Here is a 144179-nt window from a genome sequence, read left to right on the forward strand (position 1 = left end):
TTCGGAATAGTCAACATGGCTTTGTGCATGGGAAATCATGTCTCATAAACTTGATTGAGTTTTTGAAGAAGTAACAAAGAAGATTGATGAGGGCAGGGCAGTAGATGTGACCTATATGGACTTCAGTAAGGCGTTCGACAAGGTTCCCCATTAGCAAGGTTAGATTTCATGGAATAAAGGGAGTACTATCCATTTGGATACAGAACTGGCTCAACGGTAGAAGACAGAGGGTGGTGGTGGAGGGTTGTTTTTTAGACTGGAGGCCTGTGACCAGTGGAATGCCACAAGGATCGGTGCTGGATCCTCTACTTTTTGCCATTTACATAAGAGGTACAGTTAGTAAGTTTGCAGATGACACCAAAATTGGAGGTGTAGTGAACAGATTACAACAGGATCTTGACCAGATGGGCCAATGGGCTGAGAAGTGGCAGATGGAGTTTAATTCAGATAAATGTGAGGTGCTGCATTTTGTGAAAGCAAATCTTAGCAGGACTAATACATTTAATGGTAAGGTCCCAGGCAGCGTTGCTCAACAAAGAGACCTTGGAGTGCAGGTTCATAGCTCCTTGAAAGTGGAGTCGCAGGTAGATAGGATAGTGAAGAAGGCATTTGGTATACTTTCCTTTATTGGTCAGAGTATTGAGTACAGGAGTTAGGAGGTCATGTTACAGGACATTGGTTAGGCCAACTCTGCGCGAAAGAGTTGCGTGCAATTCTGGTCTCCTTCCTATCGGAAAGATGTTGTGAAACTTGAAAGGGTTCAGAAAAGATTTACAAGGATGTTGCCAGGGTGGGAGGGTTTGAGCTATAGGAAGAGGCTGAACATGCTGGGGCTCTTGCCCTGGAGCGTCGGAGGCTGAGGGGTGACCTTATAGAGGTTTACAAAATTATGGGGGGCATGGATAGGATAAATAGACAAAGTCTTTTCCCTAGGATCGGGGAGTCCAGAACTAGAGGGCATTGGTTTAGGATGAGAGGGGAAAGATATAAAAGAGACCTAAGGGGCAACTTTTTCACGCAGAGGGTGTATGGAATGAGCTACCAGAGGATGTGGTGGAGGCTGGTACAATTGCAACATTTAAGAGGTATTTGGATGGGTATATGAATAGGAAGATTTTGGAGGGATATGAGCTGGATGCTGGCAAGTGGGACTAGATTGGGTTGGGATATCCGGTCAGCATGGACAGGTTGGACTGAAGGGTCTGTTTCCATGCTGTACATCTCTATGACTCTATAATCAGATACCCATCGAGCTGATTCCATACATGTACCACCCTCTGCGCGAAAGAGTTGCCTCTTAGGTCCCTTTTAAATTTTTTCCCTCTCACCCTAAACCTAACGCCCTCTAGTTCTGGACTCGCCCATTAGGAATAGACCTTCTCTATTTACCCTACCCTTGCCCCTTGTGATTTTATAAACCTCTAAGAGGTCACCCCTCAGCCTTTGACACTCCAGGGAAAACAGCCCCAGCCTATTTACCTTCTCCCTGTAGTTCAAATCCTCCAACCCTGGAAACATGCTTGTAAATCTTTTCTGGACCCTTTCAAGTTTCACAACATCCTTCCAATAGGAGGGACACCAGAATTGCACACAATACTCCAATGGAATGTCTAAGCAGCCTTGAGGCCAAATGGCTTACTCTTGTTCTTATTTCTTATGGAATTATAAAAGGCTCATCTAAATCACTTAGTGAGGATCCAGCTTCAGCTTGATTCTGCTCAATTAAGCTGTTCTTTCACCAGAAGTGCATCTTTAAAATCAAAAACAGACTAAGTTCACATAAGATGTTTCAATCTACAGGCAAGTCCAGAACTAAGGGCCATAAATATTTTTCTATTGCCATAGTTTCCATGCATCAGCTGCTCTTGTCTTTATGGATTGTAAAATTCATGAGCTTGGATGGGTGCTAGTGAAATTACCCATTTGGTTGTCGTCTATCTCAGTGATGGTGTTCACTGCAACTGCTGTGTGCCTGTGCTGGGGTAAATGAGATTAAATGTCTACATGGTTTTAATAAATAATAGGAATTTCTGCAAAAGATGTCCCTTTGCTCAGAGAGTGGAGCTTGCTGCCACAGAAGACGAATGTCATAGATACATTTTAGGGGAAACTGGTCAACTGCTGAATGAGAAAAGTGGATGTGCCAATAGAGATAGATAAAGGATACGAGGATGTATCATGTTCTCTTTGCAAATACAATTAGAATATAATTCTATTGAAAATGTCTTCATCTTCAGTGCAGTTGTGGAATCTCTTAAATGACTCCACGGTTAGCACTGCTGCCTCATGGCGCAAGGAATCAGGGTTTGATTCCACCCTCAGGCAATCGCCTGTGGGGAGTGTGCACATTCTCCCCGTGTCTACAAGGGTTTTCTCTGCTTTCCTTCAACCGTCAAAAGATGTGTAGGTCCGGTGGATTGGCCATGCTAAATTGCTCATAGTGTTCAGGGATGTGCAGTCCAGATGGGTTAGCCATGGGAAAGGTGGGGTTACAGGGAGGAAGGTGGTTCTGGGTGAGATGCTCTTCAGAGGGTTAGTGTGTACTCGATGGGCCGAATGGCCTACTTCCAGGCTGTAGGGATTCTATGGTTCTCTTCTCCACCCTCAAACTGTACAACTGGACCCGCCCCCTTTAACGTTCGCCTCTCGCGCTTTGGTTCAATTTTCCCGCCAGAGCGGCCGTGAAGGGCGCATGCGCAACACGGCGGTGCCCGTGCAATTAAACTGCGCATGCGGGTACATTCGGACGTGGGACGTGGGGGATGACGTACTTTTTGGCTCCGTTTCAGTTTCTCGACTGTTTTGCATTTTGTTTCCTCATGAACATGAAATTTTTTTTTACCTTTCCTTTTAAAGAAGTCACCAGTCTATTTTATCGTGTCCAAGTGGAGGTAAGGATTTTCTTTTGACCTCTTTCCCCAGAGTGACAGTGCAAGGATGAGTCTTCACCTCGGCAGCTACTTTAACTAAAATATATATATGTTCTTTTACCACTCACAAATTCCCTAAAGGATTTCACAGCTAGCGTGTAATAGTTTTTGAAATGTAGTCACGGCTGTAATTAGGAAGTCACCGGTTTGTGCGAGGCCCCGCTAATAGCACGAAGTGTTCTTGCGTGCTCAACAATTTTCCAACGTAACAAGGCTCGCACTTCCAAGAGCAGAACTGTTAAGTTAGAAGGCTGGCTGATTTAGAAATCAACAAGGCATGTTTTAAAAATGTGGGAGACTAGAGAATAAGAGAAAGTTAGCTGGACTTGATAAATTGCATCCTCGGTCATAAACAAAGTTGCAGCAGTGATAGTATGTGCAGTGTTTGTGATCTAAAATGCTCAGGATTGTGGGAAGTTACCAGATGATTGGAAAACCACTAGTGTAATGCTGCTATACAGGAAAGAAGACAAAGTTGTAAACTATAGTTAGCCTGAGATCTGTTGGAGGGAATCTATTATTTAAGGAGTTGTTAGGATGTTCAGAAAATTGTATGATTAGGTGGAGTGGATAAGCATAAGGTGATGCACGTCTTGAATAGTGTTATTAGAGTTCTTTTAAGGAAGTAACAAAGTAGAGTAAAGCAAACTTGTAGATGTGATGCACTTGAATGACCGAAAGGTATTCAATAAAATGTGATATCAAAGATTACCATGGCAAATAAGAGCTCGTGATGTAGGGATATGGAGCAGGGGTAGGTGTGGGTAAGGGTAAATGAATCATAACTTAGTCTTTGTGTCAAAGCAAATCATGAAGCTGATATAAAGAGTCCATAAAGGGATTTTGATTGGTTAAGACAGAGGATTGTATTCAAACATCCTCATAGCTCTGGAGTTACTTCCAGCAGAAGAGGTTTGAAGCAATCAGTTAACAATTTATTTCCCTTGCTTCAGTTTTCCTCATTCTATGATTAAATAAATCATTGGTGATTTTCTTGGAGATTGACTCTGTGTTGCAGGCAATTCTCTGCATATTTCTGTCAATTTTATAGCAACTCCAGGTACGCATGTGTTTTGCATAGAGTTTACATGGTCCATTTTCCTCTGCCTATAGGTAGCATTTGAGAGGTTTTTTTGGGCCCGTTTTCTCATATTTTGTGGGACACATTGATGGATATTCACACCACTCGATTTTGTGTCTCTGGAGCTTTTGGCCTCTGACTGGTGACCTAATCAGTTCCCAAACAATGTTTCATTTGGCTACAAGATTAGATTACTTACAGTGTGGAAACAGGCCCTTCGGCCCAACAAGTCCACACCGACCTGCCGAAGCGCACCCACCCAGACCCATTCCCCTAAATTTACCCCTGCATCTAACACTACAGGCAATTTAGCGTGGCCAATTCACCTAACCTGCACATTTTTGAACTGTGGGAGGAAACCGGAGCACCCGGAGGAAACCCATACAGACACGGGGAGAATGTGCAAACCCCACACAGTCAGTCGCCTGAGGTGGGAATTGAACCTGGGTCTCTGGCGCTGTGAGGCAGCAGCGCTAACCACTGTGCCACCCTATTTGTTGATTTTATGAATTTGTTGGGGAGTCAATGACGAATTTACTGGAGCAAGAGGATGTGATGGATGGCAGTTATAGGACGGGGGAAAGTCTCAGATACAGTCACATAATTGTGTTAACTTCAGGAAAGGTAAGAGAGGTAGGCAGGTAGTGCAGGAGTCTTTTGTGATTATCCCCATTGCAAACAAGAATGCTGTTTTGGAAAATGAAGGGGGTGATGGATTCTCAGGGGAATGTAGCACAAACAGCCAAGTTTCTGGTATTGAGACTGACTCTAATGTAATGAGAGGTACATTGGTTCCAAGTGATCAATTGTTTTGGGGGAACACTCTAGTCTGAGGTACAGACAGACATTTCTGTGGTCAGCAGCGAAAAATCAGAATGGTGTGTTGCTTCCCTGGTGCCAGGATCAAGGATGTCTCAAGGTGGGTGCAGAATGTTCTTAAGGGGAAGAGGGGCCAGCAAGAGGTCATTGTACAAATTGGAACCAATGACATAGGAAGGGAAAAGGTTGAGATTCTGAAGGGAGATTATGGAGAGTTAGGCAGGAATTTAAAAAGGAGGTCCTCGAGAGTAGTAATATCTGGATTACTCCCAGTGCTACGAGCTAGTAAGGGCAGGAATAGGAAAATAGAGCAAATGAATGCATGGCTGAGGAACTGGTATATGGGCGAAGGGTTCACCTTTTTGGATCATTGGAAGCTGTTTTGGAGTAGAAGTGACCTGTGCAAGAAGGACAGATTGCACCGAAATTGGAAGGGGACTAATATACTGGCAGGGAAATTTGCTGAAGCTGCTCTGGAGGATTTAAACTAGGAAGGTGGTGGGGGGACACCCAGGGAGCTAGTGAGAAAAGGTTTCAATCTGAGACTGGTACAGTTGAGAATAAAGGCGAATCAAACAGTCAGGGCAGGCAGGGACAAAGCAGAAAACAAGGTAGGACTAATAAATTAAACTGCATTTATTTTAATACAAGAGGCCTAACAGGGAAGGCAGATGAACTCAGGGCATGGTTAGGAACATTGGACTGGGATATCCATTAGCAATTACAGGGATGGATAGGACTGGCAGCTTAATGTTCTAGGATACAAATGCTACAGGTAGGTCAGAAAGCGAGGCAAGAGAGGATGGGGAGTGGCATTTTTGATAAGGGATAGCATTACAGCTGTACTGATTAGATTAGATTAGATTACTTACAGTGTGGAAACAGGCCCTTTGGCCCAACATGTCCACACCGACCCGCCGAAGCGCAACCCACCCATAACCCTACATTTACCCCTTCTTACCTAACACTACAGGCAATTTAGCATGGCCAATTCACCTGACCTGCACATCTTTTAGACTGTGGGAGGAAACCGGAGCACCCGGAGGAAACCCACGCAGACACGGGGAGAATGTGCAAACTCCACACAGTCCGTCGCCTGAGTCGGGAATTGAACCCGGGTCTCTGGTGCTGTGAGGCAGCAGTGCTAACCACTGTGCCACTGTGCCGCCCACTGAGGGAGAATACTCCTGGAAATATGTCCAGGCAAGTTATTTGGGTGGAACTGAGAAATGAGAAAGGGATGATAACCTTATTGAGATTGTATTATAGACCCCCTAATAGTCAGAGGGGAATTGAGAAACAAATTTGTAAGGAGATCCCTGTTATCTATAAGAATAATAGGGTGTTTATGATAGGGGATTTAACTTTCCAAACATAGTCTGGGACTGCCATAGTGTTAAAGGTTTAGATGGAGAGGAATTTAAGTGCATGCAAGAACATTTTCTGATTCAGTATGTGGATGTACCTACTGGAGAAGGTGCAAAACATGACTTACTCTTGGGACATAAGGCAGGGCAGGTGACTGAGGTGTCAGTGGGGGAGCACTTTGGGGCCAGCGACCATAATTCTATTAGATTTAAAATAGTGATGGAAAAGGAAAGACCAGATCTAAAAGTTGAAGTTCTAAATTGGAGAAAGGCCAATTTTGACAGTATTAGGCAAGAACTTTCAAAAGTTGATTGGGGGCAGATGTTTGCAAGTAAAGGGATGGCTGGAAAATGGGAAGCCTTCAGAAATGAGATAACAAGAGTCCAGAGAAAGTATATTCCTGTTAGGGTGAAAGGAAAAGCTGTTAGATATGGGGAATGTTGAATGACTGAAGTAATTGAGGGTTTGGTTAAGAAAAAGAAGGAAGCATATGTCAAGTATAGACAAGATAGATCAAGTGAATGCTAAGAAGAGTATAAAGGCTCAAAGTTTGGGTGGAGGTTTGTAGCTCGGGTGCTCGTTGTTGTGGTTCTGTTTGCCGAGCTGGAAATTTGTGTTGCAGACGTTTCGTCCCTTGTCTAGGTGACATCCTCAGTGCTTGGGAGTCTCCTGTGAAGCGCTTCTGTGATGTTTCCTCCAGCATTTATAGTGATTTGTATCTGCCGCTTCCAGTTGTCAGTTCCAGCTGTCCGCTGCAGTGGCCTGTATATTGGGTCCAGGTCGATGTGCTTATTGATTGAATCTGTGGATGAGTGCCATGCCTCTAGGAATTCCCTGGCTGTTCTCTGTTTGGCTTGTCCTATAATAGTAGTGTTGTCCCAGTCGAACTCATGTTGCTTGTCATCTGAGTGTATGGCTACTAAGGATAACTGGTCAAAAAGGGGACATGAGATAGCTTTGGCAAATAGAATGAAGGGGAATCCAAAGGGTTTTTACAAAAACATTAAGGACAAAAGGGTAACTAGGGAGAGAATAGAGCCCCTCAAAGGCGACTTTTGTGTGGAGCCACAGGAGATGGGGCAGATACTAAATGAGTATTTTGCATTGATGTTTATTGTTGAAAAGGACATGGAAGATAGAGAATGTAGGGAATAAATGGTGACATCTTGAAAAATGTCCCTATTACAAAGGAGGAAGTGCTGGATGTCTTGAAACGCATAAAAGTGGATAAATCCCCAGGACCTGATCAGGTGTACCCTAGAATTCTGGGAAGCTAGGGAAGTGATTGCTGGGCCATTTACTGAGATATTTGTGTCATTGATAGTCACAGGTGAGGTGCCGGGAGACCGGAGGTTGGCTAATATGGTGCCACTGTTTAAGGAAGATGGTAAGGACAAGCCAGGGAACTGTAGACCAGTGAGCCTGACATCGGTGGTGGGCAAGTTGTTGGAGGGGAATCTGAGGGACAGGATGTTCATGTATTTGGAAATGCAAGGAATGATTAGAGATAGTCAACATGGCTTTGTGAGTGGGAAATCATGTCTCACAAACTTGATTGAGTTTTTTGAAAAAGTAACAAAGAGGATTGATGAGGGCAGAATGGTGGACAAGTGATCTATGTGGACTTCAGTAAGGCATTCGACAATGTTCCCCATGGGAGACTGTTGAGCAAGGTTAGATCTCACGGAATACAGCCATTTGGATACAGAATAGGCTCAAAAGTAGAAGACAGAGGTTGGTGGTGGAGGGTTGGTTTTCAGTCTGGAGACCTGTGACCAATGGAGTGCCGCAAGGGTCGGTGCTGGGTCCTCTACTTTTCATCATTTATATAAATGATTTGGATGTGAGCATAAGAGATATAGTTATCAAGTTTGCAGATGACATCAATATTGGAGGTGTAGTGGGCAGCGAAGAAGGTTATCTCAGATTACAACGGGATCTTGATCAGGTGGGCCAGTGGACTCTGAAGTGGCAGATGGAGTTTAATTTAGATAAATGTGAAGTGCTGCATTTTGGGAAAGCAAATCTTAGCAGGGCTTATACACTTAATGGTAAGGTCCTCTGGAGTGTTGCTGACCGAAGAGATAAAGGTTCATAGCTCCTTGAAAGTGGAGTTGCAGGTAGATAGGATAGTGAAGAAGCCGTTTGGTATGCTTACCTTTATTGGTCAGAGTATTGAGTACAGGAGCTGGGAGGTCATGTTGCGGCTGTTCAGGACATTGGTTAGGTCACTGTTGGAATATTGCGTGCAGTTCTGGTCTCCTTCCTATCGGAAAGATGTTGTGAAACTTGAAAGGGCTCAGAAAAGATTAGAAGGATGTTGCCAGGGTTTGAGCTATAGGGAGAGGTTGAATAAGCTAGGGCTGTTTTTCATGGAGTGTCAGAGACTGAGAGGTGGCCTTGTAGAGGTTTACAAAATTATGAGGGGCATGGATAGGATAAATAGACAAAGTCTTTTCCCTGGAGTGGGAGAGTCCAGAACTAGAGGGCATAGGTTTAGGGTGAGAGTAGAAAGATATAAAAGAGACCTCAGGGGCAACTTTTTCTCACAGAGGGTGATAAGTGTACGGAATGAGCTGCCAGAGGAAGTGGTGGAGGCTGGTACAATTGCAACATTTTAAAAGGCACCTGGATGGGTATATGAATAGGAAGGGTTTGGAGGGAAATGGGCCGGGTGCTTGCACATGGGACTAGATTTGGCACATGGGACTAGCCTTTTCCCTATAACCCTGATTTCCTTATTAATTTAAAAATATCTGCATCTCAACCTTGAATGTATTAAATGATTTAGTCTTGACCACTCTCTATGGTCAAGAATTCTGTGAATTCTCTACCCTCAAGAAATTCCTCCTCATCCCTGTCTTAAATATGTGACCCACAATTCTGAGATTGTGACCTCTGATCTTAGATTGTCTCACATCGGGAAATCATCTCTCCTCATCTACCCTGTCAGGTACCCCAATAATCTTGGAGAAAGTGAGGACTGCAGATGCTGGGGATCAGAGTTGAAAATGAAAAATGTGCTGGCAAAACATAGCAGGCCAGGCAGCATCCGAGGAGCAGGAGGATCGATGTTTCGGGCATAAGCCCTTCTTCAGCCCTTATTCCTGAAGAGGGGCTTATGCCCGAAACGTCGATTCTCCTGCTCCTCGGATGTTGCCTGGCCTACTGTGTTTTTTCCAGCACCACATTTTTCTACCCCAATAATCTTGTCTGGTTCAATGCCTGTCGTTCTACTAGATTCCAACGTGTACATCCCAACCTGCTCAACCTTTCTTCATACGATTGACCCTCCATACCTCGTATCATCCTTCTTTGGACTGCCTGCCTGCCATGGCAGTGCATCTTTCCTTTGATAATGGGCCCAAAGGTCTTCACAGTATTCCAATTATGATCTGTCTAGTGCCTTGTATAGTTTTCGTAAAACCTTTGTACTTTTATACTCCATTCCTATTGAAATGAAGGTCAGAATTCCATGTGCCATCTCAATTATCTGCTGAACGTGGATACTAGCTTATTGTGGTTCATGCATGAGGATTCCCTCTTCCCTCTTCCATAGCTTTCTGCAATTTTTCTCCATCTGAATAATATTTAGAATGAGATATAAAAATTTAATTTTACAATTAGAGTTTTGGTACCTGTTGCTGCTAGGGTTGTTATTTGTGTCATATTTTTCTGCTTTGGTCGTGCTGTTTAAAATTTGACAACAAAGCTTATAAATAGGTTACACATTTTAAGTTATTCATTTATCTATTTGAATTGTGTAATTGGTCAAAAACAAATTATGCTTGGAGCAAGCCAATTTATAGAGCTGGGGCATTTGTTATTTTTAATCATCGTTGATAAATATTCCTATTTGAAACATTTTCACAGTTACTTCGCTCGTTACTTTACTAGGTATGATGTCCCTCTGGAGGTTAAGATTCTATAAATACAGCCATCTTCATAGTAACAACAACATCAAAATGTCCCATCAAAAATGCTTCTCATCAGGTACAGTATAATACTCTATGGTAATCTTTTCAATTAAGTACAAAATGTTGGATGATATCTTAATTTCATTATTAAGTCAAGTCTGCTCATTAATTATTTTGTACAAAGACTGAATATTGCAAAATATAACTTTTTAAGATCCTTTTGTGCTGGAAGAAGAATGTCAGGGTTCTATCACAACCACTGGTTAATTTACTTTAATAACTCACGTAAGTAAGTCGAATAATTGGAAACAAAAGTGTTTATTGTTATTTATAAAATGCGCAAATGAGAAAATGCTGTTTACTTTACAGAGAATAAAAATTCTGCTCTCTTGTTTCTTGTAATCACTAGCACAGAATAGTGACTTATGCTTAAATACTCAAGGGATGACTATTGCAACTTAATGGATATTAATTCAAGCCAGAATTCCATTCATGCCTTCTTCATAAAATAATATTATATATTCACTGGGATACAATGGGAGTAAATTGTGACTCTGTCAGGAGTACTAAATTGGCAGCAATAAATGTGCAACCTGTTTATACTTTGATTTCAATGAAAAGGTATTTTGCATTCATTTAAAAAAAACATGATCATGAAGTGTAAAATTAAATTCGGTAATGATTTTGTTTTGAAATTTGAACAGAACTTAAGTGGGTAAATCATTAGACTCTGAAGGCATGAACCCAAGGCTTTTGAGAAATTTCTAAAAGGGATAGCAGAGATTCTGATTACAGTTGCATGTAGCAGTGAAACTAGTAAACTGGCTGCATATAGATCAGTTAGACTCACATCTTCGAATCACCAGTTTGATGTCAAATTGGTGAGCATTTCAGAATATGTAGGATATCAATAACAGCCTTGATTGTTCTAAAAACTCTTAAATTTATCCAGGTGACTGGTTTAAGATAAGACCATAGAAATTGTGTAAATCTATTTTAAGAAAGCTTGTTACAAAATGAGAGGAGATGCAGGGGAATGATTAAGACATGGATTAGGAAATAAAAAAATAAAGCATTAGGATTAGTAAGTGTTACTCGGACTCAAATCTCACAGACTACGATGTAGCAACAAAATTTTATGACTGAAGGGGACTTGTTAAATGTTGAGGAGAGCTGTTATTTAAAAAAATACATTGGAAGGATATAAACAGGATAATGGAAAGGGCAGACTAATGGGTGAAATTTAATGCACATAATCTGGGATTAATCAAAGTCTCTATAGTTGGAGTCATATCCACCAAGAAGAGAGGTGATTAAATTTGTTGGTTGCTAATTGTTCCAGTACTACTACAGAAGTGGGCGGCACGGTGGCACAGTGGTTAGCACTGCTGCCTCACAGCGCCGGAGACCCGGGTTCAATTCCCGCCTCAGGCGACTGACTGTGTGGAGTTTGCACATTCTCCCCGTGTCTGCGTGGGTTTCCTCCGGGTGCTCCGGTTTCCTCCCACAGTCCAAAAAATGTGCAGGTCAGGTGAATTGGCCATGCTAAATTGCTGTAGTGTTAGGTAAAAGGGGTAAATGTAGGGTAATGTGTGGGTTGCGCTTCGGCGGGTCGGTGTGGACTTGTTGGGCCGAAGGGCCTGTTTCCACACTGTAAGTAATCTAATCTAAAAAAAAAGTTCTTCACACCCAGTATCTTCAAGTGATTTATCAGTGATCTTCCCTCTAACGCCAGAAGTGGGGATGTTGTTGATAATTGCACAATGTTCTGCACCATTCATACTCATCAGCTGCCGAAGCAGTCGTTATCCACATGCAGCAATGTCCGCACAATGCTCAGGTTTGGACTGTAAAGTGGCAAGAAATGTGCATGGCATTTAAATGATAGGTGATAGCCATCTTTGACAAGAGAATCTCGACATCTCTCCTTAACATTCAATAACATTAGTATCGTTTAGTTTTTCACTGTTAACATTTGTGAGGGTTACCATGAACCAGAAACTGAACTGGATGAGCCATTTTAAAAAAAAACAAAGGAAGAGTATTTTGTGGTGAATAATTTTCTTGCTCATTCTTCAAAACTTATCAACCATCTACAAAACACAAGTCAGGACTCTGATGAAATAGTCCCACATGCCTGGTGAGTGCAACTACAACACTCAAGAAACTCAATACCATCCAAGTCAAAGAAGCTCATTTGATTGGCACCCCAAACTAAGTATTAGGACCTAACCCATTGTCCCTACCACATATTCTGTTCCCAGCCACTGTCACAGTTCATTGTCCAAGGCTGAGCTGGACCATTTGCAATTGAGATGAGTTTCCTTCTACAATTGCATCTTCTATCTCCATACCATTACTCATCTTGATGCATGCCTTAGCTCATCTGCTGCCGAACCATTCAAACTTGTTTAAACTTAATTGTTTCACTTCTGTCCTCTGACCCATTCTCTGTCTCCATAAACCTGAATCTGTCCGAAATCCTGTCATATCCTGACTCTTTCCATATACTGTTCATCTTTTATTTGTTTGTTTGTTGACCTACAAGTCTGGCAATATATTACATTTTAGAATGCCAAAATCCCATCTTTGTACTGCTCTACAAAGCTGTATGATCCTCCAATTCCAGCCTTTTCTCGATGCCTGATCTTAACCACTCTTTCTTTAATGGCAATTCCTTTAGCTGCATGGGGCTTAGTATCTGGAATTCCCACTCAGAAATCCTTTTCCCTCTCCCAATCTCTTACCTCTTAATACCTTCTTAAAATTTACCGTTTTCTTTTGTTTTGGTTACCTGGGCTAAAATCTCATTTTGAGGTTTGATGTCAAATTTTGTTTAATAAAATTCTTCTGGAACACATTGGCATATTTTATTATATTGTGATCTTTATAAATATTTGCCAAACAGGTATGTTATTATTCTGCATGATCAGGTTCTTTTGGTGGGAGTGGAATTGTTTTAATTGGTTTTATCTGATTTCAAAACCTGTGCAATATATCAGGAGATGTGTAACATTTTCTCAAACTTGTTTCGATTCCATAAATAGCCTATGTACTCTTCTTTTAAATCTAGGTGCTCCAAGAAGATACAGTCACTATGTGGCACCCATGATCGTAGCAGAACCAACAAGGGGACTTGTGGATGAACTAATCAGACTTAAGATTACATATTTAATGCCCAACCGACAAGTTACTTTACAATCAAAGTTGCTGTCTGAGGATGCCGATTGGTGGGAGGCATATGCCCATTATGTCAGTGATTCAGAAGGAATTGTTCGAGGTTTGAGCAATTATGTTATGCTGCTAATGTTGTTGAAACATTAAGGACAACCTTAACACTCAAGACAGCTGGTGTGAGGTCATTTCTGACAGTAGAAGACCAACACCAACCTCCCTCCAACACACGCAACTGCTACCACTATGTTAAAAATTTGAAGATGACAGTAAGGAGCAAGAGTTGGCACTTCGGTCCCTCAAGCCTGCTCTACCATTTGATATAATTATGGCTGATCTCATCTTGGCCTCGACTCCATATTCCTGCCACTGTCCATAACCCTTTAATCTATTACTAATTAAAACTCTGTCTATTTTCTTCATAAATTTACTCAATATCCCAATATCCAGTGCAGTATCGGACATTGAATTCCGCAGATTCATTATCCATTGTGAGAAGTGGCTTCTCCACATCTATTTTAAATCTGCTGTCTCTTATTCTGAAACTAAAACTCTCATTTTATTCTGCCCTGCATGAGGAATTTCTATGTCTACTTTGTCAATTACCTCTAGTATCTTGTATTAGTAGATCTTGAATCATTTTTCTTTCAGTAAGTAGATGCCTAAACTGCTCAGTCTCTCTTCATAACAAACTAGTTAACCTTTTGATTAGATTAGATTCCCTACAGTATGGAAACAGTCCCTATGGCCCAACAAGTCCACACCGACCCTCCAAAGAGTAACCCACCCAGACACATTCCCCTACCCTATATTTACCCCTGACTAATGCACCTAACACTCTGGGCAGTTTAGCATGGCCAATTCACCTTAGCTGCACATCGTTTGGATTGTGGGAGGAAACCGGAGCATCGGGAGAAAACCCATACAGTCAAGGGGACAATGTGCAAACTCCACGCAGACAGTCGCTCAAGCCAGGAATCAAATCCCGGTCCCTGGCGCTGTGAGGCATCAGTACTAACCACTGAGCCACCATGCTGCACCAAATCTTCTCTGAGCTTCCTCCAGTACAGATATATCCAACTCAAGTAAGGGAACCAAATTTGTTTGCAGAATTCCAGGTGTGGTCTCACTAATGTCTTTGTGCGGCAACACCTCCCTACTTTTACATTCTATTCCTTGAGCAATAAATAACAAAATTCCGTTTGCTTTCCTTATTACCTGTTATACCTGCATGCTAGATTTCTGCGATTCGTGTGCGAAGACACCCAGCCCTCTGCACCGCAGCACTCTGAAGTTTCGGTCAATTTAGATCAATTGCATTTTTATTCCTCTGATAAAAATGAATAATCTCTCATGCACATTTTTTTGCCCAATCACCTAAGCTATCCATATCCATGTGTAAATTTCTTGTATCTTCATTGCAATTTACTTTCCCATCTATTTTATTGTCATGTACAAATTTGGCTGTAATACTTCCTACCTCCTGCATCCAAGTCGTTAATATAAATTATAAATATTTGGGGCCCTGAGGATCGAATGCTATGGCACCCTCTTTCCAAGTTATCTCCGGCCAACCAGAAAAAGACCTATTAGAAATTTACAAAATAACAAATTATCTGCATTCTCTGCTTCCCTCCTTCATTTAGTTGATTCTTGCCAGCAGATTCTGCACAGACTTTTATTACTTAATATCACTCATAGCTATTATAAGCTGCAAGTGTAGAATATGGGGAAATTAGGCAACAGTTTGGACTAAAAATTACACAATCTGAATATCTTGCCTAATTAGGCATTTTTGTGAATTTACACTGTAACCAGAAGGTTTTCACAGAATTTGTCTTATCAAATTGATTCAAAACTGATTCTAAGGCAAGCTGCATCACATAACTTTAAAGTTTTATAAAATTTAGTATATGTCTTATTATGGAAAGTTGTTATTTTGTTAATATTTTTTTCATATGTTCAGTATCTAGATTTTTTTCTAGATGGAAGTGTTGCTATTAGGAGTTTATAATAAGCATCTTTTAATGTTATTGTTCAGTTAGCAGAGACAAGTCGTTTGGAGGCACGTACAAGGGCCAGGAACCGATGGGCTTAATATGGAGCATGAAGCTTGCGCCTGGTAGTCGTCCTGGAATGCGGTATTCTTAAAAATTCTATCTACCTTAAACTACATGGATTTTTTTTTTGAAATAGGGAATCCTTATTTTTATGTCTTTTTCTTTAAAAATTTGTGATTATTTCTAGAAATTAAAGAAAATATGTTCCTGCTCAGTTTTGTTCTGTTAGTCCTCATGTTATTTTCACTTCCATTGGTAACCCTCATATAACAAAAATAAATCCTCTTTTTGTACATTTGGACATTATCAGATTTACTAAGAAGCGGTTTTCCAGTTTGAAGCTTGCTCTATCAAACCTAAATATCATACTTCAGTTGCTGCCCCTACCATGTCCCCTTTGGACAATTATAATATATTTTGACATGTCGTCTTACTCAAGTGGACTTGCTGTACATTGTGTTATGGGCCCACCCCCACTCTCATGACTGAGTCAGCTTAAACTCTCTTTTTTTCCAGGCAGTCAACAGACTGGAGACTTTCATCGGTCTAGGTTGGATTTAAGTAGTGATATGAGAGATAAAGGTTCTGTATTAGCATGGTTTGTGGATTTTGGACAATTTTTTTTTAAAGAAAGGATCAAAGGTGGAGTGCAAACAACTTTAAATTTAGTGTTTTTATTCTGTGTTCCTGCAAGTTGAATAGAGTCTGAGACAGTAAGACATTTAAATTATTGAAAAGCTATCTTTGCTCAATTTACAAGCAGTAAGCAATTTGTTGGTTTGTCTTAGTGATCTAAAATTAATTTATTGGATCTTTGAGAACACAATGAACTCAAGGGGGTGGCATGGTGGCTCAGTGGTTAGCGCTGCTGCCTCACAGCACCAGGGACCAGGGTTCGATTCCAGCCACTGGTGACTGTCTGTATTAAGTTTGCATATTCTCCGTGTCTGAGTGGGCTCCCTGCTGGTGATCCGATTTCCTCCCACAATCCAAAGATGTGCAGGTTAGGTGAATTGGCCATGCTAAATTGCCATTGTTTTGAGGGATGTGTAGGTTATGTGCATTTAGTAAGGGATAAAATGTAGAGTAATGGGGAATGGGTTTAGGTGGGATACTTTTCAGAGGGTTGGTATTGACTTGTTGGGTCAAAGGGCTTGTTTTCACACTGTAGGGATTCTAGATCTGAGAACGAAGACTCTGAATATCCTAAGAGGTGCTCGGACTAAGGCTCATCAGATTGCTGGGAGGTGCATCCATGACTACTGGTTACAACTTTGCGAGAACATTCAGATTGATTTCAATGCAGGGAAGATGAATTTCAACACAGGGATCAGAACGATAGCAGGTCCATTGGCAATTTCGTTTGAGAACAACCTGAAATAATGTGGGGTAAAGCCAAGCTTTTGGAACAGACAGTCAAGCATTAATAATAATTTGAGTGAAAAAAGAGATGTCAAGGCCAAAATTAGAAACTTACTTTTAAATCAAGTAAAATGACCCATAAATAAAGTGGTGTGTTATTACATGAAGAAATGCTTGACTGGTTGAAGTAAGTGAATCTGATCATTGCAGAATGTAATAATGTTAAGAAGCCATATGGAATCACATTTTTTCATTCTATTTTGACTTTTAGCTGCAAGTTAGAATTGCTGCATGTGTCAATTTTCCTTTCAGACTGAGGAAGAAGGATGTGACAGTTCCTTATTTGATAACCATTTCTGTGTATGATGGATGGATTTCCATGAATTTTGACAAACGGGCAGTATTGGCATCAGTTGTATTAGAGCGTTTTTATATGGCGCCAGGCGTTACTCGGATAGAGCTCAATGAGGAACCTGTAATTGGAACAATGTTCTTTCCTCCAGGTAATGGAAACCATGTTGCAAAATGGTAATGTTTCATGATTTATCTTTGTTTGTACCCAGCATGCCTTCGCTACTTCATCTCAATCCTTTCTCAGTTGGTTATCCATATCTGGGCAGATGTGGGTACTGCAGGTGCTGGAGATTTGAATCAAGATTCGGGTGGTGCTGCAAAAGCACAGCAGGACAGGCAGGATCCAAGGAGCAGGAAAATCAATGTTTCGGCCAAAAGCCCTTCACCAGGTTATCTACATCTGGTGACTAATGGATTTAACTTGCAAAGTATGATACTGAGTCATATTAAAAATATAAAGTCAAATGACCAAAAGATTGTCAGTGATACAAGTTTTAAATGTCTTCAAGGAGGGAAGCGAGACAGAGAGATATAGGGAGAGGAATCCAGTATTAAGGGCATGGCATATGAAGGAGTGACCACCGATGGTAGAATGGTTAAATTTAGGATGTTCATGAGGAATGAGAGGAAGGCAGACACCAGAGGGTTGCAATGTTGGAAAAGATAACAGAGAAAGGGAAGGTGCAGCCATGGAGGGACTTAATAAATGAGAATTTTAAAATTAAGACTGGATTCCAGTTAAAGTTGGGGAGCACAGGGTTGATGGTGGAAAAGGGCTTGGTGTGAAGTGAAATACCAGAAGCTGTGTTTTGGAAAATATATAGGTTGCAGGATAGTGGGAGGACCATCCCAGACTATTGGTATAGTCAACTCACAAGATAACAAAGGCATCAGGCAAAGTAGGTAGGTAGCTGTAGGCAGTTTTAGTAATTAAAAAAAGACTGAAACTCCTCTCAGGATCAAATGTGATACTAGTCTGACAGGCTGAATTACAGATTGCTACCAGGAAGTGGAATGGGGTCTGTAGGAAGGAAGTGGATCTGGTAGAAGAACCAAAAACCACAGCCTCAGCCTTCCCCTTGCTTAAAAGGGAGACATTTCTGCTCACCCAGTGTCAGACAAGCAACCTGATTGTTTAGCAATTATGGAAGAATTGAGAGATTGTACTGGTGTCATTAATGTACGTACGAAAACTCTCCCTCCAGGCATTTCACCTTAGGCAGATATTTTAGGAATTTATCGGTTGCAGATCTGCCGGTTGCTAAACAGTCCTATCCATGACTGGCAGATTCGCCCACGGTGGGTGCAAGGAAAGGTGTAGTCACTGTTCAGGACAATTAGCTTTAGCTTTCTCCTTTTCTCTTTAATGTCGGTTCTTTGCTCAGTGAAGTGTCTCCTGGCGTCATGACCTATGACCTGCGCTTTGCATTGGCATAGATCAATGTAGCACACAGTTACAACTTGAAATATTTGCATGTTTCAGTTTACCAGTGGATAGATCCCCAGACAGCATGATATTGAACTGCGCAACACTATTAGCCTTGTAGGAAGATTGCCTCTAGGACTTAAAAGTATTTTTTTTATGGTCATGTTGGCAGAAATGGATTTTGAGGATGCTGCAGAGGCAGTTTTGATGGAAGTGGTCCACTTTGAAAAACTTGATTGAATTTTTTAAAGAAATAAAAAAGAGGATTGATGAGGGTAGAGCTGTAGAACATAACCGAGTGGTACAGGCCTTCGGCCCTCGATGTTGTGCCAACCTGTGGAACCAATCTGAAGCCTGTTTATCCTAGGTGCAGGAAAATCGACTTGCAACAAAAGCCCTTCATTCCTGATGAAGGGCTTTTGCCCGAAATGTCGATTTTTCCTGCTCCTCGGATGCTGCCTGATCTGCTGTGCTTTTCCAGCACTCTAATCTAAACCCTGGTTTCCAGCATCTGCTTTCCTCACTTTTACCTATTTATCCTACACTAATCCATTTTCATCCATATGTTTATCCAATGACCATTTAAATGCCCTTGAAGTTGGCGAATCTACAACTGCTGCAGGCAGGGCGTTCCATGCCCCTACTACTGAGTAAAGAAACTACCTCTGACATCTGTCCTATATCTATCACCCCTCAATTTAAAGCTGTGTCCCCTCATGCTAGCCATCACCATCCGAGGAAAAAGGCTCTCACTGTCCGATTTATCCAACCTTCTGATTATCTTATATGTCTCAATTAAATCACCACTCAACCTTCTTCTCTCTAACAAAAACAGCCTCAAGTCCCTCAGCCTTTCCTCATAAGAACTTCCTTCCATACCAGGCAACATTCTCTTAAATCCCCTTTGAACCCTTTCCAAAGCTTTTATGTCCTTCCTGTAATGCAGTGACCAGCACTGTACACAATCCTTCAAGTGCAGCCGCACCAGAGTTTTGTACAGCTGCAGCATTACCTCGTGGTTCCGAAACTCAATCCCTCTACTAATAAAAGCTAACATATTGTATGCTGCCTTAACAACCCAATCAACATGGGTGGCAACTTTCAGGGATCTATGGACATGGACACAGATCTCTCTGCTCATCCACACTACTAAGAATTGTACCATTTGCCCAGTGCTCTTTATTCCTATTGCTCCTTTCAAAGTGAATTACCTCTCACTTTTAAAACTCCATTTGCCACTTCTCAGCCCAGCTCTGCAGCTTATCTATGTCCCTGTGTAACCTACAACATCCTTCACTATCCATAACTCCACTGACCTTGGTGTCCTCTGCAAACTTACTAACTCATCCTTCTACACTCTCTTATAAAAATGAGAAGCAGCAGTGGCCCCAAAACAGATCCTTGTGGTACACCACTAGTAACTGAGCTCCAGGATGTACATTTCCCGTCAACCACCATCCTCTGACTTCTTTCAGCTAGTCAATTTCTGATCCAAACCACTAAATCACCCTCAATCCCATGCCTCTGTATTCTCCCAATTCCTTCAACTCCGCCGCATCTGCTCCCAGGAGGACCAGTTCCAAAAACGCACAACCCAGATGGCCTCCTTCTTCAAGGACCGCAATTTCCCCCCCGACGTGGTCGACGATGCCCTCCACCGCATCTCTTCCACTTCCCGCTCCTCCGCCCTTGAACCCCGCCCCTCCAACCGCCACCAGGACAGAACCCCACTGGTCCTCACCTACCACCCCACCAATCTCCATGTACAGCGCATCATCCGCCGTCATTTTCGCTACCTCCAAACGGACCCCACCACCAAGGATATATTTCCCTCCCCTCCCCTATCAGCATTCCGTAAAGACCACTCCCTCCGTGACTCCCTCGTCAGATCCACACCCCCCCACCGACCCAACCTCCACTCCCGGCACCTTCCCCTGCAACCGCAGGAGGTGCAAGACTTGCGCCCACACCTCCCCCCTCACCTCCCTCCAAGGCCCCAAAGGAAACTTCCATATCCGCCACAGATTCACCTGCACCTCCACACATATCATCTATTGCATCCTCTGCACCCGATGTGGCCTCCTCTATATTGGGGAGACAGGCCGGCTACTTGTGGAGCGTTTCAGAGAACACCTCTGGGACACCCGGACCAACCAACCCAACCACCCTGTAGCTCAACATTTCAATTCCCCCTCCCACTCCACCAAGGATATGCAGGTCTTTGGACTCCTCCATCGTCAGACCACAACAAAACGACGGTTGGAGGAAGAACGCCTCATCTTCCGCCTAGGAACCCTCCAACCACAAGGGATAAACTCGGATTTCACCAGTTTCCTCATTTCCCCTCCCCCCACACTGTCTCAGTCAAATCCATCAAATTCAGCACCGCCTTCCTAACCTGAGATCTTCTTCCCGACCTCTCCGCCCCCACCCCAGTCTGACCTATCACCCTCACCTTGACCTCTTTCCACCTATCACATTTCCGACGCCCCTCTCCCAAGTCCCTCCTCCCTACCTTTTATCTTAGCCTGCTGGACAAAATTTCCCCATTCCTGAAGAAGGGCTTATGCCCGAAACGTCGATTCTCCTGTTCCCTGGATGCTGCCTGACCTGCTGCGCTTTTCCAGCAACACATTTCCAGCTCTGTATTTTGTGCAATGGCCTACCATGGGGAACCTTACTAAATGCTTACTAAAATCCATATGCACCACATCAACCACTTTACCCTCATCCAGCTGTTTGGTCACCTTCTCAGAGAACCCAATAAGGTTCGTGAGGCATGACCTATCCCTTACAAAACCACGTTGACTATCCCTAATCAACTTATTCCTCTCTAGATGATTACAAATCCTATCTCTTATAACCTTTTCCAACACTTTACCCACAACTGAAGTAAGGCTCACTGGTCTATAATTACCAGGGTTGTTTCTACTCCCCTTTTTGAACAAGGGGACAACATTTGCTATCCTCCAGTGTTTTGGCACTATTCCTGTAGACAATGATGACATAAAGATCAAAGCCAAAGACACTGCGCTCTCCTCTCTGGCTTCCCAGAGAATCCTGGGACAAATCCCATCCGGCCCAGGGGACTTGGCTATTTTCACACTTTCCAGATTTACTAATATCACCTCCTTGTGAACCTCAATCCGGTCTGGTCTAGTATCTGTATCTCAGTATTCTCCTTGACAACATTTGTCTTTTACCGGCGTGAATGCTGACAAAAAATATTTATTTAGCGCTTCCCCATCTCCTTTGATTCCCCGCACAACCTCCCTCTACTATTCTTGATTGGCCCTACTATTTCTCCAGTCATTCTTTTATTCCTGATATACCTATAGAAAGCTTTAGGGTTTTCCTTGATTCCTTCCACAACTTCTCATGTCCCCTCCTGGCTCTTCTTAGCTCTCTCTGTATAGTTCTTTCCTGGCTAACTGGCAACTCTCAAGTGCCCTAACTGAACCTTCACGTCTCACCCTAACATTAACCTCCTTCTTCCTCTTGGTAAAAGATTCAACTTCTTTAGTAAACCACAGCTCCCTCAATTGTCTATTTCCTCCCTGCCTGACAGGTACATACTTATCAAGGACATACAGTAGCTGTTCCTTGAATAAACTCCACATTTCAATTATGCCCATCCCCTGCAGTTTCCTTCCCCATCCTATGCACCCTAAATCTTGCCTAATCGCGTCATAGTTGCCTTTCCCCCAGCAATAAGTCTTGCCCTGCGTTGTATACTTATCTCTTTCCATTGCTAATGTAAACATAACTGAATTGTGGTCATTGTCACCAAAGTGGTCACCTACCTCCAAATCTAACACCTGGCTCGGTTCATTACCCAGAACCAAATCCAATGTGGCCTCACCCCTTGTTGGCTTATCTACATACTGTGTCAGGAAACCATTCTGCAGGCATTGGACAAAAACTGACTCATCAAAAGTACTCGAACTATAGTATTTCCAGTCAATATTTGGAAAGTTAAAGGCCCTATAACGGCTTTCCTGTTAATCTTGCTCCTATCCAGAATAGATGTGATCCGTATGGACTTCAGTAAGACGTTTGACAAGGTTTCTCATGGGAGATTGTTTTGCAAGGTTAGATCTCACGGAATGCAGGGAGAACTAGCAATTTAGATACAGAATTGGCTCGAAGGTAGATGATGGAGGGTTGCTTTACAGACTGGAGGCCTGTGACCAGTGATGTGGCACAAGGATTGCAGCTAGGTCAAATACTTCTTGTCATTTGTATAAATGATTTGGATTTGGACACAGGGGGTATAATTAGTAAGTTTGCAATGACACTAAAATTGGAGGTATAGTGGACAGCGAAGAAGATTACCTCTGAATACAATATCTTGATCAGATGGGCCAATGGGCTGAGGAGTGGCAAATGAAGTTTAATTTTGATAAATGCAAGGAACAGACTCTTCGGTCGAACTCATCCATGCAGACAGGCATCCTAACCTAATCTGGAATTTGGAAAAGGAAATCAGAGCAAGCCTTAATGGTATGGTCATGGGGAGTATTGCTGAACAAAGAGACCTCGGAATGCAGGTTCATAGTCCCTTAAAAGTACAGTTCTAGGTAGTTAGGGTCATGAAGAAGGCGTCTGATATGCTTTCTTCAATTGGTCAGAGCACTGAGTAGAGGAATTGGGAGATCATGTTGCAGTTGTACAGGCCATTGGTTAGGCCATTTTTGCAATATTGCATGCAATTCTGGTCTCCCTCCTATTGGAAGGATGCTGTGAAACCTGAAAGAGTTCAGAAAAGATTTGCAAGGATGTTACCAGGGTTGGAGGATTTGAGCTATAGGGAGAGGTTGAGTAGGCTGGGGCTGTTTTCTCTGGAGTGTTGGAGACTGAGGGATGACCTTCTCGAGGTTTATAAAATCATGAGGGGCATGGATAGGATAAATAGACAAAGTCTTTTCCCTGGGGTCAGGAAGTCCAGAACTGAAGGGCATAGGTTTAGGGTGAGAGGGAAAAGATTTAAAAGGAACTAAGGGGCACCTTGTTCATGCAGAGGGTGGTGCATGTATGAAATGAGCTGCCAGAGGAAATGGTGGAGGCTGGTACAATTACAGCATTCAAAAGGCATCTGGGTGGGTATATGAATAGGAAGGGTTTTAAGGGTTATGGGCCAAGTGCTGGCAAATGGGATTAGATTAGGTTAGGATGCCTGTCTGCATGGATGAGTTCGACCGAAGAGTCTGTTTCCGTGCTGTACATCTCTGACTCAGTATTGATTATCCTTTTCTGTGATCGTATTGAGACAATAAGGCAGATCCCAGTGGTATTAAAATACTTGAAATATTTACATAAACCAAAGAAAAATATCAAACAACTGAGGTTAAAAGTAAAAAGACCAGTACCTTGATGTTAAAAAGAATAAATGCAAAGTAAGTCAGAATGCAATAATTGGATGTACCAAGTTTGAGTTTTTAAATGTTGGTTGGAATATCAAAGGAAGAAAGCATTTGAGAAGGTATGATAAAGACTTCCAAATGTTATGGACCAGACTGAACCCCCTCAAAATAGATTAAGGAGATAGCATAGACCCTAACTTTTAATGAAAGGCAAGTGTGCGGCGTTGTGATGCAGATGTGATTTGATTGGGCAATCTACTAGGCTTTGAGCAAAACACACTTTATTCATGTACCACAGTTAAAATAGTAACAAAAAAGAGAATTGGCATATCTTTAACTATTGAAATACTTAACAAAAGAATATGTTATTTAACTACTGATCATCAACTGTTCTGAGATAGCAAAATGTCATAAACGCACCCTTAACAAGTTTTTGTTGCAAACGTTTCGTCCCCTGTCTAGGTGACCTCCTCAGTGCTCGGGAACCTCTTGTGAAGCGCTTCTGTGGTGTTTCCTCCGGCATTTATAGTGGCCTGTCCCTGCCGCTTCCGGTTGTCAGTTTCAGCTGTCTGCTGTAGTGGCTGGTATATTGGGTCCAGGTCGATGTGTTCGTTGATGGAGTTTGTGGATGAGTGCCATGATTCTAGGAATTCCCTGGCTGTTCTTTGTTTGGCTTGCCCTATAATGGTAGTGTTGTCCCAGTCAAATTCATGTTGCTTGTCGTCTGCGTGTGTGGCTACTAGGGATAGCTGGTCGTGTCGTTTCGTGGCTAGTTGATGTTCGTGGATGCGGATCATTAGCGGTCTTCCTGTTTGTCCTATATAGTGTTTTGTGCAGTCCTTGCATGCGATTTTGTACACTACATTAGTTTTGCTCATGCTGGGTATCGGGTCCTTCGTTCTGGTGAGTTGTTGTCTGAGTGTGGCTGTTGGTTTGTGTGCTGTTATGAGTCCTAGTGGTTGCAGTAGTCTGGCTGTCATTTCAGAGATGTTCTTGATATATGGTAGTGTGGCTAGTCCTTTGGGTTACGGCATGTCCTCGGTCCGTTGTCTTTCCCTTAGGCATATGTTGATGAAATTGCGAGGATATCCGTTTTTTGCGAATACCTTGTATAGGTGTTTCTCTTCCTCTTTTTGCAGTTCTGGTGTGCTGCAGTGTGTTGTGGCCCTTTTGAATAGTGTCTTGATGCAACTTCGTTTGTGTGTATTGGGGTGGTTGCTTTCATAGTTCAGGACTTGGCCTGTGTGTGTGGCTTTCCTGTGTACCTTAGTGGTGAATTCTCCGTTTGGTGTTCTCTGTACCCTCACGTCTAGGAATGGGAGTTGGTTGTCCTTTTCTTCCTCTCTCGTGAATCGGATTCCTGTGAGCGTGGAGTTGATGATCCGGTGTGTTTTCTCTATTTCCGTGTTTTTTTAATGATTACAAAGGTGTCATCAACGTATCTGACCCAGAGTTTGGGTTGAATTTGTGGTAAGACTGTTTGTTTGTTCTAACCTTTGCATTACTGCTTCTGCTATGAGTCCCGAGATCGGTGAGCCCATGGGTGTTCCGTTGATTTGTTCGTATATCTGGTTGTTGAATGTGAAGTGTGTTGTGAGGCACAAGTCCAGTAGTTTAAGTATGCCGTCTTTGTTGATGGGTTCAACGTCGTGTTGTCTGTTTATGTCTGTTCAGCAGGTTGGCTATTGTTTCTCTGGCTAGGGCTTTGTCAATAGAGGTGAACAGTGCCGTTACGTCAAATGAGACCATGGTTTCTTCCTTGTCTGTGTGTATATTTCTGATGTCCAAGAATTCCTGTGTTGATTGTATAAGAGTGTCTGGATCCGCTGATCAGGTGTTTCAGTTTCTGCTGTAGTTCTTTAGCCAGTTTGTGTGATGGTGTCCCTGGTAGTGATACTATGGGCCTGAGTGGGATGTCTGGTTTGTGCACTTTAGGTAGTCCATAGAATCTGGGGGTATTGGTGCTTTCAGGTTTCATTCTTTGTAGGTCAGACCTGGTTATATGTCCGTTTGTTTTTGTAGGTTCCTCAGTGTGTTGTTTATCCTAGTTGCATCAAGGGCCACAACACACTGCAGCACACCAGAACTGCAAAAAGAGGAAGAGGAACACCTATACAAGGTATTCGCCAAAAACGGATATCCTCGCAATTTCATCAACAGATGCCTAAGGGAAAGACAACGGAACGAGGACATGCCGCAACCCAAAGGACTAGCCACACTACCATACATTAAGAACATCTCTGAAATGACAGCCAGACTACTGCGACCACTAGGACTCATAACAGCACACAAACCAACAGCCACACTCAGACAACAACTCACCAGAACGAAGGACCCGATACCCAGCATGAGCAAAACTAATGTAGTGTACAAAATCGCATGCAAGGACTGCACAAAACACTATATAGGACAAACAGGAAGACCGCTAACGATCCGCATCCACGAACATCAACTAGCCACGAAACGACACGACCAGCTATCCCTAGTAGCCACACACGCAGACGACAAGCAACATGAATTTGACTGGGACAACACTACCATTATCGGGCAAGCCAAACAAAGAACAGCCAGGGAATTCCTAGAAGCATGGCACTCATCCACAAACTCCATCAACGAACACATCGACCTGGACCCAATATACCGGCCACTACAGCAGACAGCTGAAACTGACAACCGGAAGCGGCAGGGACAGGCCACTATAAATGCTGGAGGAAACACCACAGAAGCGCTTCACAAAAGGCTCCCAAGCACTGAGAAGGTCACCTAGACAGGGGACGAAACGTTTGGAACAAAAACTTCCAGCTCGGCGAACAAAACCACAGCAACGAGCACCCGAGCTACAAATCTTCTCACAAACTTTGAACCCTTAACAAAGGCAAATAAATTCAGGAAAATGGACTTCCCTCAGATGCTATCTCCTCCAGTCCAGGAGTGTTTCTAAATAGAAAATAAGAATATTTTTGGAAGATGTGAAGCTTGTAAATATTGATGTTTGTAGGGATTTGAGTGCTTTTACAAGGAATGCAAAAAGTTTGCATGTAGATAAATCAAACAATATGGTGTGTTGGCCTTTATTAAAAGAAGACTGGGGTATACGAATAAAAATGTCATGCTATAGTTGTACAGGGTATAGGTGAGATCACTCCTGGGAATACTTACGCAGATTTGGTGTTCGCATTTAATAAAAAGATATTTTGCTTTGGAAGCGGTATAATGAAGGTTCATTAAATTGGTCTCTGGGATGACACATTGAATAAATTTGAGTCTACTTTCTTTGGACTTTAGAAGAATGAGAGATGATCTCTGAAACACAAATTTTAAAGTGGATCCATGGAGATACTGAGAGATTGTTCTCATTGATTGGAGAATCTAAAACACAACCAAGTCTCGTGAAAAAGTGGTTTATGACTCATGAGGATTTTTTGTTTACTGAAATGTTTGTGAATCTTTAGTATCTTCTACCCTGGAGAGCTATAGATGCTTCATTGTTGAATACATAGTTAATGTTGGATGGAAGGTTTCCTATTCTGAGGAATCAAGGGAGCAAGTAGGCAAGCAATACTCTGACCTGAGATTAGCCATGATTGTATTAATGGCATAGGAAGATTGACAAACCTTAAGATCTACTCCAGTTTCTATCACTTGTGTTCTTGAGAATATTAAAAAATCACACAACACCAGGTTTATTTGGAAGCACTAGCTTTTGGAGTGCCACTCCTTCATCCGATGGTTATGGAGAATAAGATCATGATCACAGAATTTATAGCCAAAGGAATCCAGTGTCATGGAGATGTGATACATTAACAATTTTAGATTAAATCTTTCATATTTTACAATAGGATATTCTGGTTTCTGTTCTTTGATATGTAAATACCAGAACTTTTTTAAAAATACATTCTCAAGATAGCTTAGCTTTTCGAACAATGTGTGTGAAGTCTGTCTGTGTTATAATGTTGAGTCAGACTGACAAGCCCTTTGCCTAGTTTTACATAATTTTACAAAGATTCATGCAGTTCTTGAGCAAAATAAAATGTAATTCTGCAAAAGCAAATTCGCCACATAAACTTATGCATGCATAAGTTTGAGCAACAGAGTAAATGTGCACATGTGTGTGGGTGTGAATACACATGATCGTATGTGGGTGTAAGCTTGGTTATGTGTATTGAGAGTGTAATTGGGTATGTGCCTGTAAGATGGTGCACGTGTGGATAAGAGTTTCGGGGGGGGGGGGGGTGTATGCATGTGTATTTGAGAGAGAGCCTGTGTATGAGAGAGGATCTGCACGTGTGTGGTGCAGTGGGGTCCCCTGTAGTGTGATGTGAACCCAAGGTCCCGGTTGAGGCCATTCCTATGGAGCCAAATTTTGCTATCACATTCTGCTCAGCCACTCTGCGTTGTTACTTGTCCTGCAGTCCACCTTGGAGGATGGTCACTCAAAGCCAAATGTCCTGGACCACTGAAGTGTTCCCGGTTGGGAGAGAATACTCCTGCCTGGTGATTATTGTGCGGTGACCATTAATTTGTTGTAGCATCTGCTTGGTCTCGCCAATGTACCATGTCTCAGGGGATCCTTGCCTGCAGTGTATAAGATAGACCATGTTGGCCAAGTCACATGAGTACTCATCACATACATGGTGAGAGGTGTCCCCATAAATAATGGTGTTACTCGTATCGATACTCTGAACACGTCTGGTAGTGGCTGCCCTGACAGGGTTGTACAGTATTGTTGTCCTGAAGACTGTTCACAGGAAAATGCCCAATGATCTGTTTGAGGTTTGGTGGTTGTTTAAAGACAAATAGTTGATGCATGAGGAAGGTCTTGGCGTGGTGCTCATTCTCATGGATAATGTGTTGAAGGCTGCGAAGAACATGATGTAGTTGCTTGGCTCCCAGGAAGTACTATACAATGAAGTGTACCCAGTCTGTTGCAGCCAGTGTCTGTCTCCTGAGGAGGTCATTACAGTTTCTCGCTGTGGCATGTTGGAACTGGCGGTTAATGAGTTGAGCATCGTACCCCGTTCTTATGAGGGCATCCTTAAGCACTTTCAAGTGTTTGCCACGTTCTTCCTCATCAAAACAGATTGTGTGTGTGTGTGTGTGTGTGTGTGTGCGCGTGGAGGGCTTGTATTTTTCTTTTTTTGTGTTTTAACTATAGTGTATGAATAAATTGTGTGTTCCTTAACGTCATGTAGTTTGACCAATTGAATTGCATCCGGGATGCAATACTTTGTATTTACCTTTTAAAATCAGAAAAAGTTTGAGTCCAGACAATCTTCTGAATATTTGGCTGCTTAATATGTTTTGGATGGAAGCTAGAGAAGTGTAGCCTCGTGAGGTTATCCATGAGTTTGCGCTGTATTGAGGTGCCTATCCTTAATGGAGATGCATGTGTCCAAGAATGAGACAGATACTAAAGTGTAGTCCATGGTAAGTCTGATGGTGGGATGAAACTTGTTGATATCACTGTAATTGTTTCAGGGACTCCTTGCCATGTGTCGTGAGGAAGAAAATGTCATCAATATATCTAAAGTATAGTGTTGGTTGGAGGACCTGTTCAGAAAAGAAGTCTTGGTCAAACTTGTGCATGAAAATGGTGGCATATTGGGTGCAAAGGTGGTCTCCATGGCATTTCCGTATATCTGGATGAAGAACTGGTTGTCAAAGGTGAAAACGTCTTGGTCAAGGATGTAGCGGATGAGTTGTAGCATGGTGCTCGGAGATTCGCAGTTGTTGGTATTGGGTACTGAGGCTGTTGCCCCGATACCGTCATCGTGGGGGATGCTGGTGGAGAGTGCTGACATGTACATTGTGACGAGGAATGTTCCCGGTTCGGCTGGTCCATGGGTGCTGTTTTTCTGTGAGAAATCTGTTGTGTCGCGACAGAAGCTGGGGGTCCCCTGTACAATGGGTTTCAAGGTGCCTTCATTGGCAGCCGCTGCAAGGCGTGTCAGAGTATCGACACGGATATCACCATTATACGTGGGGACACCTCTCACTATGTACACCATGCATACTCGTGTGACTTCGCCAACGTGGCCTATTTCATATATGCTGCAGGCAAGGACGCCCTCAGGCATGGTATATTTGCAAGACTGAGCAGACGCTACAAAAATGGAGTAGTAGACACAGTGCAACAATCACCAGGCAGGAGTGTTCCCTCCCAGTCGGGGAATCCTTCAGCGGTCCAGGACATTTGGCCTTGGACCTTTTGGAAGACCATCCTCCAGAGCGGACTTTGGGACAAGCAACAACCCAGAGTGGCTAAGCAGAAGCTGGTAGCAAAGTTGTGTACCCATGGGAATGGCCTCAACCGGGACCTTGGGTCAATGTGACACTACAGGTGAGCTCACTGCTCGCTCGCTCGCTCTCTGTCTCGCTATCTGTCTCGCTGTCTGTCTCTGTCTCACACACACGCGCACATATAAGTTTATGTGGTGAATTTGCTTTTGCAGAATTACACTTTATTTTGCTCAAAAACTGCATGAATCTTTGTAAAATTATGTAAAACTATGCAGAGGGCTTCTCAGTCTGACTCGACGTTGGGACACAGACAGACTTCGTTCGAAAAGCTAAGCTATCTTGAACGTATTTCAAGAAAAGTTCTGGTATTTACATATCAAAGAACAGAAATAAGCATATCCCATTCTAAAATATGAAAGATTTAATCTAAGATTGTTTAATGTATCACATCTCCATGACACTGGACTCCTTTGGCTATAAATTCTGTGATCATGATCTTATTCTCCACAATCACGTGATGGAGTGGCACTCCAGAAGCTAGTGCTTCCAAATAAAGCTGTTGGACTATAACCTGGTGTCATGTGATTTTTAACTTTTGTCCACCGTAGTCCAACACCAGCACCTTTAAGTTCTTGAGAATAGCATTCAGTTGTAAACCCTTCTGTTCATATATTCACAGCATCACTGTATTCATTTCTCTCCACACCCTACTGCCTGACTGTACCCCTGCCTCAGGTCATCTGTTGCAAAAACCCCAGTCTTTATTACCTTTATACTTTGAGTATTTTAAAGCAGTGCTGGCTAGTGTCCCATCTTCAACCCTCCACAAACTACAACACTATTACTTGTGTTCTAACTCATATCAAGTCAGCTATTACGAGGGGGCATAGCTTTAAATTAAGGGGTGGTAGGTATAGCTCAGATGTTAGGGGTAGATTCTTTACTCAGCAAGTCGTGAGTTCATGGAATGCCCTGCCAGTAGCAGTGGTGAACTCTCCCTCTTTATGGGTATTTAAACGGGCATTGGATAGGCATATGGAGGATAGTGGGCTAGTGTAGGTTAGGTGGGCTTGGATCGGCGCAACATCGAGGGCCAAAGGACCTGTACTGCGCTGTATTTTTCTATGTTCTAAGTCCCATTCAACAAGCATCCTTGTTTGCTGATTGCCATTGACTGCAGGACAATTTCTTATCCTTGTTTTCAAATCTCCTCTTTTACTATCCTCCAGCTTTGTAGTCTTCCAAAGTTATCTGAGCTGCTCTAAATATGCGCTCTCTTGTGCATCCCAATTAATTGTTGTACCGTTGGCACTAATGCTTTCAGTTACCTTGATACAAGTCCTGATATTCTCTCCATAAACATCTCCTTCCTTCTACTTGTTTTCTTTGTGCTGTTCCTTTTAAAAACTACTTCTTTAAGCATTTTGTCCTTAGTTCATGTGTCAAATTTGCTTCTTAATGCTCCTATGAATTTTTTGGGATGCTTTGCTATATTAAAGGTGCTATATCAATGCACATTACTAAAGAAGCCCCTATATTATTGGGAAAAATATATAGTTGTATCATGAGCCGCAAGAAACAGCACTAATATTGCTTTGAGAGGATGTTGTATATTCAAGAGTGCAGAATTACTTTGACTTAAATCTGTTATCTTGTTTAATATACAATGGTGAACTTTGCCTTAAATATCTCCAAAGCCTTTGACCAAGAGATTTAATTTATCAAAGTGTTGAAATGGCTATGTTTCAAAGCTGCAGAATTTGGTCATCAAAAGGAATGCTCAAACTATACTGGGAATTGTAGATCATTTTAGCAGAATCTTATTTCTCTAGACTAATGAGATTATTTCATTGTTGTTAACAGTGGAAATTTTAAACAAATTGAAACTGGCTGGGTATCACACAGCATAGCAATGGTTTTTAGAAGGTTAATTACATTTGAGAATATTATAAAGAAGAAAAGAGTACATTTTATTTAAGATATTGTCCAAATTTTATGAAAAGAAATATAATGCACATATTTCTGGGAATGACCAAATTAGCAAAGCCCCCTATTGCTTTTGGGAATGCTGCTCTGAAACATTACCAAGGTAATTAGAATATCTGAAGAGTTACTTGAACAAAGTTACTTGAATTGTTTCTTATTTCTAAAAAAGATAAAGAAATTAAAACAAAAATGCTCATCACTGTGCTCCCAGCATTTATTCATCCACCCAAATTGGATCCCAGATTTTATATGTCTTAGCAATAACTACACTTCAGAAGTGCTTTAGGTTATACTGCAGCTGTGCAATGTGCAATATAAAATGTGTATTCTTTCTATTTGGGACCATCTAAAGCTGCTCTAAATAGTCCTTTTGATATGCATATTATTGATCTGCAGTGCACAATGTCATATAGGATTTGCAGCAAATTGTTATCTGCAGTTTAGATTTATTCTTGGAGTACACATTAACTCTACTTTCTCCCCATAGATGCTGCCAGATCTTCTAAGATTTTCCAGCAATTTCTGTTTTTGTTTCTGATTTCCAGCATTTACAGTTCTTTGGACTTATTGTTTAGAACTAGTCTTACTGCTTTCTTTTTTAGGACCTGGACCATTTCCTGCCATTTTAGACATGTGGGGTGGTGGTGGAGGTCTTGTTGAATACCGTGCAGCTCTTCTTGCATCACGAGGATTTGCAACCTTCGCTTTGGCTTACTTGGGACATAAGAATGTCCCACGGTCATTGCAAACATTTGACCCAAACCTCTCTTACTTCAAGGTAATGAATATTTTCATAAGATACTATTTTGGATTTACAAATATGGTAGTTGATATATTTATTACAGTGGAATATTATAAGGAGCACATCAGTACCAAAGATACAAATATGCCAAAGCAATGTTAAATTTGGTTGATTGTGACATGTATTATGTCACCAATCACTAAATTCATGGGAGTGGTTGCAAGTGGTTATGTTCCCATGTATCTTTTTCTTCCAGGTTGTGGATTCAGAAGGTGCTGTCTCAGGTGCCTTTGTGAAAGTTCAGAGTTTTTAAAGCAGGAAAAATGGCCTTACAGCCTGTTGTGTCTGTGGTGTTCATCAAACATTCATTTATTCTAATCCCATTTTCCAGCATTAACCCATAGCCTTGTATATGATGGCATTTCAAGTGTTCATCTAAATATTTCTTAAACGTCTTGGGCGTTCCTGCTTCTATCACTTTTTCAGACAGTGAGTTCCAGATATCCACACCTCTGGCTAAAGTATTTTCCTCACATCCCCTTTAAATCTCATGCTTTTTATCTTAAAACTGTATCATTTGGTTACTGATCTCTCTCTAAGGGGAAAGGTTTCTCCCTAACCAAGATGTCTATGTCCCCTCAAAACTTTGTGTACTTCAATCAAATACCCACTCAGCATTCTCTGCTCTAAAGAAAATAAGTCAGTCTGTCTAGTTTCTCTTCACAGTTGAATTGCTCTAGCTCAGGCGACATCCTGGTGAATCTCTTCTGCATCCTCTCTAGTACAATTACATCCTTCCTATGGTGTGACAACTCCAGTAGTGATATAACTAATATGATATACAGCTCCATCATAATCTCCTTGTAGTTGTATTCAGTGCCTTGACTAGTAAAGACAAGTATCCCATAAGCCGCCTTACCACATTACCTGCCTGTTCTATTGCCTTCGTGGATCTGTGAAATGCATACAAAGGTCCCTCTAATTCTCTGTACTTCTGAAGATCCGACAATTCAATGTGTATTTTTCCCAAATTCCCCAAATGTTTCACCTTTGTTAATTCCCCCCAAACCCCCCATCACCCCTCAGTTTTCAGAATTAAATTTTAGTTGTCACCATTTGGACCACCTGACTAGCCCACCTATATCATCCTGTAGTCTAAGGCGTTCCTCCTCACTCTTTACCACTCTACCAGTTTTCATTTCAATTTAACACTTACTGATCATACCTCCATTTTTATTGTCTTGTTCATTAATGTATGCAAATAGCAAGGGACCTCGCATTGAACCCAATGGAAGCCCGTGCCCAGCGGGATGCCAGACACAGAAACACTTTAGCCATCACCGTAAAGGTGGATAAATCCCCAGGACCTGATCAGGTGTACCCGAGAACTCTGTGGGAAGTGAGAGAAGTGATTACTGGGCCTCTTGCTGAGATATTTGCATCATCGATAGTCACAGGTGAGGTGCCAGAAGACTGGAGATTGGCTAACGTGGTGCCACTATTTAAGAAGGGTGGTAAGGACAAGCCAGGGAACTATAGATCAGTGAGCCTGACAAGTTGTTGGAGGGAATCCCGAGGGACAGGATGTACATGCATTTGGAAAGGCAAAGACTGATTAGGGATAGTCAACATGGCTTTGAGAGTGGGAAATTATGTCTCACAAACTTGATTGAGTTTTTTGAAGAAGTAACAAAGAGGATTGATGTGGGTAGAGCGGTAGATGTGATCTATATGGCATTCAGTAAGGCATTTGACAAGGTTCCCCATGGCAGACTGATTAGCAAGGTTAGATCTCACGGAATACAGGGAGAACTAGCCATTTGGATACAGAACTGGCTGAAAGATAGAAGACAGAGGGTGGTGGTGGAGGGTTGTTTTTCAGACTGGAGGCCTGTGACCAGTGGAATGCCACAAGGATCGGTGCTAGGTCCTCTACTTTTTGTCATTTACAAAAATGATTTGGATGTGAGCATAAGAGATACAGTTATAAGTTTGCAGATCACACCAAATTGAAGGTGTAGTGGACAGCGAAGAAGGTTACCTCAGATTACAACAGGATCTTGACCAGATGGGACAATGGGCTGAGAAGTGGCAGATGATGTTTAATTCAGATAAATGTGAGGTGCTGCATTTTGTGAAAGCAAATCTTAGCAGGACTAATACACTTAATGGTAAGGTCCTCGGGAGTGTTGCTGAACAAAGAGACCTTGGAGTGCAGGTAGATAGGGTAGTGAAGAAGGCGTTTGGTATGCTTTCCTTTATTGGTCAGAGTATTGAGTACAGGAGTTGGGAGGTCATGTTGTGGCTGGACAGGACATTGGTTAGGCCACTGTTGGAATATTGCATACAATTCTGGTCTCCTTCCTATTGGAAAGATGTTGTGAAACTTGAAAGGGTTCAGAAAAAATTTACAAAGATGTTGCCAGGTTTGGAGGATTTGAGCTATGGGGAGAGGCTGAACAGGCTGGGGCTGTTTTCCCTGGAATGTCGGAGACTGAGGGGTGATCGTATAGAGGTTTACAAAATTATGAGGGGCATGGATAGGGTAAATAGGCAAAGTCTTTTCTCTGGGTTGGGGGAGTCCAGAACTAGAGGGCATAGGTTTAGGGTGAGAGGGGAAAGATATAAAAGAGATCTAATGGGCAACTTTTTCACGCAGAGGGTGGTAGGTGTATGGAATGAGCTTCCAGAGGAAGTGGTGGATGCTGGTACAATTGCAACATTTAAGAGGCATTTGAATGGGTATATGAATGGGAAAGGTTTGGAGGGGTATGGGCCGGGTGCTGGCAGGTGGGACTAGATTGGGTTGGGATATCTGGTCGGCGTGGACAGGTTGGACCGAAGGGTCTATTTCCATGCTGTACATCTCTATGACTCTGTCACTAACCCAATCTTTGATCCAATTTGCCAAATTACCCTGGATCCTGTGGGTTCTTAGCTTTTTAATTAGTCTACCATGCACGGCCTTGTCAGAGTGTACTACACTCATTCATGCACCGAGTCATCACATCTAACAACTTAATGAATTTTTAGATGTGATCTCCATTTGGCAAAGTTGCACAGACTATCTTTGCTTAATTCTCATCTTGCCAAGTAGAGATTAATTCTGTCCCTCAGAATTCTTTGCAATAATTTCCCTACTACAAATGTACATTGATTTATCCCGACGACCATTCTTGAATAATGATACCTTTATTAGCCATCCTCCAGTCCTTTGGCACCCCTTCTGTGGCCAGAGAGAATTTGAAAATTAATGTAGGTGAGGGGGGAGGGGTGTGGTGGTGAGGGGTTGGGGTCGGTGCGTAGCATGGACATCGGGACTCAGAAGGGGAGTCAACACTATACCCTGGAAGATTTGGGATGATTATAGTTGCAAAGTACTCATTTAAAACCTTAGGTATGTCTTCCAACTCCACACAGACATTGCCACTTTGGTTCCTAATGGGCCCTACTCATTTCCTGGTTATTCTTTTGCCCCTAATATATTTATAAAATGCCTTTGGGTTTCCTTTAATGTTACCCTCTCGTGTTTTCTTTTTTGTCCCCCCTCAACTGTCCTAATCTGTTTTTAAAAGCAAACCACTGCACTTTCTGTATTCTTCTAGGGCATTGGATGTTTTGAGCCTCTGTTGTCTACCATGCATCATCTCGGCACCAGGGCATTTTCAACTATTTCATCAATGACAATCGCTCCATCATAACGTTACGTTGGGATTGTTCACTGATGAATGTGTAATGTTCATCACCATTAGCAGTGCAAGACCCAGACATTATCCAGGCTTTGGCTGACTAGGGCAAGGAACATTCGTGTGACATAAATGCCATACTATCTCAGTCTCCAACAAAAGAGAAACTAAACATTGAATATCAAGGAACAATGCTATTACAACTGAATCCTTGATGAAGAGCTCATGCTTGAAACATCAACTCTCCTGCTCCTCGGATGCTATGCTTTCCTCACACCACACTTTTCGACTCTAATCTTCAGAATCTGCAGTCCTCACTTTCTCCTGAATCCCCCACTATCAACATCCTGAATATTATCATTGAAAAGAAACCAAACTGGAATAGCCATACAAGAGTAGGTCTGAGGTTAGATATCGTGTAGGTGTAACTCAACCTGAATGTTGTGGTTCTGTTCGTCGAGCTGGAAATTTTTGTTGCAAACGTTTTGTCCCCTGTCTAGATGACCTCCTCAGTGCTTGGGAGCCTCCTGTGAAGCGCTTCTGTGGTGTTTCCTCCGGCATTTATAGTGGCCTGTCCCTGCCGCTTCTGGTTGTCAGTTTCAGCTGTCCGCTGTAGTGGCCAGTATATTGGGTCCAGGTCGATGTGTTTGTTGATGGAGTTTGTGGATGAGTGCCATGCTTCTAGGAATTCCCTGGCTGTTCTTTGTTTCACTTGCCCTATAATGGTAGTGTTGTCCCAGTTGAATTCTTATTAGCCACATACGCAGACGACAAGCAACATGAATTTGACTGGGACAACACTACCATTATAGGGCAAGCCAAACAAAAAACAGCCAGGGAATTCCTAGAATCATGGCACTCATCCACAAACTCCATCAACGAACACATCGACCTGGACCCAATATACCGGCCACTACAGCGGACAGCTGAAACTGACAACCGGAAGCGGCAGGGACAGGCCACTATAAATGCCAGAGGAAACACCACAGAAGCGCTTCACAGGAGGCTCCCAAGCACTGAGGAGGTCACCTAGACAGGGGATGAAACGTTTGCAACAAAAATTTCCAGCTCGGCGAACAGAACCACAACATCGAGCACCTGAGCTACAAATCTTCACCCAAACTTTGATCACTACCTGAATGCCCAAAGCTTGTCCACCATCGACAAGGCACAGTTCAGGACTATGATGACATACCCCCAATTTTCCTGGACAGGTGCAGGACAAACAACACTTATGAAACTTGAAACCATCCAGGGCAAAGCAACCAGCTTGATGGCATTATATCAATAAACATTGACTTCCTCCATCACAGATGTTCGAAAGCAGCAGCACAATGGACTGCAGAAATTCACCAAGGCTCTTTAGACAATACCTTCCAAATCATGATAACTACCATCTAGGACAAAGGTACCAGATACATGGGAGCGCCACCATTGAAAAATTCCCTCTCTCAGCCATTTACCATCCAGATTTGGAAATATATTGACATTCCTTCAGTGTTACTGGGTCAACATCCTGGAACTCCCTCCCTAATGACATTGTTTTTTTACCTATATCAAATGAATTGTGGTGGTTCAAGAAGGCAAGCTGATCACCTTCTCAAGGAGATCTAGGGTTGGGCAGTAAATACTGTCTTAGAATGTCACGCACACAAGAAATGAATCGCTTTCAGGGGTTGCTGGTATGGATCAGACTTTGCTCATATTCTTCATGCCTGTTAGTTTCAGTTGCTTTGGAATGTATTTCATTAAAGTCCAAAAAATGTTTTTCTCTTCAGTCTTGATGGTAACAGACTGCAACTACCTTTGTCACTTCTTTGCCTGGGTGTTGATAGTGAGATTAACAATTTAACTAACTGAATCATTGTAATTGAAGAATAAAAGGGCATGGGCAGTATGATGATCTCTAGTTCTTAAAACTTTCCCCACCCATTCACTGTTCCAACCCTGCTACTCCTTCGCTCCTTCCAACGTTCCTGCTTTGTTTCCTGACCATGCAGTTTCTGGCCCTCTGTCTCCTTCCTCCTCCTCCTCCATCTCTCTCCCTTCATAGGAAGGGTTCAGGAAGAGGGTTGGCAAGCACGATGGTGAGGGTTTGGAAAAGATCAATGACTGGTGGTAGGGTCAGACTAGGACATGGTAAATAGGAGATTTGGGACAGTGGTGGCAAACAGGAGAGGTGGGCAGGTGGGGAAGCAGCAAAGTATCGATTTGCTTTTAAGATTGAGCATACACAGTAACTGCTAAAGTGAAAATGGAGGTTTTTAAAACTGTTAGAATGAAAGCACCATTAAAATGCACTTTAAATGTGTATATGTATCTGTACTGAAGGTGGTACAAGGTATATTGACTGTCCCATTTTAACTACGTGCAGCTATAATGAGTTGTGTGTGTTTGGGGGCATGTTAGTATTATCAGGGAGCAGCACGTAATTCTTGATGACTAGAATTTGGAATTGCTTAGTTTGTAATGTTAACAGTTCGAGATGATTTATTATGCTACATCTCATTTATTTTCACTGTTCTCAAGTTTGCGACTTTGTACCTTGAATTTCCTCTGTGGTAATGCCTAAAGTTGGGAAAGCAAGGAAAAGTCTACTTTCAGGTCCTTTCTGTTATAGGTCTGTGGCTGTACACCACAGCTGCCAACACATTAACTGTCTGTTAGAATGGAACACAAATAACAGTGGTCTTGTATTCTATTTCCTGTTGTTTGTAATGTATCAGATTTGGGAGTGTGTAGATGGATGATAATTATTTGATCAATTTGCTCTCCAAATATCTAAGTAATTGTCAAATTCAAAATGTTGGACTATTTGTAAAAAGAAAATGTCAGGAAGGCACTACAATATTTCCCTTTCTTTGAATGCTCTAGGTAAGCATTCAAGTGGTGCTGTGAAAGACCCAAGTGCCTCACCATGTAGATGACCCTGAAAGCACTCTTGTATTGCAGTGGTAATGACCCTGCCTGTAAGCCAGGCTTGATGTCAAGACCCAACTGCTCCAGAGGTATGTTGTAATATCTCTAAAGATTCAGTAGAAAATATCTGTAAATTATCCTGACCCAGGAAATGGGACCAAGTGAGGCTTAGGCTCAGGCTAACAGATGTTTGGGAATGCTGAAAAGGCAGTTTAAGTGTTTGTGTTTACTATTGTCAGATTCATATCAATGCTTCTGTTAAATCACAAAGGTTATATAGCATTGTACTTACTGATTCACAGGAGGCCTTCAACATTCTTAATAACCATGCAAAGGTTTCAAAAGGCAATGTTGCCATTTTGGGACTCTCACTTGGATTCACACTTGCACTCCTAATGGCAACGGAGATCCCAAATATTCATGTAAGTTGACCAGCTCTGCAACATATTTAATTGAAGAATATGACATTTCTTATATAAATAAGGCTTGATAGAAGAATATGATACTATATCTGCCTCATTTATCTTGGTGAGGTGGTGGCATAGCGGTATCATCACTCGACTAGTAATCCAGAACAGCAGGTTGATGTTCTGGAAGCATGGATTCAAGATACGTCATGGCAGAACGTGAAATTTGAAATCAATCAGAAAAATATCTGGAATAAAAGGCTCGTCTAATGGCAACCCTGTAACTTCTACCAATTTTTGCAAAAACACATTCGGTTCACTAATGTTCTTTTGGGAAAGAAGTCTGTCATCTTAATGTGACTCCAATGTAGTTGACTCTCAGCTACCCTCTGAACGATTAGAGATGAATTTTTTAAAAAATACTACTTTGAGATCTTAACTGGATTTGGATCTACCCATTGTGTGTTGTCTGTAATAGTTCAGTACCTACAGAGTAACTGAAAGATATATTTTTTGAATCATCTGATTACTAAAGGAAGCTTGTGAAAGAAAAATTACAGTAGCAAGTCAAAATGACAATTGATTACCCATAAATGCTCCATCACAGTATTTATTTACGTGTAGGTTCAAACTAACTTGAGAACCATGGAATACTGTTTTGTAGTGGAGGTGTATTCAGCAAGTCTTGCATTTGTGCAGGAAAAAGCTAAACTTTTGGTGGACGATCTCAGAGTAAATTTCTGAGCTGGTGTGTTTTTTTTTGTCATATGCAATTAGTGTTTTGGTCTTTGTAATGATTATTTGCAAAACATTGGTATTCTGTTACCTAGCTTCATATCCATCAATTTAATTTTACCACTACCACCAAGTTTTTTTTCACTCAACTACTGCAGTAGATCCATTGAGCTTTTAAGAACGATCTGTCTTTTTTTCCTTAGCCAAAGTGCTTAGTCTGCATTAGTGGAAGCCATTATAAAGGTCTTCTGGAAGGACAACCGGTCATATTTCCTGATTTTCACAAGTAAGTTGTTGTAATTTTGTGGTATTGCATGCTATGTATATCTGCTGTTTTTCATGTGGGAACAAGTAAGTTTTCTTTTCATGGGTTGCTGTACATTTAATGTAAGGGTGGTGCAATTGCTGATTACAATTAAGTGCATGAAAGTGAATGGTTTTGTTAAAAAGACTGTAAATATTTCCTCCACTATTGTGGAATTGATAATAAATCAAAAAATTGGGTTAGCTCATGAACTTGACAGAAAATATATTCTATTGACTTTCTTTTGTTATGGAAGATTCTTTAACGAGGCTTTTGACTAAAGGTTCTGAAAACCTTTCTGACTCATTTGAAAAGTCGTAAGATACCTGTTCTGTTTGATAGTCATGTGTCCTAAGCTAACTGCTGGTTTTGTTGGCCAAAAATCTCATGCCTTGACTTTTGGCTGTTAAGAGTTTCTATTTTGTTTGGAAATTAATTGGAGCTCACTTGGGGTTATACCCTACAGAGAGCGTGCAAGAAGCTATTCAACGAATCTTTTCCTACCTACTTGAAAAATCTCTGAAATTGTAGCTAGCAGTTGAATACAATTTGTTGATGGTCCAGTGCAAGAGCTAAAGCACTATTTCAGCTGTTCTCCTGACAAGCGTCTGAAAGAGTTGTTCGCGATGCTTATTGAACAAAATACATTTTGAAATCCTTGGACAGCTGCCTTTGTTAAGAGGTGTGTGTGTGTTTATTTAAAAGTGTAGATATTTATACTTGTATATTTCAAATTGTGTTAATTAGCCTTACATCTCTATAGAATAAGTCGTGTTTTGTAATAAATTGATTATTTTGTTTTTTGAAAAAACCTAGCCAATGGATCTTTTTATTCTAAACCTATTATAGCTAAGTATTGTCATTGTCAGTCGCTTGCTAACCGGTATGATTATTCATCTAGGAAATTCTGTGTCACTGGTCATGGGTTCTGTGGGACATTGTGTGGCTGATGAGCCCAATCTGAGAACCACATTTCTGATTACAAATTTGGCAGGTGTTTCCAGGAGGTGGAGTTTGTCCTTGTCCATGAGACCATTGGCATTCTTTTCTCCGGTTCTTTTTTTGTACTTCTTTCTGCTGATGGGTGTTCCTGAAGAATCATGCCCCTCCATACTGAAGTTTCCTCCAAGTTGATTTCTTCTAAATGAGGGTTCCCTCCCATGCATTGGCATCTGTGTTGCAGTTCTTGAGAGAAGCGTTCAGGGAATCTTTGAAATGCTTTCTTTGTCTTCATCTTATTCAAGGGCCTGCCTTGAGCTAGATGAAGAAGTTTTCATTTGATTTATTATTGTCACATGTACCGAGGTACAGTAAAAAGCTTTGTTTAGTGAGAGCAAGGCATACAATGTTGCAGCTGCCAAGACACTGTTGAAAGAGCGAGATCAACATTAAATTTAAAATTTTTAGGACCTTTCAGGAGTTGAATAACAATGGGGAAGAAGCTGTTCTTGAATCTGTTTGTATTTAAGCTTTTGAATGTTCTGCCTGACAGAAGAGGTTGGAAGAGATTATAATCTGGGTGGGGGAGAGCTTTGATCATATTGGCTGCCTTCCCAAGACAGCGCGAAGTATAGATGGAGTCAACGGATGGAAGGTTGGCTTGTGTGCTGGACTTTGCTTTGGCAATTGGAACTTAGGCATCCTAAGCATGTGGCTAGCCCAGCTGCGTTGGTTTTGGATTATCATTGCATTGATGCTGGTGGTAATAGCTGCTTGAATGATGCTGGTAATACACCTTTCCTCCCAACTGATGCATTGAATCCACCTCAAATAGCATTAATAGTACTTCTCAGGGGTATTAAGGTGACATTTGTATGTACAAGTTGCAGAGCCATATAGAAGCATTAGAATGATTGCTGCATTATACACAAGGATGTTGGTATCAGCATGGATGTTATGGCCATTGATGACACTCATCCTTAGGCATTTGTGGACAGTGCTCGTGGATTGGATACAACGTTGAATCTCTGCATTGATGACACCTTAGATGAGAGGTAGTTTCCCAGGTAAGGGAAATATTCAAATTCTGGGAGGGTTTCTCCGTTGATCTTAATGGAGGGATGGACTGGAACTTAACCTTGGACGAGTTTGTAAAGGATTTGAGTCTTCAGGTTTAGGCTGAGTCTAATTCTTCAGTATACTTCCATGAAGGCATTGAGCAAGGCTTGAAGATTCTCTTCCAAGAGAGCAGAGATCCCATTGCGATCCATGTACTGAACTTACACAAGGCAGATGTTGTTCTCTTCTTGGATTTCAATTTGGGGTTGCGGTTGAAAGGTTTTCCATGCATCATGTCCACATTAAGAAAGATTGTTCTTGAAGATATGAAGATGGAGAAAAAGATGGGGGTAGTCACACAACCCTGCTTGATTCCTGACTTGCCCTCAACACTTCTGACTGGCTTTGGTAATGAGGGCACCCTTTTGGTGAAGACTACTCTACTGACAGAATCACGTCATGGACGAGATGGAGGATGTTCATGAATTTCACTGGACAGCTGGCCTTTGACAGGGTCTTCCATAGCACTTCCCAATGACTGAGTCAAAAGCTTTGGTTAGATCGTTGAAAGCCACATGGTTGGTGTGGCTCCAAGCCTTTCTCTTGGAATTGCTGAGCAATGAAAATCCAAGTCCATAGTTGCATTATTTGGTCAAAAGCAGCATTGGCTTTCAGGAAGATCTCCTTCCTAGGAGAAGGTGCCTAGTGAGAATTCAGGCAATGATCTTCCCGGCAAAAGAGAGTAGGGAGATTCATTAGTAGTTCTGACAGTCCGCTTTGTTTGCTTTCTTGAAGATAGTTGAGATTGCAAACATCACTGAGATCAGCTGGGTTCCTCTTTGTCTTAGATTTTCAGGAACAGTTGGGGAATAGCTCTTTTTCTCCAAGTTTGAAAATCTCTGCTGGAATCCTGTCTACTCCTCCATTTTCCATGTGTTTAATAGCTGCTTCAACGTCAGCCATACTGGATGAGAATGCAAGATCACCTTTGGGAACTTGGGAATTTCCTCAAACACAACCTCGATGACAATTGTATTGTTGCTGAGGTGTTCTTTGAAGTGTTTTCTCCATTGGAGGCTGATGATTCTCTGTCTCTCAAAAGGGTTCCAACCTTACTCTGCTCTGGTTTGAGGCCAAGGGTGCTGGGTCAATATGTTGCCTTGGTGGCACAGCAGAATCCCTGGGTGTTGTGCGTGTCTGGAAGGAGTTGCAGTACCTTAGCTTTCACAGTCCACCATTGGTTCTTGATTCCCCTTTTTTTTTAACTCCACCTTTTACTGTTTGATGAATTAAGCTGTTTTCCTCACTGATGATGTTGCTATTTCACCAGGCCTGGAAAGATTTCTTCCACATGTCAGTGAGGTCTTGGGTGATTATATCTTTCTCATCAAACCATGCTTGGTGCTTCCTGATCTGTCTTCACAGCATGAGATGTTGGCTGTCTTCAGCTGTTTCCGGATTTCCTTCACTCTGTTAAAAAGAACTCTGGAGATTTTGGTGAAGGCACTGTTGGAGGTTTGCTAATCTGCTTGGCTTTTGAAGCAGCTGAATGTTGAGATTCTTTCTGAACTGTTCTTTCATCTTCAGTCGATTCTGCTGGCATTTAATGGACATTGAGGAGTGGATGAGCTGGTGGTCTGCCCAACTGTCATGTTTACTAATCATGGCTTTGGTAATGAGGGCACCCTTTTGGTCTCAGGATTGAACAATGACATAGTTGACCACATCAGTGCTTTGATCATGGAGGCCTCCAAAAAGTCTTTAATTTGTCTATTTGGCTAAACAATGGGGACCAGCTGGTGTTTTGCACATTTGGTGAGCAGGAGAATCCTGTTACAATTGAAGCTGCAATTCCCAACTCCTTCCTTTCTGGTACAGGTGGCCTCGACTACCCGAAATTAGAGCGTTCCTATGAAACTTCTTGTAAGCCAAAATGGTATAAAGTGAAGAAGCAATTACCATTAATTTATATGGGAAAAATCTTTGAGCATTCCCAGACCCCAAAAAAACCTACCAAATAGCAAACAAAACTTAAGCTGATGCTAACATATAACACTGGAGGTATGGGTGGTGGGAGACTGGGCTGTAGGAGAGAGAAGAAGAGGGTCATCTCCTCACATCTCGTTTTCATCTGAATCCATAAGGGCAGGCAAGTCATTAAAATCTACCCTTTCTTCTATGTCTGCCTGCCTCGGTGTTGAAGGTTGGGATTCTTTGTCTGTGGTGGCTAATATGGAAGCCTTGAAATACGACAATATGCTTGACTGCTAGGCCTCACGCAATTTTCTGTCATATAATTCTTTGTAGGCACTCCAAACATCGTGCAAATCTGCCCTAAATTTACATGTCCTTCCAAAATTAAAGTCATACTTTTCCACAATCGTAGCACGAATCTCATGCAAGTGCTTCACGTTCAGTTCCTGGATGACTATTTTCGGGCCATTAGCTATTGCATTTTGTTTCGATTTGTATCCTTTCCTCTTGCAATTACACCAGCTCTTCATCTGCCAGTTCTTGGTCATGGGATGCCCAAACCTCTTCAACATCATCTTTGTCAACTTCCACAAACCCAGCCTCCTTAGCCAAAGTCGTCATTGCCATATTTAATGTTGTTGGTTTGAAGCCTTTAAAATTGTTCACCGCTTCGGGATACAGTTTTCTCCAAAGGCCATTTTTCATTGAAACTGTTAGCCTATCGAGAGCATATCCAAGGTTGGCGATTCCCAATTTTACATTGTAGCCTTTCCAGATCTCTTGCAAAGATGCTTCAAAGTTGCCCTGTCTGTCAATGGCACTTACACAAAATGCAATGCGTTTTATTGTATTGCAGCACAATTATCGACAAAAACAAGATTATTTTCTCGCCAGTATTTTTCAACAAGACTAACTTATTCACTGATTGTACTCAAAAAAATCGATTGGGTATTTCAACCGCTTGGATCTGAACGAAACACAACAGGAAGAGTATTCTTATCCAGGCCTTTTAAGTGCACATGGATTTTCTGAATGGTATACTAGTAGAGGCCTAAGGACAGCATCACCAGTGGCATTAGTAATAGGCATTAGGGTAAACCTGTCCTTCGATGCCTTGCCCCTTAGCCTATCGAAATAAATGTCTTGCTCAGCAGTAATTTTTCCAATAAATTCCAGTTTTGTCACAATTAAACGCTTGCTTATGAGTAATCACCTTCTGTAATTATTTCTTCAGTTCTTCTGGGAACTTCTTGGCAACTTCACTATCAGCCGAAGCACACTCTCCAGTAACCTTTTAAGCTATAAAGCAGCCTTCGCCTCAAACTGATCAAACCACCATGACTACCTTTAAATTCCAATTTCACAACATTTTCATCAACATCGTCCAGTGGTTTTCTGTTTTAGCTTATTAAAAAGAGTGACTAATTTTTCCTTAAGTATAAGATAACTTAACGGAACACCACGCTTTGTACACCCATTAATCCACTCAAACAATAAACTTTCCACTTTATCTATTACTGATGCCAACTGAAAAAGACCACTTTGCTACTAGCAGAACCAATAGTAACTTTTGCAGCTTTAGAGATTCTTTTGCTCTTTGTGTAAATAGTATGAATGGTGGACGCAGGCAAGTTCACCGCACACACAATGTCTTTATTTCGTTGACCACGATCGAAACGCTTAATTACGTCCAATTTTACACTAAGTGTAACACCCTTACGAGCTCTCTTAGGCTTTTCTGATACCTTAGGATACATCTTGCTAATGGATGCACAAAATAAGTAGAGATAAAGCACAGATGCTCACAGACACAGTTTAAACCTATGGTGGCTTGATGCTGAGTGTAGTTCCAGGGGAAGGCACTTGGCAGTGCCACTCTTACTGCTCATGCGCTTTTTCGTAAAGTGAAAATTCTCTTTCGGTTAGCGAAAGCAGGTATTAATGTGGGTCTTTCGTAAAAGTGAAGTGGCGGAGAGTGAACGTTCGAAAAGCGGGGGATACCTGTAGTTCTTTCCAGAGTTGGGCATCCTTTCCAACCATGGTATTTGAGGTGCCAAGGATGACATTTTTATCTTCCTTGGGAATATTGGTAACTATGGTGACCAAGGTGGAATAGAGTCTTTCTTTGGACTCGTCTGTGGCACTAAGGGTGGAGCATATTCAGTCATGACCTTTACCTGCTCGTTCTTGGTAAGTTGTAGACGGAAAGTCGTGAGCTGATAGTCGATGTCAGCAAGGAGCTTAGAGTTGTTTGACGTGTTTGTCCTTGATAGTAGATTCAATTCACGTGTCTTCGGATGATCCTCAGGTTTTCCTCTGCAGAGGAAGGAGTAACTGCCATGTTCTTCCCTCAGCTACCTTTTGCATGCTCTTCAAGTCTTTTACGCAGAGTTGAAGTGTTAGAGTTATGGGTTGTCCTTACTGCACACCTGTTTTGTTTGTTACCCATTAGTCTTTATACATTCTAAGTTCTGAAATGGAGTTTGACTTTGGTTTTGAGACTGTAGGTAGATGAGCCTGCTGGATGTAGTTTCCAGAACAAACCATTTTTAGGGCACTTTTCTTATCTCCTTCCTCACGTAGTGTGAGTGGATCGTGAAGAGGGCAGCTCAATTATGTAGAGAGCAACCAAAATATTTTTCAGTTATTATTCCAAGAGCAAAAATGAATCAAACCCCACCCCCCTACATACTGGTCCAAAACTAGGGACTTGATCTTTCACAATCCGTCCCTGTCACCTCTTGCCAATCACTGCAGAGCTCTGTATTCAAGTTGAGGATTTTAATGCCTCTAGGTAGACTCGTTGTGCAGGACATCTTTCAATGTGGTAATGCTATTGCACATCAGACTGAAGCAGATCCAGTTCCAGCGGCAAGGAAACCTCTATAACGGGAGATCCCCCTATTGCTGCAGCCTTCATTCACCATTGTAGGTGTTCACATGAATATTGTATGCCTGAATTGTCATTTAGTGCTTTGGATTACACTTTGCCTGGTTCCTTCCCTCCATCTTACTGTCATGGGTGTCCCTGCCAGGAGTTGAGAACTCCTGACGGCATTAGTCTCAGAATCAACAGAATACTCGGTCTCTCCACCTCAGCAAGGAGAAAATCAACAGAAAGAAGCTAAGCATAATTGGTTATAAGAGTAATTAAACTTCTGTTGCAACTAGTGAAGTTGTGGATCTAGAAAGAGCTAATGCGCTCCATTAATATCGGTCCACATTGACTTTATTTTTGCCTCCCACCTAGGGATGAAAACAAAATTAAGATTACAGAAGATGGTAGTGTGATATGGAGAAATATTCCTTTGCCATTCCCAGATGATCCAAAGCGCATGGTTCAGGTAAACGTTTCTGCTATGTAAAGGAATAGTAAAATGCATATAGTTCAGTAGGAAATCCAGAACGTTAACTCTAATTTCTCTCCAAATGATGCTGCCAGACCTGCCGAGCTTTTCCAGCAATTTCTGTTTTTGTCCCACATCACTAACACTGTTAACTGTCTGCGATCCTGTCATTTTTATAAATCAGAGACTTTCTTATGGATTTCAGTATCTAATATCTCTAAATTTAGTCGACTGGCGAATGCATGGCCCTGTAATTAATTGATGGTTCCCTTGGTATGCTGTGATATCTCTCTTGCAAAAGACTGGCAGAAAGGACAAGAAAGCAACGGACTCCTTTTAAGGTTTTGTAATGGGTGAAAGTTCCGTCTTATCAATGACATTTCTGTCATTTATTGTAGCAGCATGTAGGCCAATGATTAGTGGTATACTGGCCAACATCCGAGTGATCTCCACTGTAGTACTCTAATACTGTAGGATTGTCACACATACACACTTTTTAAAAAATGCATGTCAGATCAAGCACAGCTAAAGAGACTGGGGTCATGAGATAAGACCTTTGCAATATTAATTGCCCTAACCTCAATCCACATGATATGATATAGGAGTAGAGTTTCCAAGGACACACAACAGGAAGGCTTAGATTTGGAACTTATGCCTACTTGTAATGTTAATGAGGTGTGTTCCCACTGACAGTGCAAGCTGTCATTGATAGACCACACACTTAGTCCTTATCCCAGTGTAATTAATTTGTCATCTGATAAATTTTGTGACAGTATGTTTTACCTACCACTTTGCAGCTACGCCATGTTACGAAATGATTCCAGTAGATAATTTAAAGGTGTTGGTGACAGAACTTTGGTGTTGGCTTTGTTTTGATCAATTAATCTAGCTTGTAAACAGTGTAATAAAAACAGTGCTAATGATACATTTTATTCATGATGTGGAGGTGGTGATATTGAATTGGGTTGGACAAAATTAGAAGTCACAGGTTTATTTGAACCACAAGCTTTCGGAGCACTGCTCCTTTGTCAGGTGAACCTGATGAAGGTGCAACGCTCCGAAAACTTGTGATTTCAAATAAACCTTTTTGGCTATAACCTGGTGTTGTGTGACTTCTGATATTTTAATCATTCTTTTGGAGCATCATTGGTAAGCATTGTATTTATTGTCCAATGTTACTCAGAAGATGGTGGTGAACCATCTTCTTGAATCTCCAAGATGTGAAGCAGGTTACATCCTGGGTGTTTTAGGAAATTCCAGAATTTTGACCTAGTAGCAGTGAACCTAATACGCTCATGGTGTGTAGATATTATTGGGACACCCTACATTTATTATCCATCCTAATTGTCCTTGAACTGAGTGACTTGCATTTCAAAGGCAGTTAGGAGTTAGTAACCCTGCTGTGGGTTTGGAGTTACATGTAGTCCAGACCAGGTAAGGACAGCAGATTTCCTTAAAGATTATTAATAAACCAATTGTGTTTTCATAATAATCAATGATTTCATGGTCACCATTATGAGACTAACATTCAACTCTAGGTGCTATTTACTGATACTGTTGTGATGCAGTTTGAACCCATATTGCTAGAGCATTAGTCTGGGCGTATAAATTGCTAGTCCAGTGACATTACTCCAGTGCCAGTATCTTTCCTTAAAGTAACAGCAAGAAAGTTCCAAACCAGGATAATGTGTGACTCAGAGGTTCATGTAGCTAATGGTCTTCCATGTATCTCCTACCCTTGTTACTCTGGTATTGGAACATGCTGTTGAAGGAACCTTGGTGCATCTTTATAAGTGGTGAAGAGTAGAGGTCAGGAGGTACTTGGGTAGTTAATCTGGTGGATATGATGCCAGTCAGGTGGGTTGCTTTGCATTCCATGTTGAGCATCTTGAATGTTGTTGGAGCTGCACCTCTCTAGACAAATGGAGAGCATTCCATTGTGCTGTTGACTTATATCTTGCTGGGCTGGGAAATGAGTTACTTTCCATGTGGTTTCCAGCCTCTGTTTTGCATTTCTGATCAGTCGGGATTCCCAAGATGTTAATGATTAATGAATTCAGAATAAGGAATAACTCCCATATTTGACATTAAGATGAAATTCCAATCAGCTTTGTGAGGAGTACTTGTGGTGCAGTGTTACTATCCCTCCCTCTCTGATTCAAGAGGCCCAGGTATAAGTCACACCTGCTCCAGAGGTGATTAGAAAATATAATATAAAAAGATCATCTTTGTCTACCTTTGTGACTCCATTCACATTATAGCTCATCTGCTGAAGTTGTCTGGTCTGGATGTAACATTGCATTTGTGGCTGGCTTACCTTCTTCCAGACTACGCAAACTTGAGGACATCCACAGCTCTGCTGCTCATATTCTAATTCATGCAATTCTCTTGTCATATCATTGTGTCATGTGCATATACACTTATATTGGCTTCTGGTTCAGTAACATTGGTTTAAATTTCCCTTGCTGACTTTCAAGTCCTTCCATGCTCTTGCCCTATCCCATCTCTGATCTCCTATGGTTTCTGTATTCTTGAGTATCCCAGACTTTAGTTGCTCCATAATTGACTGTCCTTTCAGCTTTCTTGGCTTTAAGCTCTGATATTACCTCCTAAAGCCTCTTCAATTATATGCCTCTCTATTCTTCTTTAAGCCATTTCTCATTACCTGCCTATTTAACGAGATTTTGGTCATCTGTCCAAAAATCTCCTTTTAGGACTTAATGTCAAAACCTCTTTGCAATTCTCTTTTGGACTTTTGTTTTATTATTATGTTAAAGGTATGTATAAATGCAAGCTATTATTTGATTTCATTTGATTTATTTGCTGTCACATGTTCTTAAGTACAGTGAAAAGCTTTGTTTACAAGGGGTACTTACAGATTATAGGGTGAAAAAAAGAGGCATACAGGTTATGTCACACAGAGCATGCACTAGGCAAGATCAACATTAGCAAGATCAGCATTATTGGAAGTTAGTCCATTCATCCGTCTAATAACGGCCATAAAGAGTTTGTTCCTGAACCTAGTGGTATGTGCGTTTGAGTACCTGTATCTTCTTGATGGAAGAGGTTGTAGGAGTGCATTGCTTGTGTGCGATGGGTCTTTGAGGATGTTGGCAGCCCTTCTGCAGCAACAGGTCGTGTAAATGGAGTCCATGGGTGGGAAGTTGGTTTCTGGGATATGCACACAACCTTCTGTAGTTTCTTATATTCCTGGGCAAAGCACTTGCCATACCAGGCTGTTACACACCTGGACAGTATGCTTTCAATGGTGCATCTGTAAATGTTGAAGATCCTGGTGAACTTTGAAAGTTCCTGAGCCGTCTGAGGAAGAACAGGCTTTGTTGTGCCTTTTTGACTATTCCATCAGCATGGGAGTCTAGAACAGGTTGTCATTTATCATCGATCCTTGGAACTTGATGCTCTCCACCTCTCAACCTCAGCTTCGTTGATGTAGACGAAGGGATGTTTGCCTCCTTTCTTTCTGAAGTCAGTGATCAGTTCTTTGGTTTTGCTGACATCTAAGAGAGAGGTTGTCCTAATTGCACACCTTTGTTAGGATGGTAAAGGTCTAAAGTCAGATTCAAAGTGTGTTGTTCCACGTCTTGCTGAAGCCTGGCTGATTCTGGTCCCTTTCTAAAGGTGTAGCTTCAAGTCCCACTCTCAACATTCAGCTTTCCCCTTAGCTAATGAAGGATGTACGACAATTGGAGGGAGTCCTTAGATAAGTCATTAGGTTTATCCTAAGTGTAGTAGGATTGTCTTATGGGCAGTGGTTTAGTAAGTTGGACACATACTTAGTGGAGTATAGAAGTATGAAAGGTGACCTTATTTAAACATGCAAGATTCTTAGGAGGTGTAATAGAGTAAATGTGGAGAGATTGTTTACTTCTGGGAGAGTCTAGGACCAGAGGGAATAATCTGAGTAGAGGGTCACCTTTTTAGAATAGAGATGAGACATTTCTTCTGTCAGGGAGCAGTGAATCTTTACTACAGAGATTTGTTGCTGCTAGGTCTTTAAAATATCTATCTCAGCCTTGAATAATCTTATGTCAATAAGGGAATCGAGGGTTGTGGGGAAAAGCTAGGAAAGTGAGTTGAGGATTAGCCAATTAGTCCGATGGCTGATCGGCTAACTTCTGCTCCTACGTCTTGCCAGTGAATATTGAGATCTTTGAAATTCATTGCCAGATTACAGTTGTTTATTCATTCAGAGGATATCAGCATCACTGGCATTTGTTGTTTATGATTGATTACCCCTTGAAAGAATGTGTTGCATTATATGTTGAATATACACACGTAGATTCTGTCTAATAAGAATCTTAATATGTTTATGGAAATTTGTCAAGTTATAAGTGCAGGAAAGAAGTGTATGCTATCTTAGAGAGAATTTATACAGTAAACTGTGTATTTTAAAAATAAGGTTAAGATATGCAGATGAATGACACCAATTAGATAATTTCTTTAGCATATGATGTGATGGACATGAAAGTCAGTTATATCATGTCCAAACAATTTGTCAAAAATATAAAGAAGCAATAATAAGTTTTGTGTCACCGTAGTATTATCCCTATTTCTAGACCAGATGTTCCTGAGGATCTAAAATTTTGAATTTAGGTGATGTCAAAAGCAACAATTATATGTAGATTTTATTAACCACAAAATGGTTTTTCAATTTAAAATAACATAACAAAATTGCTTTAGAATTTTCTTTGACACTGTGAACTTGAACTGATGCTTTGCTGAGATGGTTGAGATAAGAGAAAACAATGGAGTTTTCATAATATGAATCATAAGACCAAATCATCTGATCTGGTATTTGAACTAATCTTGAACTAGCAAGTATGGGATGATTTTGTGTGTTAAACAATCTGTTTCTCAGGAAATATCATTGGATTAGCCTGCTGTAAATCTTGACACCTTATTATATTTGATTGGTCTTTTCTTGAAATTAAGGCGGTGCTGTCTCTTATAAACCATATAAATAATTTTCGAATGTAATTGTGCAGTTTCAGCATGGAGCACAGAAGCTTTAACCTCTGTGTTGCTGGACAGAATTGCATCAAGTTGCCTTAATTTATTAAACTGGTAACCTTGCTTTATACAGACCGCATTCCAATGATTCTTTTGACCGCTTTCGAAACAAAAGGCCCCTTAAGAGGGGTCTAGATCTTCATTCCAAGTTCATATCCCAGCTCAGGATCCCTTTTGAGATGTGTCATGGCCCATCCAGACATGTTAATTTTTTTTCTTTAAATCTAAAAATATCATTGTTGGATTGTAGATTTAAGAACTTTACATTTGTAATGTTTCACTTGGGAATAAATAATTAAAACTGATTAAAGATAGACTTCTGGTCTCCTTCATCAACTTCTAGCAGGCATTTAACAAAGTAAAACATTTCTTCCAGAAATCTCATCTGCATAGGTTGATTGTTTCAAATTTGTAAATTGGCTACCTGTCTATTATGAATTAAAATAAAATCAAATCATAATTTTGATTTGTAGAGCTCAGTTGCATACATATTTGAAGAATCAAAATTTAAAGTGAATTTTATCTACTGGAACACAAGTTTTAATGGCATTTGTTGCACAAATTCATGTTTAAAGATCCATGCTTAAACAAATTTGAAAATATTTTTAAGGGAAACAAATGTAGAGAAATTTCTGAGATAAGTAGCTTCCAAGGTATTACCTGGCAGTCGTCATACTTCTCAGTTACGTGAAAGAATTGTGTATTTTTTTTACACCTCTAAGATCTTATTCCAGCAATTCATTCTCATGAACATACTGTTAACTCTTCACTCATAAACAGGTTGATAAAATCAGATGCCCCATGATGCTTATTTTTGGAGAAGATGATCAGAACTGGCCTGCACCTGAATCAGCTGTGGAGGTAGATGGGTATTCTTCTATGTTTCACAGTTAATTAATTGGTTTGTGTTATGATTTCATTGTGAATACAGAGTATTACAAATGTACATTTTCCGATTCAGATCCAGAAGGTGTTGAAAGCTGCAGGAAAGGAACACTTGCTCACAACACTGGCATACCCTCAGACTGGACATCTGATTGAGCCTCCATATAGCCCCCACTTCAGAAAATCCAAGTTTAAGGTGCCTTCTTCAGACAAAGCGGGTAAGCCTGCACCAAAAATAGAAGTAACACTCTGGCCACTGATGCACCACTTTATATTCCAAACAGTTCAATAACTCAAATAATTTTAGATGGTGTTATCCCCATTTGTTACATCCTAAGATGATATTCTGCACATTATGAAATGGTACTGCTATGATACAGGAGGCCATTTGGTTCTCAAGTCCATGCTAATTCTCTGTTTAAGCAATTCATTTAGTTTCGTTATCCTATCTTATCTGTGAAACCCTAAAACTTTATTTCCCTCGAATCCATCCAGTTTCGTTTTGGCAAAATAATTGAGCTTTCTATTCCCTTCTGCAATTAAATATAAATTTACTTTGTATGCACAATTAACATTGTTACAGTTCAACCAAGGGGTAAATCAAGTCCACGAGCCGTACCAAAAGTGTAAATTTTTAAATTTAATCAGCAAAATGATCAATTTGTTTCTTTTTATTAATGTAATCCAGAACAAATAAGACTCTATCAGCTCTGTCTAGTTCAATAAACTCTGTCCAGCAATAACAGGCCTTAAAACTACCCCTTGTCTGCCTTCAAAGTTTTTGCTTGCATCTTTTCCAAAATGTCAGTTGACTTTGGAAAAACTTTGTGAACCACAACACACATCTAACTGTGACTTATTAGCAATTACTATTGAACACAACTCCCAGAAATCACATGTAACCATCCTTATTCCCAGAATTTTCAAACATTTTCATATTCCAGTTCCTTATATTCCAGGGTGTGGAATGATCTGTGCCCTAGAAGAAAGTGAGGACTGCAGTTGCTGGAGATCAGAGCTGAAAATGTGTTGTTGGAAAAGCGCAGCAGGTCCGGCAGCATCCAAGGAGCAGGAGAATCGACGTTTCGGGCATGAGCCCGAATTCCTGAAGAAGCGCTCATGTCCGAAACGTCGATTCTCCTGCTCCTTGGATGCTGCCTGACCTGCTGCGCTTTTCTAGCAACACGTTTTCAGCAATGATCTGTGCCCTCCCAATTGAAGATGAACTTAGAACAATTTTCTGAAGGTCTCCAATGTGTACAAAAGTTACTTCCTCTGAATTTACTTTATCTGAAAATATAATTGCGTGCATACATCCAAACTACCACATGTTTTAGGCTTGCTTGCTGTAGAAGCAAATTGGAAGTGCAGGACTGTTAATTAACTAAAGACTTCGGAGAGGATCCATTTGTCCTGCTTGCTATAGAAGCCATTGTTATTCAGTGCCTCAAAGCAAAATAGCTTTCTGAAACAAATCTGGAAATATATCTGTCTCTGTACTGAAAGGTAATATGGAAATTCTAAAAACATTTACTTTCTGTTTTGCAATAATCCCATCTAGAATCCAAATTGCAGGTCTTTCTACAATAAGAATCTAAGAAAAATAACATAAGTGGTAGTTGTGAGAATTTATTTAGTTATTCACCTCCCAATCATACTACAGATCTAACCTCCCAGAATCTACTAACTAATATTCCTTATTTTACACTTTTAGTGACTGTTTTGTGGGGAGGAGAAGCTAAACCTCACTCGGATGCTCAAGAGGATTCCTGGAAAAAGATCCTTGTATTTCTAGAAGAGCACCTTGTGTCTCACCACCCAGTTGCTGTCACTCAATCCAAACTGTGAGGAAGAGATAATATCTTTTTTTTTTCTCTTTTTTTTTTTATTGTACATCAATACCAAGAGACTTTATCAATCATGTCTTCTCTTGATCAGAAGAAATAATCCTGAAACTTCTTGTCTATTGGGTGATTGTTCTTTTGATTTATATTATGTTTCCTGAGTGAAACCTGTCATTTTGTCTTTGAGAATCCTAGATTCCATACAGCACAGAAGAAGGCTGCGTTTCAACCCATTGTGACTGTGTAGATTCTTTGAAAGAATTATTTAAGTAATCCCACTAATCTTCTTTTAGCCCAGATGCAGCATTTCTGTTTGAAAGCAATTGTGAAATCCAATTTCGACAGTGTTTTAGAAAGACAAGATACCAAATCACTACAAACAATCATGTTTTAAAAAAAAATGTTATCACTGTTATAAAGTCACACAACACAGAAACAAACTAATCCCACCTGCCTGCATTTGGCCCCTATCTCTCCAAACATTTCTTATTCATGTACTTACCCAGATGACTTTTAAATGTTATAACTGTACCTGCATCCACCACTTCCTTTCCATGTTCAGTCCACATATTGTCTGTGTTATAAAAAATAAAATTGCCCCTCATGTCTTTTTAAAATCTTTCTCCTTTTGCCTTAAAAATATGTCCTCTAGTCTTGAAATCCCCCATCTTAAAAACACCTACAACTGGTCTGTACGAATGATTTTACAAAGGACATCCCCCAACCTCGTACGCTTCGCTGAAAACGGCACAGCCTACTCAGCCTCCTTTATAACTTAAGCCCTCCAGTCCTGACAACATCCTGGTAAACCTCCTCTGAACTCTCTCCAGCTTAATAATATCCTTCCTGGAACAGGGAGACCAGAACAGGACACACTACTCCTGAAGAATCCTCTGCAATCTCAACGTTACATTCCAATTTATATACTGAAAGGGCTGAGCAATGAAGGCAAGTGTGCCAAACGCTGTCTTAACCACCCTATCGATATGTGATACAACCTTCAAAGAATTATGGACCTGAATCTCTACAACACCATCCAAGGCCCTATCTTTAATTGTATAAGTCTTGTCTTTGTTTGTTTTACCAAAATATAATGCCTCACATTTATCCAAATTAAATTCCATCTGCCACTCTTCAGCCCCTTGATCAAGATCTCTTTGTAATTTTAGATAACCTTCTTCACTGTCCACTATACCACCAATCTTGGTGTTATCTGCTGACTTACTAACCACGCCTCCTGTATTCTCATCCAAATCATTTTGATCTTTTTGGCAGTTAGCTTAAATCTCTATCTTTTGGTTGCTAACCCATCTATCTTTGGAAATAGATTATTTTATTTACATGATCAAGACTTTCATGATTTTAGCCACCTGTTTCACATGTCCTCTTAAACTTTCTCAGCTAGAAGGAGAACAATCCTGTTTGCTCTGCTTTTTCCTTATAACTGAAGCCTTTCTACCCTATTGGTATTCTGTACGTTCTCTTAGGCCTTGACATTCTCCTTAATGTGAGGTGCCCAAAAATAGTCACAATAGCAGGGCCCTTCCCAATATTTTAAAACAGTTCAGCATAATTGGTGTGCTTTTGCTGACTGTGCCTATTCAGACAAAGGTCCTGTATAAAAGATTTGCTTCTCAACTTACCCTGGCATCTTTAAGATAAACTTCTGATTAAGATATGTACTTAGACTTTCCTTATTGTTTTGATCTCTAATTTTATGTTAGGGGTTCAAATGCTGGTGTTTTAACTAGAATGATATATGTCATCAGTTCTGCATCCATAGTGAACTATATTTTTGTGATGCATTAAACAGGCATCAATGATGTACAACTTATTAATGACAAGAAACAAATTAGAAAAGTCCCCACAAATTCAAATAGTATAAGCATAATCTTTTCACAAATATACCTTTTTCCCTCTTTCTCATGAAGATAGCTGTTGTTGTGGAAGAATCATTCAATATTCTGTAAAAAAAAAAAAAAAAATTATCAGGAGATGCAGGAAATCCTTCACAAAATTACACTTTAATCTTGCAAAATCAAAGCTGTGACAGCCAGAAAATGTCTTCCCTATCTGCCCACAAGACATTTGTTTCTCTGCAGTTTATATAGTCTTAGGTTCCCGTGCTTATCTGATAGCATTAGCATACCCAATCATACTGGCTTCCTTTGTCTTCCTAATCTAATCATCTTCTGCCTCACTGGTTCACTACATTACACTATCACCATCACAGTACAACACCATTGCCTTTAGTATTAGCTCATCTACCAGTGATTTAACTAACCTATCACCGTTCACTACCATTATCTGTTGCTGGAGCCCTGTAATATGATCCTGTGCATGCATTACAACACAAAGTTAGATACATAACTGCCAAATTAACTTCCATACTGTCTGGTTCATAGAAACATGAGTAGTGCATTCAGCCCTGTGAGATTATTCTGCTATTCAAATAGAGAATGGTTAATCATCTAACTCAATGCCACTTTCCACAAACTATCTTCATATTCCCTGATGTCATCAGCAGTCTAGCAATTCATGCTTTGAACATGCTCAGTGATTGAGTTCCACATCGCTCTGAAGTAGAAAATTCCAAATGTTCACCACCATCTGAGTGAAGTAATTCTTCCTCATCTCAGTCTTAAATGGCTTACCATTTATTTTGAGATGACATCCTCGCCAGCCAGGGGTTACACCCGATCTACATCCAGCTAGTCAGGCTGTCTAAAGATATTGTAAGTTTCAAATAGGCCATCTCTCGGTCTTCAAACTGTAGAGAATACAGGCCCAGTTTTCTTAGTCTGTCCTCAATGCAGCCCCACCATCCCAGGGATTAGTCTCAGGGATTAGCGGTGAGCATCAATTGACTAGAGCTCTGCATAGTGTGCCTGGTGTGGTCTCCCCAATGTTCTACAGAACTGCAGCAAGGTCCCTTTCTGTACTCAAATCCATGCCATTTGCCTTCCTTATCTTGGTGCATCTGCGTGCTAGTATTTAGCAACTCGTGATCAAGGACACCCATTTGAACGCCAGACTTCCAGTGCCCTCAGCATTTAGGAAATGTTATGCCTTTCTGCTTTTTATTTTCCGACTACGTTGTCTTGTAACTGTAGGAGATTTTAGGTATCTTCCTCTGTGAACACATCCTAAGTAACCATAGCTTCTCCTCTGTTTCTCTGTTCTCCATTGTAAATTCTGCCTCCAACTGTAATGGACTTACATTTGGCCTGCAGGTGTACTCCTTTCCATGTAACTAAAGGGACTTTTATAGCTTCCTTTGTTTCTTGCTGGTTTTATTTTTTTTCCTTAAATACTACTGATGGCCAGTCTATTGTCAAATCTTTGTGTGTTTTTAACTCTGCCATTGCTGACTTACCCCATACCATCAAGTTCTCTCATTCAGATTTAAGACCCTAGTTTCAAAATGAACCATATCACATTCAAACTTGAGATGAAATTCATATTATAGTTAGTGCCTTCTCAAGTTCTGATTACTTATTACTCAGGCTAAACTAGCCTGATTCCGTAGTTGATTATTGAACATACTGTTCCAGAAATCCATCTCAAACATACTCCAGGAATTTATCCCCCACCACATTGCAGAATATTTATTCAATCCATAAATAAGTTGAAGCCTCCCATTATGTGTTATCTACATTACATACATCCCTAATTTCTTAATTCATACTATGCCCAAACATGATTATTGTTTGGTGACCTATAAAACAATTCCCACCAATTTTTTTGCTGTCCTTTGCAGTCACTCAATTTCACCCAAACAGATTCTACATCTTGATCCTTTAGCGTCAGAAAAATATACAGCAGGGAAACAGACCCTTTGGTCCAATTCATTCATGCCAACCAGATATCTTAAATAAATCTTGTCCTATTTTCCAGCATTTAACCCAAACCCAACCTATTTGTAAACCCATCCAGATCCCTTTTAAATGTTGTAATTGTACTAGCCTCCACCACTTCTGGCAACTCATTCCATTCCATACACACACCACCCTCTGTATAAAAAAAGTTGCCATTAGGTCCCTTTTAAATCTTTTCCCTTTCTCCTTAAACCTGTGCATTCTAGTTTTGGACTCCTCCACCCCAGGCTAAAGACCTTGTCTATTTATCATATCCATGCTCCTCATGATTTTATAATCTCTAAGGTCAACCTCTGCTCCAGGAAAAATAGCCTTGGCCTACTTAGTGTCTCCCTGTAAGCTCAAACCTTTCAACCCTGGCAACATCCTTGTAAATCTTTTCTGAACCCTTTCAAGTTTCACAACATCCTTCTGATAGGAGGGAGACCAGAATTGCAGGCAGTATTCCAATAGTGGCCTAACCAATTGTCTGTACAGCCGCAACATGACCCCCCAATTCCTATACTCAATGCACTAACCAGTAAAGGCAAGCTATGATCCAAAATCTCTCTTTAATGTACTGATTTCATCACATAATGAGAGCACTATACTACTTTCTTTTCCTTTTTGCCTCTCATTCTTAAGTATCGTGACCCATGACGACTCAGTTCCCAAATTTGGTTCAGTTATTTAAATCTGTTGCTGAATAAATTGATTGCATAAATTGCATTTCGAAATATTTTGATGGCAGTAAGTTAACCATGATCCTGTTTGAAAGTAATTATGAAATCAACCTGTGCTGCTTCAGTTGTGAATATCTTTCAGATAAAAATTCAATATTTTGTGTGCTGTTTTTTCTGCAAGATAAATATAATTTCATAATTTATTTTCTCGCAAGTCACCCATTAGTATGAATGTGATATGATTACACATGGGGAATGTTGGATTGTGCAATTATAAATGCCAGAAATAGATATTTTAATTGTATTACAATTTGAATGAAGGTGTTTTTCGCATTCTGTATTAACATCAAAATGAAATTTTGAATTTCAGTGCAGTAAAATGATTACTACAACATGGAACAATTTGATTATTTATTTTGATGATTCGCAGTTTTGCCAATTTTTATGATTAAAAGGAGTCTTAGCGATGCAAAAAGATAAGACCATGAAAGTAGAAATTCGGCCATTCAATCATGGCTGATAAGATTCTCAACCGCATTCTCCCGCTTTCTTTCCATAACCCTTGATCCCCTTGATACTCAAGAACCAATATCTCAGTGTTAAATATACTCAATGACGTGGCATCCACAGCCTTCTTGGCAATAGATTCACCACTAGGTTTCTCCAAGAAGTTCCTCCTTATCTCTGTTCTAAAAGGTCTTCCCTTTACTGTAAGGCTATGCCCTCGGGTCCTAGTCACTGCTGCCAATGAAAACATTTTCCCAACATCTTCTATGTCCAGGCCATTCGGTATTCTGTAAGATTCAATTCGATCCCCCTCATACTTCTGAACTCATTTGAGTATACACCAGAGTCCTCAAATGTTTTCTTATGGTAAGCTTTTCATTCCTGGGACCATTCTTGTGAACCACCTTGGAACACAGGCCCAGTACATCCTACCTAAGATATGGGACCCAAAACTGCGCACGTTACTCCAAATGTGGTCTGACCAGAGAGTTATAGAGCCTCAGAAGTACATCCTTGCTTTAATATTTAAGTCCTCTCAAGATAAATGTCATTATTGCATTTACCTTCCTAAATACTGACTCAACCTGGAGAGAATCCTGGACTAGAACTCCAAGTCTCTTTGCACTTCAGACTTTTGAATTTTTTCGCAATATAGAAAATAGTCCATGCCTCTATTCTTCCTTTATTTTCAAAATGTTCATGTTGTACTTTCCCATGTTGTACTCCATCTGCCACTTCTTTGTCCACTTTCCAAACTCTGTCCAAATCCTTCGGCAGCCTCCCTGCCTCCTCAATGTGATCTGCCCCTCTACCTGTCTTTGTATCATCTGCAAACGTAGCCAGAATGCCTTCCGTTCCTTCATCTAGATCGTTAATGTATAAAGTGAAAAGTTGTGGTCCCAACTCAGAGCCTCGCGGACACCATTTGTCACCCGCTGCCATCTTGAGAAAGAACCTTTTATCCCTACTCTCTGCTTTCTGCCAGACAGCCAATCTTCTATCCATGCTAGCACCTTGCCTCTGACACCATGGACCCCTATCTTACTCAGCAGTCTCCTGTGTGGCATCTTGAAATCAAATGTTTAGTTGCCAACATCAATACTACTGACATCAACCAATATACTGGCAGCAACGTCCCATCATCTACACTTCACAGAATTCAGACTAATCAATACACATTTTTAACTTCCGTCTTGTGTTTGGACTCATCAGTCATTTCTAATGTTTCTATGCATATGTGTTGCATTATCAATCCTTGCTAATAAACTCACTATTAATTCAGAAAAACTTGGTTGAATTGGCTCCTGTTGCAAGTATAAATTCATTTGGCCTGGAAGAAAGGCATCTACAAGGGAAAAGGTATTTGTTAAACTAGCCTTCTGGGGCTAATCGAGTGAGTGGGTAAATAAGAAATGGGGCCAGTTCACCCTTCTCACCCAGGAGCTTGACAGTTTGGAGTATTCCATCTGGAACTGTAATAGGGGAATCTCACCCACATACCGGTCGTTACATACAGAAGTAAGATAGTCACCACTCAATGGTGAGATTCTGGAGTTGTCATGTACAGCCTGGAGGGAAGATCGAAGTGTTTTTAGGGATGTTATCAGCACCATACTAGGAGGGAAAATTTCTGTCCTAGGTTCCGCATTATCCTGCAGCTAGATGGTTTGCTTGAACTAACCAAATAGGGGTGTGTGGGCAGTGCTGCTTGATTGAGCTGCTGCCTATAAGAAATTCCCAAAGGTGTTGTAATTTCAACGAAGTGAATATTCCCTGAACTGAATGCAACAATTTAATACTCATTGTATGAGCAAATTACTGCAGATGCTGGAATCTGTACCATAAACAAAAATGCTGGAGACCACAGTGAGTCAGGCAGCATGCATGGAGAGAGCAAGCTAACGTTTTGAGTCTTGTTAAGACGGACCCGCGGGGTCCCGTCTTTGCGTGTTATTTCGGAAAGAGAGACTCACTGGCAACTATGGTTAGACGCAGACAGCAGTTTATTCACAGAATCTTAACTGGTACAACGAATCTACAAGCATGCATTCGTTGGAGAAGGCGTTCTGTCTTCTCGTTCAAACTTGACACAATTATACTTCGCGCTGCCTGGAGTCCCCGGTCAGTTCGCTTTCCCCATTGGTCCATTCATCTGCGCGCGCTGGGGATCCGTCCTCCTATTGGCCGCATCGAAGTGCCTGTCCAGCTCCTGCTGTGCTTGACAATGGCTCAGCCATCCCCGGGAGCGGTTCCGATCCCGTATTCAATAGTTCATTGTTTCAAGGAATTACTATGCGTCTGACAGGCTAGCCATTTTCAATAGTTTCAGTTTAACTAAATTGACAATTACACTTGTCAACTTTTTAGACTTAAATAGAGCCATTCACACTTAACAGTTACAGGTTCCGATAGAGCAATTCGCACTTGTCTAACAGTTAAAGATTCCGATCGGTTTCTTTATTAATCACGAGTTTCGATGGGGCAATTGATACTGGCTGGTATTTACAGGCTCCAAGATTTAATTAACATTATGCATATCCCTTACAAGCTCCAGCTAGGTAGTCATGCAGTCGCCAGCAGCAGCTCGCTTGGCTGTTAACCATTTCAGGGCTAGAAGTGTCTGTTGCAGAACTAGTGTCACCCTCCCTAGCCCTACATTAAACACCCCAGTGAAATCTCCCCAACAGTCTCGAGTCTAGTCTGCATCAGACCTGATGTGAAGTGGGAAGGGTCACAGCATTTATGCGGCGGTAGTGGAGGGAGTTGGGTTCATGGGGGAGAAAAGGTGTTGATAGTGCAGATTAAGTAATCAGAATGTTAGACACACCACTGTTCTGCCATTCTAACTGCCAGACAGGAAAAAACAGACATGACAAGGGATGAGAGGACATGGTAACAGAGAACACAACCAAACTAAAACAAAGGGAAGGAATGGGAATGGGAATTGGTTCACAATCTGAAGGTGTTGAACTCGATATTAAGTCTGGAAGTTGTAAAGTGCCGAGTTTGAAGATGAGATGTTTCACCAGTTTGTGCTGTGATTCACTGGAGCACTGCAGCATGCCGAGGATAGACAAGTATGCATGTGAACAGAAGACAGTGTTAAAATGACTGGTTACGAGAAGGTGTGTGTCATGCTGTACATAGACTGTCACTGAACTCATTATGTCTGGAGATCTTCCCCCCCACCCCATCCCCACAGCTTCCAATCTAATAGCCATGATGTGGAGATGTCAGTTTTGGACTGTTGTGTATTCCTGACAGAGGAGCAGCGTTCCGAAAGCTTATGATTTCAAGTAAACCTGTTGGACTATAACCTGGTGTTATGTGACTTCAGACTTTGACCAACGTTATAGTCTCTCAATCCCGGACAACCCACTTCTACCTCCTTCCCAAAATCCACAAACCAGGTTGCCCGGAAGGATCATTGGCTTGCTCCTGTCCCACCAAGCATATTTCCTCCTACCCTGACTCCATCCTTTATCCAATTGTCCAGGCTCTGCCCACTTATATCTGCAATACCTCTGATGCCCTCCACCATATTGACAATTTCTAGTTCCCTGGCCCTAACTGCTTCCTCTTCACCATAGATGCCCAATTTCTCTATACCTCCATTTTGCACAGAATGATCTAGGAGCTCTCGGTCTCTTCCTCAACAAAGGCCTGAACTTGAAATGTTAACTTTGAAGTCATTGGTGAGAAAAATTGGTTGAAGTGTAAGAATTCACTCATTCTTTTAGGATTACTCTGAGTAGTTATCAGTTCAAAATTGTTTCATTTTTGGGTGTGATTTGCTCATGCTCAACATTATGCAAGGTGGAAACAATCTGCTTGACTGAGACTTCAGCATCATACCTAAACACTCATTCCCCCAACCACTGATGAACTTCTTCCCAAATCCATCACTTCCGCAGCCCAGAAGAGGCAAGTTGCAGATACTTGGGAGCACCAGGTGACAGCCATATTTCAATTTCTTATTTCTCACTGAGTCAAAATTCTAGAAATCCTTGTCAGTTTTGTCAGGGAGTACCTTCCTTAGACGGACTGAACAAGAAGACTCATTACTAAGGGCAATGAGAGATAGGCAAAATTCTCAACGACCTCGATATCCCCAGAATGAACTTCTAAAACAGATGCGTAAGAAACAAAGCATCTGGATGAGTAAAAATATGTGGAATGTATCATATCAGAGAATTCTGTACAACATTTTTTGAATGTTCTATTTTATTGAGTGATTTTACATGAAGTCAAATTATTGTTATTTACTCTATACTTCTCTACTGTTCAAAGTTGCTGTGTATGAATGTGATCATTAGTACTGAGGGAGTTAAAGCTCATTCTGGCTTCAAGTCATAGCTTGTACTTGCAAATGTAATGGTTTTTCGTGTCACACCGAATATCATTCCATTTCTTGAAATCTGTAAGATAAATGTTTTAAGATTTTTTTTCACTGAAAATAAGTGGAGAACATTGAAAGTTGTAGCAATGTTCAGCTATACAAATAGTATCATGGTTAGATAGTTTGATTCTCAACACTGTGGGATGAATCAGCACATGCATTCATGACTAATACAACTGTAAAAGGTTTATTGCTAAAGGTTGATTGATCTACTTAGGACCTTCCATGGTCTTCATTCCTACAGTCTTGACAGAAAACTTTAGCAATTTATCATTCTGAGGTTATGAAGGGTGCTCTGTAAAATACAATACACAATACAATTCTTAATCTTTATTTAGATCCACTATTTATTGCCCATGTGTGGTTTCTATCCCTCTGTTCGCCTCCCGTTCATGTGTCTTATCAGCTGATGCTTTAAACGTTGCTAAGGTGCCTGCTCCTACCATCTCCACTCGCAGTGCATTCCAATCACCTACCACCCTCTGTGTGAAAAATGTTCCCCACACTTTTCCCCCCATAAATGCAAGTTTTCTGTAATTATATAGTTCTCTGCCCCACCCCCCCATTCAGCTACAACAAGAGACTAGGATTATGTTGCCCGAAAGTTAGTGTTACAGGTAGTTGCCCGAAAGTTACAGACCAAGCATTTGACAGGATCAATAGTGAGTAGTTTAACAAATGATTTCCTCTTAGCAGAATACATAAGGGAAGACATAAAATTTAATTTGGAAGTCATCACTACTAAAGCCAAACTTTTCAAATATTCTTCATAGAAAGGCGTGCAAGAAAATGGAAAAGACTTTGCTAGTAACTATGGGTGCAAAATCAGCTGAATTGATCAAAGAGAAATGGTTACTTCGTTGAGAAATACGAGTACAACATTAATGGATAAAAGACAGTAGACATGAAATTGAAGTGGAAGAAAGAATGCTATCATAGCTAAGTGAGTAACAGAACCAGTTTGATTTTCCTAATTTTGAGACTTATGAGCCTCATTAAAATAATGTCAGCTAATTCCCAATTGGATATCAGGAAGATGTCTTCGGTTGGGCTAGGAGTGAAGAGTTGAGATTGAATAATCAGCAATCTTTTTGAGTCTGTACATTGCTCAACATTATTATGGAACATGAAGACTTTAAACCAAATGATCCTTGACCTTTTGAGAAGTGAATGATGTATCCTAAAGAGGAGTGGATAAAGCTATTTTAATCATAATAATAACTGACATTTAAAAATTGACATACCATGTTCCTGAAGAAGCTCAATGCAGTGCTCCAGTGAGCCTACGTTATTTGGTTCTCCATTGTTCCATTTTTTGTAGTTAAATATGGAACCATCAGTCCATTTCCAACGCTGATTCTAAAATTGGAATCAAATTTATTTATTCATTTGAGGTGAAGCATTATTTGAATCAGAGTAAAGTTGAAATCTAACTCATTTCAAGCCATGTAAAGCATTCAGATGTAAGCCATGTGAAGTACCATATATTTTTAGTGTCCCATCGTAGTGACCATTTCTCGTTTGCGTGCATTGCATCTTATATAGTTTCAAATGGGCAGTACTTAGTTAATGTGCTTCAGAGTGCTTTTTAAAATTAAGTCTTGGAATATGGGCATCACAGATATTTGTTGACCAACTATAATTATCCTGAGAGAATAGTGGTGGGGCTTGTTTTGGACTACTTCAGTCCTGTATGTGGAGTTTGTCAATATTTTGATGCAATGAGTGATTTGCTGGGCCACCTTAGAAGGCATTTAAAATTCAACCACATTGTTATGGGACTGGAGTCACACATAGATGAGAGAGGAGAAAAATTCTAAAATAAGTTAGTGAAGTAGTTGCATTTTTGTGACATTTCATGTTCATGTTTACTGATATCTGTTTTACTATTTCCAAATTTTCTATATCAGAAGTGTTTTTTGGAATTTCTTCCTGTTAAATTCCTAACAAAAATATAAGTTTCAATTGTTCTGTTGATAGTATAAAATTACAGAAACATTCTCAGTGGCTAAGTGGGCCCATCCATGCCGTGGATAGTGCTCTGATTCTTCCACTGACAGAACAGCAAACCTCATGCGGAATCATGCAGCAGATCACATAATGGATTACGTGATGGTGTCAGCGAGATCCTATTGTTCTCTAAGTTGAATGCTGAGTTGGCATAATGGCTGAGACATGTGGGCTTGTTGCTAGGTGACAGACAATCCTTGGTAAACACACAAGTATAAGTGTGTGATGAGAAGTTTGAGGATTAGGTGATTGAAGATAATGGAGGGTCTACTTGAGATGTCATGGACACCAGGCCATCAGGTTACCCCCATATTAGTTTGAACTGCAGAAGGAGCTCATGTAGCAGCATCCCAAAACAAACAAGAAAATACACTCAGTTGCTCAACAGGCAACCTTTATTTAACACTGGGAATAATATGGTTTGTTCACCTTAACATATGAACCCAAGTCTCTGATGCTGTGAGGTAGCAGTGCGAGCCACTGAGCCACCGTGCTGCCCAGTTCTAGCCCAGTGGCAGCATAGGGAGTCTTAGCTATCAAAGGGATAGGTTTCCTGTGAACACATATCAATAGCCACTACCATGGGACTTGCTGTATACTACCATTATCTGCTGACTGCATTTTATGTCCTCATCATCAGAGGAGCCATCACAGTCCAGTGGCTCATCCTCCACTCCCCAAGCGTAATTATACTAGACAGACAGTCCCTACCCCTTGGACGCATGAGAAGGCCCTCATCGCCTACTTCATTTATACTAATATTAGAATCTTTGCATGTTGGAAATGAAATATCAGTTGCAATCACAGCCTGAAAAACAAACCAGCAGATAAAATATTCATACAAGCTGCTATTCCGAGGAGCTCTCGCTTTGGCAGAGAGTTGAGATGAAACTAAGAATGTAGAACTGAAGACAGGCTGAGGAGTCTCACTCTTGATTTCGGAAGTAAAGAGTCTAGTAAAGCACTGATTGGAAAGAAGCATCAGGGAACCAAGATCATATAACTGCAATATTCACACTGTTCTTGGTCCAAAACAAATCATCTAACCAACAATGGTCTCAAGTTAAAACCTTATATTACAAGGAAAATCAAAAGACTCTAAGTTGTATATTCTTTTATGTTCCTTTCATGCTGGACATTATCCCATTTTACCTTTGGACGTGTGTGTGTGTCTGTTGTTGCCAAGGAGGTTAAAAAGTGGGGAGTTGATTCAATCTTTCTCATATCACCAGAACAATAATGAAGCGGTATTGGTCGACAAAAGCACCTGGCTGCTCTAAGAGACCCCTCAAGGATACATGTATTCGGTCTATAATCTCCAGAGAGTTAGTGGTGAAGCCAATCGATTTCGGCCCAATCTGAATTACCAGTCCATAATTAATGTTGTGTTACCTGGTGAGAAGTTATCTGATTGATTAAATCCATTAATGGGTCTTGAAAGTGTAGTTTGCTGATTCTTTGTCATAAATATTACAATACCCCCACATACATCACAGAATCCCCACAGTGAGGAAGCAGGCCATTCAGCCCACACCAACCCACCAAAGAGCACCACACTCAGAGCTATCCCTTTACCCTATTTATTGTAACTGCATTTCCCATGGCTAGTCCACCTCCCCTGCACATCCCTGGACACTGCAGGCAATTTAGCATGGTCAATCTACCTAACCTGCACATCTTTAGACTGTGGGAGGAAACCAGAGCAGCTGGGGAAACCCATGCAGACACGGGGAAATCATGCAAACTCCGCACACAAAGTCCAAAATCAAATCCAGGTCCTGTGAGGCAGCATTATCACCCAGTGCTCTTACAAATTAAATGCTCAAACCAGTTGCACTTTTAAGATAATAAGGAACATATGGAGGAAAGTTAGGTGCAGTGCCAACAACTCTTCATGTGTTAACATGACTTTTTGATATGGACAGCCTGCAGGGTGTCCTTTGGGAACCACTTCTAGGAACCTGATTACCCAGCAGTCAATCCTTTTGAAGATGGCATCACTCAGAGCTCCATCATGAATGGATCAGGCAACCATTTTCAGGCAATGAGCACCCTGTTTACACTGAGGAAAATCATGTTACATCCTGTTGTAGTGACTTGGATAGTTATTAGCTGTTTGAGCACTTCTTTGATAGAATACACACTGAATGTTTCTACCTCTTTAGGATCATTTCCTCCGGTCCAAACGTTGACTTTGGTGGAGAAAGCACTGAGCTGATTTGAAATTATATCACTTTCTCTATTGTTATGGATTGAGACAAGATGACCTCCATATGATGCACACTCAACCTGAAAGAGAAGGAGAAAAATTAAGAATCACATCCTACTCTCTCAAGGCAAGGTTTCCACATTATTTTCTGGTGATATCATAACTGAATTCATACTCAAGATTTCACCTGGAAATATTTGGTTTTGTATCTCAGGTACACTGTGAAACCTGTTTTCAACATACCACTGTCTGACACCTCCATTGAACATGTTTTCCTGACCAGGTAAAGAACAAGGGTGAACTGAAACTATTAACCAGAATATTATTACTTTTCATGTTGCCCCTGTATTTCTGGGGCTTCTCACAAACCAATATGAAAGCAATAGGGGTGTGAACATTTCTGACACTATTTCAATGCTTACAACCTCTCCAGAGAAACAGGAAGCTTTCAATAATACTACTACTAATAAATACACTTGATAATAGTGTGACTTTATTAAAACTGCTACAATTCTCACCTTTTTAGAGCAAAAGTGTTTTGTTGTTAGAACACGACCTATGTACATGACTTTGGGATCTTTAATTGCAATAGGTTTCTTGTTCAGCTTCAGTTTCACTTGGTGAGCCAATGTGTGACAGCCACACTAGATTCCTGAAGAAGGGCTTATGCCCAAAACTTCGATTCTCCTGCTCCTTGGATGCTGCCTGACCCGCTGCGCTTTTCCAGCACCACATTTTTCAGCTCTGATCTCCAGCATCTGCAGTCCTCACTTTCTCCCAGCCACACTAGATCATGATCATCGTTGGCAAGGTCTTCTCTCATTGTGTTGCAGCATTCATGAACCAACAGATTGCATAACCATCACTTTAGGAAGATCACTAACCATATCACATTGCCTGTCTTGATACTTCTCTGGAGTTGAAGAAAATGCCAAACAGCATATGCAACCATCAGTATCGCCTAAGGAACATCTAAATATTGTTAGAAAACTGTTGCTTTCAATTAGGTTCGCTCACGAGTAATCTTCCTTCACAGCTAGGCTAGTGAGGATTCTTAGCTTTGTAAGCTGTGGAAAAATTCTTTTGACGTGTGGGTTGGGGTAGTGAAATCTTTTTGGTGTTTCATTTGGATGTATTGGTTTACTGCATACTGTCACTTTTTCAGGTTGTTTCACTGCTACCTCATTGCTAATCCTTTCTGAAGAAGTTATCACTCTTAATTACTCATCTCTTTCCCAGCTCTTGTCTCTCAGGATGACTCTAAGGGCAGCTGGAACTTGCCTCAGCAGATGCTGAATTGGTCTTAAACTCTCTACGCTGAGCTGACAGACACCAGGCAGGCATCCTGGTTCCACAAACACATCATTCTACCCTGCTCGAATCTATTCCATAATCAATGGTTTAGTGTGCTGCAGCCTCTTTTGGCATGTTGCAGGTTTTCAGTTAATGCTTTAGACTTGCTCTACTTGAGATGAGTGTGCTGACTATGATCTGGAACTCCAGACGTTCATGCTTGATATTGATTTGGACTGGCAGAGTAATCTGACCTCTCGGTACACAAATGGTGCCATCATATAGTCTGCAATTTACTTTTGAGGGGTTCATTTCTGAATCACTCTGTTGAGCCTCTTCACACAGGTTTGTGAAGGGTATGATGCTACATGACACATCAGTGACATTTTATGTTGACCTGATATTCTCATTTGCTGTCCTTCTTTCAACAGTCCCACACCCATGACTTGGCAGCATCCTGGTTAATCTTTTCTGAACCCTCTCCAATTTAATAATATCCTTCCTGTAACAAGGTGACCAGAACTGCACACAGTACTCCTGAAAGACCTCACCAATATCCTGTATAACCTCACCATGACATCCCAACTCCTATACTCAAAAGTCTGAGCAATGAAGGCAAATATGCTAAGTGCTTTCTTCACCACCCTGTCTGTGATGCAACTTTCAAAGACACCAATTCAATTGAGACAACGTTATGATACTTGGGGGACAGGCTAAACAAAGACAAGCTCAGGAATTCCTGGAGGCCTGGTATTTATCTATTGGTTCCATAAACAAACACGTTGAAATAGACCTCCCATCTACAGACCACTACCATACAAAACTGGATGTAGACCGCCCGTCATAACAGATAGAACCATTAAATTCAGGACAGATCATGACAGCACCTCATCTAGAGGCTATCAGCACTGAAGATGTCACCCAGGAAGGAGACAAAATGTTTGCAAGAAAATCATCCAGCTCGGCAAACCAACCAACAATCTCAACCACAAACTGAGTTATAGATCTTCACTAAAACCATAAACATCACCTGGATCTCTGGACTATAATCCAACAATAATTTCACTAAGTGATCGCCTCCCTAAACTGCCCAATAACTTATGAAACTAATACATCATACCCTAGCCACATGCAACTGGCCACAAAAAGACCATGACCCACTCTCATTACTATCCTTACATACAGATGAGGAAGGACACCACTTCGACTGGGACAACACATCCATCCTAGGACAGGCCAAACAGAGACATGCTCGAGAATTCCTTTAAACATGGCATTCCAACGAAACTCTATTCCAACAAACACATTGACTTGGATCCTATTAACCACTCCCTGAGAAAAATAACAGGAAATGACATCACAGACCCAAGGGAACCTAAACACAAATAGAAAGTGGGTCATGCCACCAGTGCTTCATCTGGAGGCTTGCTGATTATGTTACCTAGTATGGTAAATGTCTAAAAAAAAACAAACCTTCCAGCTCTGAGCAAACCTACATACAAGAATTGACTACAGATTAAGATATTCATCCTTAAAGGTAAATGACATGTGTGGCTTCATTGTCTAATTTTATAACATTCCTGTTAGGTGCCTCTAGACATTTTATGTTGTTAAAGGTGCTGTATATGTGCAATTTGTCATTATTTTTGCAATTTTTATTCACTAATAACGGCTGTCCATAGTGTATCACTCAATAATGAGTCATAGTATGACATAAAGAAAAGATATACTGGCGAAAATCACAAGTCTCAGCCAGAAGCTCATGAGCTCAAGTCCCACTCCAGAGTCTTGAGCACATTATCTTGAATAGCATTTCAGGGCAGGGCTGAGGAAGTGCTGTAATGTCAGAGGGATCTGCCTTCTCTGGATGACCTAGAAGATTTCGGACCATTACATTACACCAATGATTAAACTTGAAAGTGAATATCTGTTCCAAAGTGTTTTGAGCATGTCAGGAGGTCAATGAAGGAGCAATTTAAATGCTATATAATTTTTTCTTAAGTATGATAAAGTTGAAGATCACTGATTGACCCACTTCCTTATTCGTGATCTCTAATGTCCTTCCAAAAATTCTCAGCAGCATTGCACCTTTGTATGATATGATAATTGATTTCAATAGTTATCCCCAATTATCTGCCTTCTGTGGTTCTCCCATTGAGTGAAGTATATACATATACAGTACCTCGGCTTCGCCCCAAGTCAGTCGCTCAGTGAAGTATCCATAGCAAGAAGATGGGTAAAAGAACCATCCCTCAGGACACATGGACCTGGCTTTACCAGCTTCAACATCATGGCAACAAAAAATGGAAGAATTAGTCATTACAGTGATAAAAGCTATTGGATGAATGCCGACCAAAACATTGTGGATACTGTGATGAGAACTGCTGCTGTCATAAAGAGAAACAGACAGATTGGCATCGTGACCTCATGACTTACCTAATAGTAGCACTCTGATGACCAATATTTACATGATTTGGTCACATTTGAACTATGGTAATAATGATGCTTGTGAATTTCCTCCGAGTGCTCCAGCTTCCTCCCACAATCCAAAGATGTGCTGGTTAGGTGAATTGGCCATGCTAAATCGTCCATAATGTTCAGGGACGTGTAGGTTAGTGCATTAGTCAGGGGTAGGGGAATAAATGTGGGTGGGTTTTGGAGGGTCGGTGTGGGTGGAAGGGCTTGTTTCCACACTGTAGGAATTCTAAAATGATAGACACTAGCCTACCCAGGATCCACCCAGTTCTCACTTGCATGCTGCAATGTGTGAGATGTCTAGGTCCTCCTATGTCTGGATTAACAACCACACGCTAACTCCTTTTATAGCACACACAGAAGGAGCTTAAAAAAAACTTAGCACCTGATTGGCTTAAGCTAACTGTAACTTTAACCCCTCGACTGGCAATGCTGATAGCTTCTACATGAACTTAAATGCACTCTGATTCAAATGACCTCTTCAGAGTTTTAGCCTAACAATTAGAGCTATCACTAACTCCTTATTCCAAGGTAATCCAATTTCACTATATTCTCCCCTCCTCAGCATCTCCCAGGTGGTGCTTGAGAAGTAAATGGAAATGGGAAGTAACATGCATTTTTCCAAGAGCCAGTTTGCTCTTATCAGAACAAGATCAGGGTTGACCTGCACCTGTGCTCTATATTCTCCTTTACCCATCAAACATCTAGCAATGTGAGTTTTGAAAGTTCCAGTTCTCCCAGCATCTACAACCTTTGGCAGAAAAAAAATCCAGATTTCTACTGCACTTTGTACAAAATAATTTTTTTAAATTTCTGACTGAATGACATAGCCTTGGTTTTAACATCCTCCTTTGCCCTATGCTCACTCACAATATCTTCTACACATCAGCCTTATACAATCATTTTAGAACTGTAAACTCCTCAGTCAAATCGCCATCACTCTGCTAAATTCAAAAAATTGAAAACTTAATACAAACTAACCTCATATGTTTATCTCTTACTGAAACGTTGATTTTCCTGCTCCTCAGACGCTGCCTGCCCTGCTGTGCTTTTCCAACACCACATTCTGGACTCTAATCTCCAGCATCTGCAGTCCTCACTTCCACCTAGTCAATATCATTCAGCTGTGTTTGTGCTGCAGTACCTTGAAAGCCAAAGTATCTTTCCTGGGGTTTGGTTTCAGAACTGGATTAAGGAGAATTCTATGGCATTTTATACGCACATTAAGGAGCAAAAGGGTAGCCCCACTCAAGGACAAAGAAGATCATTCAAGTGGGGAACAAGAGGAAGTGGGTGAGGTCCTTAATGAGTACTTTGTATTGATATTCACCAAAGTGAAGGATATGGGCATGTCAATTTTAAGGGAGAGGTGTTGGGCATCTTTAAAAACATGGTAGATAAATTCCCAGGGCCTGATGGAATCTATCCCAGGATACTAAGGGAGACACAGGGAGATTGTTGGGGCCTTGTAAGAAATATTTGCATCCTTTTTAGCCATATGTGAGTAGACTGGAGAATAGCCAGTGTTGTTCCTTTGTTTAAGAGGGCAACAATGATAATCTAGGAAATTACAGGCCTGTGAGCCTCATATCAGGGAAATTAATGGAGAAGCTTCTTATAGACATATTTGGAAAACAATGTGCTTATTAGGGATAGTCAGCAAAGCTTTGTGCAGGGGAGGCCTTATCTCAGTTTGATTGAGGTTTTTGACGAAGATGATTGAGTAGGGTAATGGATGTTGTCTTAGATGGGCTTTACTAAAGCATTTGACAAGGTGCCTCATGGTAGGCTGGTCCAGAAGGCCAAAACACAGAATCCACAGTGAGTTGGTAAGTTGGATACAAGATTAGCTTGGTCATAGAAGCCTTGGAGGGGTGTTTTTCTTACTGGAGGTCTGTGACTTGTAGTGTTCCGCAAGGATCAATGCTGGGATCTCTGTAATTTATATACATAATTTTGATGAAAATCTGATTAGTAAATTTGCAGATGACTCAAAAATTGGAGTTCCAGATAGTGGGGAAGGTTATCAAAAGATAGAGCAGGATATAGAACAATTGGAAAGTTGGGTGGAGAAATACCAGAGTTTAACCAAGAGAAGCATGAGGTGATGCATTTTGGGAGGTCAAATGCAAGAGGAAGGTATATAATTCATGTGAGACCTCCAGGAGCATTGATGTACAGAAGGATCTTGGAGTACAAGTTCTGAGCTCTGTGAAAGTGGCGAGACAAGTGGGTAAGGTGATAAAGAAGGCCTTCAGCATGCTTGCCTTCATTGTTTTAGGCATTGAGTATAAAAATCAACCAGTCAAGTTCAGACGGTAAGAAACTTCAGCTAAGCCACATTTGGAGTATTGTGTGCAGTTCTGGTTACCACACAATAGGAAGGATGTGGAGGCCTTGTAGAGGGTACAAAATAAGTTTACCAGGATGTTGCCCGGATTGGCGTATATTAGCTAAAAGAAGAAGTTGGACAAGCAGAGATTGTTTTCACTAGAGCATCAGAAGCTGAGGGACCTGTTACAAGTATATAAAATTGAGAGGGATGGATATGGTGGATAATTGGAGTCTTAGGTCTAAGGTGAGAGGGGAAAGAGATTGCAAGGCAAATCTTTTACACAGAGGATGGCAGGTGCATGGAGTGCAGTGCCACTGGAGATGGGAGAAGTGGGTATGATTGCAATGTTTAAAAGGCAGACAGGGAATAGAGGGATACAGACCCATGTGCAGGCAGATGGAATTAGTTTTGAATTGAATCATGGTTGGCACAGACATGGTGGGCGGAAGGGCCCATTCCTGTGCATGTACTTTTCAAGTGCCATGATCTGATTTCTATGTTCTAGTTTCCAAACCTCAAGGAACTTTTCTGTCAAAATCTCAAGGATTCATCCTTCTCAAAACTGGAGGGAATTTTGAAATAAACAACACAGTTGAGAAATAACCTTGAAATTCTCTAATGCTCTCACCTGTGAATGTAATGGCAGACTCACCTGCTCTTGTACCCAGGACCATACAACTCAACAGCAAAATGGCACTGATGGCAAACTTCATTTTGTTGCTGTACCTGTCCATCAACATTAAACACATTAAATATTTGAAAAATATTACAAGTTGAGCATTCAGTTTTGGATGTACTGACCAGATTTTTTATTCTGTTAAAATTACAGCTATTAGCTTTTTACAGAAGGTTAAGGGCAACTCTGAAAATGATATTGAATCATTCTGGAATGAATTACGAACAATAAAGCAGAGTGAATAAATTGAAAAGTATACCAGACACTTGCTATTCTCACCTGTTTCTTGACAGCTAATGGCTCTTTGTTGAAGTAAGCTCACTCTGTCTTTCCGTCTTGTGGATGCATATGAGAGCAATCTCATCCTAGTTCTTATATATTGTTCTGCAAAGGACTGAGGTAAATAGGAGGAACCAGAAATAAGAAGAAACAAATAGGAGGATCACTGAAATTAAGATAGCTGACAATAAAAGGACAGTTGGCTTTCAGGGGAATTTCTACATGCATGCCATTTAAGCCAGATAGAAAGTTGAAGAAAAGCACTGTAATAATTTATATAAGCATAATAGCAATAAAATCCACACAAGCACTTTGTTAAAGATATGTGGTACCTCATGACCTTTTTCATGTCAATTGAAGATAAGCCCTTCAAAACTTTAGAAGTGTTTCTTCTGGATTCAGTGACAATGGGTGGGGTGCATTCATTTGGAAACATTAGAACTATCTCCTACAAATCTCCTGTATTGACACAGCACTGTTCCTGTCTTCTTTCCTCAATACTTTTTGACCAACAGTTCATTGGCATTCATGGTCATATTTAAAGTGTTTGTATGTTAAAACATAGATGCTGCTCATTCCAATATGAGCCAGTGAAGGGAGGGTCAGTGAAGGAGATTTTACAACAACAACAACTTGTACTTATGTAGCATTTTTAATCTCAGACCAACTCCAAGTATGGAATGGCTTTCCAGAAAATCATGGTCACATTTTCTGATTCAATTTGTGACCAGTGGATCTGTACAAGAGAAAGGAGTCTAGCCTTCTCTGACAACTGAACAACCTCCAAGGAAAACATGAGACATTCTAAGCGAGACATCTCTACTCTTAATTCTTTGGGATTTCAGATATTAGTTGGCAGTGTTTGAATTCAATTTGAACTACATGACTGGATAGATGCAATAGACAAGCTATTTCTAGCTTCCTGTGGTGTGCACAAAACACTGTTTAGTCTAACACATGATTGGAGAGTGTAGGTATTAATAGTTAATAATGGAACAGAAAACCAACTCAAGTGTCATAAATGTTTCAGGAAGAATAGAATAGATGAGAAGAATGCATTGCATTTGGCACTAATGGCTAAACGATGGCACAAATTATGATTTCTGTTGAGACAGGCAGCATGCAAAAATCTTGCAGCCCAGAATAGTCTAGTTGCTGAATGGCCACAGGTTCAATATGACGTTTGCCAGTGTTTGTGGTCCAACTAATTCCCATTCTTTAAAGTAGTTTGTCACATTTAAAAGAAGAAATTGTCACATTTAAAGTGAAAGAAAAGGGGGCTGCTTCTTGACAACCTGTGCCACAACTGTAAGCTGGCAAAATGGAGCACTAGGGTAGAGCTGTGGACCATGGATGCAGTGTTGGAGCCTTGTCATGGAGATGGAGAGCGACTCTGAAGATGATGGGAGCAGTGACCAAGGACAGAAGTTGCAGCATCTGATTTTTCCCTGACCATTCTCAATAATCCTATGTTTCTGCTTTATGGGCTTTCTGGAATCCTGCCTCTCACTTTCATTCTGCTATTTGTGGTGAGACACAAGGTGCAGATGGTGTAAGCCTGGGTCTTTTGCTTTACTAACACACCAGCGTCAGTGTAATCCATCTCTTCAATTTGATATTCTCAGATACTCAGGATCCGCCACCTTCCTAGTCACATCACACCCAGGAGGAAGAGATGGAGGACATGACCCCACCAGTGATGAGGAAGCATTGTCACTTGTTCTGACCACTGCAGTCACCAGCTCAGACTCTCAGACTACTCTCAGACTAGTGCTCTTACCTTACAATGTATTACAGAGATGGGATATGCACGTGGTGAGTCACCAAGGAAACTGGACTGCAGACAGGACAAGGAGAAAGGGTAACACATATGCTAACTCAAAACGGGCAAGGTCACATGCTAGGACTTGGCAGTTCTCCTCTCAACTTTTCAACTTTCCCCCAGTATTATACCCCAGAGCTTCAGATTGTGTCAGTGGCTTTTAAGATTGTCAATATATTCAATTCAAACTGGATTGGAAATTGGTATTTTTTTCAGAGTATAATTTAAACTGATTGGCCAAATTTGAATTTGTTTTTATCTCCAGGCAGTGAGCTTATCAAGTTGTTCAACCAGGTGTTACATACATTGTTGCCTTATTGAGAACACTTGGTGCTGCGTCCGCTAGTTCTGCTGCTTTCAACTCTCTTAAAATACACCCACATCTTCATAATGTTTAGCATGAGACTCACCTTATGTCAGTGGTGAGCCATGTATCCTCAGTCTTTGTGAGAATTCTGGTGAGTTGATGAAAACCTACACATGGATTTTCTCTGTAGACTTAAAGCCTGAAATTGGCTTCCCTGTCTGAAAAGCACAAAGGCTTTGAACGCAGGGTTCATTGTTCCTTGAAAGTGGAGTCACGGGTAGACAGGGTGAAGGCATTTGGTACGCTTGCCCTTATTGGTAATACATTGAATAGAGGAGCTTGGAGGTCAAGTTAGGCCACTTTTGGAATACAGTGTACAATTCTGGTTTCCCTGCTTTAGAAAAGATGTTGTGAAACTTGAAAGGGTTCAGGAAAGATCTACAAGAATGTTGCCAGGGATGGAGGGTTTGAGCTATAGGGAGAGGCTGAATAGGCTGGGGCTGTTTTCCCTGGAGCATTGGAGGCTGAGGGGCAACCTTGTAGAAGTTTATAAAATCATGAGGGACGTAGATAGGATGAGTAGTCAGTCTTTTTCCCAGGGTAAGGGAGTCCAAAACTAGAGGGCATAGGTTTAAGATGAGAGGGGAAAGACTTAAAAGGGACCTAAGAGGCAACTTTTTCATGCAAAGGATAGTGTGTGTGTGGATTCAGCTGCTGAAGGAAGTAGTGGAGGTTGGTACAATGACAACATTTGAAAGGCATCTGGATGGGTATATGAATATGAAGGGTTTCAAGGAGTATGGGCCAAAGGCTGGCAAATGGGAAAAGATTAATTTAGAATATCTGGTCAGCAAAGACCAGTTGGTCTGTTTCCGTGCTGTACAGCTCCATGATTCCATGTCTCATAGATTACATAGTAGGGGATAAAGATTTGATTTATTCAGTATTGTTTGCAAAATGTGTGCAGTGTGACATCTGTTAATGTTGAATGAGTAGTCTATTTGCCCTGCCCTATGGTCCTTGGAAACTAATATGCTGTAAATACAACAATCACACCTACTAAACACATACAAAGATTAGGAGAAACAGTCTTATGTTGAATTAAATTAGATAACATCATCAAGTGCTATGTGACAAGACTAAGTGTCTCCTATTTCAGTCCCATGTTGCTCCATCGATCACTAACTTTAATGTCATAGTCATTTTGCCACACAGTCCTAAATGTCTGCAGCACTGAAAAAGAAACTTCAGTCCACTGAATCTAATCCATTCAATAGTATTTTGCATCAGTATTTACATAGGAAAAGGATATGGAAAATATAGACTCTTGGAAATAGATGGTGACATCTTACAAAATATTCACATTACAGAGGCGGAAGTGCTGGATGTCTTGAAACGCATAAAGGTGGATAAATCCCCAGGACCTGATCAGGTGTACCCGAGAACTCTGTGGGAAGCTAGACAAGTGATTGCTGGGCCTCTTGCTGAAATATTTGTATCATCGAAGGTCACAGGTGAGGTGCCAGAAGACTGGAGGTTGGCTAAAATGGTGCCACTCTTTAAGAAGGGTAGTAAGGACAAGCAAGGGATCCATAGACCAGTGAGCCTGACGTCAGTGCTGGGCAAGTTGTTGGCGGGAATCCTGAGGGACATGTCTCACAAACTTGATTGAGTTTTTTGAAGAAGTAACAAAGAGGATTGATGAGGGCAGAGCGGTAGATGCAATCTATATGGACATCAGTAAAGCATTCAACAAGTTTCCCCATGGGAGACTCATGAGCAAGGTTAGATCTCACAGAATACAGGGAGGAATAGGTATTTGGAAACAGAACTGGCTCAAAGGTAGAAGATAGAGGGTGGTGGTGGAGGGTTGTTTTTCAGACTGGAGGTCTGTGACCAGTGGAGTGCCACAGGATTGGTGCTGGGTCCTCTATTTTTTGTCATTTATGTAAATGATTTGGATGCGAGCATAAGAGGTACAGTTAGTAAGTTTGCAGATGACACCAAAATTGGAGGTGTAGTGGACAGCGAAGAGGATTACCTCCAATTACAACAGGATCTTGATCAGATGGGCCAATGGGCTGAGAAGTGGCAGATGGAGTTTAATTCAGATAAATGCAAGGTGCTGCATTTTGGGAAAGCAAATTTTAACAGGACTTATACACTTAATGGTAAGGTCCTAGGGAGTATTGCTGAACAAAAAGATCTTGGAATGCAGGTTCATAGCTCCTTGAAAGTGAAGTTGCAGGTAGATAGGATAGTGAAGAAGGTATTTGGTATGCTTTCTTTTATTGGTCAGAGTATTGAGTATAGGAGTTGGGAGGTCATGTGCGGCTGTATAGGACATTGGTTAGGCCACTGTTGGAATATTGTATGCAGTTCTAGTCTCCTTCCTATCGGAAAGATGTTGTGAAACTCGAAAGGGTTCAGAAAAGATTTACAAGGGATGTTGCCAGAGTTGGAGGATTTGAGCTTTAGGGAGAGGCTGAACAGGCTAGGGCTGTTTTCCCTGGAGCGTCGGAGGCTAAGGGGTGACCTTATAGAGATTTACAAAATTGTGAGGGGCATGGATAGGATAAATAGACAAAGTCTTTTCCCTGGGTTCGGGGAATCCAGAACTAGAGGGCATAGGTTTAGGGTGGGAGGGGTCAGATATAAAAGAGACCTAAGGGGCAACTTTTTCACGCAGAGGGTAGTACGAGTATTGAGTGTGTTGCCAGAGGAAGTGGTGGAGGCTGGTACAATTGCAACATTTAAAAGGCATTTGGATGGGTATATGAATAGGAAGGGTTTGGAGGGATATGGGTCGGGTGCTGGCAAGTGGGACTAGATTGGGTTGGGACATCTGGTCAGCATGGACCGGTTGGACCGAAGGGTCTGTTTCCATGCAGTACATCTCTATGACTCTATAACAGCCACCTCACTGTTCTAATCTTACTTACCAGCACTTGGCCCATAGCCTTACATGTCACAGCATCACAAGCGTACGTCTAAATATTTCTTAAATGTAATGAGCGTTTCTGCCTATGCCACCCTTACAAGCAGTGAGTTCTAGATTCTCACCACCCACTGAGTGAAAAAACTTTCCCCACCTCATCTTACCGTAAATCTCTGTCCCACTCATTGATCCCTGCACTGAAGGGAAAAGTTCCTTCCTGTGCAAAGGAGTGAGTAAGATTTCTGTTCCTCCGAGGCATGTGTTGAATGTTATGTTTCGAGCTCCCCCAGTACGAGAACCAGTTCCTGGCTTGCAGCATCTGGCCCGGGCTTTAAACATGGCACCAAAGGCATGAAAGCTAGACAGGATCAGCTCTGACCAGTCCTTCCACCTCCCAGGTCACATAGTTCCCCTTAAAAAGTGCCAAAGAATGTAGTTGCATAATTAATGAGATGCAGAGCGAAGGATCACTTGGCAAACAAGGCATTATGAGCCACACTGAATGAAACTAGCAAACATTAACCCCACATTTTAAAGTTTCAACAAGGTTGGGAAATGTTCATTAAAGTTGTGCAAGTTCATAGTTCCTTGTACGGTGGAGTCCAAGTTAGGCAGGATAGCGAAGGAGGCATTTGGTAAGCTTGCCTTTATTGGTCAGTGCATTGAGTATCAGAATTGGGAGGTCATGTTGCAATACATTTGTTAGGCCATTATTGGAAAACTGTGTGCAATTCTGGTCTCCCTGCTTTCGGAAGGATGTTGTGAAACTTGAAAGGGTTCAGAAAAGATTTAGAAAGATGCTGCCAGGGTTGGAGGGTTTGAGCTATAAGGAGAGGCTGAATTGGCTAGGGCTGTTTTCTCTGAAGGGTTGAAGGCTGAGGGGTGACTTTAGAGGTTTGTTTATAAAATCATAAGGGGCATGGTTAGAGTGAATAGCCTATGGAGTGGCGAAGTCCAAGCAGAGGCCGTAGGTTTAAGTAGAGAGAAGAAAGATTTAAAAGGGATCTAAGGGGAATGAGTTGCCAGAGGAAGTGGTAGAGGCTGGTATTATAACAACAGACATCTGGATGGATATATGAACAGGAAGGGTTTAGAGGGATGTGGGCCAAATGCTGGCAAATGGGAATAGATTAATTTAGGGTATCTGTTTGGCATGGACAAGTTGGACCAAAGGGTCTATTTCTGTGCTGTATAGCTCTATGACTCTATGACCCTGAGTGTATTTGTAGGAAATAATGACTTAAAAAAAATTGTCAAAGAAGTTTGGAACAAAATGCATCATAAAAATGCTAATTTGAAAAGTCCTTTTTAAAATGTATAAGAGAGCATGGTTTTCGAGTTATTTGAGGAGCTCAAATGATACAGAAATCAAAAATCAATTTCTCATTGATCACCCCTGTTGTTCTGGATATCCCACCTTCCAGTTTGCTGGAAGTAATTTGCTGAGAACTACAGGAAGGCAGAGGGTTACTGATGGTTGGTCTTGAACATAGCTCAGCAGTGCCTTGAAGGAAACTTCAGTTGAATAATTGTGGTCTTACAAAGAAAAATAGGGAGGCATTTTGTTGTTAGCTACAACTGTGGTTTTATTTTCGTGATAAGTACTTTATTATTTCAAAATTTATTTTGAACACTTTACATAAAAAAGGCAAAGCATCAATTGAAGATTTAAAAATCAAAGTATGCAAATTAATCAACATGCATATCAACATTCCTTATTCCATTTGTATAAATGTTCTAATTAATCTGTTCAAAGATGCGATTATACATCTTTGGAGCAGATGATACTTGAACCTGGGCCTCTTGGCTCAGAGATAAGGTCACTACCACAGCATCATAAGAGCCCAAATAAATACATCCTTCTATATGCCTCAGCTACTCCCTGTGGCTGTGTATTTCATGGACATTTTTAATTAATCTGTTCAAATGCATTTTGATCCACTTCTAGAGGAGGTGGGACATTAATCTGGTCCTTCTGGCTCACCACTGGACACCACCACTGCACTACTACAGCCCTCTTCATCCATATACAACCTTGGTACAGGATTCTTTATTACGTAGATGAGTTAATTTATGTCCACAATTAACCTCTTTAATATATGTTTAAATGATGCCCACTGAGAAAACTAGGACACTTCAACCATGTTCATGGCTTTGAATTTACAAAGTCATGATTATTGTTAATATCCAGCACCAAAAGTGATCGTCCACCTAAGACAAAGTGATTATTGATGACCTTCTATAAACCCCAGCAAAGCCAATGGCAATCAACCTGGTATGTGGATCCATTTTAAACAATCACACGCAGTCTTAGGAAAGGTCACTAGTGTAACCATAATGGAAAAGTAAATTCTATTTATAAAGTACCTCATCACTCTTCAGGATGCCCATGGCTTTTTAAGTAAAATCAACAACAACGTACATATATGTAATGCCTTTGCTGTAGTAAACCATCCCAAGGGGCTTCAAAGGAGGGTTATCAAACCGGTTTCACAGTTTCACAAAAGAAGATACAAGTGGGTATCCTCCAGGTGTTCTGGTTTCCTCCCACAGTCCAAAAATGTGCAGGTTAGGTGAATTAACCATGCTAAATTGCCCATAGTGTTAGGTGCATTAGTCAGAGGAGAAATGGGTCTGTGTGGATTACTCTTTGGAGGGTCGGTGTGACTGGTTGGACCAAAGGGCCTGTTTCCACTCTGTAGGGAATCTAATCTAATCTAAAAAAAGAACAATCTAATCAACAGCCTTAACAACACCCCAGAGGTAGATTTTAATGACCATCTCAAAGGAGGAAAGAGTTGTGGGATAGTTAGGGAGGGAATTCCAGAATATGGGGTCTTGAATGTGTTGCTGCCAATGGTATGTATAAACATACAAATTAGAAGAGAGAGCCTGTACATCATTCAGTAAGATCATTGCTGATCTGATTATGGCCTTAATACCACTTTTCTGCTTGCCCCGATGTTCTTTTGACTCTTTTGTCAATCAAGAGACTATTCACCATGTCTTAAAAATACTCAATGACCTTGCCTCCACACTCTCTGGAGAAGAAAATTCACAGATTCACAATCCTCAGAGAAAAATCCCTCATCTCTGTCTTTAATGGAAACTTCCCTTATTTTGAAATTACGTCTCCTAGTACCAGTCTCTCCCAAGGGGAAACATTCTTTCAGCAATCGTCCTGTCAAAACCCTTTACAAGTTTGAATAAAATCACTTTTCATTTGTCTGAACTTCATTAGGTACAGAGCGAAACTGTCCAATCTTTTGTCAAAAGGAAATTAGTTGAGTGAATTTTCTCCGAATTGCTTCTAAAGCAATTGTGTCCTTTCTTAAATATGGAGATTGCAACTGTACATAATACTCAAGATGTGGGCTCACAGTAGAATTGTAGCAAAACATTTCTGTTTTTACATTCCACTCCCCTTGCAAGAAACAACAAGTTAATTTGCTGTCATAATCACTTGCCATACCTGCTTACTAATGTTGTGGTTCATTTACCAGATACCCAGAACCCTCTTTACCTCAGACCTCTGCCCCCAATCTCCATTGCAGTAATATTCTTCCTGCTGAAATGAACATGTTCACACTTTCCCACATTATACTGCATCTGCCAAACCTTTGCTGACTTACTTAACCTACCTGTATCCCTTTTGGGAACTTCTGTGTCATCATCCAACTTAGTTTCCTACCAAGATTTGTGTCATCAATAAATTCGGGAACCATCTCTTTGATGGCTTCGTCCAATACAATAATAAAAGTTGTAAAAGTTAAGATATAAGTTGAAAAGGTTAAGGCATTAATACTATGGCACACCATTTGTTGCATTTTGCCAACCAGAAAATGACACATTTATGCCTTCTCCTTGTTTCATGTTCACCAGCCAGTCATTTTCTTATATGTAATAATCTTAAGTGTGGTACATCATCAAATGCCTCCTAGAGGTCTAAGAATCTGGTGCTAGAAAAGCACAGCAGGTCAAGGAGCAGGAAAATTGACGTTTTGGGCAAAAGCCCTTCATCAGGAATGAGACTGGGAGCCTTGGGAGGGGGGTGGGGATGGGGGAGAAGGTAGCTGAGAGTGCAATAGAGGATGGAGGTGGGGGTAAAGGTGATAGAGGGTGGAGCAGATAGGAAGATGAACAGATGGGATGGGTCATGTGGACGGTGCTGGGTTGGAAGGTCCTAAAAGTCTAGCATACAATATCCACATGTCCTTTTTTATCAATGTTGATTGTTATTTCCTCAAAGAATTCTACCAGAGTAGATATGGATGATATCACTTTCACAAAACCACACTGACTCTGACTGATCACCTTGAGAATTTCTAAGTTCTCTGCTATAACTTTCTTCATGATAGATCCCAGCATTTTATATTAAATTACTTAGCCTCTCATATCCCACTTTCTGTCTCCTGACTTTCTTAAATTGAGGTATGACATTTGCCATTTCTAACATCATAGAATTATATAGTTCAGTATAGGTCCATCAGCCCATTGAGCCTGTACTGAAAAAATCTAAATGGTCCCACTTTCCAGCAGATGGCTCATAACCTTGAGTGTTAAAACATTCCTAATTGAGACTATTCGAAAATCTAGAGAATTTTAGAAAATTAATTGTTTCTACTACCTCAGAAGCCACTTTTCTTTAAGACCCTGAGATGAATTCCATCAGTATCTGGGGACCTGTCAGCTTCTGGTTTAATAATTTTTGCAGTAAACTTCTATTGGTGATTATAATTGTTTTATGTACCTTATAAGACCATAAAACATATCAGCATAAGTAAACTATTCAGCCCACTGAGTCTGCTCTGCCATTCATTCAGTTCGTGACTGATCTGATCATCCTCAACTCCACTTTCCTGCCTTTCTCCACAACCCTATTGTACTGATTAAAAATCTGAATATTTGGAATGACCCAGACTTTACAGCCCTCTGAAGTACAGAATTTCTTTGATTCACCACCCTCTGAGAGAGGAAATTCCTCCTCATTTCTGTTCTTAAATGAGCAGCCCTTACTGTGAGATTCTGCCCTCTGGTCCTCGACTCTCGCACAAGAGAAAACAACATCTCAACATCTATCCCATTAAGCCCTTAGAAACTTAAATGTTTCAGATAAGATTGCTTCTCATTCTTCTAGTACATCCTTCTTTGAGTACAGAACCAACCTACTCAATATGTCCTCATAAGAAGATTTCTCCATAGCCTAGATCAATCTAGTGAACTTCCTCTGCACTACCTCCAATGCCAGTATATCTTTCCTTTGAGGGCCCAAAACTGTTCATTCTGTAGGTACAGTTTGACTAATGCTATGTATAGTTTCAGCAAGACTTCCATATTTTTGCCCTTTATTCATTTTGAAATAAGGCCAATATTCTGTGCATCTTCTGTATTATCTGCTGAATTTAAATATTAGCATTTTGTGATTTATACATGATGGAGCAATAGAATCACACAGCATGGAAACAATCAATGCATGTCGAACATAATCCCAAACTAAACGCAGTCCCAACTGTCTGCTCCTGGCCCTCCAAACCTCCCCTGTTCATGTATCTATCCAAATGTCTTTTAAACATTATAACTGTATCTGCATCCACCACTTGCTCAGGAATTTCATTCCACACACAAACCATCCTCTGTGTAAAAATTTGCCTCTTGTGTCTTTTTTAAATCGTTCTCCTTTCACCTTAAAAATGTGCCTCCTAGTCTTCAAATCGCCCAGCCTAGAGTAAAGACAATTGCTGTTAACTTCTACCAGGTCGCCTCTCAACCTCCTATGCTCCAGTGTAAAAATTCCCAGCCTTTCTTCATAATTCAAACCTTCCATACCAGGCAACATCCTGGTAAGTCTCTTCTGAACCCTCTCCAGCAGATTTCTGCAGGCTTTCTCCATTCAAATAATATTCAGCTCTTCTATTCTTCCTGCCAAAGTGCAGAACCTCCCATTCTCCCATATTATATTCCATTTGTCATGATTCTGCTCACTCCCTTAACCTATCTTTATGCTTCTGTCAACTTTGCCTTCTAACTTCTTTTCATGTCCTCTGCAAAATTGATGAGAGTACATTCACTTTCCTCACCGATATACATTGTAAATAATTGTGGAACTCAATTCTTTATAGGTTGTGATCCTGAAAATGCCCACTTTATGGGTGATTAAATTTGGGTCTGCACAAGAGGTTGTAATTGAAGGAATACAGGAGTTTTAGAATTTTGGAGACTAGAAGGGATTACATAAAGTAAGACCATGGAGGGATTTGAAAACAATTCCAAAGATTATTAAATCAACCTGCTGCTGAACTGTAAATCATAATGTAATAGTCATTCAGACATAGTGTTAGAATACAAGCAGTGATGTTTTGGATGAGCTGAGCTGATGGAGGGTGCATATTAGGGTCCAAATATCCCAAGGCACCTTACAACCAATGAAACACCTAGATGTGATGGTCACTGTTAGAAAGTAGGAAGAGCTCTCACCAGTAGACAATGTACAATGACTAGATCAGATGTTTTTGTGGTGATGTTTGAGGATTAAATATTGATCAAGACACCAGGAATGACAGACCTGATTTGCCTCTAAATTATGCTCTAAGGTCTTTTGCATATACCTGAGACAGAAGGACCCTTCATTTCACATCTCATTCTCTGACAGCACAGAACTCTTTCATTCCTAGACTGCATAGTCCACATTGACTTCTGTGCATTTGGCCTGGAGTGGCACTTAAACCTCCAACTTTCTGACAACAGTACAGCCATGCATACCACTTTAATCTTGGGAATATAGATAAAAGTAATAAAGCTTTGGATGAGGGTTTCATTGATTTATGTAACCCAAATCCTTTGCTTTCTATGGTTCCTTGTCTCTCACCTTTTAAAAAATTGATTTCAACTGTATTCAAAATTAGTTGACCTCACACTTCCCCACATTGAACTCAGATTGGGATTGGAATGTAATATTGTATCAATGTTCCCTCTGGGCATGCCACAATCATGTGACCTCTACCATGAGTCACTACAGCAAGTTCAAAACAGTGCAAATGAGACTGTCGTGACGTGTGCTTGTAATATGGTTTCAGGAGTGTTAAAAAGTCAAACAGAAACACAGCTACTAAAAGAGAATTGTGGGAATGTTCAGAACATCTGAAAGCTGCTATAAGAAGCCAATGAGAAAAGACCAAGGAAGCATGCCACAGCTGAAAGCATTGGGTAAGACACAATAGCTGCAAATTGTTTCTCTTGGTGCTTGTTGAAATTTAAAGTGATATTAAAGCAGAATTGGCAGCTGTTTCACTCACAATCACAAAATTATAGAATTGCATTGATTTAATAAGGAAACCAGAACAGCTATTTGCTACACTTTTATCAGTGTTGGAGGTAAATATATTCTGCTCTTAAGCAAAAAAGAGCATAAATTTTGAAAAACTTGAACGCATGCATTGAACCCCAAATGAACTTGACAACAGAGTAGGTTGATATGTACAATATATCTTGCATCAAGAACATACATACTTGATGCAATTTTGGGAAGTGCAGATGGTTACACATGCCTTTTGGTATTTGCACAGCTCCAAAGGAATATCAATGCAAACAAGGTGAGATAATTAATGATCTTCCTGAGTAGGAGCTACTCTGGATGATTTGCTTCACTAATGTCCACAAGGGAAAGTAATCTGCCTGGTCTGACCTACTTGTTTATGGAGGCATAGTTACACAACAGAAGAAGCCATTGGTGAACATGATCAACAACTGTTCAATAGAGTTCTCAGGATAAACCTGACTTGAGAAGGAAAAATTGCAATTGAGATGCCTGAAGTCAAGTACATATGTCATGTACTAACAGCAAGATGGTTTCACTACTTCTCAAAAAGGTTGAGAGTTGCAACAACAATGCAGCAACCAATAAATGGAAGTGATTTATTGGATTTGTCAACTATTTTGCAAAATGCTTGACCAATTTGTTGTCAGAATGCGAACCATTATTCAGCACACTATCTAGAACAAACAGTACTACTGAGCAAGAAACAGCATTCACAAAAATTCAAGCAACTAGTGACAGGAACTCAAGTGCTGAAATACTATGATATAAGTGATGTTGTCACCCTGCAGTGCGATACCAGTGAGACACAACTTCAAGCAACCCCAATGCAGCAAGGACAGCTTTTACATTCAAGGCATTAATACAAACCGAATGAGCATACACTCAGAATGAGAAAGAGTTTCTGATCATGAATATTTTTAACAATATCTACTTCAAAGTAACAAATAATACGATTGGGTGCAACCACCAGCCAATTAAAAGTATTTTTCTTAAGGCACTATTATCTGCTCCAGAAATATCAACAAAGAATGTTACTCAGTTGAAGAGATGCCATCTGACAATAGATTAGATCAGATTACTTACAGTGTGGAAACAGGCTCTTTGGCCCAACAAGTCCACACCAACCTGCCAAAGCGCAACCCACCCAGACACATTCCCCCTACACGTAACACTACGTGCAATTTAGCATGGCCAATTCACCTAACCTGCACATTTTTGGACTGTGGGAGGAAACCGGAGCACCTGGAGGAAACCCACGCAGACACAGGGAGAATGTGGAAACTCCACACAGTCAGTCGCCTGAGGTGGGAATTGAATCTGGGTCTCTGGCGCTGTGAGGCAGCAGTGCTAACCACTATGCCACCGTGCCCAATAGAAGAAAAGGAAACAGAGGTACATTGCTAATGTGTTGTTGAGAGTATCCAAGAACAGAGAAGCTACTGTGACAGAGTGGAAGATCACCCAGAACCAACATGGAACAGCATGATGACTCTGGAAGTCATCAGCACTGCAGAACCAATGAGATTAACAGACAAGTACCATGCTCAAAACAATCAAACCACCAATCAAGATAAAATTCTCCAAGTTTTGCAAGATGTAGTGATATGGGGGTGTGTTTAGGTTTCCTCGGGTTGGGTGATGTTATTTCCTGTGGTGATGTCATTTCCTGTTTTTTTCTCAGCAGGTGATAAATGGGGTCCAAGGCGATGTGTTTGTTGATAGAGTTCCAAATAAACACATCAATTTGGACCCCATTTACCGCCTGCTGAGAAAAAAACAGGAAATGACATCACCACAGGAAATAATATCACCCAACCCAAGGAAACCTAAACACATAAATAGAAAGCGGGTCATAACACCCGTGCTTCACTGAAGGTTTCACTGGATAATGTTACCTAGGTATGGTGACAAAACATCTGAAAGTGAACCTTCCAGCTCAGCGAGCAAACTTACATCTGTGGATGTAAGTGGAGAAGATGTTTCTACTAGGAGGAGAGACTAGGACCTGAGGGCAGAGTCTCGGTAAAGCGAAGACCCTTTAGAACTAAGAAGAGGAGGAATTTCTCTAGCCAGAGGGTGGTTAATCTATGGAACTCCTTGCCATAGAAGGCTGTTGAGGTCCAATCATTAAGACAAATAGATAGGTTTGTGATTAGTGAGGGGATCAAAGGTTATGGGGAGAAGGCAGAAAGCGGGATTGAGAAACATATCAGCCATGATTGTACAGTGCAGGAGACTCTATGTACTGAGTATCTTAATTTAGCTCCTATATCTTATGATCCTATGGTTGCCACTTATTCCATTCCATATTGTAATAACAAACCATTATACTGAATTTTATCAAACGTTTGTAACAGCTCCATGTGGATATATATTGATACTTTACGATCACCTGCTTTATAAGGGAATCTACTTAGATAATTCAACTGGATTAATCAGAGATAACTAATACTTCACAAGTCTGTGCTAATTCTCACTGGTCAGCTGCTACTCGTTCCAAGGTTCTATCACTCTGTCTGTAAAGATCTGACAGGTCTGTGGTTTTATGGTTTCTCTCCTTTGATTAGATTTTGATTAGATTAGATTAGATTACAGTGTGGAAACAGGTCCTTCGGCCCAACAAGTCCACACCGACCCGCCGAAGCGAAACCCACCCCATACCCTACATTTACCCCTTACCTAACACTACGGGCAATTTAGTATGGCCAATTCACCTGACCGGCACATCTTTGTGACTGTGGGAGGAAACCGGAGCACCCGGAGGAAACCCACACAGACACTGGGAGAATGTGCAAACTCCACACAGACAGACACCTGAGGCGGGAATTGAACCCGGGTCTCTGGCGCTGTGAGGCAGCAGTGCTAACCACTGTGCCACTGTGCCGCCCCAAGACCAAATCGTGGAATGTTATTTGCAATTTTTAGATCTAAGGGTGGAATTCAGGAATTCGGGAGATTTGGAATATGTTGGCAATGTGTTTGTTTTAACGGGCTCATGTGGAAATTATTAGGTACTAGAGATTTGTCAATAATTCAGGTAATTAAATTATGAATAAAGTTAAATTAATTTATTTATCTTCTTGATTTAGATTTATGTTCATTTCTATCTCTGGAAATTTATCATCCCCAACAAATATGTGAGGTACATCTCCTGTGTATCAGCCTATTGGCCAATACATACAGCACTAAGAGCAAGTGAGGACTGCAGATGCTGGAGCTCAGATCAGGCAGCATCCAAGGAGCAGGAGAGTTGCCGTGTTGGGCATAAGCCCTTAATTTCTGACATGCTGTACTTTTCCAGCACCACACATACAACATTAAGACCAGGAGTTGCAATTCCTGCCTATCATTGATTTTCTGCACGTGAGGTTTGGAGAGCAACGAATGTGACAGTGTTTCTTCCTTGTTTGGGCAAATCAGAAACTATAGAAATAGAAGGCATACAGTAGGAAACTGGAGAACCCTGGTGGAATTTCAAAGAGTTTAAATAACAGATTGGTTACCGACAAAATGGAGGAAAGCTGGAGGTGAAACATGTTCTTTAATACAGTTTATAGATTTTCCAACTTCCACAAGAACATGATCCAGTAAAAATATCTTTCCTGGGACATGTATTAATTGTAATGAATTTGGAGTCAACAGTGAGCCATTGTCTGTGATCAACAGTGGACTTTATGAATACAGTATCCCCATGTTGAATATTGTTTTCAATACATAAGGAAGATGTATCTAATGAACAACCACTTTTTCTTGCGACTGAGAAAATATAAAATTTTTCCCAAGGGCAAAAATTCAAATTTGGTTTGTCAATAGTGCCTATACAAGGACTAGTTTTACACCACCCCACTCCAGGTTCACAACTCAACCATTCAGCCATTTGTTGAGAATATATAGCAATTTCATCACCATGGCGAATGAAACCACCTTTTGCTGACCTTATAATAAAAATCTCATGTGGACATTTGTGACTCCACTGATCTGGGTTCGTTTCATATCCTGGACAAGGGCTGACCTTACATTTATACCAAATGGGACAAACCTGGCAGTGGCAGCTCAGCCAGTGGTTTTCTGTACAGGAGCTTTTGAGAGCTATGATGTCACCAGATTGGATTATTTTAGGACACATCAAACTGGACTCATCCTCCCCATTCCCACAGTTCTTATATCCATCACACAATTGTGACTGACGGATACATTGTCCAATTGAACATTCATAATTTCCATCCTTTGACAGACAACATTTCTTCCTATTGCAGATCATTTCCTGCCTGGATGCTGAACCACAACGGCTTGTCTCGTGGCCCATACACTCACGCGTACGATACTTTTTACCATGCCCGCAGGTAACAGAACAGGCACTCCAGCTTCCCCATGCAGCCCATTGGTAATTGCACTTTGGAGTGGTACTCCACACAAGTTGACCTTCTCTCCTGACACACTGCACAGAACTAGGGGATGGGACTTTGTGGTCTGAACAACTAAGTTGAACACTCATACTTTCAAAACTAAGTTTCTCAGTACAGTAGTTTTCAATTAAATCTGGAACTGTGAGAGAAGGACAGCTTGTATTCTTCCAATAAGCATGATAGCTATTTTGCCGAGTCTTGAATTCGTCAACAAATGAACCAAGACTATTAAATGAATATGGATCTCCTTTTGGAATCTTCCATTGTTTGAACATTAGCAATGCCTTACCAATGGCTTTATCAAGATAAACTAGGTTTGCTTTCATTTTTTCTACCACAGTGGCATATGTTTTTGTACATGCATTCTTAAACTTAGAGACATAGCTTTTCTTGAAGAGATTAAAAATGTCCTCTCCTTTTACGTCTATCATTCCTTCACCAAGTATAATTCCTTTCAGTCTGAAAATAATATAATGCATTGAATTAATCTGCAAAAATGTTTCCAGCAATTCTCCAAATGCATCAAGGCTCATCTTTCCTTGTTTTAAGTCGAGGTAAAGGTTTGCAATGTAGCTGGCCTGATACAGTATCTCTGAATGTTTAACCAAGTTCTGTGTATATTGAAGAGCATCTTTTATCTCATTCAAACTAGCTTTTATTCCATTCTGTAGTTCAAAGTAGATATCCACTACAGTGGGAACCCCATTAGCAGCCATGAATGTTTTACGTAATGTAGTCAAGTGACTTAAAATTTCATAGTTCGAAACAATTCTTTTATCACATGTCTTACCTTCATACATTGGATAACAGATACACATGAACTGGTTTGTATCAAGGACAGAGTGACAACTGCCATGATTATTACAGGCCTCTGGTTTCTGGCACCTATCACCATGTGCTTCACCATCAACTGCAATCCAGTCCCATTGCAACCCCTTTGTCAGCTTTATATTATTCCTAGAACATCTTAAGTTTAAAGCCTCTGGACAGAGTGTCTTGGTCAGGACATTATGTGAAGCTTGGACGTGATTTTCATTACACTTATCACAGCGCAGGTAGGGGACCAGTGTTTTCATGGAACTAATGTTAGTGCAGTTCAAGATTTGATTGGCATCCTGCCATACTACCAGGATGTTTCGCTTCTGCTGGTCATCAGTCTTAATGAAGTAATTAGTGCCTTTCTTCATCAGTTCAGAGTTACAAGATGAACTAAGAATCTGCTCAAACTCTACAACTCCCCAGGTATACCAGGGAAACCGGGCTGACAGTTTCTTTAATATAAACTGTACAAAGAGCTCAGGCAAGGGGAGAGATGCTTTTCCCAGGCTCTGTTCCACTTCTTGTTTTGCATTGTCAATTGTGTTGCGTATACAAAAATAGATACGTTTTTGAAACTCTTGGCGCATTTGGAAAAGATACACCTTTATTTTCTCATACCAGCTCTTGCTGCGAGTTTTCTCACCCTTGAAGTAATAGTATGTCATGGTCTGCTGGGCAGCACTTGTCATCAGGTTTTTAAGAATGATCATTAGGCCTAGAAAAGATTAGATTAATATGAACAAAGGGGTAAAAGTTAGGAAAACAATCTCAATCCTTTATGCAAAGGGGTTCTCTTACAATACTGCTCTCTACTACTGCTCTATTTATAACAAGCTTATTTCTATTTTAATTATGATTTGTCTTGAACAGCACTAATTACTGACTGATGCATATTAACAAAATCAAGTGTTCAACGTGATCCTAGAGTGGAGTTTGATTTTTATGACAGTCTAAAACAGAGATAATGAGCCTATTTGCATCTACCCCATTTTCCATGGATTTCAAGACCCACTCTCCTTAAACCCAGACTGTCTGAAAGGACACAAATTTGCCTTAGACATCTCCAGAACCTTTAACAAGATCTAGCTCTGTGTATTCTGAAAGAACATAAGAATTAATAGATAGAGAAAAGCCATCCATTTTAACTTCTGCTACACTTGTCACTGTAAAACACAACAATAGTGGAGTTGGTGACTAATCAGAACAAACAGTCTCCATCTAATATCTTGGACCAAAGTTTGAAGAACTTTGATTCAAAGTCACTTTTTTTCCTTCAAAGCATGAGCACATTCCACAACTCATATACTACCACCCTATCAGGTACTGCATTCTTTTACAATAATCATGTCAAAAAGCCTTTCTTCAAAATACCTCCAGTTATTTTGCCAATCATCTGAATTGTGTTCTCTCTGGTTTCCCTATTGTGATGAGGCTGCTCCTTGGCTTTTTTTCACAGAGGTCGTAAAAGCAATGGATCTGAAAAGTCTGGTTTGGATGAATTTTAGGGCCAATTTGATTATAGCAACAGATACTACCTCAGGTAAAAGGCTTTTAAGTTTTTAAAAAAACACTTGTACAATGAAAGGGGAGCAGCCAGTTCTCCCAGCTCAGCTCTTCTCTGGTTTGATTTGGTCTTTGGCAGTCTGGCTATTCATTGAAAGCAGTCAAGCAGCTTGGGGCTGCTGATCCAAGAAATAGCTACCTGTATATGGAAGAGGGTGTTCCATGCTGCCATCTCTCTCTCTCTCTCTCCTGTAAGACCCTGTGTTTGATTTTTACCTTTTGTGCCAAGGGGTGTTTATGGAGATTATTGCAAGTATTGGGAACAGCATCATTAAGTTGTTATGATCTGTTGGGTTTTCAGATAGGTTAAACTATTCTATTCTCTTTTGTTTGTGCTTTGTTCAGACATCTTGTAAATAAATTCTGTCTTTGTTTAAAACCAAGTGGTTTGTCCAGCTGCATCCCTCCTGGAATATCTATGTTACACCTGCTTAAAACAACAAGCAAAATTAGGGTCTGGGCTACTTCCTTGAAATATTTTGAGGAGTCAGGCCTGATCCATAACGTTGTTTAAACCCTTCGTGACTTTAAACATTACACAATGGTCTTCAATGAATTTATATTCCTAACATTTGCTGAATTGTCATTGGGTAAATACAATACTGACGGTAATATTGTTTAGCTATTAAAGATAGTAAGGGACATGGGGTTTGTGTGAGGAAAATTGTGTTGATTTTGAAGATCAACAAAGGCAAACTCAAAGGGCAAACAGTTTGACTCCTGCTTTTATTTTCTATTTTCCTGTTTCAAGGAGGTCAAATGATCTACTCCTGCTCCCATTTCCTACGTTCCTATGTTCCCATGTTGCTACATTCCTGCATTCCTATTTCCTATATTCCTGTGTCCCTAAGTTCCTGTTTTGCTAGATTTCTATATTCCCATGTTTGTATGTCCCTGTATTCCTATGTTGGGTGAAAATTCACTTAAACAAAGAATAGGAATGATACAGTGTACCTGATAATTGGGTGACATCACAAGATTGGTGTTCAATAAAGAGATCAAACAGGTTTCGGTTGGTTGGATTGTTTGCTGTAACTGAGACACGGTGCAAGTTCATTATGTTTCCTTCTATTTGATTGTTGTTGTAGTATGTTATGTAATCTAGAGCAAGGTTCCTCTGCCGCCTCTTGTCTTGTGTTAGTCCCATCTGATGTCTGATATCTCTCAGTTTCACCGCTCCATTCCTAATGGCATACTCCCAATCCATGTAGGTTGAGATGAATGTATTACCTACTATCGAAGATTTGATTCTAGTTTCCATATGGTTTAAATTACTTAGCAATTTGTCCAATTTACTATTGATCTGACTTAACCTTAATTGCATTAGATTTGTGATTAAAATCAAATTGCTTGGAAAAATAAAAGAAAAAATAAAATTGGCTATAGAGGCAGCGGGCTGAATTAACTGAAGAGATGCTTCTATATTTGAAGCAAAGTCCACTATTTCAACTTGTTTCTCTAATATTTCTACTTGACTTTGGAAATCAGCTTTCATGAAGTCTTCAGTCAGAATTTTATTTCTATTTAAATTTTGTTGATTTGCCTCATCCAAGGTCAGTTCAACAAGATCCAGCTCTGTTTCCATTATTGTTTCATCATCTGGAAGAAGTAAAGCAAAGGCTACAACTTTTTCAGGCAGTACAAAGTACAGAGAATAATTTCACTCAGAGCAGTATATTCCTGAAATGACATTCTGACTGTGGGCAGAACAGTGGCTATCCATTCACCCAGACTTTATACATCTCCTGTTTCTTATTTACATTAACATCAACAGGCAAATTAATGCCACTGTCCTTCAGTATCATATCAAACCAACAGAACATAGTTGTTTCTTATTGAATACAAACTAAGCAATAAATTAATGGTAGTGTTACATGAATTCCATTGCAGAATGTTCCCTGACTTAACAGACATAAATGGAACATGGTTTCAGAATTGCTCATGCAAAATGCATTAAGTCCAGTGAGTATTGCAGTGTAGGCTTCCGCACCAACTGTTTTGCAGACAGATAGCAATTGAATGACAGAATGACCGATTATTCTACTTTTGGTGGTGTTAGTTCAGTGAGAAATTTTGTTAGTCCATGACTAAATTGTGTCGTAATATCTTTAATATCCACCTGTCATGGAAAATGAAAGTTTTAATCTTTACAGGAACCATATGAAAGAATTGTGCCATCAAGTCTTGGAATGAGACTTAATTTAAAGGCAAGAGTGCTATATCTGAAACAAGCTATCAACCATATTGAATAATCAATTTTACAAAGACTATATTGAGTATAGTGATTACTACACTCAAAGGCTTATGAATCTTTGAAATCCTCTACCCCAGAGGGATATTAAAGTTATGGAACCTTGAAGGATGAATTAATTAGAAACCATGTAGTAATCCATGTGAGGGATGAGAAGTTCTCAGACTTCCCTCAATCCAAGGAGGATTTAACACTGGAACAGGCTTTCCAATTTGCTATGCAGGCAGAAACCAGGCCCTGAATTGAGCAGCACCACAAGGAATCATTGGGGACTCTCCTGATATGCATAGATCTGGACATTGATTGTGGGATCGCTTAGTTCTATCACCTGCTGGTTATGCCATTTGGCATATATGTAGTCCTGTTTTGTAGATTCACCAGGTTGACATCCCATTTTTAAGTATGCCTCATGCTACTCCTGGCTTGCCCTCCTGCAGTCTTCATTGAACTAGGGGTGATCCCCTGGCTTGGTGGTAAAGGCTGAGTGGGGGATGTGCCGGGCCATGAGGTTACATATTGGGTTGGAGAACAATTCTGCTGCTTTTGATGCCTCATGGTAGCTCAGATTGAGTTGCTACATCTGTTCAAAGTCTGTCCCATTTAGGTCAAAAGTTAGATGAGCAGTGTTTTCAAATAAACCCATTGGACTATAACCTGGTATCGTGTGAGTTTTGATCTTGTCCAACACTGGCACCTCCATAGGTCCCATTTAGCACAGTGGTTATGCCATACAATGATGGAGGCTATTCTAAATGTGAAGGCGAGACTATGTCTCTATAACGACTGTGCGGTGGTCACTATTACCAATACTGTCATGGGCAGATGCATTTGCAGGCAGCAGACTGGTAAAGATGAGGTTAAGTATGTTTTCCTTTTTTTTTGGTTCCCTCACCACTTGCCCCAAACCCAGTCTAGAAACTATGTCCTTCACAACCCTAGCAGCTCGATCAGTAGTACTGTTGATGAGACATTGAAATCCCCCACCAGAGTACATTTTTTGCCCTTGCCAATCTCAGTGCTTCCTCCAAATGTTGTTCAACATGGAGGAGCACTGATTCATCAGTCAAGAAGGGACAATAAGTGTTCATCATTACGAGACTTCCTTGCCCTTGTTTAACCTGATGTCATGAGATTTTGTTGTGTCCGAAGACAATCTCAGTGCAGCTCCCTCCTGACTATATACCACTGCGCCACCATCTCTGCTGGGGGACAGGGTATAACCAAGGATGGTGATGGTGGTGTCTGGGATATTGTCTGCAAGATGTGCTTCCATAAGTGTGATTATGTTAATCTGTTGTTAAACTAATCTGAGACATTTCTTCCACCTTTTGCACTAGCTCCCAGATGTTAATAAGGAGAACTTTGCGGAGTTGACAAGGCTGTTTTTGTTGCTGTTGCCTCTGGTGCCTAGTTCAATGCCAGGTAGCTCTTAGTGCTTAATTTTTTTTGAGACTTCGTAACAATTGATAAAGTTGAATGACTTGCTAGCCCATTTCAGAGAATTAGCCACATTGCTGTGGTTCTGGAGTCAAATTTAAACAAGACCAAGTGAGGATGGCAGATTTCCTTCCCTGAAGGACATTAGTGAACCAGATGAGTTTTTCTGACAATCAACAGGAGTTACACGGTCATCATTTGACTCATAATTCCAGATATTTATTAAATTCAAATTCTATCCGGGGAGAGCAATAAATGCTGTCCCAGCCAGTGATGCCCACATAGAGTCATAGAGATATACAGCATGGAAACAGACCCTTACGTCCAACCCGTCCATGCTGACTTTGTGTGAATGAAGTTTTAAAAAGCATCAACTTTACTGAGAAGTAATATGTTAGACACCTTCACTTTAAGAGGTTGGCTCACACTGAGCTACGGTACCTGTTGCACTCACATAGCTCACACATCCAGCCAGCATATGGATATCATTGCCTATGCTTCCAAGCTTACCATGACCCATTTATAGTCTGTTATGGCCCATTGAGGCTGCAGGGGGTGATATCAGTGACACCCCCCAAAACACAGTCACAATTGTATCATTGAGGTTACCATGGCTGTCTATGCCAAAAAAGTATTTACATCCCCTCCCCCCTCAACAGTGTGAAGTATGATGAGAGAGCTCTAGGTTTGACATTTATGGCATCTCTACCATTCTTACATCAGATTTGCATCAAGCTGGTATGAGTGCATCAGTTAGGGAAAAGTATTATTTAAGGTCCTACCCTTTGGCCAACATGATATCAGAATGACATTCTGTGGATGTGGTACTCAAGTAAAGTCAAACTGGAATATTCTCAGGGATGACAGTTAGTAATAAATATAGAAGAAAATGCAATTATTTAGAGGTTTAATGGAGTAGATGGAGAGAACCTGTTTCTATTATCAGGACAGAGGACCAGAGGACATTGATTAAAGAAAATTGCAAAAGAATGTCGATCAGGGGAGAAGCTGATGAGTTTTTTATGGAATGGGCTATGACCAGAAATGCATTGCCTGAAATGAACAGACAGTGAGAATAGGCGACTAACTTGTGAACTCTTGCAAGGGTCTATGAAGATGATGAACAAATGGCCTTCTCCTGTGCTGTACGATTCTAACAGATCCATTTTTATATGTATTAACACTGATCAAAATTCGAGATAATATTGGAAGTCCATGAATATTTCATCCGCTGCACCGGATGTGGCCTCCTCTATATGGGGAGACAGGCCGCCTACTTGCGGAACGTTTCAGAGAACTCCTCTGGGACACCTGGACCAACCAACCCAACCACCCCTTGGCTCAACAATTCAACTCCCCCTCCCACTCCACCAAGGACATGCAGGTCCTTGGACTCCACCATCGCCAGACCATAGCAACACGACGCCTGGAGGAAGAGCGCCTCATCTTCCGCCTAGGACCCCTCCAACCACAAGGGATGAACTCAGATTTCTCCAGTTTCCTCATTTCCCCTCCCCCCCCCCCCCCCCCCCCCCTTGTCTCAGTCCCAACCCTTGAACTCAGCACCACCTTCCTAACCTGCAATCTTCTTCCTGACCTCTCCGCCCCCACCCCCACTCCGGCCTATCACCCTCACCTTAACCTCCTTCCACCTATCACATTTCCAACGCCCCTCCCCCAAGTCCCTCCTCCCTACCTTTTATCTTAGCCTGCTGGACACACTTTCCTCATTCCTGAAGAAGGGCTTATGCCCGAAACGTCGATTCTCCTGCTCCTTGGATGCTGCCTGACCTGCTGCGCTTTTCCAGCAACACATTTTCATCTCTGATCTCCAGCATCTGCAGTCCTTACTTTCTCCTGGATGGGATTTATCCCAAGATTCTCTGGGAAGCCAGGGAAGAGATTGCAGAGCCTTTGGCTTTCATCTTTATGTCAACATTGTCTACAGGAATAGTGCCAGAAGACTGGAGGATAGCACATGTTGTTCCCTTGTTCAAAAAGGGGAGTAGAGACAACTTGGGGAAACTATAGACCAGTGAGCCTTACTTCGGTTGTGGGTAAAACATTGGAAAGGCTTATAAGAGATAGGATTTATAATCACCTAGAGATGAATAAGTTGATTAGGGATAGTTAACAGTTTTGTGAAGGGTAGGTCTTGCCTCACAAACCTTATTGAGTTCTTTGAGAAGGTGACCAAACAGGTGGATGAGGACAAAGTGGTTGATGTGGTGTATATGGATTTCAGTAAGGCATTTGATAAGATTCCCCACGTTAGGCTATTGCAGAAAATACGGAGGGTGATTTAGTAGTTTGGATCAGAAATTGACTAGCTGACAGAAGACAGAGGGTGGTGGTTGATGAGAAATATTCATCCTGGAATTCAGTTACTAGTCGGGTACCACAAGAATCTGTTTTGGGGCCACTGTTGTTTGCCATTTTTATAAATGCCCTGGATGAGGGCATAGAAGGAGAGGTTAGTAAATTTGCAGATGACACTAAGGTCGGTGGAGTTGTGGATGGTGCAGAAGGATGTTGTAGGTTACAGAGAGATATAGATAAGCTGCAGAACTGAGCTGACAGGTGGCAAATGGAGTTTATTGAGGAAAAGTGTGAGGTTATTCATCTTGGAAGGAGTAACAGGAATGCAGGGTACTGGGCTAATTGTAAGATTCTTGGTAGTGTAGATGAGCAGAGAGATCTCGGTGTCCAGGTACATAGATCCTTGAAAATTGTCACCCAGGTTGACAGAGTTGTTAAGAAGGCATATGGTATGTTAGCTTTTATTGGTAGAGGGATTGAGTTTTGAAACTTTGAGATCATAATGCAGCTGTACAAAACTCTAGTGCGGCCACATTTAGAATATTGTGTACAGTTCTGGTCACCGCATTATAGGAAGGGTGTAGAAGCTTTGGAAAGGATTCAGAGGAGATTTACTAGGATGTTGCCTGGTTATGGAGGGAAGGTCTTACAAGGAAAGGCTGAAGGACTTGAAGCTGTTTTCATTAGAGAGAAGGTTGAGAGGTGACTTAATTGAGACATATAAGATAATCAGAGGGTTAGATAGGGTGGACAGTGAGAGCCTTTCTCCACAGATGGTGATGGCTAACACGAGGGAACACAGCTTTAAATTGAGGGGTGATAGATATAGGACAGATATCAGAGGTAGTGTCTTTACTCAGAGTAGTAGGAGCATGGAACGCACTACCTGCGACAGTAGTAGACTCATCAACATTAAGGGCATTTAAATGGTAATTGGATAGGCATATGGAGGAGAATGGAATAGTGTAGGTTAGATGGGCTTCAGATTGGTTCCACAGGCCTGTGCAACATAGAGGGCGAAAAGGCCTGTATTGCACTGTAATGTTCTATTCTGTGTTCCAAAAAGATAAAACACTGAGTCACAAAACATGGAAAATAGCAAGGGTTGGAGATCATACAAAAGCAAAGAAAAATGAAATTAGTATTGCAATTTCTTTCCTTTTAAATAGAAAGTCAAATCAAGATGAAAGACTTGGCTGTAGTATAAAACCTGATCACAAAGCAAGTTTAAAATTTCAATATTTCTGTGATAAAAGATGCACACTGAGCTACTCAAAAAATTAGTTCCAATGTATAAATGTTGTAAGCTGGAACCAAATATAGCTTTATGATACAGGTTTCTGTTACATTAATGAAAATATAATGTACCCTCACCTGATTTGAGCCAGCTGTTGCTGTTTTTACAGTCCTTGGAGGAAATTTTCACATTTATTGTGATGTTGTGGGTTCCTTCAGAATTTAATGCCGAAAAGGAATTGTTTCTGGTGATGTTTTGGAGATCAAGGCATGCCGTCTGAAAACTCACCTTGGCAATTTTTGGGTAAGGACCTATCACCAAGCAAATGATTGTATCTGTTGGGGGAGAAAAGCCAAGCAAACAATGATATCTGTTGGGGAAAAAGCCACTTTTTCCAGGTCAGATTTAAATATTGGTTGGAGGAACAAGCTGATTGTGAAATAGAACAGAGAGGAGAATTTACACAAGGAATTTACACAACTGGATCAGGCCATTGCAATAAAGTTAATACAACTTTTTTACATCTTTAATGTAGAAAGATAAGTCAATGCCCCAATTCCGTTAGTATTATCAAGCAAGTTATTGAAAATGAGTCACAAAATGGGATATTTGGACAGGTGACCGAAAGCTAGGTTTAAAAAAAAAGCTGGAAGGAGTGTCTTAGAAGAGGACAGAACTGGAGATCAGCAGAGGATTAGGAAGGAATTTTCAAAGCTTAGGTCCTTGATGTCTGAAGGCATTCATCTACAGAGTGCAGTCTACAAAGGGCCTAATATTTTAACATATACTCTTCTTAGTGATACAGTAAATATGAATGAAGAATAGTGGACTGTTGAGTGTTACGTGTTTGTCTTTTGGAATGGAACTAAATATTCCAATCTATCTTAAAAAGGAGTTTAAAAGGTTCAGAGAAGAGGAGGCAAAGAAAGATAGCAGTAGATTTCCATCTTTGCATCATAGGCTTCCCCATTCCATTTTAATTCCATTAGTGTACACATCAGATAGATTCAATAACACATAAACAATTTATTCTATCAGGTTTCTGCCGAACCACATAGATTAATATCTAAATTTTGATAGCAATTTTAATAGTGGAGTTCTGTATCTATTCCCACTGCTTCAGAATCACTTAACTTTGGCACTTACGCCAGGTCTGGGGTCCAATGAAGGAAGGAGTAACTGTTGTTTTATTGCATAGATTTCAGAAAGACCTACACCTTTAAAACAGCCAGATAAAATCACAAGATGTGACATTATACTCTAAGAAGTCTCCAACTTACTCTCTGTGCATTCAGGCTGTTACTCAGCAGTCAGTCGGTCTGCTAGTCCATCAGTTGGTCTCCAGTCGGTTAGTCTACTGGTCAATCTGCAAGTCAGCCTGTTATTCTGCAGTTAGTCAGTTTTGCTAGCCCATCAGTTCCTCAGCAGTCAGTCATTCTGCTAGTCTGTTAGTCAGCAGTCAGTCAGCCAATTTGCTTGTCTGTCATAGAGTCATAGAGATGTACAGCATGGAAACAGACCCTTTGGTCCAACCTGTCCATGCCGACCAGATATCCCAACCCAATCTGGTCCCACCTGCCAGCACCCGGCCCATATCCGTCCAAACCCTTCCTGTGCATATACCCATCCAAATGCCTTCTAAATGTTGCAATTGTACCAGCCTCCACCACTTCCTCTGGCAGTTCATTCCATACACCTACCACCCTCTGTGTGAAAATGTTGTCCCTTAGGTCTCTTTTATATCTTTCCCCTCTCTCCTAAACCTATGCCCTCTAGTTCTGGACTCCCCAAGGAAAAGACTTTGTCTATTTATCCTATCCATGCCCCTCATGATTTTGTAACCCTCTATAAGGTCACCCCTCAACTTCTGACACTCTAGGGAAAACAGCCCCAGCCTGTTCAGCCTCTCCCATAGCTCAAATCCTCCAACCCTGGCAACATCTTTGTAAATCTTTTCTGAACCCTTTCAGGTCTCACAACATCATTCCGATAGGAAGGAGACGAGAATTGCACGCAATATTCCAACAGTGGCCTAACCAATGTCCTGTACAGCCGCAACATGACCTCCCAACTCCCGTACTCAATACTCTGACCAATAAAAGAAAACATACCAAATGCCTTCTTCACTATCCTATCTACCTGCGACTCCACTTTCAAGGAGCTATGAACCTGCACTCCAAGGTCTCTTTGTTCAGAAACACTCCTTAAAGACCTTACCATTAAGTGTATAAGTCCTGCTAAGATTTGCTTTCCCAAAATGCAGCACCTCGCATTTATCTGAATTAAACTCCATCTGCCACTTCTCAGCCCATTGGCTCATCTGGTCAAATTCCTGTTGTAATCTGAGGTAACCTTCTTCACTGTCCAGTGTACCTCCAATTTTGGTGTCATCTGCAAACTTACTAACTGTACCTCTTATGCTCACATCCAAATCATTTATGTAAATGACAAAACGTAGAGGACTCAGCACTGAATCTTGTGGCACTCCATTGGTCACAGGCCACCAGTCTGAAAAACAACCCTCCACCACCACCCTCTGTCTTCTACCTTTGAGCCAGTTCTGTATCCAAATGGCTAGTTCTCCCTTAATTCCATGAGATCTAACCTTGCTAACCAGTCTCCCATGGGGAACCTTGTTGAACGCCATACTGATGTCCATATAGATCACATCTATCGCTCTGCCCTCATCAATCCTCTTTGTTACTTCTTCAAAAAACTCAATCAAGTTCGTGAGACACGATTTCCCACTCACAAAGCCATGTTGACTATCCCTAATCAGTCTTTGCCTTTCCAAATACATGTACATCCAGTACCTCAGGATTCCCTTCAACAACTTGCCCACCACCGAGGTCAGGCTCACCGGTCAATAGTTCCCTGGCTTGTCCTTACCACCCTTCTTAAACAGTGGCACCATGTTAGCCAACTTTCGGTCTCCGGCACCTCACCTGTGACTATCGATGATATAAGTACCTCAGCAAGAGGCCCAGCAATCATTTCTCTAGCTTCCCACAGAGTTCTAGGGTACATCTGATCAGGTCCTGGGGATTCATCCACCTTTATGCATTTCAAGACACTTCCTCCTCTGTAATATGGACATTTTGCAAGGTGTCACCATCTATTTCACTACATTCTATATCTTCCATATCCTATTCCAAAGTAAATATTGATGCAAAATACTCACTTAGTATCTCCCCCATTTCCTGCGGCTCCACATAAAGGCTGCCTTGCTGATCTTTGAGGGGCTCTATTCTCTCCCTAGTTACCCTTTTGTCCTTAATGTATTTATAAAAACCCTTTGGATTCTCCTTAACACTATTTGCCAAAGCTATCTCATGTCCCCTTTTTGCCCTCCTGATTTCCCTCATATGTATACTCCTACTGCCTTTATACTCTTCTAAGGATTCACTCGATCTATCCTGTCTATACCTTACATATGCTTCCTTCTTTTTCTTAACCAACCCCTCAATTTCTTTAGTCATCCAGCTTTCCCTATACCTACCAGCCTTCCCTTTCACCCTAACAGGAATATACTTTCTCTGGATTCTCATTATCTCATTTCTGAAAGCTTCCTGTTTTACAGCCACCCCTTTACCTATGAACATCTGCCCCCAATCAGCTTTTGAAAGTTCTTGCCTAATACCATCAAAATAGGCCTTTCTCCAGTTTGGAACTTAAACTTTTAGATCTGGTCTATCCTTTTCCATCACTATTTTAAATCTAATAGAATTATGGTCGCTGGCCCCAAAGTGCTCCCCCACTGACACCTCAGTCACCTGCCCTGCCCTATTTCCTAAAAGTTGGTCAAGTTTTGCACCTTCTCTAGTAGGTACATCCACATACTGAATCAGAAAATTTTCTTGTACACACTTAACAAATTCCTCTCCATCTAAATCCTTAGCACTATGGCAGTCCCAGTCTATGTTTGGAAAGTTAAAATCCCTTACCATAACCACCCTATTATTCTTGCAGATAGCTGAGATCTCCTTACAAGTTTGTTTCTCAATTTCCTCTGACTATTAGGGGGTCCACAATATAATCCCAATAAGATGATCATCCATTTCTTATTTCTCAGTCCCACTCAAATAACTTCCCTGGATGTATTTCCGGGAATATCCTCCCTCAGCACAGCTGTAATGCTATCCCTTATCAAAAATGCCACTCCCCCTCCTCTCTTGCCTCCCTTTCTATCCTTCCTTTAGCATTTGTATCCTGGAACTATAAGCTGCCAGTCCTGTCCATCCCTGAGCCATGTTTCTGAAATTGCTGTGGTATCCCAGTCCCATGTTCTTAACCATGCACTGAGTTCATCTGCCTTCCCTGTTAGGCCCCTTGCATTGAAATAAATGCAGTTTAATTTATTAGTCCTACCTTGTCCCTGCCTGCCGAGATTGTTTGACTCGCTTCTGTTCTCAACTGTACCAGTCTCAGATTGATCTCTTTCCTCACTATCTCCCTGGGTCCTCCCGAGCAGCTACAGCTAATCTCCTTGCCAATATATTAGTCCCCTTCCAATTTAGGTGCAATCCGTCCTTCTTGTACAGGTCACTTCTACCCCAAAAGAGATTCCAATGATCCAAAAATGTGAATCCTTCTCCACTACACCAGCTCCTCAGCCATGCATTCATCTGTTCTGTCCTCCTATTCCTGCCCTCATTAGCTCGTAGCACCGGGAGTAATCCAGATATTACTACTCTCGAGGACCTCCTTTTTAAATTCTTGCCTAACTCACTGTAATCTCCCTTCAGAGTCTCAACCTTTTCCCTTTCTATGTCGTTTGTTCCAATGTGGACAATGACCTTTTGCTGGCCCCTTTCCCCCTTAAGAACTCTCTGAGACATCCTTGATCCTGGCACCAGGGAAGCAACACACTTTTCTGATTTTTCGCTGCTGGCCCCAGAAACATCTGTCTGTACCTCGGACTAGAGAATCCCCTCACACAATTGATCTCTTGGAACCCGACGTACCCCTCGTTGCATTAGAGCCAGTCTCAATATCAGAAACTTGGTTGTTCATGCTATGTTCCCCTGAGAATCCATCACTCCCTATATTTTCCAAATCAGCATATTTGTTTGAAACGGGTATAGCCACAGAAGACTCCAGCACTAGCTGCCTACCTCTCTTACCTTTCCTGGACTTAACCCATCTCTGTGGAGAAAGTGAGGACTGCAGATGCTGGAGATCAGAGCTGAAAAATGTGTTGCTGGAAAAGCGCAGCAGGTCAGACAACATCCAAGGAGCAGGAGAATTGACGTTTTGGGCATAAGCCCTTCTTCAGGAATGAGGAGGGTGTGCCAAGCAGGCTAAGATAAAAGGTAGGGAGGAGGGACTTGGGGGAGGGGCGTTGGGAATGTGATAGGTGGAAGGAGGTTAAGGTGAGGGTGATAGGCAGGAGAGGGGATGGGGGCGGAGAGGTCGGGAAGAAGATTGTAGGTCAAGAGGCGGTGCTGAGTCTGAGGGTTGGGACTGAGATAAGGCGGGGGAAGAGGGGAAATGAGAAAGCTGGAGAAATCTGCATTCATCCCTTGTGGTTGGAGGGTTCCTAGGCAGAAGATGAGGCGCTCTTCCTCCAGGTGTCGTGTTGCCATTGTCTGGCAATGGAGGAGGCCAAGGACCTGCATGTCCTTGGTGGAGTGGGAGGGGGAGTTAAAGTGTTTGGCCATGGGGTGGTTGGGTTGGTTGGTGTGGGTGTCCCAGAGGTGTTCTCTGAAATGTTCCGCAAGTAGGCGGCCTGTCTCCCCAATGTAGAGGAGGCCACATCGGGTGCAGCAGATGCAGTAAGTGATGTGTGTGGAGGTGCAGGTGAATTCGTGATGGATATGGAAGGATCCCTTGGGACCTTGGAGGGAGGTCAGGGGGGAGGTGTCGGCACAAGTTTTGCATTTCTTGCGGTTGCAGGGGAAGGTGCTGGGAGTGGAGGTTGGGTTGGTGGGGAGTGTGGACCTGACGAGGGAGTCGCAGAGGGAGTGGTCTTTCCGGAACGCTGATAGGGGAGGGGAGGGAAATATATCCTTGGTGATGGGGTCTGTTTGGAGGTGGCTCTGTGACTGTATCTGAGACTTCCCTCCCTTCCTTTAACTGCCATCCATCACATACTGTTGCTGTTGCAAATTCCTCATTGCTTCTAACTGTCTCTCCAACCGATGTCAGTTATTCAACCAGTGAGACAATCATTCTGCCAGTCAGTCAGTTAGTCAGCAGTCAGTCTACTAACCCATCAGAAGAAAGTGAGGACTGCAGATGCTGGAGATCAGAGTCAAAAAGTGTGGCACTGGAAAAGCACAGCAGGTCAGGCAGCATCCGAGGAGCAGGAGAGTTGATGTTTTGGGCCCACACCTCTCCCTCCCCTCCATCCAAGGTGCCAAAGGATCCTTTCACATCCGGCAGAGATTTTCCTGCACATCCAAACACCTCACCTACTGTGTCTGTTGCTCTTGATGGTCTCCTCTACCTTGGGAAGACAGGATGCCAACTTGCGGAAAGTTTCAGAGAACATCTCCTGCACACACGGCCCTTTGGCTGAATATTTGAACTCCCCCTCCCACTCCGCCAAGGACATGCAAGTCCTAGGCTGCCACCACAGCCAAATCCAACCTACCCGATGCCTGGAGGAAGAACACCTCATCTTCCACCTTGGGACCCTCCAACCACACGGCATCAATGTTGATTTTACCAGTTTCCTCATCTCCCCTCCCCCACCTTATCCCAGATCCAACCCTCCAACTCAGCACTGCCCTCTTGAACTGTCCTCCTTGGCCATCTTCCTTTCCACCTATTCACTTCATCCTTTGCTCCGACCTATCACCATCACCCTCCACCTTCACCTATTACCTTCCAAGCTACCTTCCCCTCAGCCCCATCTCCCAACTATTTATCTGTCAGCCTCCTTGGGATCCTCCCACATTCCTGATGAAAGGCTTATGCTCAAAACATCAACCCTCCTGCTCCTCAGATGCTGCCTGACCTGCTGTGCTTTTCCACTGCCACACGTTTTGACTGCTAGCCCATCAGTTGGTCAGCCTGTCAATTCTGCATAAATAGAATAATCCAGAATGTAAATCCAAGTCTAAAATTTCAACTCAGTGTAAATAATTGGCTGTTAACAAGCTTTCAGATAACTTTCGCAGTGTGAACCAGACCTTCTATGTTAATTGGACTAATGTATGGAAAACTTCAAATAGTGATGACATCAATGAAAAATAGAGAAACAGAGAATTATAGCTGTATGTAACAATTCAAACAATGCTTCAAATTGTTCCTCCTGTCTTCTTCCTGGATGAGGGACATCTCATCTCTAACCACGATGAGGTTGTTATCACACATAATGATTCAAAATCATGTTTTTTGTTTTTGCACTCCTGACAGAGAGCACTACTTGCCAGGCAAATAACATATGCAATGCATGCTGTCTTGATCAAACTGGCTGTAATTTGCTTTTCAAGGGTTTAGAAAATTGCAAATAACAGATTCTGCAACCTAAAATCCATGGCTAAGTACAAACCATTTGTAGTATGATTGAAATAGGCCTCAGTTTCACTGGTTCTAGGTACAGAATGTCAGGAACAACATATTGGACTTTGAATTGGAGACAAACTAGAATTAAAGATTTGAAAGCAAGCAAGACCTTCTCACTCAGAGGGAAGTGTACTGCCACCGAACCAAGGAGGACGCTGCAAGTTGCTTTACTGACAATCTTCTGATTCAAAAAGCATTGGTCACTGAACCAGCTCATGAAAATTCATGATTTCCCTTCTGAGAAAAGAATTTCATATCTGGAGGCCACTCGCATATTATATTTGTTATTGCCTAAGTACCTTCGGTGACTGCAGGCACAGCTTCAAGGATATCGTCCTTCTCAGACTGTTGTCCTTTTAGACTCAACAGCAAGAGCTCAGCTTCATCGGTGCAGTTCCCAGTGGAAATTTTAACCATCTTCACAAAGTGAGTTCCATCAAACAATTCAATCAATGAAGCATTATTTTTACTGCTGTCATCATGAGTCAGGCAAGTCATTTCAAACGTCAACTGGATGGATTCCTGGTAGAAAGTGTTGGTTGAACATGAGATTTGAACAGGTGAAGAAAATATATTTTCTTCAGGCATAGGTGCAAAAGCCCAAACGAAAGGGTAAGCTGTGATTATACAATGGAGACAAACAAAGAATTAACATTGAGAAGAGACTGTAAGTATCAGATACCATAATGGATATATTACAGAAACACCTTACCACAACAGCATCTAATCTTATAATTTATTCACAACTTTATTTTCAACTGGCAGATATATTATGTGAAAGACAATTCTTTATCCAATCAAAACTCCATATATTAAATATTAATGAGGTCTAATTATTGCTGCAACCAAATCAATCTTTTAACATATCTCTACGCAATATTTTCCTAAAATTGGCTTCCCAAAATTGAATACAGTAACTCCAACTGAGACCACACTAAGATGTTGTACACTTTTAACATTTAATTATCTCCTTTTATATTCTGTACTTAGAGTCATAGAGATGTACAGCATGGAAACAGACCCTTTGGTCCAACCCATCCATGCCGACCGGATATCCCAACCCAATCTAGTCCCACCTGCCAGAACCCAGTCCATATCCCTCCAAACCCTTCCTATTCATATACTCTTCCAAATGCCTCTTAAATGTTGCAATTGTATCAGCCTCCACCACATCCTCTGGCAGCTCGTTCCATACACAAACCATCCTATGTGTGAAAAGGTTGCCCCTTAGGTCTCTTTTATATCTTTCCTCTCTCACCCTAAACCTATGCCCTCTAGTTCTGGACTCCCTGACCCCAGGGAAAAGACTTTGACTATTTATCCTATCCATGCACCTCATGATTTTGTAAACCTCTATAAGGTCACCCCCCAGCCTCCGACGCTCCAGGGAAAACAGCCCCAGCCTATTCAGCTTCTCCCTATAGCTCAAATCCTCCAACCCTGGCAATATCCTTGTAAATCTTTTCTGAAACCTTACAAGTTTCACAACATCTTTCTGATAGGAAGGAGACCAGAATTGCATGCAATATTCCAACAGTGGCCTAATCAATGTTCTGTACAGCCGCAACATGACCTCCCAACTCCTGTACTCAATACTCAGAAAATCAGATTCATTTTGTCATTTCTAATGCCACCTAAATGATTTTGGAACCGCACACCAGGTTATCAGCTTCTCTCCTTCACTTAGAATCTTCTGATTTGAATGTTACTGCTCACCCTAACCTTTCCTGTGTTATTTCCACTTTGACATACTGAATTTCATCTGCCACCAATCTGACTATCCTGCCAGAATGTCAATCCTCATCAGAATGAGGCTAATCCCGCCCAAATTTGGTGTCTTCCAGAACGTTCAGTAACGTTCCTTGTATTTTTAAATTGAGATCAATTATGTTTATTGTAAGTAAGATGGACTCCAAACACATCCCTGTTGAACAACACTTCCCACATCCCTTCATTTTTCATATCACTTTGTTTTCTGTCCTACAAACACGTCTTACTCTTGAGACACAATTCCCTTTGCTTTGCCTTTATCATGCTCCTTGATCATCAAATAGAATTATAGAATTCTACAGTGCAAAAGAGGCCATTCCTCCAGCATATTAATGTCAGCTGTTTGAATCAGCTACCCAAACAATTCTATTCACCTCCTGTTTCCACAATTTGCCATTTTCAACAATATCCAACACCTTCCCGCAAATTACTAATGATTCTTCTTCCAGAAATTTCCAGGGAACATCACTTACAACTAGGGGGGATGCATTTAAGGTGAGCGGGGAAAGTTCAAAGGAGATGTGAGAGGCAAGATTTGTATACAGAGAGTATTAGGAGTCTGGAACGCGCTGCCAGGGGTAGTGATGGAGGCAGATATGATAGGGGCACTTAAGGGACTTTTAGATAAGCATATGAATATGCTACAAATGGAGGAATATGGACCAGGAGCAGGTGTCATGTTCGGCACAATACTGTGGTCTGAAGGGCCCATTCCTGTGCTGCACTGCTCTATATTCTATGTTCTAGCATCCTGCTCATTCAAAAAATGTCATGAAAATCTATAAAAATGACATTTCTTACAACCTTTTCTCTGATTTCATCCCATCATTTTTTGAGGTCAGTCAATTACATGTCTTGTAAAAATCAACATTTACTGATCTTGTTTAACTTTTATTTCTCTAAGTGATCTGTAAGTTCACTCCATATTATGCAATATATTTTCAAGCAGCATAATTATCATCATTTCTTTGAGTGAAGCTGTTCTCCCTTTTTTTTAGACCATGACATGACTCTTGATTTCCACAGTATTTTGGAAAAATAAAAACCCACAATGTCGACATTCTATTCCTCAATGAAATTCAAAACAAAGCTAAATCTCTGGTATGTCTGCCATTCCTTCGCTCCCTGCTACAAGTTCCATTCCTTCAGCTTCTACTAATCCTGCCTTGACTAGCTTTATATTTCTAAAAGGAATGCTCCCTTAGCTCTGATGTTTCAAATGTTGATTGAAACATTGTCTCATACCTGGAAACAGGATCAGCAGCTGTTGGAAAAGGTATGTCACCATCTCGCACACCATGACAAAGTTACTCATCAGATAACACTAGATGAACTGCACATACCCAAACAAACTGTAAGCAGCCTTCCCAGTTACCTTTTAAGTCAGGAAATAATCAGTTGCCAACAATGGGGATGCAGAGTCAAAGAGAAGAAAAAAGTTCAATGTGTTTTGGCCATTGTGCCCCAATGATTGAGGGCTTTCAAAGTGTTACAAAGAAAATAACTAATAGGACAGAGCCAGACAGAATATGTCATTACCCTGTATATTGTTTTAGTTACCTATAAACAGGATCATGGTGTTGTATTTACTTTAAATCCTGTTGTTTCCATTTTTTTCTTTGCCTTTGATCCATATTGTGTCTCAGGAATTAAGCTATGAGAAGGGGTTTGTTTCAGAAATGTATTATTATGTAACCTGCACAATTTACCTTTATTATGATTGGTTCAAATTGTTTCCTTCCAAACACATCAGATCAGGAGAAGACTGTTCAGTCCCTCCACTTGTTGCACTATTATATAAGATCATTGCTGGCTTGCACATTGACTCAATTTACTGACTTTTGCTCTATAGTCATAGAGACAATATTCATAGACACTCCCCTAGCCAGCATGTTAGTGGACTCTGCAAAAAAATTCAGCTATGTAAGTCAGACATGAATTTCACGAATCTTTGTTAACCCTTTTTGATCACTGATCTACTTTGTCTCTGATGGCAGATTGCAGGAACAACTGGTGATTAAATGATAGTTATCTGGTTTAATAAATTTGTAAATAATAAAGTGAAAGTAGTTTCTTAAACAAGAGAGCTTTGGAAAACATCGACAAGTGTCTGTAATTTTTTCATGTATACCCTCTAAGAGCCTGACATAAAAATGTTCAACTTAATGGAGAACTTAAAACAGATACATTTCTTTATGTCCAAATAATAGGAATTCTTACTGGATAATGTAGCATGCACAGCATTTTGGAAGCTGGTCAGTTTGTTACTCATTGGTATTGATAAGCCACTTGATGTTTTCTGATGAAGTGTAATAGCTCTTTTCTGAAATGGAATTGATTCAGTCCAATTAATGGTCAATTAATGTAAATCCTTGTGAATTTAATCTACTTAAATTTAACACTTTAGTTTTAATTCTGACCTTTCCCTATTCAACCCACCACCTTAACATGAAGGCATGCTCCTGGAAAATAGCTGCTGGGATAAATATTCAGCAAAGCTGTAACCTTGATAGACACTCGAGTCCTTCTGATCTTTTGTGCTGCTCCAATAACTGACACAGTTCAGTGGTGATAGCCTGAGACATGTAAATATATGGCTTAGTTTGAGGCATTCAGAAGCTTTTAATGATATAATGTTATACTTAACCATTAACTAGCACAGTGTGTAGTGTAACCCTTGTATGTACGAACAGACAGTGGAAAAGTACTGAGTACATCTGAGTTGTAAAGATAAGCTGATGTAAACACACAATAGGAATGACTTTTAATAAATAGCAGTGTGTACTGGCGGCCTTGGTAGCGGCTGGGAGAGTGAGGCAGACAGCGGGGGTTGTTGCCGCCCTGTGAGTGCAGATGCAGGACATGTTTTAAGCTGTGGTAAAAAAACAACAACTATTTCGCACCACCTCCTGCAGAAAGAGGTTACATGGGGTCAGATATTCGGGAACGCGAGAAGGTGGAGAATGGAGTCAGGTCAACAGTCAATCAAGAAGACAACCACACCTCAATGCTTGCACAATGTTCTATGATTACATGACATTTTGTACTGTATAAAAGACTGGGTCAGGGGCAGGATAGGGGTCAGACTTCGTGAACTGACACACTATATAGTTTGTCAGGGACAGAAAGGTCGAGACCCAGAGCTCTGAATGCTTTATCCACTTACTGCTAAAATAAACTTAAAGTGTGAGACCGGATATCTTCTCCTATTGCTTCATTTAAAGAACACGTAGGACTTGGCTCACACATAGAAGAAAGTAAGTTGGTAGATTGAGCCAAAGTCCGACAGACATCATTATTGCTGAATCAGTGGATGCATAATTAACGTATTTGTCCATAGCAGGGCCTCAAATTCAAAGAATTTGAATTCAAAGAATTCCCCCAAAGAATAACAGTAAATTATTCCACACACTTTTCTGCATGCTGTGGCAGCCATTTTGTCTTGTTATTGAATAGTTCACTTTGGATCAAAGACAACAAGGTTTCAACTTTATCTCCTTGTGAGGAATTTTCAGACTGACTGAGATGCAGAATGGTGCCCCTGTCCAATATGACATGACCCCTCTGTGTTGCTTTCCCTGTCTCTGATGACCTTTTCAGGCTCCTCTTGATTCTAATCAGCCCCTTTATTTAACTGTTATGTCCCTAACTTCCTCCTGAGCTCATAGTTTTGTGAATTGCCATGCCCTTATTGGCCATGCACATTGACCTTGACGTCAATATCGGGACTTGTGAAAATCTCCCTCCTGCAGCTCTCTGTCCTCTCCTACACTATATGGGATCCCACCATTTGATTTTGAATTGTCCTTTTTCACAATAATCATTTCCCAGTGAGCCAATCCAGTGAACTCCAAACCCAGACAAGTTTCCAACTTTGCCAAGACACCAACAGCTGCCCCCTGGTCTGTCCCCTGACCATTATGGCCAGAGGGCATGAAGAGAAATACCAGAGAGTATGAAGAGAAATACCAGAGAAAACTGTATTCTCTTCTTAATTTTAAAATTCAAATTTGACTTATTTTTAAAATGAACCTTGCTGAACTGATGAAATGGCCAGGGCTGACCACACCATTGTATTTCCAGAGCTTCTGAAACCCCGAGCTTTCTACAGACAATCCAGCTGAAGCTGACACAGATGGGCCTGGACATGAGCTGGTTGCTACTAGTAAGCTGTGGACAAATAAGTAATAACTAAAACACGATGTGCCAATATGAGTTCTATTGTTTTTACAGTTACTGTTTCACCTCACAATGGAATCCCTCATGGGGAGGTAAAGCTATGCTGTTAGTTTTCATGATGGGTTATTAGCACCTGAAACGCTTTGTGACTGAAATTAGAGTTGGGTTGAATTGTTCAAATATACAGTCCCAGGATTCTAAGTCAGTTGCTGTTTGACTCTAGAGGGAGAGCAGCACTCCAGGCTGAGTTGGCAGCCCACCTCAGACCGTCTCATCTCTGTTTCCTAGTTGCTGGCTGAGGCGTGGCTGTGTGAATAGGCTATGGAGAGTGACTTTAGGAAATTGAGTAAGATGTCCTGCCCTCTCAACAGTGTGAGCAAGACATAGATGTTGACACAACATTAAAGTGATGGTAGTGACTGATAAAGAGTCTATTAATATGGGTTATTGCTCATTATCACCATTGTCATTACTTAACCTAGCCTCATTAATATGCAGTCTCCCATTCTCCCACCCACCAGATAGAATCTGGACATCGAGAATTCCCAGTGTGAAGTTCAGAGTGAGTACCTGGCAACTCCAGCTCGCCAGTTACTCCTTTGAACTTTTGTCAGTCAAGGGGAGCATCTGCTCACAGTCCAGGGGAATGCGATCAGTCATCTGCTTGGAGTGGTCTGGACAAATGTCTCACTACAAACCAGGGAGTGGGCCAGGTTTAATGCTGTAGGTCGAAGAAGGGCCTGTGCCCGAAACGTCGAATCTCCTGTTCCCTGGATGCTGCCTGACCTGCTGTGCTGTTCCAGCAATAAAGTTTCAACTTTGATCTCCAGCATCTGCAGACCTCACTTTCTCCTCCTTAATGCTGTAGGTCCTCTTGTTGGTGTGCTCCATGTCCCACTGTATGGAGAAGCATGTTAAACTGTTGTTTGAATGTGATGGCTCATGGCAAACATGATTGATATATCCAGCCAGAGCACTATGGTGTTGCTTTTGCCATGATGCAGCAGAAACGGAGGAAGAACAGACAAGGTGGCACAGTGGTTAGCACTGCTGCCTCACAGCGCCAGAGACCCGGGTTCAGTTCCCGCCTCAGGCAACTGCCTGTGTGAAGGGGTAAATGTAGAGGAGTGGGTCTGGGTGGGTTGCTCTTCAGAGGGTCGGTGTAGACTTGTTGGGCCTAAGGGCCTGTTTCCACACTGTAAGTAATCTAATCTTATCACATCAGGACCAGCAACAACCTCCAATGGATGCCCAAAAGTATTCCCAAAATAAGTTGCTGCTACAGGTACCTCACAATACACAGGAGGACCGGGGTGTATTGTCTGCGATGCCATTTCCATTGGAGGTGCAGTGTCAGTGCAAACTGAGAATTGCCCAGGACTCTGTCACTCTGATGTTGCCTGGAGCAAGACCTGTGATCTGAAGGAGTGGGTGGCCATTCCATTGCAATGGCCCTCAAGCTGACATAGAATCCCTACAGTGTGGAAATAGGCCCTTCAGCCCAAGGCCAATCCTCTGAAGAGTATCCCACTCAAACTCATTCCTCTACCTTTACCTCTGACAAATGTACCTAACCTACAATTCACCCTAACCTGTACATCTTTGGATTGTAGGAGGAAACCCAGGCAGACACTGGAAGAATGTGCAAACTTCACACAGATAGTCAACCGAGGCTGGAATTGAACCCGGGTCCCTGGCGCTGTGAGGCAGCAGTGCTAACCACTTAGCCACTGTGACATCTGCATTGACATTTTATCCATTTGACTCCTTCCAAGAAATCACTGGGGACCTCTGTGGGATCTCTCAATTGTCTCCCCACAAAAGTACCAAGGCTGTTACCAATGCTATTTACACCAGATCTCACTGCTTCTCCTCATTTCCCTGTGATATGGTCAGGTCTGCAGCCCATACAGTAGGTTTCAGTGACATAGCTGGCTTCCCCCAGGTACACGCTGTGACAGACCATCCATACATCATGCTGAGAGGGCCATTTCATAGCAAATCAACAGAAAGGATTCATTCTCATCAATATACAAAGTGATATGTGATCATCAGTTCCTCTTAGAGGTTGACCTTGGTTACCTGCCATCTACCTTGATGCCTATATCTTATACTTCTGCTGTGTTTGAGAGTCCACTTTTAAGGATGGTTACTGGGGTCAAGGGCTACCATCATTGATGACTTTTATACAATTCATTGAGTGTGAGGAGTGTAGATACAATGCAGTCCATTCTTTGACCAGAACTATGGTGGAGCAGATATGGGCCTGCCGTAGGTGAGGGATCACTGCTTTGATCTGGTAGTGACTTTGCAGTGCTGTCTGGTCAGAGTGTGCTGCATCATCCTAGCATGCTGTGCCTCTGCATAACTGGAGCAGGCAAAGAGGAAATGTAATGGAGGCTGACAAGCTGGGACAGCAGGAAAAGTCTTCCAAAGAGAAGGAAATTCAGAAGGAGAAACATCACCCTCTGTATGATATAGCACAGCAGTCAGGAGCTACAAGCCAGGCAGATTTTCATTGAACTTGGTTCCAGTAGATGACAATTGGATGCAGTGATCATTCATTGAAAGTAAAATTGTTGATCTTCAACATGTAAACTATTTCTTTCTGTTCCAAGAGGCAAAGGCAGCTTCTGTTTGTTTGATTTGTGTTCCTTTTGGTGTCGGTGAATAAAAGATTTGAAGGTTTCCTTTATGCGATGGCCCATATTGAATAGCGAGATAACGCTCAGCTACGGATGGCGTTGGGAAAAGGGTACCTGTGACATTGAGGGAGTTATACGGTAGAATTTAGCCAAGGACAAGTGGCCTGGTCCCTACACAGTAATTGAGGTTGGAATATGCAGTTGCATGTGCACAACTGTGTTACCTAGTGCCATCAGAAGTATTGGTTTGTGGCTGCTGTACCACCATGTTGATAGTGAATGGCAATTCTGGACTGCCAATCCTTGACCAAGTGACCAAGGATATCACAGCAGTGCAAATACCTCTGACTATGGCAAGTGGGCGATTCAGGCTAGCATTGGAGAGGAGGGGCACCATAGTTAATGAGGCGAGTTTGGATTCAAGCCATGGACTGTCCACCTGCTCTGGGCAGGATTTGCTCAGCATGTCTGGCGCTACCAGTCAAGTGTCCCCAGCATCAATGACCCAACCTACAAGGCCAATGGGGTCCACCAGAAGATACGGTCCCTCCATCCTGCTGTCGACCCTGGGGCTTTACCAAGGCATCGCAGGTGGGAAGGAGAGAAGGAGGTGGCGTGGGTTACACATCCTGTAAATAATCATACATTTGAAATTACATGTTCATTTTTCATCATCAGCTGTGTGTGTTAATGTCTGCTTAGCTGCAGATACAATATTGAAACTACAGAGCTCTGCCATCTGTAACGCTGCATGATGTTGGATGGGTCAAGGGTGAATTGAGCAGCTCCTATAGGCGACAGGTACATGACAGGTGATTGCTACTTTGGCAACAAGGTCCATCTTTCCAGGTGGCAAAACATTGCTCATGCATCACAGTCTTTAGTGTGATGGATTCATCATGTTACACATGGTTGACACAATGGCTCAGCAGTTAGCATACTGCCTCACAGCGTCAGGGACCTGGGTTCAATTTGAGCATCGGATGACTGTCTATGTGGAGTTTGTACACTCTCCCCATGTCTAAATAGGTTTCCTCTGGGTGCTCCAGCTTCCTCTTGCAGGCCACAGTGATGTGCACACTGTAGGGATTTTAAAAAGAAATATGGTCAACAGTGTTTGGGATTTGAACTAGTCACAGCCATTTTCATTTCCATTGTTCACTTGCTATATTCAGCTCAACAGAAAGGAACAGTGGTCATTCCTAATTCATGAGCTTTAGGCTCAGCCTCTTAACATTGGTGAATACCCAAACATTAACCTATGGTTATGAGGTTCCCAAACTCCATGCTTAACCCATCTATTAAATCTGCCAAGTCTAAATGCCATTCCCCTGACACAAACATGCACAAACACACACACACACAGAGTAAACATGCCAGATCTAGTGCACTGACCATCTATCAGACCAGGGTGATGTCAGCAAGCACTAAAAGTGTGTGAGGATACCTGGGATGCACCTGAATCCAAACCATGAGCTTGGTGCCCATCCCCATGTGTAAAATTGCCTGGCAGTGTTGCAATGAGAGGTGCCAGTGCACTCCACAGTGCAGCATTGAAGTGCAAAAGCATACTGTAAATGGAGTGGAGATGTCCATGACGATGGAGTGAGGCTGGTATGTATTGGATGCCAGTGCCCATGAAGGTGGGGTTCATGCAGTCACTGCTGTCCATGGCCTGAGATGGTGCTGCCAGGTGTCCAAGGTAGAGATTAGGAGGAGAAATGGTCAGCTGGAGCCACCAAATAACTGCCCTGACTTTCATGTAGGGAATTCTTAGCATTGAGTTTCTCACTGGCAGGTGAGAAAAATGGGAAATTGCATATCAATGAGATGAAATTAGGTGATTATGAGGGTGTGAATGAACAATAATCCATGCAAATAGGCCTCTCACTGCTCATTATTGAGAATCTCATCCTGCCATCCAACATTTGGTCAGAAAATGGGACTTTGTAATCTCAATGTCAGCAAAATCCTTTGCTGGACACCTCACTTGATCTTCCCAAATTTCTCGCCATGGCTCAGCAGCTGGGAAGATTCCATCCAACAATAGATACCTTCTGACTCGAGCATTCCTGTGACTGTAAGTGTCTCTATATGCTCTCAGAACAACCCAATCATAGTCCTTAACTCATATATAGTTAACCATACTTCACATGCAATGAAAACTACAAAATTTATACTGTCCTTTCCTGACATACTATGTTTATTTTAATCCAAAGCACTGCTCTCCTCTAGGGTTTTGAAAATTCTCTTGCTGCTTTTCAACTTAGTCTTCTTGATCATCATGCTATTTATTAGTTTAAAGACAATTACGTGTACAATATAGTTTTCTAGATCAATAGTAGAACTGGGTAAACAAAATAAGACTTGTTTAGTGAAAGATCAACCTTCGTCTCTGTTTACTTTTGGATAAATTACAAATCCATAACAATTGGTTCCCCTGAAAGCAAGCTGTGTTTTATTTCATCTTATCTTAATTTGGATGCTCCATGTGTTGCTCAGTTTATATTTATGATTTCTTAAGAATCTGATTGGAATTGTTCCGATATTCAAATTTATCACTGAGTACATAAGATTGGACATGAATCTGATTAGCATTTGTTGCTCATCCTTAATTGGTTTTGAGAAGAGATAAGGGGGCTGTCTCCTTGAAACACTGCAATCAAAATGGTGCTGTTCGAAGTTCCTGAGTTTTAATCCAGTAACCGTAAAGGAACAGTAATACAGTTCAAGTCAGGGCAATGTAACATTCAGAAGGAAACTCCCTGAGGTGAGGTGTTGTAATGTTTTAATAGTAGGTGATTATAAATGGAAAATTCCATGTTAATTAAATCTTGAGGCAGAACTTAGTAACTGACATCGGAGTAAACAAAAATAGAAGAATGCTAATTCCTATTAATTTAATTGAACACAAGTAAAAGGGAGAAATATTTGACATCATCAACCCCACTAAATGGGTGCAAATCAAAGGAGAAACTTACCAAAATCTGAAAGGATCTCCTGTGTACGATTTGCTCCTAAGATTTCATGGCTTCACATAGGGCAGCTTACCCGTCCAAAATACAGCTTTGGGCATTAACATTACACATTAATGTTAATACGCATTAACAGGCATAGTGCAGAAATAGGCTATTCTGATCATCAAGTCTGCACCAGCCCTCTGAACAGAATCCCAACTGGATCCACCCGATCCCCATAACCCCACATTTTCCATGGCTAATCCACCTAACTGCACATCCCTGAACATTACGGACAATTTAGAATGGCCAGACCATCTAACCTGCAAGTCTTTGGACTGTGGGAGGAAATAGGAGGACCTGGCAGAACCCTACACAGACACTGGGAGAACATGGAAACTTCACAGAGACAGTCACCCAAGGCTAGATTCAAACCCAGAGTTCCTGGTGCTGTGAGGCAGTGGTGCTGACCACTGTACCACCATGCCATCCATATAAAAGGTAAATTTTTCAGTTGCTTTTAGGCCAGAATTCATGGGTTGACTTTTACACAGGTAACATGTGTGAGTAATTAGCATACATATTTGATAGGACCCAAAAAAGGCTTGTAAAAATAAACCAGCAATGTTAAATTGTTCATCTTAATTATTATTCATAATCTGATTATTTGAATAGTTGGAATAAACAAAGCAAAGAGAAACGTTTTAAGCATTTCTTGCTGGTATACATTTTCATTACTAATTATACACATACCAAGAAATCAAATTGCTAACATCTCTAGGATCATACTTCAGTTCTTAAATTTTTTGGTTTTAGTCCCTGAAAATCTAAGGTTGATTTTTACATGAGGGATATCCAAAAGAATGTTTAGGCAAAAATCATAGAAGCGACTTTTACATGAGTTTGACTTTTACACAAGTATATACTGTACAGTACATGTATCAAAATAGCAGACTACATGTATCCATTGCATTATCTTTTGATTTTCTGATGCCCTTTATTAAAGTTTCTGCATGAACAGCTTAGTTTCTCCAAAGAGCAATTTGATACTGTTACACAGTATGTAACCCTGTTCACTGAATGTTCATTATGTAGTCCAGATATGTGAGGTGAGCCCAATTTGCCAGAATGCAAAGTAGAAAAGAGTGGCTAAAATAAATGGGAAGTTGTTTCATAGTTTAATGACGACCAGTGTGTTTTTGGGAAGCATATCTATCCTTTTGGTGTGATATCCTTTCTGATCAAAGTGGGCTAGGGGATATTCTGGTAGCGAGTTAATTGGTTCCCTGATTATCATAGATTCCCTACAGTACAGAAAGAAGCCATTCAGCCCATCGAGTCTGTAGGGATTCCATGATTCTGTTATGACGTAATTAAACCAAGCAATGCCAGTTTAACCTAGGATAGTGATGTAATATGTATAGTTCTGCCAAATGTGCCTGAATGACACCAAATCTGTATGTATCAGGGAAAATGGAACAGGTTGGGATTCTTTCTATTTGAGCTGATTTTAACAAAGCTCTGCTGGCAGTTTTGAAGGTGATGGGAATCTGTAAAATTGTACTAACTCTATCTGCCTGCTTCTGACCTGGCAGCCATTTTTTTGGGGATGAGGGAGTTGGTGAGTGAGGCTAAGTATGGCCGCCCTGCCCTTGCCCTGGTTGAGATGCTCCAGTGTCCAATTAATGAGTATTTAAGGCCATTTTCTCCCTAGCCATAGTGTTTACAGTGCTGGGAGGAGGGAGAAGACTGGTGGTTCAGCCCATTTAAGCCCAGGGCAGGAAGGTTATGGGTGGCAGGGTGGGGATGCCTCCACATGAGCTCAATTTCAATCAGGCCTGCCCACACCCACTCTGCCTTTTGTAATGGAGACCCCATCCACCCAGCTCCAGTACAGGGCCTGCACCTGAAGCTGTTGAGAGACATATCTCCACCCTTGGCTCTCTAAGACTTGTGTTGTTTGTGGGACATGTAGCTCTCACTCGATGTGGTGCTGCTGCACAGGGGTAGAAAGCTGCTAGCCTTCTGAAAAATAGACTGAGCAGGTTTTTAAAATTAGACACCCCACAAAACTTGAGTTCATCATTGTCACCAAAAACCAAACAAGAAGTTAAAGTAACTTCGGAATCTTGAGAATGCAAAACCCTTTACCACAGGGTGTGGTTGAGACAGAAAGCATAGATGCAGTTAAGGGGAAGCTGTTTGCAACTGTTGGAGAAAGGGATAGAAGTTTATGTTGATTATAAACAAAAATCGAAATTAGTGGAGAAACTCAGCAGGTCCTGTAGCATCTGTAGGAAGGAAGCAGAGTTAATGTTTTGCATTCAGTGACTCTTCGCCTGTTCTGGAGATTAACCGTGTTTTCTTCCCACAAATGCTGCCGGACTTGCTGAATTTTTCCTGCAATTCCTGTTTTTTTTTATTTTTTATTTCCAGCATCTTCAGTTCTTTCTTTCATGTTACATTGATTATGCTGAATGAGTTATGGATAGGTAGAGGTTTGAATGAGCACAACTGCTAGCTGTGGTTGAGTCGAATAATCTATTTCTGAGGTGTGTAATATTTGCTCTGACCCCAAAGACAACAGCTTTACTTTTCACATAATCACACCTTAGTTCATCTAGAGCTATCTGAACAATCTAACCATCTGAATCTACAACAACAAGTGTTTGGCCAAGAAGGCAAATGTGTCACCATGACAGCAAGAATAAAACCATTGTTGTCATATGAGAGTATTTAATTTCAGACTTCTGAACAGCTGAACAAGTCTGCTAATTTGGGAGGACAATGCATTTCACAGCAGAAGCAAAAATAAGTGCTAAATAAGAAAACTAAAGAAAATTCACACAGCATTTTAAAAATAATTCATGGGAAATGAGTGTTGTTGTAAGAGTGTGCTAGTTTATTAAACTATACAAGCTGTGCAAGATGAAGATTCTTGCTAACATCTTGTTTAATTGCAGGAAAGTACTGGCTCCTGCTCAAACTAATGTGCTAGGGAAAACCACTTCCTGCTCTACCAAGAAAAGTCTCTCACAATTAACAAGATATATTTTATCTTATATTAGCAATGCATAAACAAGTTACATCAATATGATTGATGTTATTGCAGAGACTTTGAAGAGAGCCAGGTTGTAAGCCGCACTCCTTTGAGATCTTGATCTGCACTGTCCATATCATTAGAGGGAGTGGTGCTAATGGCACCCCTTAATATTAACTTTTTCTGGCACTTTCAGAACCATATACAATACCTCACCCTCAAATTCTTTTCCTCAATATTAATATTATATAATTATGTCAATAATTACATTTCCTACTACTGGACTGCCCCCTATATCTTTAGGTGGAATTCTATAAGGGTCGGATGGGGAAGTGTCCTGAGCAAGTGAGTAGGTAACACAGAGGGCAGGCAGGGTAAGTGAGTAGCAGAGCATGAGGTTCAGTGAGAGCTGGGTACAGTCACAGGGACTGCATGAGGGTGAGGTATCAGAGAGGAGGTTATGGCACTTAGCTTTGTTAATTCCAAGGCTGGAACTAGTTGAGAGTGTTCTCATTGGGTGGGTTAAGCAGTAAATGAGGTGAGTTAGGTAAGATCTGACAAGATGCCATGTTTTTGGGATTCTTGAGGGGGAGGGAGTGTAGCCCCACGTTGTGGTCCACAGAGGCACCAATGACATAAGTAGAAAGAAAGGTGGGGATCTAAGGCAGAAATTCAGGGAGCTCTGGTGGAAGCTTAGAGCTGGAACAAACAGAGTTATTATTTGTTGCCCATGACACGTGCTAGTGAAGCTAGGAGCAGGAGAGCGCGGAGCTGAACACGGGACTGCAGGGATGGTGCAGGAGGGAGGGTTTTAGATTCTTGAATAATTGGAGCTCTTTCTGGGGAAGGTGGGACCTCTACAAATAGAATGGTCTTCACCTGAACCATAGGAGTACCAATATCCTGAGGGGGAGATATTTGCTAATGCTCTTCAGGGAGTTTAAACTAATGCAGCAGGGGGATGGGAACCTGGATTGTAGTTCCAGTGTACAGGAGGTTGAGGGTAGTGAGGTCAGGAATAGGGCACTGGCAATCAGGATGTTGGTTTGAAATGTGTGTACTTCAATGCCAGGAGTATCCAGAATAAAGTAGGTGAACTTGCAGCATGGGTTGGTACCTGGGATTTCAATGTTGTGTCCATTTCAGAGACATGGCTGGAGGAGGGACAGGAATGGTTGTTGCAGATTTCGGGATTTAGATGTTTCAGCAAGAACAGAGAAGATGGTAAAAGAGGTGGGGGTGTGGCATTGTTAATCAAGGGTAGTATTACAGCAGCTGAGATAATGTTTGAGAACTCATCCACTGAGGTAGTTTGGGCTGAGATTAGAAACAAAAATGGAGAGGTCACCCTGTTGGAAGTTTTCTATAGGCCTCCGAATTGTTTCAGGGAGAGGAGAGGATAGCAAAGATGATTCTTGATAGGAGCGAGAGTAACAGGGTAGTTGTTATGGGGGACTTTAACTTCACCAGTTTCCTCAGTTCCCCTCCCCCCACCTTACCCCAGTTCCAACCTTCCAGCTAGCACCATCCCCATGACCTGTCCTACCTGCCCACCTTCCTTTCAACCTGTCCACTCCATCCTCCTCTCTGACCTATCACCTTCATCACCACTCCATTCACCCATTGTACTCTTTGCTACCTTCCCCCACCCTCCTCTCTGACCTATCACCTCCATCCCCACCCCCATTCACCTATTGTACTCTATGCAACTTTCTCCCCACCCCCACCCCCTTCTCATTCATCTCTCCACCCTGCAGGCTTCCTGCCTCTATTCCTGATGAAGGGCTTTTGCCCAAAACATCGATTTTTCTGCTCCTTGGATGCTGCCTGACCTGCTGTGCTTTTTCAGCACCACTCTAATTCAGACTGGGAATACTATAGTTCAAGTAGTTTAGATGGGTCAGTTTTTGTTCAATATGTGCAGGAGGGTTTTCTGACATAGTATGCAAACAAGCCAACAAGGGGCGATGCCATATTGGATTTGGTACTGGGGAATGAACCCGGCCAGGTGTTAGATTTGGAAGTAGCTGAGCACTTTGGCAATAGTGACCATAATTCGGTTATGTTTATAATAGCAATGGGCAAGGATAGGTATATACCGTAGGGAAAGAGGTATAACTGGGGACAAGGCAATTATGTTCCGATTATGCAAAATTTAGGGTGCATAGGATGGGGAAAGAAACTGCAGGGGATGGACACTCTTGAAATGTGGAGCTTATTCAAGGAACAGCTACTGTGGGTCCTTGATAAGTATATACTTATCAGGCATGGAGGTAGTTGTCAAGAGAGGGAGCCATGGTTTACTAAAGAAGTTGAAGCTCTTGTCAAGAGGCAGAGAAAGGCTTATGTAAGAATGAGGCATGAAGGCATGGTTAGGGGGCTTGAGAGTTATAAGTTATCCAGAAAAGATCTAAAGGCAGGACTAAGAAGAACCAGGAGGGGACATGAGACACTGTTGATAGATAGGACCATGGAAAATCCTAAGGCCTTCAATAGGTATATTAGGAATAAAAGAATGACTAGAGTAAGATTAGGGCCAATTAAGATTGTAGTGGAAAGTTGTGTGTGGAATATACGGACATAGGGGAAGCGCTTAATGAATACTTTTTGTCAGTATTCACATTGGAAAAGGGCAATGTTAGTGAGAACATGGAGATACAGACTAAAAGACAAGATGGATTGAGATTGACAAACAAGTGGTTTCCACGTATCTGTTAACCTTGTCCTTTTAGTGGAAGTTGCTGTCTAAAGGGTCTTGATGAATTTCTGCAGATAGTACACAATGCTGCTACTGATATTGGAAGGAATAAATGTCTAAGGATGTGCTGTCAAACAAATGGACTACTTTGTTCTAATTGGAATCAAGCTTCTTGTTTTGTTGGAGCTGTGGAGGAGGCTGGGATGCATCATCCATTTGGCACATTTGGCTAAAGTATGTTCATGGCAGCTACTACCCAATATGCATTGCTACTCATAATGCTGCCACCATCTTGTTCAATGGTAAGAAGCTACAGGGTTTGCTTGGGTCTAATGTGGTAGACAAAAAGCAATCCTGAGCTAACAAGAGTCTCTTGACATGAACAAGATATAGTTTGTTGCATATTAGCAACTAGTTACAGGTTACATGTTACAATGGACACTGTCACAGAGACTTGAGGAAGACGAAATATTAGGTCTCTTTCTTTCAAGATCCTAAACTGTTCTGCCCACAAGTTCATATGATATCATACGCCCTAGCAGAACTGAAGTCGACGAGAATCAGGGGACACCTGTCCACTGGTTGGGGTCATACCTGGTATGAAGGAAAATGGTTGTGTCTTTTGGAGATGAATCATTTCAGCCACGTATCAGCAACATTCAGTCTTAGGCTGATAAAGTGACAAGTAACAATATGAAAAAAAGACTATCCCGCCATCATTTCTTAACATTCAGTGTAATTACCACCACCTCACTAAATATATAAATAAATAAACAAACTATAAAGCTTAATGGGAGCTTTATAAAATGAGATACTGTGCACAAAAGAGGACAACATTTTGGATAAAGAGGTAGGTTTTAGGAAAAATTTCAAAGAGTGGACAGAGGAACAATAGGTGTTCTTGATCTATCAAATGCTGCTAGAAACCAAAATCAATTGAGCCCCTCAGGTAGGTGAGCTAAGAGATTGGTTCTTTGAATTAGCCAAGTTAAAATGGAATTGCTTTTGATCGGTGTGAATTTGCAGAAGAATTAACAAATTAACTAACAGTCTAATGTTAACTCCAATTCTTTCTCCACAAAGATTGCTAAGCTGCTGATTCTTTCCAGCATTTTCTGTCAAATTTGCAGCATCAACACTTTTGTTTTCTGCTAACTCACTCAGTTGTTATTTGTGAGACTCTCTCTACATGTTAATAATTTACCCAGATTTCCTGGGCCATTTGAAAGCAAAATGGCACGGGAAGCAATGTCACAAGGCTGTACCTCGTACAGGGCTACTTTTCTATCAACCAAGTACAGTATCTGCCCAACCATAGCCCAATTGAGCAATTTACCTGGCAATTTAAGAGCCTCTTCCAATCTCCACTGGCAATTTATTTTCAGCTGGAAGACTTATTGTCATGTCGGGAGACTGTCTGGCACACCCCGCTGGCTTCCCAGTCCTACCATCTTTTGTAGGCACTCCTTGGCCCACGATGGAGATTCCCAGGTGTGAAGGACATCACTGCAGCATTAGTGCTGCCTGCCTCAAAAAGGCCCACACTCCAGTGGGACCTGCTATCTGGAGCCAATGCCACCAGATCCCACATTCCCTCTAGAAACATCATTCTGAGGTTGAGTCCCAGCAATGGCCACTGGTCCTGGTGGCACTGCTGATCTGTTGGTTATCTGATTGGGCTGACAGCTTGTGGAGTTGGGCTGCAGACCTTAATCAGACATCCGCTCAGCTACCATTTTGTTGGCTGACACATGTAAAATGGGATCCTGTGTTTGACTAAGAGAGTTCACCATCTTGATTGTGGCCCCAGAGGTGCAGCCTCCCCACCTGAAAAATCCTGGTCTTTGTTCATTGAGTGTAAAGTCTTTTCATTCAGTTGCACTCAAATCATACAGGTGTTGTAACCATGAGCTGGAATTTCTGTATGTTTGTAGTCAGTCAACTTGTCCTATTTTTTGTATCTATTCTGTTGTTTTCCAGTAGGTTTTAACAGATGGGCCTCCCTTGGCAAGGCTTGTCTGGCCTCAGCTGCAAGCTTTGTTTTCATGTTTGTTCTAACTTCACCTCTCTAAACATATTCAGGTGTAGATTTGGTTACATAATTAATAGAACAAAAATGAGTCTATTGTTTGCTCAGTGTACAGCTAAGGCATAGTGGCAGTTTCAAATCTATTATTCCACATTCCCCAAATAAATGAAATCCTACCTGCGACTCTACTTTCAAGGAGCTACGAACCTGCACTCCAAGGTCTCTTTGTTCAGCAACACTCCCTAGGACCTTACCATTAAGTTTATGTCCTGCTACGTTTTGCTTTCCCAAAATGCAGCACCTTGCATTTATCTGAATTAAACTCCATCTCCTTCTTTGCTGTGCACTACACCTTCAATGTTGGTATCATGTGCAAACTTACTAACTACACCTTCTATGTTCATATCCAAAACATTTATACAAATGACGAAAAGTAGTGGACCAGTATCGATCCTTGTGGCATTCCACTGGTCATAGGTCTCCAGTCTGAAAAACAACCCTCCATCACTACCCTCTGTCTTCTACCTTTGAGCCAGTTCTGTATCCAAATGGCTAGTTCTCCCTGTATTCCATGAGATCTAACCTTGCTTACCAGTCTCCCATGGGGAACCTTATCGAACACCTTACTGAAGTCCATATAGATCACGCCCACTGCTCTGCCCTCATCAATCCTCTTTGTTACTTTTTCAGAAAATTCAATCAAGTTTGCGAGACATGATTTCCCACTCACAAAGCCTTCAGAAATTAGACAAGAGTCCAGAGACAGGATATTCCTGTTAGAGTGAAAGGAAAGGCTGGTAAGTGTAGGGAATGCTGGAAGACTAAAGAAATTGAGGGTTTGGTTAAGAAAAAGAAGTAAGCATATGTCAGATATAGACAGCAGAGATTAATTGAATCCCTAGAGAATAAAAACAGTAGGAGCATACTTAAGAGGGAAAGCAGGAGGGCAAAAAGGGGACATGAGATAGCTTTGGCAAGTAGAGTTAAGGCGAATCCAAAAGGTTTTTACAAATACATTAAGGATAAAAGGATAACTAGGGAGAGAATAGGGCCCCTCAAAGATCAGCAAGGCAGACCTTGTGTGGAGTCGCAGGAGATGGGGGAGATACTAAACGAGTATTTTGCATCAGTGTTTACTGTGGAAAAGGACATGGAAGTTATAGAATGTGGGGAAATAGATGGTGACATCTTGAAAAATGTCCATATTACAGAAGGAAGTGTTGGATGTCTTGAAATGCTTAAAGGTGGATAGATCCCCAGGACCTGATTAGGTGTACCCTAGAACTCTGAGGGAAGCGATTGCTGGACTCCTTGCTGAGATATTTGTATCATCGATAATCACAGGAGAAGTGCATAAGACTAGAGGTTGGCTAACATGGTACCAATATTTAAGAAGGGTGGTAAGGCCAAGCCAGGAAACTATAGACTGATGAGCCTGATATCGGTGGTGGGCAAGTTGTTGGAGGGAATCCTGAGAAACAGGATTTACACATACTTGGAAAGGCAAGGACTGATTAGAGATAGTCAACATGGTTTTCCTTTATTGGTCAGAGCATTGAGTATAGGAGTTGGGAGGTCATGTTGCGGCTGCAGAGGACATTGGTTAAGCCATTTTTGGAATATTGTGTTCAATTCTGGTCTCCTTCCTAGTGGAAGGATGTTGTGAAATTTGAAAGGGATCAGAAAAGATTTTCAAGGATGTTGCCAGGGTTGGAGGATTTGAGCTATAGGGAGAGGCTGAATATTATTAGCAGTTACCAGAGACAGACCTGGATGAGCAATGTCAAAGGCTAAGGAGTGACCTCACAGATGTTTATAAAATCATGAGGGGCGTGCCTAGGATAAATAGACAAAGTCTTTTCCCTGGGGTGACAGGGAAAGATATAAAACGGACCTAAGGGGCAACTTTTCCACGCAGAGGGTGGTGTGTGTATGGAATAAGCTGCTAGAGGAAGTGGTAGGGGCTGGAGGAACTGCAATATTTAAAAGGCATCTGGATGGGCATATGAATAGGAAGGGTTTAGTGTGATACTGGCAAACAGGACTAGATGAGGTTGGGATATCTGATTGGCATGGTTGAGTTAGACTGAAGGGTCTGTTTCTGTGATGTACATCTCTATGACTCTAAGTCTTGGCAGGTCCTAAAATTCCTTGTGGTTTACTGAAGCTAATCAATTATCTACTTCTTACATCTTGAAAAACAGGTTGCTCTACATGTTACATAAGGTCAATGCGTTGTTTGTGTCATTTTCAATGTCCAGGATTTAAAGTGGATCTCAGGTCCTGTGCCACCTCATTCAACTAACATTAGGTACATATTGGGGTTATTTTAATTTCGCATTGGGTGAAAAGTGACTGAGCATAAATAAGTCATCCAGTTTACACCTCAAGTAACATTTTGCTACAGGTGGCTGGTAATGACTATTTCTAATCTGAGAGAATCTACCCCCTAATACCAAAATCCTGGGGTTTAGAAACAAAACAGAAAGTGTTGGAGCAACTCAGCAGGTCTGGTCGCATTGTGCAGAGAAAACCAGAGTTAATGTTTAAAGTCCCCCAGTTCTGTCAAAGGGTCACTCTACTTGAAACATTAACTTGTCTCCAAAGATGCTGCTGGACCTGCTGATTTTTCTAGTAAGTAGTGATTGTAACAAGGTCAGCCAGGTGGACCTCATAGAATATGTGTTCCCTCATTGGGACTATTGTTCCAATCAGGGAGCCCTGACTGACAGATATAAACAGGAGTGTCTTCTCTCGGGGATCTGGGGTGGAGGGTGTTGCACGCAGCAGTCCCCTGCAACCGCAGATTACGGTGGTTCACGGACTCCCAGCCCAACTGCTTGTTCTGTGGTGCTGTGGAGTCTGTGGACCACGTCTATATTGGGTGTGGGCGTTTGCACTCCCTTTTTGATTTTCTTAAAAACCTTCTCCTCTGTTTTTGGCTGCACTTCAGTCCCACGCTCCTGATCTTTGGGCACCCGGTACGGAGGAAGGAGGGCAGGTCTGAAGACCTCCTCGTGGGTCTGCTCCTGGGCCTGGCCAAACTGGCCATCAACAGGTCCAGGCAGCGGGCCGTGGAGGGGGTCGTTAGGGCCGACTGCCTGCCCCTCTTCCGCGGTTATGTTAGAGCCCGGGTGTCCTTGGAGAAGGAGCACGCGGTGTTGACCAACACCCTGGAGTTGTTCAGGGAGAGGTGGGCGCCGCAGGGAGTGGAGTGCATCATTTCTCCCTCCAACTCTATTTTGATTTAGTCCCTACCCTCCCCTTCACTGTTTTGATCACACAGCACTGTCCCTTGATGTGAAGGGCAGTGTTTGTCACTGGCCACCCGGGTGTTTTCCTATCTTCCTGGTGGTGGAAATTGAATAAAGATTGGAAAAAAAAAATAATAAAAAAAATAAACAGGAGTGTCTTCCCCTCCAACTCTATTTTGATTTAATCTCTGCCCTCCCCTTCACTGTTTGATCACACAGCAATGCCTTTTGTGAAGGGCAGTGCTTGTCACTGGCCATTCGGGTGTTTTCCTATCTTCCTGGTGGTGGAAATTGAATAAAGATTCATGCACCTTGTGTCTCTCACTGTGTCTCTCACCTGCACACACACACCATGGGTGCTGGGGAAAAAATAAGCACTACGCAGTTAGGCAGTAATGTGGGGGTTTAAAAAAAAAGACAAAGAAAAAAAAACAGGAGTGTTGACTTGGTGATGGGATACTGGCCTCTGTGGAGTTATTCCAGAGAATAAATAAATAAATAAATAAACAGGAGTGTCAGAGATTCTGTTCATTCTGAGAGCTGGCTCTGAGCAAGCTGGACCAGCATCAAGTACTCTGCATGTGTAAATAAACGAATGACTTGGTGATGGATACCAGCCTTCGTGGAGTTACTTCTGTTTTCATTTCAAATCTGCAGCATCTACAGTTCAATGTTTTATAATCCTGGAGATTGGCAGTGACCAGAAACGGACCTGGACTAGTAACACAAATGCATAGCAATAAGTGCAGGTCAGAGGCTGGGAATTCGGTGATATGTAACTCAATCCCTGACTCTCCAAAGCTTGTTTTGTATCTACAAGACACAAATCAAAAGCATAACACAATACAGTCCAATGGCAGGATGACAGCAGCTCCAATTTCAAAAAGCTTCACACCATCCAGGATAATGCAGTACATTTGATTACCAATTGGTTGTGGAAAATTGAACAATCAAAGGGAGGAGGCAGTTAGGAACGCCATCCCATTCTCCCAATTCCTTCGTCTCCGCCGCATCTGCTCCCAGGAGGACCAGTTCAAAATACGTACAACACAGATGGCCTCCTTCTTCAAGGACCGCAATTTCCCCCCCGACGTGGTCGACGGTGCCCTCCACCGCATCTCCTCCACTTCCCGCTCCTCCGCCCTTGAGCCCCGCCCCTCCAACCGCCACCAGGACAGAACCCCACTGGTCCTCACCTACCACCCCACCAATCTCCATGTACAGCGCATCATCCGCCGTCACTTCCGCCACCTCCAAACAGACCCCAGCACCAAGGATATATTTCCCTCCCCTCCCCTATCAGCTTTCCGTAGAGACCACTCCCTCCGCGACTCCCTTGTCAGATCCACACCCCCCACCGACCCAACCTCCACTCCCGGCACCTTCCCTTGCAACCGCAGGAGGTGCAACACTTGCGCCCACACCTCCCCCCTCACTTCTCTCCAAGGCCCCAAAGGAAACTTCCATATCCGCCACAGATTCACCTGCACCTCCACCCACATCATCTACTGCATCCGCTGCAGCCGGTGTGGCCTCCTCTATATTGGGGAGACAGGCCGCCTACTTGCGGAGCGATTCAGAAAGCACCTCTGGGCCACCCGGACGAACCAACCCAACCAACCTGTAGCACAGCATTTCAACTCCCCCTCCCACTCCACCGAGGATATGCAGGTCATTGGACTCATCCACCGCCAAACCACAACAACCCGACGGTCGGAGGAGGAGCGTCTTATCTTCCGACTGGGAACCCTCCAACCGCAGGGGATGAACTTGGACTTCACCAGTTTCTTCATCCCCCCTCCCCCCACCTTGTCTCAGCCGGATCCCTCCAGCCCGGCACCGCCTTCCTGACCTGCAGTCTTCTTCTTGACCTCTCCGCCTCCATCCTACTCCGACCTATCACCCTCACCTTGACCTCTTTCCACCTATCACATTTCCAACGCCCCTCCTCCAAGTCCCTCCTCCCTACCTTTTATCTTCTCCTGCTGAACACTCTCTGCTCATTCCTGAAGAAGGGCCTGTGCCCGAAACGTCGAATCTCCTGTTCCCTGGATGCTGCCTGACCTGCTGTGCTGTTCCAGCAATAAAGTTTCAACTTTGATCTCCAGCATCTGCAGACCTCACTTTCTCCAGTTAGGAAAACATCCCCATCCTCATGGAGCCCAGCACATCAGTGCAAAACACAAAACAGGTGCTTTCGCAACAGCCAGAAATGCCCTAGTGGGTGAAGTATTTCTGACTTAATCCTCCTGAGATCCCTATTATCACGGCTGACATTGTTCCGATGATGTCAAAAAATAGTTGAAGTCACTGCAACAGTAAAAGCTGTGAGCCACAATAGTATTCCATGTAAAATGTTAGAGACTTGTACTCCTAAACTTGTTTCACTCCATGTCACACAGTTCCAGTAAAGCTACAGCATTGACACCTACTTATCAAAGTGGAATATTGACCAGATGTCCTCTCCACAAAACCCATTTTCGCCCGCTGCTCTATTTTCAATCACAAAAAGACGGAAGGGATATCCACAATCTTGTATCATAAAGAAAGAGTAGCAAGGAAAAGAAAGAAATTGAAAGGAGCTGAAAAATCCAAATCATGAACATGAAAATAAGTTATCATTAGTGGCAGTTCAGAGGACATTCACAAGATTTATTCTGGGTTTGGATGGGTTTCCTTATGAGAGAATTTGAGCAAATTGGGTTGTACTTGTTGGAGTTTTAAAAAATGAGAAGACACCTTATTAAAATATGCAAGATTCCTAGGAGGCTTGTTAAAGTAGACGCTGAGAAGTTGCTTCACCATGTTGGAAAATCCAGCACCAGAGGGCAAATCTTAGGATAGTAAACCGTTGGAATCCTTGACCACACAGGGCTGTTGAGCTCATTTCAGAGAGCAATTAAAAGTCATCTACATTGCTGTGGATCTGGAGTCACATGTACGCCACCCCAGGAAGAATCTTGGTTTGAGACAAAAAAACTGCAGATGCTGGAATCCAAGCCTTCTTCAGGACTGGGGGTGGGTGTAGGGGGAGCTGCAGGTAAAGGGGGAGGTGGGGGTGGCATGCTGAAGTAGGGAAAGGTGAAGACAGACTCTGTCTTAATTATGTTGTGGGGGGTGGTTTAGAGCGGTCGAACAGGGAATGGATGGGGTGCGACAGAGGGCTGTCTGGATGACAGAGGGGGGAAAAGCACCCTACAGCCAGAAGGATTCAACATTGAGTTCTCCAAATTCAAATAACCTCCCTCCCCATCCCCTGACTTCCTTCCCAGCCGCTCCCTCTCCTTTCCACAGCTCCCTGCCACCAACCGGATTCATTCCTCCCTTTGGCCAACCAGGTCGTACCCCCTAACTGTCTTCACCCATCCTCACTTCACCGCCCTGCCCCTGCTTCCCCTTTATCTGCAGCTCCCCCGCATTAATGAAGAAGGGTCACAGCCGAAACATCAACCTCTGCGCCTCCTGATGCTGCCTGGCTTGCTGTGTTCTTCCAGCCTCCTGCCTGTCTACTTTGTGCACCAGGTAAGAATGGTAGATTTATTTCCCTAAACGGCATAAATAAACCAGATGAGTTTTTAACTGAATTAGCAAAAGGAGAGTAACAAGATTGCCTTTAAGCTAAGTTTTAATTCCAGATTTCAATACACCTTTCTCAGAATGTTAGACTTGGTCGCTGGATTACTGCTCCTCGGATGCTGCCTGAACTGCTGTGCACTTCCAGCACCACTAATCCAGAATCTGGTTTCCAGCATCTGCAGTCATTGTTTTTACCTACTCTGGATTACTAGTCCAGTGACATTACCACTATGCCACTGTCTCCCCTACATTAGGGCAACCAAACTCCCTGATGGCTCTATTATTTTGACTTTTTCTGAAAATATGCACAGATTTACTCATCATTCTTTTGAGATTATTGATATAAACACTGAAATGTAACAGCTTTTTTTCTGTCCCTTAATTCTAGCCAAATTCATGCAGCCTTTGATCTCTCTCTAGTCTGTCATCCATCTTTGAATATGTAACAAAATTCTTGATTAGTGTTCCCATATGTCATTTCTCCTGTAGATTTTCCCTTGCCTCTCCCTCATAAATATATAACAACCAAGAACGGCTGGAAATGAGCTATGAGACAGGCAAGTTATTTTATAATATTTTTATACAACACTTCAAGACGTGTCTGTCAAAATTCCACACAAACAGATTTTGGGCATTTTTCAAAAGGGCAAGGAAATAGATTTCTTGTTTGCTTCTGGCCTCTGACTGACTTTAACACTCAGAACATATAACCCTCATTAACATCACAAAGGGACACAGAGTAAACTGAAGCTATCAAAGGGGTATTGGCTCATGAACTGAAAAAGAAATTATTGCAGGATCACTGGATAAGGCAACAGAATTGCACTGGCCAGCACAGATGACAGGCTACACGGTCTGCTTCTTTGCTGTAGCCTTTTTTCTATTTAATTGAATATTTAATTGCCATTCCTGCAAATGTTGAAACCTAATCTCTGCTAGAGCACAACGTCATGTTGCAAATTGTGCCTGCAGCAAATTTTCACCGTTCATTGCATAGTACTTAGCTATGAAGAGAGGCTAGATAAGATTGAGTGTTTCTTTGGGACAGAGGAGATTGACAGGGGACCTAAAGGTGCTGATGATTATGAAGGTCATGGAAAAAGGTGGATAGAAAGCTACATTTCCCCTTAGTTGAAGGGCCAAAACAATGGGGCATATTTTTATGGTGAAAGGCAGGTTTGGAGGAGAGTTAGAGCTTTTTCTTACCTTGAAGCTGGAAGGTAACTGGAATGCACTGCCTGGGAGAATAGTAGAGGCAGGTAATCACACAGCTTGAATTAGCTCTTTAAATACCATTGAATCCAAGGCTCAGGTCCAAGTGCTGGAAAGTGGGACTAGTGTAGATTTAGTATAGTTTTGGTTGTACAGGCTTGATCGTCTGAAGTGTATCTTCTATACTTGTGAATCCAAAGATATTCCAACAAGTTGTTAGTTTGCTGCACTATGTTTTTTTTTCATCTATTCCTATTCTTTCTACTCTATTCTTAATTCAATTCGTGTTTATCCCTCTTACTCAGTTTTCAAAGCATCTTTTCTCTCCTTGTTGCTGATGTGTTCTGGTTTCTGCTTGCCATCTTTTTTTTAAGATAGTTTTGATTCACAGAATCCCTACGGTGTGTAAGCAGGCCATTCTGCCCATGAATTCCACACTGAGCTTCCAAAGAGCATCCCACCCTCCTACCCTATAACCCTGCATCTCCTGTGGCCAAATCACCCCAACCTGCACATCTTTGGATTGTGGGAGGAAACTGGAGCACCTGGAGAAAACCCAAGGAGACTTAAGGAAAATGTGCAATCTCCACACACATGGTTACCTGAGGGAGGAATCAAACCCAGGTCCCTGTTGCTGTGAGGCAGCAATGCTAACCACTGAGCAACCATGATGCTCAAATGAATTAATCTGTTATGATACACACTTTAGAGCAAATGGGACCAGCACCTAGGGCTACCTAGCTCAGAGGTAGTGACAGAGCCACTGCACTATAAGATACTCACCTCCTTTTCTCTTTTTTTTTGTTCACAGATTCCAATAAATACCTCTGGACAGTTTTTTTTAAAATCACCCGTCTTATAATTAAACGATCTCCGTGTTTTCAAAAAGCAGTGAAAGAAATGGTAGCTGGACCTAGTCATTTATCAAGCTAACCTTGTTCTACATTAAAGAGAAAATAAATTATATGCTCTTTCCACTTTTTTCTCCATGTGTCATTACGTCCCTACTGCAAATTGCACTGCAAACAACTTTTACATCTTTTCATCAGCAAAATATACTTGGCTCAAAGTTTTGAAAAGGAGTGGAAGCTTACTTGTGTCATATTCTGATGTGCCAACCTTTTGAATTTACTTTCATCAAAAGTGGGCGATGTGCAAAATTACCAGCCAATTGAATCAGATTGGCTTCTTACCAGTATGGTGGTGTGATAAAGCTGGTAGGATTATCGGACGTTACAATGAACTCTTCAAATTCTCAAATTTAATGCTGGAAGATATTAGGAAGCAATATACCAATGCTGGTATTGTTTACTCATGGCATCACCCTTGTCCTAGCTCTCTCTGCAATTCCTCCAGCTTACCAACCCTCCACGATTTCTGCACCTTTCCAGTTCTGGACTCCCACCCCGACCATCTCAATTTGGGACCTGCAACAAATGCTGGTCTTGACAGCCATGCTCATTTCATAAAAGAGTTAAAATAATCTCTGAAATTCGCTCCATAAAGAACTCTGTTCCTGTGTCGTAAATTGATACGTTTCTAATTCAAAGAGACTATATAAATGAAAGTAATTTGTTGTTGTCCCACTTCTCATGTTACTCGGTAATTCAGGAAGTGAAGACAGAGGCGGGAGTTTCCCAGCTCTCAGTGATTGGATTAGCGAGCCGCATAAAAGGCCACTTTCGGGGTTGTTTGTCCTTTTTGGTGGTGGGCATCTTCTCGTTCACGGGGAGGAGACGATGGCTCCTGCATATCTCTCTCTCTTCCCCCCCTCCAAAAGGGTAAGAGCACCATTTCATTGAGTTCTTCTTGCAAAAGCGTCTCCGACTCAGATTTTCTTTGGTCCTCAGTCTGTTTGTTTTATGCAGGGGATAGAATTTCCATTGACTTTCTTCCGGAACTTCTGGGTGTGGTGGGGTGAACTCACTTTGAAGGGAAGCCTGAAGAAATCATCTGGAATAGACATTACACCACTTGTCTAGAGTTTGTTTACCAGTTTGCTTCCCCACGTTTTGTATTCTGAGAGAGAAAACAACACAGTAGAAATCAGGAACAGGCTATTCAAGACTCAAGCCTATTCTCCATCCAGTTAGTGTTAATAATCAGTATCCAACATTGACCTCTACCCCCGGATATCCTTATTCAGCTGGTCTCTCTTGTGTGTCTCTTTTTTGTTAAAAATCACACAACACCAGGTTATAGTCCAACAGGTTTAATTGGAAGCACACTAGCTTTCGGAGCGATGCTCCTTCATCAGGTGATAGTGGAGGGCTCGATCGTAACAGCACATCGAGCCCTCCACTATCACCTGAAGAAGGAGCGTCGCTCTGAAAGCTGGTGCTTCCAATTAAACCTGTTGGACTATAACCTGGTGTTGTGTAATTTTTTAACTTTGTACACCCCAGTCCAACACCGGCATCTCCAAATCATCTCTTTTGTGCCTCTTTCCATCCTCCTCCTCCTTTCTCTTGCTCTCTTTCACTTCATTTGACGAAGGAGCACAGCTCTGAAAGCTTTGGTGTTGTGACTTCTGACTTTGTCCACCCCCTGTCCAATACCAGCATCTCCACATCATATCTTTCCTGTCAAGTTTATCACTTGTTTGTCTCACTTCCCTTTTTTGTGTCTGCCACTACCACTCCGCATCTTGTCTGTATACCTCTTTCTGCCTCTTTGCAAGCAATCAATTGGATTGTTTTACCTGCTAGTTTGGCCTACATTGGCATTAGCCTCTCTTGGTTCCATGTCACAATTTAAATTGTCTGTCTCTGTTCATGTACTCATTTTAAACAGTGTACCTTGTAGACTAGTTTCCAGTAGCCAGGTTCTGTCTAATTAGAGTGTAGAAAGGGATCCAAGATCAGGATGACTATATTCTCCTACTTGCCATTGTATTTGCTTCATGACTGAAGAAAAACTGCTCTGCCCAAGTCACAAGAAATTACGAAGTTGAGAATGCAGTCCAGTCCATGAAAGCCAACTTTCCTTCTATTGACTCCATCTACACTTTCCCTGTTTCAGGAAAGCAGTCAACATAATCAAAGACCAGTCCTATCCTGGTTATACTCTCTTCCACCCTCTTTCGTTGGTGCAGAAAGTTTGAAAACCTGTACCAATAAATTTAAGAACAGCTTTTTTTCCTGCTGTTTTCAAGCTTATGAACAGACCTCTCATTAGAATTGATCTTTGTCTGCACCTTCTCTTTAGCTGTAACTCTATTCTGCAAACTGAAAATCCATCAAAATTGAATCATGGCTCTCTATAGTTTCCTTATCCTGAATGTCCAAACCCTGTGAGGGACAACTGAGGTACACACTGGTGTCGAGTTGCCAGTCACCTCTGATTCCCCTGGAGTTTACATTACGTACACTCCCAACATTTTGTTGGGGAAGGACATATGTTTTAAAAATAAGATAAAATATATTTAACTGTACGGGCAGTCAAATTATAGGTCTCTTGATAAATTCTCCAGTTTTGTTTGGACAAATTCCTTGTGTGGATATTAATTTCAGGAAACCTTTTTTACACTTCAATAAATTTAAAAATGAGGCTTTTAAAAAATGGTTCTGACTGTCCCTTGCTTGAAGTCCGAAATGGTCACAACCATCACTTGTGATCTACACCAGGTACATTACCCATAATTTATTCATTCATGGAATGTAGTGGAGGGGGTCGTTAGGGCCGACTGCCTGCCCTTCTTCCGCCGTTACGTTAGGGCCTGGGTGTTCTTGGAGAAGGAGCTCGCGGTGTCCACCAGCACCCTGGAGTTGTTCAGGGAGAGGTGGGTGCCGCAGGGAGTGGAGTGCATTATTTCTCCCTCCAACTCTATTTTGATTTAGTCCCTACCCTCCCCTTCACTGTGTTGATCACATAGCATCGCCCTTTGATGTGAAGGGCAGTGCTTGTCACTGGGCACTCGGGTGTTTTCCTATCTTCCTGGTGGTGGAAATTGAATAAAGATTCCTGCACTTTTGTCTCTCACTGTGTCTCACACCTGCACGCACACACCATGGGTGCTGGGGGAAAAAATAAGCACTACTGCAGTTAGGCGGTAGTGTGGGGGTTAATAAAAAATAAGAAAAAATAAATAAACAGGTGTGAGCATTGCCCTTTGCTATAAAAAAAAGAAAAAAATATAAAATGACCCTTAAAATTAGTGATTTGGAGAATATTAGAATTGATCAGGGATGAGAATAGCAACTATGGGATTTCTGGGAATGAAATGGGAAACTTAAGGCTTTGGTTACGCTTGAGATTGGAGATCATTAGGAATAATGCAGACAAATGATTGCACTATTCAGAGGTGCAATCACACCTTTATTAAACAGAATGGTGAACAAACATCTGTCGATGAGTAGACAAAGGCTAACTAGTTGTGATGTAAGGAAGAATAAATTTATTGGAGCTTGAGGCATTAATGTAAAACCTATCCCGTTCTTGTTTGACAGCTTATCCATGGCCTGTGGAAAATGCAAATTTAACAGACTGCATCATATTTTATGATAATATGATATTGATCTCACTTCTTGGCAGGAGGAGAGGAGAGTTCCTGTCCAAGGCAGGGACACTAGTGTGTCAGCACACTAGTGCGCAGAACAGTGAAATGGAGACTGATCGAATAGATCTGGAAAGTGAAAGTATTGAAGACAAGAAATGGAAGGCACTGAGAAGTTATCTCTTCTGTTGCCTTTGATGCCTCTGATCGAAGAGAATGGACTGAAAGAGAACTTTGAACTTACAAGCAACATAATAAACCAACGTGTGACCTACGCAAGGAGTAAAAACAGAAATAACTTTTAAAGAATAAAATGAAGCGCAACTTTGAGCATAAACACGTGAAATGTATGAAATATTTTAAATTTATTTCTTATTTATTTTCTTTGCTTTTGGTTGACTGCGTTGCTTGGTTAGCTGAGATGGGGAGCGCTCAGCAGGGAAAAAACAGCTCCCAATAAATAAAACAAATTTAAAAAAAAGTTTTTATTGAAAAGCTTTTTAAAACCTTTTACAAAACATTTATATATGAAAGAATAACACCATCAAAACAGAAAAAAAGTACAAAGAACAAGGCCATAGTGTAGTACCGTTGTTAATAAACAACCCACAATTCTACCAAAACAAACATATCTGCTTAACTAAAACTAAACTACAAACATATTAAATAACTACTAGCTTAATCTACATTCAAATAACTTAATATCTCGCTCATCACATCTCCACTGAGGCTCCCATCCACAGTACCCATATTCTTTTCCTTCCAGTCTCCTCCTCCTGGGGCCCCACAGGCACCCATAAAGATTCTCACGGGCCCTGACTAATATTGCAACAAGTTGGCTTCAATATAATTTAAAAAGGGCTGCCACATCCTATAAAATTTATGTTTTGTGGTGATCTTGAGGGAGATGCTCCATCACCAGCCTATGCCACCCCATAAGACCTGGTGGCTTTTCCGACGTCCGTTTCACTGGAATGTTCTTCCTCGCACAGTAGGTAAGAATGTTACACAATCTCTTCTCGTGTTCCCCCAGAGAGGGCAAACTTGGCAACCCCAAAAGAAGAAATACCGGATCCATATTAATTTCAATCCCCAGGATGTCCTTTAGCACCCTTACTATAGCACTCCAGTATCTCTGGATCTTACAACGTGACCAATAACAATGTGCGAGAGTGCCTATATTAATTTTACATTCGGGATATTCTGGTGATACTCCTTCTTAAACTTAGCTAGGCTCTCTGGTGCCATATGTGCGCTGTGCAAGATCTTCAATTGCAAGGCCTGTGCTCTGTTACATCCTGAAATTTTCCTTACATGCCCCCAAATGTCTTCCCATATCTCCGGTGAAATGTCCTCTCGTAACGCTCGGTTCCACGCCTTACAAAGTCCTTCCATAACCCCCAGAGCATGACTTTTCTGTAAATGATATAAAGTACTAAGTGAAAGAGGACCCATACACCAAAGTATCCTTTTCTCTGCAACTGATTTATAACATTGGGCCAAGAGTGTGGTCTTCCTCTGTATATAGTCCCTGATCTGAAAGTATTGGAAAAGGTCCTTATTGGACAATCCATATTTCTGACTTAACTGACTAAATGACATTAGGACCTCTCCCTCGAATAAGTCTCCCAAACATAGAGTTCCTTTGTTCTCCCATGTCTTAAAACCGGAATCCATTGCCCCAGGTTTAAATCCTTGGGCTCCTACCAATGGGGTAAATGGT

The 144179-nt window shown here is 41.5% G+C and overlaps 4 protein-coding genes and 1 long non-coding RNA gene across 7 annotated transcripts; 2 read left to right on the plus strand and 3 right to left on the minus strand.

Annotated features, from left to right (window-relative positions):
* The first annotated feature begins 2755 nt into the window (after positions 1-2755).
* LOC122561801 (peroxisomal succinyl-coenzyme A thioesterase-like) lies at positions 2756-60884 on the plus strand. 2 transcript variants are annotated; one of them, XM_043713972.2, is made up of 12 exons: positions 2756-2891; positions 10096-10191; positions 13189-13395; positions 15331-15430; positions 17024-17214; positions 32683-32858; positions 39730-39849; positions 40773-40855; positions 48096-48189; positions 54004-54084; positions 54185-54326; positions 55823-60884. In XM_043713972.2, exons 2-12 carry the CDS (start codon positions 10098-10100, stop codon positions 55954-55956), a joined length of 1422 nt encoding a protein of 473 aa, XP_043569907.2. In that variant the 5' UTR covers positions 2756-2891; positions 10096-10097; the 3' UTR covers positions 55957-60884. The 2 variants fall into 2 exon arrangements, with proteins under 2 accessions (XP_043569907.2, XP_087855561.1); XM_087999435.1 differs by having other exon boundaries at positions 2772-2891; positions 10072-10191.
* Positions 60885-65211: 4327 nt separating this feature from the next.
* LOC148145824 (regenerating islet-derived protein 4-like) lies at positions 65212-76742 on the minus strand. Of its 2 annotated transcripts, none has more exons than XM_087999765.1 (6): positions 76676-76742; positions 76373-76446; positions 73093-73190; positions 69566-69697; positions 66643-66757; positions 65212-65417 (listed from the first exon to the last, which is right to left on the minus strand). In XM_087999765.1, the coding sequence occupies exons 2-6, from the start codon at positions 76431-76433 to the stop codon at positions 65350-65352; spliced, it is 474 nt and encodes a 157-aa protein (XP_087855891.1). In that variant the 5' UTR covers positions 76434-76446; positions 76676-76742; the 3' UTR covers positions 65212-65349. The 2 variants fall into 2 exon arrangements, with proteins under 2 accessions (XP_087855891.1, XP_087855890.1); XM_087999764.1 differs by having other exon boundaries at positions 76349-76446; positions 76676-76724.
* Positions 76743-89669: 12927 nt separating this feature from the next.
* On the minus strand, positions 89670-97052 carry LOC148145825 (SE-cephalotoxin-like). The gene is made up of 3 exons (XM_087999285.1): positions 96800-97052; positions 93555-94997; positions 89670-89749 (listed from the first exon to the last, which is right to left on the minus strand). Exons 1-3 carry the CDS (start codon positions 97050-97052, stop codon positions 89670-89672), a joined length of 1776 nt encoding a protein of 591 aa, XP_087855411.1.
* Positions 97053-97953: 901 nt separating this feature from the next.
* LOC122561802 (uncharacterized) lies at positions 97954-115121 on the minus strand. Its single transcript, XM_087999286.1, has 4 exons — positions 114592-115121; positions 110901-111218; positions 103227-103424; positions 97954-97964 (listed from the first exon to the last, which is right to left on the minus strand). The coding sequence occupies exons 1-4, from the start codon at positions 114641-114643 to the stop codon at positions 97954-97956; spliced, it is 579 nt and encodes a 192-aa protein (XP_087855412.1). The 5' UTR covers positions 114644-115121.
* Positions 115122-139115: 23994 nt separating this feature from the next.
* LOC122561799 (uncharacterized) lies at positions 139116-142937 on the plus strand. Its single transcript, XR_006315109.2, has 2 exons — positions 139116-139742; positions 142495-142937. It is a non-coding gene; the product is annotated as an uncharacterized LOC122561799 (long non-coding RNA).
* Positions 142938-144179: the final 1242 nt, after the last annotated feature.

Source organism: Chiloscyllium plagiosum, unplaced genomic scaffold (assembly GCF_037043375.1).
Source record: "Chiloscyllium plagiosum isolate Xiang-an unplaced genomic scaffold, Cpla_swu_hap1 HiC_scaffold_23, whole genome shotgun sequence".
Lineage (NCBI taxonomy): Eukaryota > Metazoa > Chordata > Chondrichthyes > Orectolobiformes > Hemiscylliidae > Chiloscyllium > Chiloscyllium plagiosum.

Excerpts from the sequence above, each read along its gene's own strand:
- LOC122561801 (XM_043713972.2), top strand. The coding sequence starts at position 10,098 with ATGATGTCCCTCTGGAGGTTAAGATTCTATAAATACAGCCATCTTCAT. Across the intron at positions 32,859-39,729 it reads CAAACCTCTCTTACTTCAAG|GAGGCCTTCAACATTCTTAA; the intron begins GTAATGAATATT and ends ACTGATTCACAG. Across the intron at positions 40,856-48,095 it reads ATATTTCCTGATTTTCACAA|GGATGAAAACAAAATTAAGA; the intron begins GTAAGTTGTTGT and ends CCTCCCACCTAG.
- LOC148145824 (XM_087999764.1), bottom strand. The coding sequence starts at position 76,433 with ATGAAGTTTGCCATCAGTGCCATTTTGCTGTTGAGTTGTATGGTCCTG. Across the intron at positions 73,191-76,348 it reads GTCTGCCATTACATTCACAG|CTGGTAAAGCCAGGTCCATG; the intron begins GTGAGAGCATTA and ends ATGATGTTGAAG. Across the intron at positions 65,418-66,642 it reads TGAGCTTCTTCAGGAACATG|ATTTCAAGAAATGGAATGAT; the intron begins GTATGTCAATTT and ends TTTATCTTACAG.
- LOC148145825 (XM_087999285.1), bottom strand. The coding sequence starts at position 97,052 with ATGGATTGGGAGTATGCCATTAGGAATGGAGCGGTGAAACTGAGAGAT. Across the intron at positions 94,998-96,799 it reads TGATGTCACCCAATTATCAG|GCCTAATGATCATTCTTAAA; the intron begins GTACACTGTATC and ends AATCTTTTCTAG. Across the intron at positions 89,750-93,554 it reads TGAGAAACTTAGTTTTGAAA|TAGTACTGTTTGTTCTAGAT; the intron begins GTATGAGTGTTC and ends TTTCTTGCTCAG.
- LOC122561802 (XM_087999286.1), bottom strand. The coding sequence starts at position 114,643 with ATGAGTAACAAACTGACCAGCTTCCAAAATGCTGTGCATGCTACATTA. Across the intron at positions 111,219-114,591 it reads TGTGCATGCTACATTATCCA|CTTACCCTTTCGTTTGGGCT; the intron begins GTAAGAATTCCT and ends GTATAATCACAG. Across the intron at positions 103,425-110,900 it reads TGTGCCTGCAGTCACCGAAG|ATACAATCATTTGCTTGGTG; the intron begins GTACTTAGGCAA and ends CTCCCCCAACAG.